This window comes from Castor canadensis, chromosome 13 (assembly GCF_047511655.1).
Source record: "Castor canadensis chromosome 13, mCasCan1.hap1v2, whole genome shotgun sequence".
NCBI lineage: Eukaryota > Metazoa > Chordata > Mammalia > Rodentia > Castoridae > Castor > Castor canadensis.
This window is the reverse complement of record NC_133398.1, coordinates 85,778,568-85,922,746: the sequence shown is the minus strand read 5'-3', so window position 1 is coordinate 85,922,746 and position 144,179 is coordinate 85,778,568. Positions and strand designations below refer to the sequence as shown.

General features: G+C 39.2%; 1 protein-coding gene and 1 long non-coding RNA gene across 3 annotated transcripts; one reads left to right on the top strand and one right to left on the bottom strand.

The window, feature by feature from the left end:
* Window positions 1-23,272: 23,272 nt before the first annotated feature.
* Rasef (RAS and EF-hand domain containing) lies at window positions 23,273-104,138 on the bottom strand. Of its 2 annotated transcripts, XM_020153516.2 has the most exons (17): window positions 103,559-104,137; window positions 61,387-61,533; window positions 58,452-58,542; window positions 52,963-53,058; window positions 50,482-50,559; window positions 47,633-47,748; window positions 45,596-45,664; window positions 43,937-44,021; window positions 42,952-43,040; window positions 40,618-40,852; window positions 40,200-40,337; window positions 39,934-40,081; window positions 38,613-38,694; window positions 37,314-37,428; window positions 33,271-33,390; window positions 31,062-31,138; window positions 23,273-26,623 (listed from the first exon to the last, which is right to left on the bottom strand). In XM_020153516.2, the coding sequence occupies exons 1-17, from the start codon at window positions 103,987-103,989 to the stop codon at window positions 26,518-26,520; spliced, it is 2,223 nt and encodes a 740-aa protein (XP_020009105.2). In that variant the 5' UTR covers window positions 103,990-104,137; the 3' UTR covers window positions 23,273-26,517. The 2 variants fall into 2 exon arrangements, with proteins under 2 accessions (XP_020009105.2, XP_073908262.1); XM_074052161.1 differs by lacking the exon at window positions 45,596-45,664 and having other exon boundaries at window positions 103,559-104,138.
* A 57-nt stretch (window positions 104,139-104,195) lies between these two features.
* Window positions 104,196-124,418, top strand: LOC141415457 (uncharacterized). The gene is made up of 3 exons (XR_012440486.1): window positions 104,196-104,461; window positions 121,098-121,336; window positions 123,788-124,418. It is a non-coding gene; the product is annotated as an uncharacterized lncRNA (long non-coding RNA).
* The last annotated feature ends 19,761 nt before the right edge of the window (window positions 124,419-144,179 follow it).

Here is a 144,179-nt window from a genome sequence, read left to right as displayed (position 1 = left end):
ACAGGCATAGGTAATATTTTTCTGAATAGGATTCTAATTGCCCAGGAAATAAAAGCAAGAATTGACAAATGGGACTACATCAAATTAAAACGTTTCTGCACATCAAAAACAGTTACAAGAATCAAGAGACAACCCAAAGTGGAGGAAATCTTCAACAGTTATTCAACAGATAAGGGATTAAATCCAGAATACATAGAGCTCAAGAAGTTAAACAGCATGGGCTGAGGGAGTGGACCAAGTGGTAGAGCACCTGCCTAGCAATCTGAGTTCAAACCCCAGTACCACCAAAAAAAAAAAAGCCAAACAGAAGAATAATACAATTAATAGAGCAAGCGGGCGCCTGTGGCTCACGCCTGTAATCCTAGCTGCTCAGGACGCAGAGATCAGGAGGATCGAGTTTTGAAGCCAGCCTGGGCAAATAGTTCACGAGACCCTATCTTAAAAATACCTAATACAAAAAAGGCTGGTGGAGTGGCTCAAGGTATAGGCCCTGAGTTCAAGCCTCCGTTCTGCAAAATAAATAAAAAAGCAAATGAGTAGACAGTTTTCAAAAAAAAAATTACAAGTGGCTAATATATGAAGCAATGTTCAACATCCTTAGCCAGAAAGGAAATGCAAATCAAAACTGTACTAAGATTCCATCTCACTTCTATCAGGCTGGCAATCAAGAAAACAAATGTTGGCGAGGATGGACAGGTAGGAGGGAGAGAAGTGTATATTCCTCCAACATACACTGTTGGTGGGAATGTAAACTAGTGCAACCACTATGGAAATTAATATAGAGGTTCCTCAAAAAACTAAAAATGGAACTACCTTATGACCCAGCCATACCACTCTTGAGCATATATCTGAAGGAGTGTAAATCAACATTGATTTACAAGATATATGCCTGCATACCTTTGTTTATTGCAGCTCTCTTCACAATAGCTAAACTGTGGAATCAGCTGAGGTAACCAACAATGATGAATGGATAAAGACTATATGGAATATACACACATCATGAAATACTCAGCCATAAAGAAAAACAAAATTATGCCATTTGCAGGAAAACACGTGGAACTGAAGAGCATCATGTTGAGGGAGATAAGCCAAGATCAAAAGGTCAAATATCAAACATTCTTATTTGTGGAACCTAGACCAAAAATGATGATGATGATACTACTACTACTAATAATAATGGGACATGAATGTCTATGGGTGACTGTCTTGTGGGGGGGATTAAATGGAGAGGGAAAGGAAAGGATACTGAAGAGTGAAGAGGATGGAAGTACACTGCAATATATACACAAGAAGACAGCATAATGGAACCCACCAAACACTTTGAAAGAGGGAGGAGGAGGGAATGGAAATGTAATGGAGGGGTGAATTTACTCAAGGTACACTGTATGCATGTGTGGAAGTATATAACAATGGTTTTACTAAGCAGTGATTTCTAATCCTATTTTCCCTGCTTCCCCAACAGTATTGTTCAGATTTTAATTCTGAAATCCTAATAAGGACATGCTCTCTGGTGTGGCCAGGGAAACCACAATATGTCATTGTGTCACAGTGCATTTCAGTATTACAAAAATTGTTATGAGTCACCTAATGCAAAACAAATCCATCTGTGCCTTTGCATGCTACTTCAAAGCCACCCAACCATCTGCAATCAGACTTCTTAGGAATAAATAGGCTACAAGTTTGGGTCCCAGAGAGTGTCACTTTTAATGTCTAGCAAATTTTCACAGCCTAATGACAAACTCCGCCCAATCACCATTTCTAATGGGAGGCTGACACTTGTAATGAAAGCAGTTCCAATGTGCCACTATAATGACCTACTTCTTTTGATTGCATTTATTTTTAATGATTATTTTCCCTGCATGCCAACCCAACCTGGACTGCCAACCTACAAATAGGGGGAGGGGAAGGGGAAGAAGCAGAAGCCTGAGACCCACTGTTGTCTTGGGCTGCACGGCCAAGTAGTGATATTTCTGAAGAATTTACACCCTTGAGTTAATACTGAATTAAATAAAACAGGACCATTCTTCCACTGTGTGGGATTCAGTAGAACTGAAATTATTACCCCAGCTTCACTTAAACAAAATACCTGGTGAAAAAAATTTGCCCACTGGTGTGTTTAATGAAAATTACTGTTGTCCTAAATAAAAGGTCTTTTAAGCAATCGTTCCAAGCGAAAAATGGAAAATGCTTTTCTCTGTAGTTCTTTTCACTGCAAAGGTTAGATCTGACTTGCTGTTTGAAATGAATTGACAGAGATGGAATTGAATGCTACAAAAGTCAGGATATGTCCATATGGTTGGAGTTATAATTTGATTTCAAAATAAAATTTATTCAAAAGTTATTAGGTCTCAACTCTGAAAGGTACTGTAGAGATAGGATAAAGCACAATGTCACTGATTTCTTATTGCACACTTATGTTCTACAAATAAAAGATGTGTCAAATATATTCCTGATGACTATCATTATTTTTAGGGAAAATTCAAAAAAGTCTTAGTGCTGTTGACAAGGTCTTTGTCTGACTTTATCTGTGGGCAATATCAACTTGTACATAAGTGCAAAGCATATCAATAAATATGAGAAACCCGTAGTTCATGAAGTTATTTAAAAATTATTAATATAATTAACACAAGGCCAGGAAGAAGATAATTAGCACTCTTTTGAAAGATAATGATTTAATCAGTGTTATTAATGATACTCATAATAGAAGATGGACAAAATTCTGAGACAAATTGTTCAGTTTCAAGTGAAGCTTCTTTGTGACACTTTAGCCATAAGAATGGGCTCCTCTTTCATTTCAGAGCACCAGTACACTTCATACCACAGCCCAGGTACAGACCATGTGGCTATCTTTATATCAGTGGTCTGAAATTAAAACATGATGTGGAAAAAGTCTATACAGCAAAGTCACAAAATAGGTGGAGGGAAGTATTTTGCAGCATGAAAGCCTTACTACCCATACAAGTACAAAATCCAAGAGGCAAATTAAAAATCCCATTCTTGGGAAATGTCATCATATTTGAAAGGGCAAAAGTCACACTGTTAAGTAGTTCACATTTTTGTAGGGCTTTGCTCATCTAGTCATCAACCAAGTGGGTTGGGAAACATCACATCCCCATTTTACAGGTGAGGACTCTGAGGCAGAGAGATAAAGCAAATAGAGGTAGAGCTTACATCCAGATGCAGGTAGTTTGTCTGTCTCCAAAGTCTGTTCTCTTAGATACCAAGTTTAATTGTATCACAAAAGAAAAATCAAAACACTTTACATAGGACATCCACTGCCAGTGTGTTGCCTCTTTATTTTCTGGATGCCCATTCAGGTTAGCGCCCCTAGCTGATAACAAGGGCCATAAACCCTTACCAGTGTTCTGGGACCGGATGGCTTTTTCTGCTGGATCCATCTCTGGTTGGATCTGAGCCAGTGAACTCATAGGTTAGTCTGTGAGGAATTTCCTTTCCTATCCATAGTTCATGTGCACTTCCCCCTCCAAGGCTTTGGGCAAGAATGACTTTCCTGAGGTCAATTAGAATCCCATATCTGAGGTAGGTGTTCAATAAATATTTGAATAGGATCAATGGAAATATTTCCAAGGCTTAATCAAGCCAGAGGCATTTTCAATATTGATGGGTTTCCTGGCAGCACTTCTAACCTCACTCAAGGTCCCTAGTGGTTGAAAATAGAAAGTAGTCAATTGCCTGCAGGCATTCATTGTTCTCCCCAAGATGACCTCTGGGAGAATTAGAAGGCTGCAAAGCCTCAATAATATGAATTTTACTGATTCAAAAAAAGCTCAGCCCAGGGAAAAAAGGCTTTTCTGCAAAGGTCATTAAACTAAAGTCTCTTTGTTGTACCTTGTACATCATTCTGGAAGGTAAAGGTGAACAGAAGGTTATTGTAACTCCCAGAAGCTACCAGTGTTTGTGCACCATATTCAGTTAGTAGTAGGTTTAATTATCTCATGCTGTTAGGATATAATAAACTCTGCATTATCTGTGGAATTGGTGAAAAATGGAGGGACACGAAATTTTGAGGTCCATTCCTAATACTAAACCCATTGAGCCATAGCTTCTGTTTCTCTTGTTCAGATGCATTGAATTAATGAGTGAGCAAAATAATCAACAATTCAACTGGTGAAGAAACAAGTGAATGAAGAAGCCAAGATCACCTGGACCAATGAGAGCAAAACATTGCCATCAACACCCCCACTTGTGTATCTGTTCAGTGGGCAGCCATGTAGATCATTTTCTGTTTTTACCGAGGCAATGGCTGGAGCCCAGAGGGGATCAAGCTTCTGGGTCTTGATGCCCTGGCCAAGAGTTGGCAGACCAGCTAGCTGAGCTCTGCTGAGCCGGAGAGCAGTCACAGTATCCTGTCCAGCAATGTGGCCAGAGGACCATGCTTGACACAGCTGGTAGGACAAAGAAGGCTGGCAGTGGGTGTTAAGTCTGAAAAGAGAGAACCAAGGTAAGAATTCAAGCGGTCAGAGAACCACAGATGAGTCAATCAGAATAGAGAAGATGGGCAGGAGTGAAGCCAGCTATAGTAAGCACAGTATTTTTCTTTGCTGGGCTTTCTTTCATCTATGTTTATTTATTTACTTATTTTTTACTGTTGTGCTGGGTGTGGGTATGCTGTGGCATTTACAAAATGTCTTACAATGTATCACATATATCATACTTGAATTCACCCCTTCCACTGCTCTCCTTTATCCCTTCCTTCCCCCAATTCCTGGAAACGTTTGAACAGTATCTTTTTTTCATTTACATATATTTGTGCACATTTTTACACCATATTCACCCTCCTACCCCCTTTTCCTACCACCTCCCCCCTCCCACTGGTATGGACACCCATTAGCCCTGGACAGGACCTGTTCTACCCTCCTCTGATTTTGAAGAAGAGAAAAGAAAAAATTTTCAAAATGTCAGTTTTGCTCATTTGAGAAAAAAGTAGCTTCACAGGAAGTTTCCCTGTGATAGTTCCATGTATATATGTATTACAATCCCAATTAGTTCATCTCCTCTATTTTTCTTCATTCTTAGTCTCTTTCTTGTTTAATTTTAAATTTTTAAATTTTTAATTCTTGTTTAAGAATTCTACATCTTAAACATCTCCTTGAATAGAGAGTATATCAACCATATTCATCTTCTTGGTTTCCATCTTTTAACCTACCTCTCTCTTATGTGACTTTTCCTTAGTGTGATCAGTTGTTCATAATATTGCTATATTTGTATGGGGTCTACATTCCACACATGAGAGAGAACATGTGGCTTTTGTCCTTCTGACCCTGACTAACTTCACTTAAGATGATGTTCTCCGGTTCCATCCATTTACCTGAAACTGACAGAATTTCATTCCTCTATGTGGCTGAGTAAAATTCCACTGTGTATATATACCACATTTTCTTCATCTTTCATCAGTAGTGGAGCATCTTGCTATTTCCATAGTTTAGCTATTGTGAATAGTGCTGCAATAAACGTGGGAGTGCAGGTGCCATTGTTGTAATCTGACTCATATTCCTTTGGGTCTATCCCTAGGAGTGGAATTGCTGGATCATATGGCAGTTCTCTTTTTAGTTTTTTGAGGAGCCTCTATACTATTTTCCATAGTGGTTGTGCTAATTTACATTCCCACCAGCAGTGTATGAGGGTTCCACCAACATTTGTTGTTGAGTTCTTGATGGTAGTTGTTTAGACAGGAATGAGGTGGAATCTTAATGTGATTTTGATATGCATTTCCTTTATGGCCAGGAATGGTGATCATTTTTTCATATTTTTTTTTAGTCATTTGGACTTCTTCCTTTGAAAAGGCTCTGTTCAGCTCATTTGCCCATTTCTTCATTGGATCATTGATTTTGGGGGAGTTTTTTGAGCTCCCTATGTATTCTGGTTAACAGTCCCTTGTCAGATGGATAGCTCACAAAGATTTTCTCCCATTGTGTGGGTAGTCTCTTCAATTTAGAAATCATTAAACATTTTTAAAATATTGAAACATTTTAAAACATTTTGAAAAACCATTTTGTTGTGCAGAGCTGTTTAATTTCATGTGGTCCCATTTGTCAGTCCTTTCTCTTAGTTGTGGAACTATTTGAGCTCTACTGAGGAAGTCATTGCCTATGCCTATGCTCCCAGTGTATTCCTTGCTTGTTCTTATACAAGATTCAAAGTTTGAGGCCTTATATTAAGGTCATTAATCCACTTTGAATTGATACTTGTACAGGGTGATATACATGGATCTAGTTTCAGTTTTCTGCAGGCAGATAATCCAGTTTTCCCAGCAAATTTTGTGAAGAGCCTATTTTTTCTCCATCTTATGTTTTTGGCACCTTTGTCAAAATAAGGTGGGTATAGCTGTGTGATTTCATATCTGGGTCTTTTATTCTGTTCCACTGGTCTTCAATCTATGTTTGTGCCATTACCCTGCTGTATTTATTGTTATGGCTCTGGAGTATAGTTTGAAGTTGGGTACTGTGATACTTCCAGCTTTTCTCTTTTTGCTCAGTATTTCCTTGGCTATTTGTGATCTTTTGTGCTTCCAAATGAACTTTAGGGTTGATTTTTCAATCTCTATCATGAATGTCATTGGGATTTTGATGGGAATTGCATTGAACATGTAGATTGTTTTTGATAGTATAGCCATTTTCACTATGCTGATTCTACTAATCCATGAGCATGGGAGATCTTTCCATCTTCTTCAGTTTCCTTCTTCAGTGGTTTGTAGTTTTCCTTGTAGAAGTAACTCACAAAATTTGTTAAGTTTATTCCTAGGTTTTTGATTTTTTTTTGAGGCTATTTTAAGTGGAATTGTTTTCCTATATTCTTTCTCAATCTGTTCATTGTTGGTGTATGAAAGGCTACTGATTTTTGTACATTGATTTTGTATCCTGCTATTTTGCTGAGGCTGTTTATGGTGTCTAGGAGTTTTATGGTGGAGTTTTTTTGGGTTTTTTAAGTGTAAGATCATGTCGTCTGCAATTAGGGATGGTTTCACTTCTTCTCTTAACTATTTGTATTCCTTTTATTTCTTCTTTGTCTCCTATTGCTCTGGCTATGAATCCCAAAACTATGTTGAATAGAAGTGGGGAAAGGGACACCCTTCTCTTGGTCCTGACTTTAGAGGAAATAGTTTCAGTTTTCACCCAGTAACTATGATGTTGCCTATAGGCTTGTCAAATATAACCTTTATTGTGTTGAGGTACATTCCTTCTATTCCTAGTTTCATCAGAGCTTTTATCATGAAAGGATGTAAAAGTTTATCAAAGGCTTTTTCTGCATCTATTGACATGATCAAGTGGTTTTTGTCTTTGCTTCTGTTAATATGCTATATTACATTTAAATGATTTGTGTATTTTGAACCATCCCTGCATCCCTGGGATGAAGCTAACTAGATCATGATGCATGATCTTTCTGATATGCTCTTGAGTTGTTTACCATTATTTTATTGAGGATTTTTGCATCTATATTCATTAAAAACATTAGTCTATAATTTTTTTTTTGTTGTGTCCATGTCTGGTTTGGGGATGAGTGTAATGCTGACTTCATAGAATGAATTTGGCAGGGTCCTTTCTTTTTTATTTCATGATAAAGTTTAAGGAGTGTTGGTATTAGTTCATCTTTAAGGGTCTGGTAGAATTCAGCTGAGAATCCATTATGTCCTAGACTTTTCTCTTTTGGGAGACTTATTGCTGATTCAATATCATTGTGTGTTGTATGTCTGTTTAGTTAATTAATATGCTGTTGGTTCAATTTTGGATGGTCATATATATATAGAAGTTTGCTCATTTCTTCTAGATTTTTCAATTTATTTGAACATGTATTTTCAAAGTAGTCCCTGGATTTCCTCAGTGTTTCTTGTTACCTCCATTTGTTCATTTCTGATTTTATTAATTTGGGTCTTAGCCCTCCTCATTTTAATCAGATTTGCCAGGGGTTTGTCAATCTTGTTTTTTTTTTTTCAAAGAACCAGCTTTTTGTTTCATTTATTCTTTGTATGGTTTTTTTTGGTCTCTATTTCATTGATTTCAGCCTTCATTTTAATATATCTCTTCTGCTTGTTTTGGGTTTAGCTTGTTCTTGTTTTTCTAGGATTTTGAGATGCTGCAGGTCATTTATTTGAGATCTTTCTGTGTTTTTAATATATGTACTCATGGCTATAAACTTTCCTCTTTGGACTGCCTTTGCTGTGTCTCATAGGTTCTGATAGGTTGTGTTTCATTTTCATTAAAACTTCAGTAACTTTTTTATTTCCTCCCTTATTTTTTCTTTTACCCACTAGTCATTGAGCAACATGTTGTTCAGTCTCCAATTGTTTGTGTATTTTCTGATGCTTCTTTTGTTGTTGAGTTCTAGTTTTATTGTGTTGTGGTCAGACAGTGTGCAGGGGATTATTTCAATGTTCTTTTATTTGTTGAGACTTGCATTGTGACCTAAGATATAGTCTGTTTTGGGATGCTGAGAAAAATGTACATTGTGCTGTTGCAGGATGGAGTACACTGTAGACATCTGTCAGATCCATTAGATCTTTGGTGTCAATTCCAGAATTTCTTTGTTGATTTTTTTGTCTGGATGACCTATCTATTGGTGACAGAGGAGTATTAAAGTATCCCACTACCATTGTGTTCTGGTCTGTCTGTGTTTGTAAGTCCATTAGTGTATGTTTAATGAAGTTGGGCGCACTGACATTGGGCACATAGAAATTAATAATTATTCTCTTCCTGATGTATCACTCCTTTTATTCATATGAAGTGACATTCTTTGTCTCTTCTGATTAATTTAGATTTGAACTTCACTTTATCTAATGTAAGTATTGTTATACCTGTCTGTTTTCAGGTAAATGTTCAGCAAATATTCTACCCTTTCATCCTAAGACAGTGGTTTTTTTCTTTTCTGTCAATAAGGTGAGTTTCTTATTAACAACAGATTTTTGGGTCTTCCTTTTAACCCAGTTTGCCAAATGGCATTTTTGAGGGGGAAGTTGAGTCTATTAATATTGTTACTATTGAGAGGTATGTGGTGATTCCTGCCATTTAGCTGTTTTTATTGTTTAAGGATTTGTGTGTGTGTGTGTGCAGCTAATTCTATGCTATTCTCTAATTAATTGTATATTCTTCTCTTAAGGTTTAATATTTTCTGTTGTTTTGTTTGTTTTTGTCTTCTGTATGTAGGTTTCCTTTCAGAATCTTCTGTAGTGGTGATTTATTGGTCATATATTTTCTTAGTTTCTGTTTATCATGGAAGACTTATTTGTCACTCAATTTTGAATGATAGTTTTGCTGGATAGAGTATCCTACGACTGAAATTGTTTTCTTTCAGTGCTTGAAACACCTTACTCCATGCCCTTCTGCTTTTAAAGTTTCTGTTAAGAAATCTTTTGTTATTTTGATGGGTTTACCTCTCTATGTTATAGGATTTTTCTCTCTTATAGTCTTCAATATTTTTCCCTTGTTCTCTGTGCTAGTTGTTTTAATGATAATATGCCATTATCATTAAAGAGAGAGGTTCTATTTTGGTCATGTCTGTTGGTGTCCTGGAGGCTTCCTGTACCTGAATGGGCATCTCTTTCTCGAGATTTGGGGATTTTTCTGCTATTATTTTGTTTAATATATCATTTATACTTTTGGCTGGCACCTCTTCTCCTTCTTTAGTGTCCATGATTCTCATGTTTGGTCTTTTGCAGCTCTTGAGTCTTATGTCTTCAGAGTTCATCTGTTTTTTACATAATATCTATTTTATCTTCAAGCTCTGAAATTCTGTCTTCTACTTGTTCTAGTCTGTTGGAGTGGCTTTCAACTGTTTTTTTGTTTGTTTGTTTGATTTAAGAAACTTTTTACTGCCAGGATTTCTGTTTGATTCTTTTATCTGAGATTTTCCATATCTTTGTTAAACTCCTCTTTCATATCATGTGCTGTCTTCTTTATTTCATATATATCTTTTTTTGTATATTGTCCTTAGTTTCATTTTGGAGTTTGTTGAAGTCCTCTCTGAGTTTATTTAGTTGTTTGTGTGTTCTCAAGTTTTTTATTTGTGTTGTCTTAATATTCTTTGAGTTGTTTTTGTATGTTCTTTTTAAGCTTCTCTATAACTTCCACTTTGAGTCTTTTTTGAGTTCCTTTTGAGCACCTCTTTATGGTCCTCATTAAGCTCACTGAACATACTTATCATCATTCTACTGGGGTCAGCAACTGGGTATTCATTTCCTTCATTTTCCACTAAATCATGTTGTTGGCCTTTTGTGGGGTTGTGCTCCACTGCCCTCTTCTTCTTCCCATGTTTCTATTTTTTGTGTTGCTCCTGTGTTATTGATTGACTAGCTGGAGGTTTTAATCACCTGCTATCTTTCCCTTGACTGTGCTGTGAGTGACTTAGTTGTTAGCTAGGTTGATGTGCTATTTCTATTCCCTGACCTGGAAGGTATAATTTAACAATAACAAATCCACAGATTCAATAGCAGACCAGTTTTTTGCATAATATTTGAAGAACTCCTTGGTGATATTATCTACAAACAGTGGGAATTGGGGGGATAATGGTTGTTTGGATAGAGACAGGTACTTAGATAATTAAAATGGTGGCACTGTGGGGGGTAAGAAGGAGGGATGGGGTGAGGAGGGAATGGGTGCAAGGTATGGGGGCTATACGGTAATAGGGCCCAAATGTGTGTTAAGGTGTAGTTTGGTTGTGGGGGAGGGTGCTTTTGTCAGGGATTGCAGTGGGATAGGACAGATGTGGGTACTGTGTAGAGTTGGTATAGTAGACTATTCAGTGAGTGCTGAGTGTGGAGGGGGTAGGGGCAGTAGAGTGAAAGGTAGGGGGAGGTAAAGAGAGGAAAATGGAGAAAGGAAGAGAGAATGGAAAGAAAGGGCAGAAAAATAGTTGGGGGAGAGAAAAGTGGGGCAAGAGAGAGCAGATTGGTATTTGGACAAAGAGGAGGAAGGAGATTGGTAACAATGTATTGTACACAAAAAAGGAGGGAAAATTAAGAGAGTAACAATAAAGCTAAGAAAATAATAGTAATAGAATTTAAAATACTAATAAAAAAGGAAAAAAAAAAAAAAGCCTGTTCACCAAAAGTTCAGGACTTATCCTTTGACTTCAAATCCAGGTTCTGGTGCTTTTGACAGGAGCTTTTTCAGAGTCTTTGTCCCTTCTCAAGGTTGGTATGCTGGGCTGTGTGGTGAACGGTGTTGCCCCTTCTTGTTGGACAGGTTTTCGGGGAGTCAGCTCAAGGTGTTTGAGCCCAGTCCTTCCTTGGTGTGATGGGTTGTCTAATGCAGATGGGATCTCTGAAGTGGTCCAGCCAAAAGGCTGCTTTATGAGCAGTTGCTAGTCCCTTCTGCCCACAGCGTAACTTGCAATTGAGCTCTATGATCATTCACTTTTCAGCCCACTACCAGATTCTCCAAAGTGGTCAGATATGTTTCTTATTTCACCAGGCAGCAGCTGTGTCACTGCACTGCCACTTTGGCTCTGGCAAGTCAGCCCCTCACCCAACAAGGTAGGGCAAATCAGTGTTGTGCCCCACTCACAATCCCAGTGAATTAAGCTCAGTATTCTGCACCCCCCACTCTCAGAGGTAGGATCCTCATTTCACCCCACCCTCACCAGGCAGAGGTGAATTATGTTCTCTGTCTATGGTGTACAGTTTTGTTCAGGGGGTGTGCAATTTGTCCACCAGCTTTGCTGAACTATGTAGTTCCCTGGAGGGCTGGTGATCTGTGGTGCTCACCTGTTGGGATTGCCGATTCACTCTGGAGGAGTTAGGTTCCAGCTGATGGAGTGCAGTAGACCGTGTCCATGTAATACAGGTTGCAGAATCTAGTTCAGTTTGTTCTGCAGGTCTCTGCTTCTTCCAAGAAAAAAAAAGGTAAAAATGGCCAGTGGCTTTCCCTGAGGCAGACAGGCAGCTGTGCTGATCCCAGTCCATGCCGGGACTTCCCTGGTTGTTAGGTTCAACTAAAAGCGTTTTAAGGGCCAGTTGTTGAACTTTATATGCATTTATGTGTTGGCAGTAATTGAGTTGCCTAAAAAAAAAATCAGAATTACTCAAGTCTAGCTACCATGATTCTGAAGTGTTGTTCTGAAATCATGAAGCTCAGACTTTCCACTTCCTTCAGCTATCTACCATCTCAGATCCTCTGTTTATTTTAAAAACAGGCTATATATATATATTAAGCAGTAATCTCATTTTCACTCTGCAATCCAGTTCTCAAATTCCTCCCTGCTGAATTTCTTCTGCATCTTTCCACAGGTAGGCTATACATATATAAGCACAGACATTTCTACCTCCTTCATATTACAAGGCATGTCATAGTACACATATCAATCTTTTTCTTTCCTTGTCACTTAAAAAATACATCTTGGAAATAGTTCCAGAGCAACATATGTATACAATTCTTCTTTGTGGTTGTATAAGATTCTATTGTACAGATATTCCTTTATGTATTTAACCTATTTTTTTAAATGTATTTGCATCACAACCAAATGTTGTTCTGACAGATAACACATTTGGATATGTGAGGACATAACTATAAACGTGAAACTGCTGGGTGTAGAGTATGTGCCCTTTAAATTGTGATACATATTGCCAAACTACCCTCCAATAAGGTGATACTTGTTCAAATACTTTCCAATGCAACTTATTATACAACTTTTTGAACTTGACAGGCTAATCAGTAAGACAAACAATATATCTCCATAGTTTCAATATACATTTTTTTCCTGTAATGCATAATATAAAATAAACTTTATATGATAAATATTGACTAGATAAACAGTTGGCTACTTCTTTGCATAGCATAAGTTACATAGTGCAAGGTTGGTCCCAAATCACAAGCATGAAATCCAAGAGGTCAATATTCTGGGAATGAAGAATATTGGGAGTTTCAGCTAACATTCCATCCCACTGATGAAGTGTTTACTTCCTGACTGCAGACATATTGGCTCCTCAAAGCAAGGAGATTTTTGCTATTCCAGATGTTATTGTTTATTTGAACGAAACTGGTTGGATAACATTTTGTAAAACTGTACATGAGAAGTGGAAGAGCTAGCTCTCAAGTCCAAGTCAATTGTTTGTCACATCCTGTGCTTTTTCTGAATCCTAACTTTGCTAACTGCTAACTTCTAATGAAGACTAGTGGATTTGAGATCAGAAAGCCTGGGTGGGTCTAGAAGTATGCTACTCACTAGTGATGTGAGTTGGGTAAATGATTTAACTTCTTGAGGGTCTTAGTTTTCTTAATACTTTGTAATGTGGAATTATTGTAATATGTCTTATGGGTAAAAGCAAAGCAACTGTGCTGACTTATCAAATGCACTATCATTATCTCCTAAAAACTGAGAGCTAGTTATACTCAAACCTCTCATTTGGAAAATGACCTCTATTCTCAGCTTCTTCTGAGTGCCACCAACACTGGCAATGAAGCATTTGACCTTTTTTTCTTCTTCTCTTTAGAAGTGTTTCTCTATCACTCTTTTCTTTCTCCCTCTACTCATGTACATTCACCTTATGCTAAGGAAGCAGAGAAGCTCGCTTTTAGACACCAGTTCTCTGTGCATTGATCCTTTATTATAGATACTTCAAATGCTTCTGCCTTTTCTTTCCTTTTCTTGTCTCCTCACCTTGCCTCCTCTTTTCTTTTCCCCTTCTTCTCCTCCTTCCCTGCTTCCTACTGCTCCTCCCACCCTACTTCTTCCTTCTTCCCCTCCTCCCCATTCCCCTTTCTCCACCTCCTTCTTTTCTCTCTCATTGTATATATATTTTCTCCCCAATTTGGAGAGGTCCTTGCTTTCTGTCTGCCTAGATCACCTGAAAGCCAGCATCAGCCCTCAGCCCTCTCCTGTACCATGAGAACATTTGGCAAGGGGAAGCAAAGGCTTCCCCATAGCTCAGGGCCTTGCTCTTAGAGAACTAGGTTACCATGTAACTTATGGAAAAGATGCAGCACAGGGAAAAACAATCTGTGAAATTTTCTCACATTTGTCTCACCCTTTAACTTAGTCACATACCCCATTTCATCTCACTGCTTTATGAACAGTGGGGAACACAGCCTGGCAAAGAGCTAGAAAGAACTAGTCCACACTTCTCACAGACTAGGTGTCAAATAATGTGCAAAGGCCTTGACTTTCTTTACCTTTTAATCCATATAATCTTTAATATAATAAGATACATGAGGAAAGAAAGTCAAATTATATAAGCTGTCCAAAGTCACAGAATTAGCAAGTGGCAACGATGAAATTCAAGACCAGGTCTTTCAGATTTCTAGGGCCATGTTGTGTATAATGCTGTGTACGATGGCCTCTGTCCTAACTCAAGATTCCTAGATCACTGGGTCAGTTCTCATCTAGACTATGAATTCTCAGCAGGATGATATTGCTCCCCCAGGGGGAAAAGTTGCTCCTTGGGGTGGAGAGTGAAAGGGGATCTTCCATTTCTAATGTGTAAAGCACAGATTTGTACACAGTACATAAACATATATGACATTTTGTGGTAGGAGGAGCATTAGGAAACTACATCTAAAAGACTCCTTGGTGGAATGATAGGAAAAAAAGAAGAAATGCTGATGCAGACATACCCCTGACACAGGTCATTGATTCCTTCTCCTATTCTCTGTATTTGTCCATCAAACAAAGAAGCTCTTCAAAATTAAGAGTTGCTGAATTTTAAATTATCAGTCATTGGGTGGTTTACTTTACAACTGAATCAGTCCTTTAGGTATTTTATGAAGTTCAGTTGGGAAAGCATTCAGGTCAGTGTTTATCAAGGCACACGCATAACTTCAAGTATCTGCTGTGCTGATGCAGGCTTACCTCTGGTTTGAGTGGGTACAAACCGTCTCCTTATCCTGTTCTCCATGCTCCTTAATGCTCTACCCTACATCACATTTCCACTATTTTTCTCCATCTTCTCTCTATATTCTCAAAAAAGAAATGGACACTTCTACTCTTCCCCAAGATTTGTTCAGATAGAACTTTCTTATCTTCTACTGTTCAGTTTCTTCAAGTCCCTCCATTCTGTCTAAAGATCCCAATAAAAGTCGAAACAGAACCGTAAACATTATTGTAATTCTTTTAATGATGTAAAATGTTGACCTTCAATTCTATGAGGTAAATCTTAAAGACTCTAGAGACTTGAAAGATTATTAACATTTTCTTTCCTCTGCTTTTCCTGCTATCACTTCCTGCTTTGAAAACAGCACATAGGTAACATCATAGATGCCACTTGTCCCTACATACTGTTCTGAAAGCAATGATACCTTTGGGTGGGTGGGAGATTACTAGAGCTAACTGCACTGCTGACTGTGAGAAAGAACACATGAATGAAGTTTGACTTATCCACTCCCTACACACACACACACACACACACACACACACACACACACACACACACACAGATGCTCCTGGCTATTACCAGAAATGGGGAAGCTTAAAAACAACAGAGCTTTAGTCTCTCAGAATTCTGGAGGCCAGAAGTCCAAAATCAGTATCAGTAGGGCCGTGCACTGGTGGTTCTAGGGGAGAATCTGTTCTCTCCTCTTCTCTTAGCTTCTGGTGTTGCTTGCATTCTTTGGTGTTCCTTGGAGATATATGACTCCAGTCTCTGCCTCCATCATCATGTCATCACAGACACTATGTTTCTTCCCTTTCAATAACTCTTTGATACCAGCAGAATCAGAATAGGGTTCATGCTAGTCAAATATGACCCTGTCTTAATTTGAGTACATCTTCAAAAACTATTTCTGAATTAGTTTACATCCACTGGCACCAGAGTTTAGGATTTAAACATATCTTTCTAGGGGACACAATCCATCCCAGAACAGTCAGTGACTTGAAAAAACTGAGTAGGTGTGTACTCACTGAAGGCAGGAAGAGAGAGAGGGAAGGAAGGAGGAAGGAAAGGAGTGAGGGAGGAAGAAACTGGAATTTTTACAAACTTGGGAAAAGTAATCTCAACCAGGTTTCCTGAATTTATGTTCTATCAGTTATTATCTTATTTGTATTCCTTTATATAGTTGACTCACATGAACAGTTCTTTTCCTATAAGGGCAGTGGTTAATTCCCTACCTTTATGCCTATTAGGTTGCTAATTTAAAATTTTTACTTGATAGTCAATGCTTTGTATTAAATATCCCTAATAGCTTAGGCCAGGACCATGTTAGCTTGTCTATGAGTGAAAGAATTTTACTTCTTGCTTAACAATGGAGTCAGTAATAACTAGGTCATATAGGCCCTACTTCCCTTCTCAGAGTTGAACGGACTCCATGTGGTCACGTCTTAATCATGGTAAGTAAAAGAAAGAATGGAAGTAAGGAAGGGAAGACAAAGGAAGGGAAAGAGAAAGAAAGAGGAAGCACAAGGAAAAGAGAAAGGAGGAAAGCAAGTCTATACTCAGTTCCCAGTTCTGCAAGCATGGACCAGTGTGGTGTCTTGAGCTATTGGCCTAAAGACCTGGGCTCTGAGTCAGTTCTGAAACCACATAAACAATCACAGGTTGTCTCTGAACACTAATCATCCCATAAATGAAAAAATGAAGTGCTGGGATAATCTCTACAATCCCTCTCAACTCTGACATTTGGTAATTCCATACTGGGTATCAGCTCACTGGACTAGGTCCATGGGAAGAGAGAGTTTCTTCTGTTCATCTCAGTTGAAGAAACCAAGAACTAGTTCTTAAGACCATTTGAGAGCTCTGAGTACTTAAGACTGATAGAAGTTAAAATTTTTTTAAAAAGCCCTACAGGAACCACAGTCATTCTAAAGCAAGAACTGCAAGAGTTTGGGTCTACCACAAGGAAAAGGCAATTGAGATGGTCACCTTGAATTTGAAACTGAGTATTAGCCACATTACAATGGCATTTGTCTCTCTAGGCACTCTAGTTCAGGGAGTTAAGACAATAGAAATAAATGATGTCATTTTTCAGGTTTACATTATAATCATTAAGTCAGGAGATATTTTCTTCCCCATAAGCATTAAGATTTTAAAAATGTGAGTAATTGTTAAGACATACATTGACTGAGGCAGGGCACTACAGTGGAAAGATTAAAGCTGATACATATTTGAACCCCAGCTCTGTCCCTTGGCCTTGAATCAATTTAGCTAAGTTACTTAACTTGGTCAGATGTTTTCTCAACTATTACAACAGGAGCTATTGGAAGGATAACATGTGAAAACATGTAAAAAGCTTACAGGACCTATTAAACACTGGGAAAATACTAGCTAACCTGCTGGTAATAAGAAATGCATACCCTATCTGTGCCTGACAAGAAAATGAGCTAATTGCAGGTCTGACTGATGATCTGATGGCACTCTGGTAGACTTCTAGCATCCTTTATGAGAGAGTAACTTGCACATGTCATTTCTATATGCCCCAATATATTTTAGTAATTCTCTGTACTTGCTCAGTGCTCCCACTGAAGCTCTGTTGAGTCAAAAAATCTCAGGAGTTACAATCTCAAGAGTCATATGTTTAATGCCATTTGAACAGCTTCTGAAACAATAAGGGGCAGAGTGCACATTAGTCCAGTGGCTGGTAGAGGAGTTTGTGGAAGCACATTTTCCCAGCTATTATACAGCTGGGATTTATCAGTGGCTCTATTTTCTTCAGTTTCTTCTTTTGGGATCTTGTCAACTTGATGACATGCTCTTTAATGATAAAGAATATACCTGCAAAAAATTTTTGCCCCTCTTTTCAAAGAGTTTCAATTACTAATTGGCATTTCATAAATACTTTGTGGGCCAAATCTATGCCAAATTGTGGTCATTTAGATAAACTTAATGTTTGAAATGATAACTTACTCACTGTCTGTTCTTGAAGGTACTTAGCAATTTTTAAAAATTGCCAATGTACCTCATATATTTGGAGTGGACAATTAAGTGTTCAAATTTAGAAGATTAAAAAGAAAGATAATAATGAACAAGGCATTCTTCCTCATTAGAATTTAAATCACCTGATGACTTGGAGATTGGAAAAAAGAAAAAGTTAATGGTATAAAATTCTTGTGGACATTGCAGTAGTCAAAATCATGGGTCACCAAAGTTTGATCCACTGTAATTCTGACTGTGTTACAACGTTGTTGGTAAAAGAAACTTCACACATATAATCAAGTTAGGGATCTTGAAATATTTTATCCTAGATGATTCTGGTGACCCTAATGTAGCCACAAGGGTTCTTGTAAGAGTTCTTATAAGGGACAGAGAGAGCAGGTGAGTCAGAGACAGGAGATAAGAGGATAAAAGGTAAAATTGTTGCTGGAAGGAGCCATGAGCCAAAGACTGAGGATGACCTTTTGAAGCTGGAGAAGACAGGAATATGTTCTTCTTTAGGGTCTCTAGAAGGAATGCCATTCTGGGATGCCTTGATTTTAGCCCATAAGACCCATTCTTGTCCTTCCAGCCTTCAAAACTTTAAGATAATAAATCTGTGTGAAATTGTGACATTTATGGCAATTTGTTAGCTCAGTTATAGGAAATCAACACAGACTAAGTAGAAAACAAGACATATTATTTTGAATTTTTTTGGCTTTTTGATATCAGAATTAAGAGATGTCATATGTAGAGCAAACTAGAAAGAATAATGATTAATTGTATTTTACATTTTTTTGCTTTATTTTTAAAATTTACCAGGAAGTAACCCTATCTGGGGGCTAATGAACAACTCAAAGAACCAATGAGGAGGATCAAGTACCTTTCTGCAGATTACATTTTATAATCAGAATCCAAAGGAAGCAGGACCCTGGGGATACAGCTCATACCATGCAGAGAGAGTCTTGTGTGCATGCAAGATGTTGCCCCTGCTGGACTCAGCTACGTCATGTTGCTAGAAATGATTTATTAATACCCTACAAATTTGCTTCTCTCCTTTAGAGATAGGTGCTGGGTGGATGCAAGGGATGAGCTAAGTCTAGGAGATATATCTACAACCTAGGACTTAGGGGATGGAGAAAGGTAATAGTTCTTCCTTTTAGTTTTTCCAGTGATATGTGGAGTTCTGTTTTCCACTAATATTCATGTAGTATGGGATTCTTGCTAAACAAAAGGGATGTTCAGATGCTGGTGGAACAGAAAGCAACAACTATCTACCACAGGGTATGATAATCTGAATTGCCCAATTTCTAGATTCTTAATCAAGAAATGTAATAGGTCATGTACACCTATTTGCCTATAATTATTAAAAACATAGGCAAGCAACTTTAAAAGTTTTTGAATGATATTCAAATATCTAAATTAGAGAATGCTTTCACATTGTGCTTCATAGAACACTAACTTTCCTCTTCCCTCTCTCCCTCTTCCCTTTCCTCACTTTTCCCTTTTCTTTCTTGACAAAAAGTCTGACTTTTATCTTCTTGAGAGCTTATAAGAGACTGTCTGAGTGTATCAGTTAAAAATGTGCTGGGTTCATCTTTGGAAACAGGACTTACCAGAGGTGGGCCACCTGGGAAGATGCTTCTGTGAACTGAGCTGGACTTCTGGCAATAATATAGGAAAGTGTGTTGCCTTGTATTTTTCTCTTTTCCTTCTTTCCCTCCTCCTCTTTTTCCTTTTTTCTCTCCTCTCTCCTCTCTCATTCTCATCCTTCTCCTTCTCCTTCTTTTTCTTTTCTCCCTTCACTATCTCCCTTGGGACTGGACTTATTATTATGTTGGATCTCTATGTTCAATGTCATTTACTTTTTCCTCTCAACAGAGAGAGAATGTCCTACAGTAGTTTCTTTTAAAATGGCACATAGTGGAACTGCCTGGCTATGAAGTGTGAAGCCCTGAGTTCAAACCCTAGTCCTCTCAAAAGGAAGAGGAGTATATAGAGATATGATTTATTGAAACCTTGAAATGCCATTATTATTCATGTTTTATTAATATGTGTTATTGAAAATTAATTGTTAATGGCATGAACATGAAATATCCCCCACAGGCTCATGTGTACTTAGCTGCTATAGGGCTATTTTGGGAAGTGGTAGAAAATTGTGAAGGTGGAGCCTGGCTGAAAGAAAAAGGCACTGGAGGCAGATTCTTGGGGCTTATCTTATCCCTAGCCCCTTCCCATCTCTCTGCTTGCGTCCTCCATGAGGGGGTAGCCTTCGCCACATGCTCCTGCCACCATGATCCCCCATCACGACAGCTAATAGAGTTTTATGTAGCTTTTCTTTAAATGAGTTTGCTAATCAGAGATCTAAGCCTCTAACCTAGATTACATTGCCAAAATACATATTCACACTCAAATTGTTGGGGATGATGGATTTGTCTATTAAAGACACCTAATCAACTTGGGTGTCGACTTGGGTGCTGGCAGCACAGTCCAGAGGCAAAGACCAAGGTACATTCTTATTTACAGATTGTAAGACAAATGCAAAGAGACATTTTGGAGAAAATAAAGGTAACACAATACTATGTATACTAACACAGCTTGGGCAATAAAACCAAACATGTACCCCATTTATCAACAGGTATTCCAGTGAACTGATTTCTTCAACCCAGCTAGATAAAGTACTGTGATGGGTTGGATGAAAGGTCTGTATGGAGAAGAGATCATAATGTATAGACCTGGGGAGGCAGCACAGTGGCTAGGAGAAATGGCTCTGAATAGAGTCGTGTGGGATGTGCAGGAGGAGGGAGTTCAGCTCGGGAGAATGGCATTCCTGGCAGAAAGCAAATCCTGTGTAAATGGCTGGAGGTGAGCTAGCACATGGCTGAGGACCCAGTGTGCTCAATATAGACTTTAGGGTGGAGAAAGTTGGGAGGTATCAGAAGTGGATCTTCTCTAAGAGTTTATAAGTTTGTTGCTTCCCCACCAAAATACAATCTCATCCACAGACTGCCTTACCCACTGTGTACCATCACTACCTGTAACAGCACTTGGGAAACAGTCAAGCTCAGTAAATATTGGGCTCAAAAAATGTTAACTGAACCAATGAACAGACAGGCTGAAGCCAGCTCACAGACAGCCTTAGAAATCATGCTGAAGGGTAAAATGTCTGTTTTTGGAAAGAATGAGCAAAAAGAGGTTTGTGGCCCATCAAAGAATATTAATTTTTGCCCTACAATCACACTAGAACTATTTATGAGACTCTCCCTTAAGGGGTTTTGATTCTCATCTTGAGTTTGGCATCTACCTGGGAAGATGTTCGGGAAAACTTGCACTAAAAGATATTTAGAGAGCTAAAATCTGCAGGACAATGAATGACTCTATAAAAACTTAAGTCTTGTGGTATGAAATGTGACTCATGAACTGTCAGAGAGGTCACAAGTTAAAGGGCCTTATACCTAAATCCTTACTCTACAGAAAGTTAAGAAATATAAACAAATTTATTTTCACAAATTTATTTTCACAAATAAGTGAAATACACTGGAGCCCTGAGTTCAACCCCAGATACAAAAAAAAATTTGTAACACAGATACAAAAAAAATCAATTGCAGAAAAATGAGTATTCCTAGAATTTTGCATTTGAAAATTTCTAACCCTGCAATGTTAAGTTAAAGTATATTCATCTTTTTCCACTTTCAGCTATGAAAACATAGTTTAAAATCCAGATCGAGAAAGAGAACTTTGGTTATTTTACTTAGATGTTTGCAATAATATACTTGCCCAGACATTCACTTCCATTTTGTGGGTTTTTTGATATACCCTTCAGAAGGCTACTTGTTATAATATAAATATAAAGATTACTTTCCACTCAGAGAATTCCACTATCACACCCAACACTTCCATCGTCATTTAGTTTCAAGGTCCCAGTCAGAGGTCTAATATTTTCTTCAGCCCTTCAGCCATTTGATCCATCAGCCATTAATAAATGGGTTCTACCCCAGTGACTCCATTCAGATCTTTCCATCCCAATTTTCAGGCTCTCATTTATCTCCCGTCAACCATTTCCTCCTGTCTCCTCTTTTAATTCATCCTATGCAAAACCCTACCCTATGTGATACCCCAACTTTGTGTCCTTTGAAGCGTGAAAATTTTAGATTGGAGGCAGTTAATTAATTGTAGAGAGACACCTCTATAATACTCCATCCCCCTAGTAAATCAGCAAACTTCTGTAGTTCTGTTACAAAGTGATGGCTTCAGAAAAGTTTCTGTTTTTCAGTTGAGGGTGGTCAAAGTGCCAGGCAGTATTTCAAGCCCTTTATATACATTAACTCATTTAGTCCTCACAGCAACCCCGTGAAAAGGGTGCTGTTAGACATATTTTACAAATGATGAGGCTGAGGTTCACAGAAGTTCAGTCCCTTGCTCATAGTTCCTTATTAGTAGGTATGAGGTCAACTAAGCTAGCTGTTGAGCACCTACCTGTGACCATTACAATGTGCTGCCTATTATTTGCTCTGCTCGTGACTACTGTGTCTGTGTGCATGTCCGCAGGAACACTATGCAAAACCTGCCTTATATGCCCTGTCATTTCTTTGATCATTTGCTATGGTTTTGATCTTCAGGGTCCCCCAAAGGCCCATATGTTTGGTCCCCAGCCTGTGGCACTATTGGGAGGTGATAGATACTTTTAAGAGGTGGGGCCTAGTTGGAAGTCTTGGAGGGGATATTGGGACCCTAGCCCCTCCTCTTTGTCTTTTAGATTCTGGGCTACCATGAGATGAGCAGCTTGTTCTGCCATATGCTTCCTGCCATGGCATTCTGCTTCACCATAGGCTCCAAAGCATCAACTGAAACCCAGGTGAACCAAAATAAACCCTTCCTCTTTTTAAGGTGATTGTCTCATGTGTTTTATTACAGTAATGGAAAGCTAGCTAACACATCATCTATTTAAGCATCAGGACTCTTAAAGTTCTAAGCTCTGTGCACACATACAAGAGTGGAGGCAGCAGATCAAGGACAGGGGATGTGTTTCTAATTAAAACAAGTAGAAGGTCAATAAGGATGTGAGAGCCTCATTCTAGTGGGAGCTCACAGTGAGACTGGAGGAGGGAGGTCAGAGAAAGAGGCTGACCCTCTAGAGGTCATGAAGATGACCAGAGCACATCCTGAAATGCTGCTACAGAAGCTCACTCCTGGACTGGAGGTGTGGCTCAAGTGATAGAGTGCCTGCTTTGCAAGCCTGAAACCCCGAGCAAAAGCTCACTCACTACTCCTAGCCATCATACCCCTCACTGGCCTCCCTGTCATCTTCTGGGCCAAGATGACTTGGCTGAGCCACAGCCATGCAGTCAACCCTTTCTTCCACTGGCCAGCTTGACATGGCCAGAGAAGACAAGTGTTGCAGAGGGAGGGTGTCTTGCAGACACGTCCCAGAATTAAAACTGCTTCAGTAATATCTGCGGTAAAACTGAAGAAAATAGTCAAAAGGCCAAAAGAAGCAGACTTTATTAAATTTATAAGGCACAAAATATTTGTAGTTCCTTAGACATTTGCATTGCCATAAAATTACATTTTATGATAAAACTATTAATGGTTTGAGGAGAAATAAACCATATGGGCAAAATATGGCCCCAAAATATGAAAATGTAAATGATATAAATCAAAATCATAAAAAATTATTTGATTCTCAGAAGCCTACTTAATATATACATATGAACTTTCTTATACACATATACAATAAAAAACCCATAAAACCATCACTCTGAAGCTGGCCACTGTATAAATATGAAAATAAATCTTTATCTTTAACTTCAATTTTATCTTCAGCAGGAGGGATGTGTGGTTTGGATTTATGCAAATCACAACTAGTATTAAATAATCAACTGTTACATAAATCATATAAAGTAGCAAGGAGAAAAATAAATTACAAAAATAAACAGGGCTTAAAGTTAATGGTGAAAAATGCCCCCTTATCCAACATTATTTTCCACAATGAAATTAAAGTATTATCCAATATGTCAGGATACATAAAACAGGAGTATAGCTTAATTGTGATTTTAAAAGCTCTCACAGGAAAAGTAGAGACAAAAGGAATTTCTCCCATAGGAGGATGAAACATATAAAATTAAGCCTAAATTGAGAACATTAAATGTTTGTTCTTAATGAAAATACACTTAAATTTGAGAACACCTTTATGAAATCAAAATGTCGGCAAATACTCAGGATCCTCCATTAAGGCAATTAAGAGTTTTAAGTAGCTTTTCTTTAAACATGTTTGCTAACCAGAGGTATGTCTCTAACCTGAATTACATTGCCAAAATATATATCTGTGCTCAAATAGTTGTTGAAGATTGGTTTTGTCTATTAAAGTCTCCTAGGTTATGTCCTAATCGACTTGAGTGTGCTGGCAGCACAATCCAGAGCCAAAGACCAATACAATTCTTCTGTATTAAAGGTACATTCTTATTTACAGATTGTAAGACAAATACAAAGAGACACTTTGGAGGAAATAAATAAGGGTAAACAGTAAAATGCATACTAATCAGTTTGTACATTAAAACCCAGACACATGTCTCATTGATCAACACACATGTATTAGGTCTGACCACTCCTGAACTTAGGACATTCCACTGGGGCAAACAGCAGTGGAAAACTTTTGTTTTACTATGTCTCACATACCACAAAAATAATATCCTCTCCCACTTCCCATTTATTTTGACAATTTCTCATAAGCAAGGCATTCTTCTTGGTCAGAAATGTTACCTTTTTTATGTGACCAAAGAAACAGCAATCCACTGTAGAGTTACTAAGGATCTAATTTCCCAGTAAAAAATGTCAAATGTCTTCAACAGGGAGAAGACATGATTTTAAAGGTTAAATTGTGTGGTAGGGTGAATATAGTGCAAATACTGTGTACACATGTATGTAAATGGGAAAATGAGATCTGCTGAATCTATTCCAGGAATGGGGGCAGATAAAGGAGAATGATGGAGAGGGTGAATTCAACATGATATATTTGATATATTGTAAGAAATTTTATAAATGCCACAGTGTACCCCCTGTATAACAATGAAAAAGAAAATAAAATGAAGGTTAAATGATGCTGTGGCTATTTACCATTTTTTGTGTGAAATATCTAGTCAACTTCCATTGTAAAAAAATAAAGCTTGATGAATTTAAAGTTTGATCAGACAAATCATGAATAGGAAAAGGACTGCTACATGGCATTATTGTAATTCAGCTAGAAGAAATGCTTTGAACTCATACAGTAAAATAAATAACGGCTACAATTTATGCTTTTGGGTGGGTTACTTGGAGCCTGGGTCTGTATGAATCAAGACAAGTTCAAATCTCTTGCTGGGAACAGCTTAATTGGTTCAGATCACTGAGAGCCAGGCATCGCTGGCCCGCCCTGGGTCCAGTGCTGAGTCACTTGGCTTTTAGACATTTCAACGGGGGAAATCTGTGAAAAACTGCAGGTTCTAGAAGGAAAACAAGACCGATTAGGCCACTGGTGATGAGGAGTCACATTAAACAAAGGAACCTGGCTTGCTTTTTAAGTGGCAATTCTTCTTTCAAGGAATCGTTTTCCAAAACCGTTCATAATACTTCCTTTGTTGTTCATTATTTAAGGACGTTAATGCTCAAAACTGTGCAGTTAGGGGATTGGCGTTGTATTACAGATATTGCACCATCGGGAGATGAATATTTTCATTTGGAAAAATATTAAGTCATTCTAAGTGCCAGTGTATTTTTAATGAGATATAAATCACATGTCATGAAATATATCCTTTCAAAACATGTAACTTAGCAGAGTTTTGGTAAATTCAAAAGTTATGCACTCATTACCATTGTTATAATTCCACAACGTTCTCTTCATCCTCCAGAGCTCACACACCCACTAACAACTAGGCCCAGCTGCCCTCTTTCCCTAAGCTGCTGGAAACCACAGACTGGTGTGTATTTGCAGGGGAGACACTTTCCTGACATTGTACTTTCCGTGTGTGTGGCTTCTGTGATTATAAATATCCTTGTTTCTACATACAACTTTTCATACATGTTTTCTTTACACATAAAAAATTTTCTTTTTCCATCAGAGCCTAAAATATTACCATTTTTCAATTAAATCCTGGTCTCATTTCAGAAAAGAGAAAAATAAATACCCCAGTATTTAAAAATAAAAAAAAGCAGGGATAATCAGAGTCCTTATCTGAGAGGTTGGAGGCCTGCGAGGTCTTGAGGCCAAGCTGCTTGATTCAAAGAGAGGAAAGAATCTAGCATGGACAGGTGACATGGCCAGGATCACCAGGGCAGTGAACAGTGAAGCTAGGGTGAGAACAGTCTTCTATGAGTGCTCTAGTGTCAAATATTGTAAGTAAACACCATTGTAGTTTAACTACACTCTGCCACCTCATGAATCTATGCCAATTATGTCAGTGGTTTCTTCTGTAGCTTTGACCTGAGTATGCGATTTTTAAAACACATTAAAAACATTAGCACATTATGTTTTAATACTCTTATCAAAAGGACAGGAGGGCTGAGATTGCTCACTGAGACACAGCAAAGAAGAGCTGAGGTTCCAGAGGGACTAGAAAGCACAGTTCAGATTTCCCACACTGCAACTCTCTATAGGGCAGTGTCATTAGAATATGCCACTTGATTGTGTAACCAAACAAGTCACAAGTTTCAGTTTTCTGAAAATGAAGCCATCACAGGCAGAGGATGGTTGGGACTTAACCATTACAACAGTTCTTCATCTGTGCTGACTTTTTGGAACCGGTCCCAGCCAGACTGGTGATGGATTTGCTGTCATCTTCCTCGGTTCTTTTCTTCACTTCCCTGAGGAATGGAAGGAAAAGATTACTCAGGTACAAAACTAAGCCACAGATGGCTCTGTAGAAATAAAACCAGCAATGCCGAGTGTTTGCGTGAGCAATCTAGACATTGTTCTAAATTCTTTGTAGGTGTCAACATACTTACTCTTCACAAGACTCTGTAAATTTGTTGTGCCCCATTGTATATGTGAGGAAATAAATATAAAAAGAAGTTAAGAAATTTTCCTTAGGTCACATGAATTGAGAAATGGGATTGAAACCATGACAATGGCTCCAGTGTCTGTATTCTAAGGACCAGGCCAACCTCCTTCCACCCCTCTCTTCTGAGGTGTCAGGATGCCCGATGGTCTGCCACATGTGCAGTTCGCTCCAACATGCTAGGCCCTGCTTCCATACCCAAGGAATACCCACGGTTTTCTATTTTTTAATTACACATGATAATGGAGATAACAATGGATGGTTAAAATCCCAGGAAAACAAAAATATTCCCTTGCTTCTTCCTAAATTTCTTTTAAAAGGCAACACTGACAAAAAAGGCCAATATCTTATGAAAGATCTATGTGAATTTGTTACGGAGATGGTAGAAAATACATGGAAAACTCATAAATTTCCAAACGCAAAGTCTTGGTCATTGTGTCGTAAAAAGCTCAGTCACAATTAGACAGTTTGCTTTGGCTGTAGATTACCATTATTTTGAAATGAGGGATTCAACTAGAGACGTAGGTAAGGTGAGACCTGGAGGACTATGGGCCCATGCTAAGGAGCTTGGACTTTATGTTGTAAACATGGCACTGGCATAGGGTTGTGAGCAAGAGAATAAATATTGATTGAAGTTTTATTTGCAAAGACTATTCTGGAGCTGGGATGTGGCTCAGTGGTACAGTGCTTGCACGAGGCTCTGGGTTCCATGCCCAACAATGAAAAGAGAAATACTGTGATTAGAGCATGGGATGAACTGATACTGGAGATAATCTAAGATAGAACCTCCTGCACCAAGCTAGGAAATTTTGAGGCCTGACCCAAAGCAGAGAGAGAGAGATAGCAATGCATAGACTGAACATCAACAGAGCTCAGAACCCATTGGAGGTAGGATGTAAAGCAAGAGAGGACAGGAAAGGAATCAAGATTGAGCTTGAGTAACTGGGTTAATTACAATTTGGTAGATTCCTGAAAAAAGGAAGAATGAAGAACAAATTTAAAGAAACGGTAACACTTTTGGATTTGGACACATAGTCATTACGTCTATGGAACTTCCAGTTGGTGGCTCAGAATATGTTTATGGCATTTAAAAAAAAAAAGAGGGTTAAAAATATGGAAACAGGAAGTGATCAGCTGAAGATGGTTTCAGAAGCCATAAGGCAGAGACAGTCAGAGAAAGAGAGAGAGAGAGGCAGAGAGATGAGAGAGAAAGGGAGAGGAAGAAGAAGGAGAGGGAGAGGGGCAGGAGTGCAGAATGGAGCCCTAAGTTGACCGAAATTGAAGAGCCAACTGGTGATTCAGGCCAGTAGTGAAAAGTCCCAATTTTGCTACCTTCTAGCTTTGAAAATTTGACCACGTTGATTAAACATTCTAATTCCCAGATTTCTTTCCCTATAAAACAAGTATAATAATCATAGGATCCTCACAAGACAATTTGCATCTCTCCCTTGAGGGAAGTCCAATGGCATCTACCAGCTACAACATACTGTATGGCTTGAGGGTCCTATATTTTCTTTTTGTTCCCTCTATTGTTAAATGCAAGGTCTGCATTTTAGTCCCTTGATATCCCATTGATCCCAGTACAGGACCATGCAGATCCTAAATTCTCATAATAATGCAGATATTATTGAACCTCAAAGCAAATATTATTAAGGGGAGACTAACATTTCCATTTTAGACTTGAGCACTTTTACAAGCAAATCTGAAGGCAGAGCATAAATCAATTAAAGACTTTGCATATTTGCTTTATTCATAATTTTTATATTTAACACATTGCCCAAATGAAGCCATAATACAATAACACACAACAACAAAAACTCCATTTTAAGTGATTTACAAGAAGCTTGTGTAATTTCTTTGTCTAAAGCATAAAAAGTAACTACATTCTGACCATTACACTGTTGAGGTGACCTTGTTATCAAAGTGCCTTTGCACAGCAGTTGTTTTAAGTAAATAAACAAAAGCTGGTTTCTAAGCTACACTGCAAACACAGCCAATACCTGGCTGACTCAGCAGTCTCAGTGCAAGCAGATGGGGAAGAAGCAGGCAGCAAAGGCCGCTCCCATCTTTATGATACAATAAAGAGAAGAGTCCACACTTGGGATGTGACCAGGGCACTAAGTACCAATTTAACTTTAATATGACCCCCAAACCCAACTGGCACTAAATAGAGATTACATTATTCAGTACAGTATGGACAGTCATAGACTGTGAGTGTTGGAAAGGACTTTTGAGATTGTTTTATTCAGCCTCTTTCCTTATTCTACAGATGAGAGACACCTAAAGTAAGACAGACTTGTTAAAGACTCTATGGCTATTTAGGAGAAGATTTAAGAATGGACTTTGAGTCTCCTCCTACCAAAATCTTCCAATATGCTGGATAGCAGCCAATAACCAAGTTCAGCTTGAGAATCTCTTATCCAAAATGCTTGGTCCTGGAAGTTCCTCAGATTTCAGAATTTTGCAAACTTTGGAGTATATAAATTCAAAACAATCCAAAAATCTGAAATGTTCCAAAATTCAAAAATTGTGACAATGAATGTTCATACTCCCAAAATTTCAGATTTTGGAACGCTTAGCATTTCAGAGTTTTGGACTGGAGACACTGACCCTGTAGAAGCATCCTTTCCAAGGATGAGGTGGTAGCAATGCAGTACTCACAGGCCAAGACTAAGGCAGCACCCAGCTCTCACTGAACCTTGGCCCAATGATGCTCTAAAGACCTGTGGGTTTTTCTCCAGCCCTATCTACCTGCACCAGTAGCTACATCACCTCCACCCAGGAATCCTCAGGTACATATTCACAGAACACCAGCACAATTGTTTGAAGAGTGAAAAATCTGCCAATTGAGCAAGTTATTCCATCTTTTCTAAAGGAAATACTGCATTTTGTAGTTTGTTTAACCAAACAGTTGATTTTCTCTATGTATAAGAGGCACATGGAATCCATTATTTGACTGAATATATAAAGGTGTTACTCTGACTCTAATCTGACAAGTGTTGTTATTACAAGATTCTCTTACTAAATACAGACAAAAAAAATCTATGGAACACATGGATCTATACATGTTTAGATGTTTGCCTTATTACTACCTGTTCTATGATACACTCAGAGTCTACTATATTTTTGCTTTAATAAAAGTGATTTCTACTGTTGTAGGACATAGCCATTTCTCACGGACTGATGTCAAAGGGGAAGATGTTCAAGATACTGAATATGAGCCCAGGACATCTGCCATAAACTGAAGTGACACAGGCCACCTGAGTCCTGGGGTCTGTTACCACATTTTTTCAAGTGAAGGTAGCCATCTAGTCCTAGGCCCTAGCTCAAGCACTCTCTGCTAATAGAAATCTAGTCTATCAGACATCTAAATACCAAGTCATTGAAAAGTAGCATTGACAAAGCTGCAAAGTAGTTTAAATGCCAATGTTTATTAGAAGAGATCAATTAATCCTACTAAGGATTCTCACAAAACCTCACAAATAGTCAAGACAAGGATTGCATATCTAGGTTTGCTGCTATTAGAAATCACTGTCCTACATGTTGCTTATGCATATTTTTACTTTTTATTCTCTTGTGTGTGCATGGAGGGGGATATATAATCACTTTAGGCCAGAAAAAATCTTTCCATCTGTATTAGATAAACAAAGCACAAAGAGAAATCTAGCTGCTGTTTGTTATTTCCTTAGATCTCTTCAAGAATTAAAACATGCACATTTACATATAAGTTATTTAATGATGCAATTTTCATTGTAATCTACATCCCAAAATATAATTTATGATTAACACCATTGCCTTAGCTGAATAATTACCTTGGTAATAATTTTGACAAAGTGATTTCAACTGGCATGATGTACAATTTGCTTTGTTAAGTTTTTTCCCCCTTTACTTATGAAAATGTCATAATTAGCTGTATTCATAATAATTCCTGGAGATGACTCATACAAGTCAACTATTATCTTTGTGGTGACATCTTGCAAAAATGTCAACAACACCTCAGATGCACCTGTTTCGTTTGGCACTGATGATATTTTGCCAATGTTCATAAATAAATGAGCAATATTTCTGGATTTTATAGTATCCATGTGTATTTGTTTCTCCTATCATAAGTGAAAGACAGGACAGTGTTTTGGAATGTATATTCTAAATGCATGTTATGGCCAAGGAATCTGACACATACATTAGCTAAATGAAAATTCAAACTAAACCCAATCTAGTTTTTGAAATGCAAGGCACATCCTTACCGAGCAAGATGGAGAACAGCTTCCACTACATTGGATCCATCTTTGGCACTTGTTTCACAGAATAATGCCCCATAGGTCTGCAGAAAAGAAGTAAACACAATTAAGTTAAGGCTTCAAGTGGTTCTCCTGAAGTTTTAGTTATAAAAAAAAAAAACAAATTATATTTTCATGTTGAGCATGCTAAAAATGACTAATAGGTAAGAAATTGAATTCAGAGTTTCAGTACTTAAAACAAATAACAAGCCTGAGTATAGTTATTCCAAGAATACCTATTAGATGATTTTTATTTTGCCTGAAAAATATAAAATTTCATGTTTTTCTTCCAACAGTCATACACTTAATACTAAATGTTTTCTATCAATTAATTTCAGAGAGATAAAAATGAGAGCTTATGGTAACCACTCAGGAATTAAATGTCCATCAAAAGTCTGCCTGCTTTGGGCTGGAAGCTTAGGCTACCCTCTTTCACACTATCATCTCCCATCAGAAGCCAGCAGTCTCTGTGTTGCTAGACCATGGTCTAGTCCTCTTTTGTTTATCTTCCCAGCAGTTATGTTTATAATAACTGCTCATATCATTCTTCTGTTCTAAATCTTTCAGTCCCATTCTTCTTCAGGATATGTTCAAATGCTTTTACATGACCAACCAGGCCTTGCTTGTTGTGACGTTGGCCAATCTCCCAGCCTTACCTTCCATTGTATCCCCTCAATCACAAGCCTCCAGTTTCTCTAGCTTTCCTGTATTTCACTAGTGCCCCAAAATCCTACTTACTTTGGGATCTTTGTATCTGTTCTTCCAATTACCTATACAACCCTCTACCTCAACTACCCTCTCCAACAGTCTGATTCCTTCCTGCTTCTTTTTACTTCTAGGTAACCTTTCCTTGAAGTTAAGATTAAGAAGTTTCTAATCTTCAACATGTCTTCAGGTCTCCCTATCATAGAACCTCACAGAGGTTTTCTCTGGATAGTGTTTGCCATAACTGTAATTGCTGGAATTCTGTTTAAGTCTTTGTCTAATAAGTGGGAGACATTTTCTCTTAAGAAAGGAAAATTGGGTGTCTTGTGGGCTTGAATGTGGGTTAAATATTCTGTGTAGGACAAGGGGAGAATTTGATAACTGCTGTGGAACAGAGAGAGTGAGAAGAGGGTAACAGTGGTGAAAGACTTCACAATAAGATCTGTACTGAGCAGCCCCCAAATGCATAGAAAATTATGCACGTCACAAATGAAGGTATGTCTAGTGGAAATAGGTGATGTTGCACCTGACTTCTGTAGCCAGGTATCCAAGATGTGCAGGGTGAAACAGAGGTTACAGGAGGATGAAAGTCATGATATGCAGTAGGAAGCAAACTTTGGGAACTGAAGAGGAATACAACTGGCAGGAACCAAGAATTTCTAGATCTGAGAGGGACCATGTGGAACAGATTCTGCCACATAGACTTCATGGCTTTAATGTCTGTCTCCCCCAGGCAGTAAACAATGCAAGAGCAAGGACTGTCTTCTTTGCTCTCTGATCTTTGTCCAGCATATACCGAAGTGCTGATCACATTGTGGACACAATTAAGCATGTGTTGAATGTATCTCTTATGCATTTAATTGTCTAGTTTTAATATTTGTCATATTTGGTCTGCAATTCTAATATTAAAACAAGATTTTCCAGCTTAAAGTAATGAGTGAAACATTGCCTACAGTAGTAATTTACACAGGTGTCAACTTAATCCACTATGCAAATCCATAAACCAAAATAATTTCAGAGTATTCTAAATAAGCAGAAATGTTAAGAGGAATACCTACACAATACACTGCACCATATTCTGCCCTCAGCATGGCAACCCTCTGGAACAAAGCCCATTTTTACAAAACAGAAAGCTCATTCTATTTTCCTTCCTCTGGAGTTCTAGAATCAAGAAAGATTCTAGGAAGTGGGTGAAAGTCAAAAGAAGATGAGGCATTCATTTTATCGATTCTTGTCAATGACAGTCAATGGTAGAAAATGATGATGGGATCATCTTGCCTTCTGGAGAATTTTACTTCTAGCAATAATGAATTACCTTCATGAAGGAGCAAGGCACTGGAAACTCCACTAGATAAACACCACAGATGCCTTGTCAAACAGGGTGGAGGTTTATCAACAACCTCTTATGCAAAGGTAGACAAAAGTGAAAAGCCTGGGTTTTCTTCCAGTTCCAACCTATCCTCATGCTTACCATGGCCAGTTTTTCTCCAAAATATCCTGGGACACATTTTTGTCCTTCTGCAGCAGCAGTGTCACGAAGATCAGCTTTGTTTCCAACCAACATGATAGGAATAGTTTCATGAGTTGCATCCTACAATGAAGAAAAAAACCCAATTCGGTATACATCAAATATTGAACAAATTAAATGACAACAGTAACAACAGTCATAACAGCAGCAGCTGCCATTGTCCTACTGCCCAATGTGTCAGATGCTGCATAAACATGAACACAGTACCGCTGCATTCATAATCATTTTATGACATATTTTGGAAGAGCAAAGTATACATTTATTATGAATGCCCAAGTCTCATTGCCAATTTCAACAATACAATTATTAACATTATATTTAAGTTAACTATCACTAAGCCTCAAAATATTTCTAAACACTGCCATACATTGTTCCCAATTTCAGGTGAGCAAACTAAAATTCAGAGAGGTTAAATGATAACATGTAAGGGCCAAGGCCTGGGCCCAAACTGATTGTATAATGCCGCAACTACTCAATGCTCCATGGTTGGGTAATAAAAAGGGTAAAAGTTACCCAGATCAATCAGATTTACAGCAAAGAAAATATGTATCTAATTTCCTATCTGTAACCCTCAAAGCTCTACAAACCAAAATAAACTTAAGAGGAGTGAGCACAGACATTTGGCTGGATGCCCATACAATGCTCTACAACTACAAGTAAACTTCATTATCCCAGGTGCAAAACACAAGCAATTATTCAACTACCATGGGACAAAACTGGGCCTTGAAAATTCCACATTTACCACTGTTTGGTTTAGAAAAAAAGCAAAATATTTAAGTCCTAAAGGTCAACAGTTTTCTTATTGAGCCAACTGTCAGTCATTCCAAATAAAAAAGTCTAAAGCTAATGCTCCCAATCAGCATATGCAAATTGACCTGCTCTCCCAGCATGCACTCTCAGTGGTGCCTAAGGTTTGAGAGCAAGGCTAAGTCTGAAACCCAGGCAATCTCATCAGTTGGCCACTCACTGGCTATATAAGACCAGGCAATTTTCTCGAAGCTTCTGCCACCATTTCTCTATCTGTAAGATGAAAGGGTTCATAAGCACATTTTCTACCTAATCAGGTTACAATGAGAATAAAAGAATATGAGTTAACTAGCACAGAAAATAAGTTTCTGGTTAGTAATCAATAGGAGTGGCAATCCTGACCCAAATGTGGAAATTTCTCTTTGAAGTGACTGAAGATATATCGGGTACTCATTCAGATTGATGGTACACCTGGTACCAAACCAAGACAGGAGCCTTAACATGAAGCTTTGTTAGACTTCTGTACTCTTCGGACAATTAATCTTTGACTGGGCACATGAGTTTAGCTAAAGCAAAGCAGAGAAAGGAGTGAAAGGTCCTCCCATAAACTAACTGCTCCAACTATTAATGAATTGTCTTCTTTGATGAACTCCTCAGGACTCATTGTGTAATCATTAATCAAAAGTTCACTTAAGTTGACCTGGAAGCTGAGCATCTAAATGACTTCCCAAAGTCACAGAGGTAAAAACTGGCACCTCTTCAAGTCTGACTTAAGCATCACCCTCTTAAGCCTCTGAGGCTACCCTGACCACCTAACAAAAACTGCTGCCCACTCCATTACAGGACCCTGCATGTAGCAATTTTGTTTCTGTAACATTAGTTACTTTCTGTCCTTATTTGTTGGTTGTTATCTGTCTCTGCCACTAGAAAACAAGGGCCATTAAGGATAAGACACTTTGCTTTATTAACTGATACATCGCAGGCACCTAAAACTGTACATGTACACACTGGGAACTAGAAAAACATTTTGTGTGTGTGTTTGTTGGTTTTGTGATCCTGAAGGTTGAACTCAGAGCCTCATGCTTGCTACACAGGTGTTCTGCCCCATGCCCCAGCCCTTTCTGCAGTGGTTATTTTGGAGGTAGAGTCTTGCTTTATGCCCAGGCAGGCCTGGATCGAAACCCTTATATTTGTACTTTCCATGTAACTGGGAAGGCAGGTGTGTTCTACAGTGCCCAGATTTTATTGGCTGAGATACAGTCTCACAGATTTTTTTAGCCAGGCTGTCCTAGAACTGCAACCTTCCTGATCTCTGCCTCCTAAGTAGCTAGGATTACAGGCTTGAACCACCATGCCCAGCCACAATTTTGAATATGGAAAAGTCAGGAGAAATCTTACAGTTCAAGTATCTCCATTTAGCTCTTACCTAATTATTCATTCAACAAATTATTCAAGATAGGCAAATACATAGCCATAATTTTATTTTATCCACAATTTTATTATAATATCTTATAACTCAATGGCTTTCAATCAAGGTATGCCAACTATCAACTCAAAGAGTGCACTCACCACTGACAGTCTACTGCTTTTCAATCCTATGGCCTATCTCAGACATGGCACCATTCATTTCTACCCAACTTAGAGCGGTCACATAAATGGTCCTTATAGTATAGCCCAAGTTAGAAAAAGTCATGGAGATGTTTCAATGAGCCCATACTTTTTCTACAGTGAAACTCAAATGCCTCACATTTTCTACTTTTTTCCAATAACAAATTTAAGAACTCATTGAATACAGTTTTCTTCCTTTCAGATTCTGTGAAAAGGTGAAACCAACGGCTGAAAGGGTTATTTGCTACACACGTGCTTAACAATTCTGGTTGTGGGCCTCTTTACATAAGGGCTTTTTCTCTGTGGCTGACCTTGCCTTTTGTGCCTCCTTTTCTTGAACATAATCCAAAGATTTACAATGAATACTAAGCCCAACATTTCAACAATGAAAAGTTTTGCTCAGGATGCATTGCTCTAGCAATGTTCCTGTGAGTAGCTACCTTTCATGTACACACTAACTGTATCTTGGCATTCATTAATCAAAAGCTTCTACTAATCTGCCTCTTGCTCTGGTGCTTTATCAAAGTAGCAACCAGTATAGAATCGGAAATTCCAAAAAAAGCCTCATTATATCCCTAACCATTCAATAAATCTAAACAGTACCATATACTCTACACCTTAAGTTTCTCTTAATAATTGAGAGTAATGTTTCTTTCTTTCTTAGATATTAGAGAAGTGAATATAGCATGGAGATTTTTGTGAAGTAAATAGTACATAAATATGAATGTACTTTTATTGAATTATAGTGATTTTAAGTTATGATATTTTGGTAGAACCACATTCATATTTATTTATTATTATTGAATTCTTATTGCCAACTACAATTAGGTATTTCTCTTATTACTTCTTTAGTTAGAAAGAAAACATTACATTCCAGAGGATAACTTGAGATCATAAACTAATCAGTCCTGTTTAACCACTACTGTAATTTAATGTCTGCTTAAAATTATAGATGACACCTACTTAATTGAATAGTTTTATTAGACACTATTTTATTTTAAGAAACTATGCTGAACCAAAGATTGAACTACAGTTTATTATCGACTCATACGTGTTGACAGCACACTAAATATGGTCAAAATCATTTCCTGCTTTTAAAAATTATTTACCATGAAACTAAGTGATAGGAAAGTTCCTCACATGAAAATCACCATCTTGTTTAACCACAGATATCACCTCAGATATTAAAAATGCCAATTGGTATTTCAGATGTCTAAGTACCCCACAACACAACCTGATTAAGGTTGAGAACATAGTTGCAGTGGACTTTGGCTCTCTGCACATGCTTACACACCCTGCCACACTGGACACCCAAACCACCACCTTCTTATTTGCTTTTTAGCTTATTTGCCTTTTACATTGATTGCATCCAAAAAATGACTTTATCTATAAAAAATCTTGTAAGTTTTATTTCCAGAAGCTACCTCCTATAGTGTCCTTGGCTTTGTGTAACGCCTAAGGAAGTGCTGCCAAGTATACTGGAAACACTGCCTCTAGCATGCCATTTTCTTGATGGCTTGAATCAATGAATTATACTCAAGTTCCCTGCAGAAAGGAAAAACAAGAGCACTTTCCAAGATGGTCTACAATACTCCCATGTAATTTTCTGTTTCTTCATTTTGGTTCCTTACCTCAACCATATCTACCCATTCTCGTACGTTAAGAAAGCTTTTCTCACATGTAACGTCATACAACAGCAAAACACCATCTGCTTTTCTGAAGTAAGACTTGGCAATACTTCTGAATCTGAGAAAGAAAAAAGCACATCATCACTCAGACAGCTGGGTGTTGCCTTATGCGTCACCTCCTTTATGCTCATTGTTTCCTCATCTCAGTCCCAAGTGAGGAGAACACAACAGTGACATATTGCTGTGAACAGCCATCCCCAAGGCCTTCAACAACTCAGTGAAAGTTAAGAGGATAAGGATCGGAGTGACTGCCTTTGAAAACCAATCACTTTCTCTATGAAACAATCCCAAGAATGTCTACTAAAGCCAAAGCATAACCATAGCAATGGGGAAAGAATAATTTTTAAAATTTCAACTTCAGCAATAATGAAGTGTGGCACAGAGGAAGCTGGAAGGAAATGCACATTACAGCAATGCTATTTTGGGGTTGGTGGTTAATGAAGAAAAATTAACAGTATGGAACAATGTGCCAGAACTTACGCATCTTCATGGGCACAGAATCCAGTGGGGGAAGGGCATACCTTAATGTATGCATGTCCCAACTCTAAACCAACTATGGTATTTTACAAGTATTTTAACTAGGAAATATCAACCACAGATATCTTTAAAATGTTGAAACTCCCAGTCTGCTAGAGAATATGAGCTCTACAAGGGCAGGAACTGTGTCTCCTTATTGACCACTGTGTCTTAACACACTGAAGAGTACCTGGCTATAGAGGCAGGCACCCCATACTTATTTGTTGAACAACTGAGTAGACTCTGTCTCCAAAGAGTTACCCAAAATTAAAACCTATGCTTGATGTTTCTGTTATTGGCAATGAATGTAAATCTGCTACTTAACTTGCATATCTGCTTTTGAATCAAGGGGATCTGACAGATTCTCTGCTCCCTCATTTATTGATGCACAGATAAGCAGGTCCTCACACTATCAAAGTATTTGGGAACATTGTACCTAAATTCTCTAGTTAGGAAAGTCTACTCTCATTGTCCCAAACACTAGCTCAAAAGAAATTTAAAGATTCTCTTCTCACACAGCTAATATATACATAAAGGAGGAAAGGATGTGGAGAAAGATGAGCATTACTGAGATTGTAATATGCCTTATTATAAATATATGTAAAGCATGTGTATGATTATAATGCATATTAATATTATATAATTATGGGTATAAACAATATCAAGCATCCTCCAGGGCTTCTTTTGCAAACCTAAGCAATCAAAAGCATCATGAAAAGCACTTGCCTCTCTTGCCCAGCTGTATCCCAGAGTTGCAGAACTGTTTGCTCTCCATCTACAATGAGAGTTTTCATTTGGAAATCAACTCCTATAAAGGAATATGAGAGCAGAGAACATAACATAAATAATTCCATTAGTTTGTGACTTTCAAGCCCCCTTTAGATGACAGAAAAGCCAATAAGCCAAAGCTCAGTGAGGTAGAAAGGAATGAACATGGCCTTCAAAGACAGTGATCTTCAAATAATAACTAAGGAAGACCACACATATGCATGCAGATGCACTGCCTGCAGGGTGGCTGACTTGGGAAAGGCTTAATCAACAGAAAAGGGAAAATCTATCCCAGATAATTAGATGAATTCATGCCTATGTGAGTGTGCACACAAGAAATGCATGTGTATATGTATGCATGTATACATGTTACACCCACATTGATATGAAAGTATATGTATGTGTTGTGTGTATACATACATGTATATGTGTGTGAATGTATATGTTACAAGTATGTGTATACATATACAAGCATGCATTTATCTGTGTGTGATACATGTAAATATACATACATGCATGGGTATATATGAGTAAAAATTTTATGGTCTCTAGCAACTAAACCAAATACTATAGTCTTCATATGAATTAAATTGAAGGGAATTTTCAGCTTTGTTATCTTGAAGGGTATATTAGAGAATCATAAACTAAGATACCAAATTTGAAGAGGGCAATCAATTTGTTTTAATATTTTTGGTTATCAGAATAACTCTCTAGATGAAGAAAAAATGGTAATTTGGATATTTTCAGACCCTTTTATTGATTATTATGTACATTTTAGAAATCAAGTTACTACTGAATCTCTTGCTATGAAGCTGGAGAAGGGAACATACATCTGGCTATGATTCTGACCATGACAAATCCACCATTAACACTGTCACTTTGTCAACACCCAATGTCACCTTATCAGAAAAGCAGTCCTTGGTCACCCTGTATAAATCTTTCCAAACCTCATATTTTAAAATTTGTTTTCACAAAAACATCCTACTTGACTCTGGAAATACATGTGTAATAAAAGAGGCTAACATCTCAGGATGATTTGACTAGCCAATCAGATTCCTGTGTTTTGTCAATTTTCCTTTGCTAAAGTTAGACTTTAGCCAAAACAAAGAAGGATCATTCTATAGACAAAGCTACACACACACAAACACACACACACACACATAATTCCCCTACATACTTGAATGTACACAAAGATGTCTGTTTATCTGTGTATTTAATCCCTAAAGAAAAGAAACTCAAGCTAAAGAAGACAGCTTTTCCATTATCCATTGAGCCGTACCCAGGGTGGCACTTGTGTTTCCTCGAAATTCGTTCTTGCAAAGTCTCATGAGGAAGCTGGACTTCCCCACTGCAGCGTCCCCAGCAAGCACAATCTTGTAAGCTTTCTGAGACTTGGGAGGTTTGGAGTCGTCACTCACCATGTCTGTCTAGGCGAAAAAAGCCACAGAAGGTGATAATGGAAATACCAGGTTATTTTCCAAATAAGTGACATGGCACAGAAAATGAACAGCATTCATGAATAGAAGGGTCTCAGAAGCTACCTACTTGAGGCGAAAGAGCCAAGATGGGCTTTCTGGAAGAACTAATAGTGCTGCCTTCACTGACAGACCCTTGAGGCTTCAAGTCTAAAACAGAGGCCACACCTTCTGAATCATATGTTTCTTCATCCCTTATATCAGGAACCTGTTAAAAACACCAGCAGTTAAAAGGAAAGTCTTTGATTACACACATACATATGGACCAAGGAAAACTATGCAGCTGACTCTACAATCAATTTGATTATGGAATACAGTGGCTCTGAAGAGTAAATTTGTGAGAATTTCCCCTAACATTGTGGCAAAAAATTCTACTGACTGTCATATTTGTGATCTTAACAACACATGCTCATGACAGATACATGTCAAATATTGGTGGAAGAGTTCAGTCGAAGCCAGGTCTCAGGGGTAGTGGTTTCAGGACTTACATCTGTGTCTGAAGCGTCACCCCCAAAGCTCTCCTGTGTCCCATGTGAATTCTGAAATCCCCTCTGGTGCTTGTATTCCAGTTCGGAGTCATACTCATTGGAATCTCTCAGGGTAGACAAGCCACTGTCAAAGCAGCTCTCAGGCAAGCTGTCAACTTCATAATTCATCCTCTGCATAGGATCACAGAGAGCTAATGACTCACAATCCTCATCCACATAAGAAGAGTGGGATGACCTAATAATGAAAGAAGAGACTGCTTTACTTGAGGGTTCACAATGCTCAAGAATACACAGGTGACAGACATGAATGCAACTGAGGAAAATAACATCTTCACTTGCCAAGACTGATGTATTTCTTCCATGATCTAGCATCAGGGGAAACCAACAAATATTCAAAGCAGCATTGTTTATTCTATGCAAAAATCATTTATGAAAAAGACCCTCAAATAAAACACTTAAACTTGGCTATGTTTTAAAAAATCATCTCATTTTTGATACAAAAGAATTAGATGTAAATGCAATCCCAAGCTGTATTAATAAGAATGTACACAGAGCCTTTTTATTTAATGTGGTCAGATCATATTTTGAATAGCATGTGTATTTCTACAGAACACCTCTACATAAAAGGGAGGCCCAGAAGCCATATGGGAAAGCAACCACAATGATGTGAGACTCAAAATGCCTCTGATATGAGGAATGGTTCAGTGTACTCAATTTTAGTCTTAATGGCTTTTCTCTTCAAACACTTTGAAAAGCTAACAGATGAAGAAGAGTATAATTTCTCAGAGAGCCTGAAACAAAAAATGGCCAAGTGGTAAACTTTTCTAGGAGACAGATTTCTGATCAATGTGGTGAAAACAATAGGCAATGACAAATGTGTGTCTTTGGAATGGTTTGACATAAGATGAATTTCTTGCCATGTCTTGTAGACATGTAGTTTGGAAACACACCTACAGGAGGTGTTTCATAGGGAGGTACCTCAAACAAAGGGTAGAACTCCCTACTTCCAGGTATCTTTCCATTTGTGTAGCACTAAACTTAATACATATCCTCTCAAAGGTAAATCACTCCTACCTTTCCAGATAGGTTCATTACAATTAACTATGAAAATTGTGATCCAAGTTAAATTTTTGTTAGGGTTCTCACACAAAACACAAAACTAAAACAAATTTGCAAGTTAAAACTAAATAAAGCTATACAAATTAAATGTACATGCTTTTATTAAGTGTTTGTATTAGCATGAAAAAGAAAACACACTGAACTTCAGAGATAAAATTAATCACTCCCTGCAGAGGAGCATCAGTGCAGGCCATGGTGCCTCCAGCCCTGGTCCAAAATGATGAATGCATGCGAGCTGTGTTCTTGTCTCTCAGAGCACTGGTGATGTGAGGACACTGAGCCTTAGAACATACCGTGCAGCTGTTCTAGTCTACTACCTGTGGGCCTTATTCATGGTGTCTACTATTTCAAAAGTAAATTGTGATGAAATTTCTGAAATAATTTTGTGTTATGTGGCTTTCTCTACTATTTGCTTAAAAATTACTTTAAACATTAGTCCACAAAAGTAATATCACACCTACACATTTTTTAAAGTCTTCTCAGTAGCAGAGTTGTCAACTACTTATAAAGAAACACGCTATTAAGATTTTTATTTAGCAAATCAGTGAACAATAATCTGGATAGTATTTTTTTAAAAGTGCTCACCACTAAGTTTTGGTAAAAGAACTTCCTGAGAGGCAACCTGACCTTTTCTATCACCAGCATTTTTCTTTATACTGAAAATACCCCTTTCAGAGGGGATAAACATGAGAGGGGGAAAAAATAACACACGGAGAGCCAGAAAACCTTGGTTTATGACTTCACTTCCACTTTCCCACTTTGACATGTTGACTGTCAACAACAAATACACACACACACACTCACTCACTCTAACACATACAGTGATCTTTAATCACTTATTACTAGATCTCAAGAAATAACAAGCCAAATATTTCATTTCATTTGATTAAAGTTAGGGCTAAATTCCAACTTTTGGTACATCTCTGTTATTCCTTCAATATAGTAACTCATAAACCTCTACTAACCACATTTCTCTTTTTTGATAGTTTCCTTTTCCTGTGACATAGCTCACATAAAATTATTCTGACCTATTAAACATTTTACTTAGTTTTCACCTGGTTCAGGTTTTATAACTTTCAAGTAAGATCTTAGAAAAATATAAATTGGTGTCCAAAATAGATTCCATTATCTTAATTCACCTTTAAGAAAATTTACCTTCCTTTTAAGTTTGATCTAGAGCTCTCAAATAAAGAAAATAAGTAGGTGTTAACATACCTGTCATAGCCCAAAGGTTGAGGAGAGTGACCATTAAATTTGGGACTGCTTCTAGAAATTGTATTCCCAGGTGATATATTACTTAAGCGCTGTAATACACAAATAGTTAATTAATGTCCCATGCAACACTTTCCATATACACACAAACACAATTCAACTTCTAACATAACTAAAAGTTTGGGTTCCTATATGTCCCATTGTGAGCATAAAAATCAATTGGAAAATGGGTGCAAAGATAACTGACCACAGTTTTCTTTCTGCATCATTAGATCTTCAGTCCAAACTCTACTCTATATTCCACAAGGAGTATCCTGGCTCACATGATGTCCAGGGCCCTGTAACATCAACTTCCTTGGGCTTATTTATCTCTTCTGGAACCATAATTTCATGTAGTGACTGACTCTCCCATATCCAAACATGGCACCAGAATCTTATGCTTGAAACTGAGCCCCAAAAGTGAGTAAGAGCCTTCGTGATAGACAAAATCTTGAGAAGGTCCTAAAATTCCAAATGGGACTTAGGAGGGTTTGAAATCCAAGGCACTTGTTCTGACATTCTCACTATCATAAAGAACACTATCTCTAAAAGCAACTCCCCCCCCAAGCCAGAATCACATCTCCCTCCTCTTGACTGGCAATACTTCATTTTACCACCACGGGGTTTTCTGCTGCTTCTTCTTCTTCTTATTGATCTATACACATTTTTAATATCTATTACATTAGAACTCTTTCAGGGCAAAAATCCTATCTTATTCATCTTTCTCTAGTTTCCTAGAATGTCTAACTTAAGAGTTGGCAAACATCAGGCATTTATTTCTGCAAATGGATAGCAAACTTTTTTAAGTTGGAAAACTGTGGTCTCTATTTTAGGAAAAGAGCTTCTTATCATTATAAAGACCCAGGAAGTTTTCCTCCAAGATATTATATGATTTTTATCAAGACAGGTAATCACTAGAAAGAACAAAATATAGAATATCATCCCATACCAAGGATCTGTTGAACTTGCTGTAACTGTTTTCTAGGGCACTTCTTAGGCCATCGTTACTGTCATGTAGCTTCCGGTTAGCTGTTCTGCACAGCAAAGAAATAGATTGACAGATATGGAAAGTATTAGTGGGAATCAATGTCATCTTTTCTTTTCAGTTGGTGACATTCAGAACACAGAATTACTTATCATCTTTTGTAACATTCTACCACTTTGCTTCAAACCTCAAAAACTAAGATCATAATTTATTACTCAAAATATAACAGATGAATTAATTAGTTATCTCTCTTTAAAGGTCTTGGTAGTTTGAGAATACATTAATTATGCTGTGGAACTCACTCTTGCTTCAGGTAGCACACCTATTTGAATAGGTTTCATGCCCGTCTGTTTGTCAGATGCCTGAACCCAGCCAGCCTCACACAGCAAGTGGCCAGGCCTGGATACAGTGTGTTACAGCATACTGGCTGTATCCTACTCATGCATCCTACTCATGACCTGGTGGTACTTCTGCACCAAGTAAACACCAGGATATTGATCTCAGACAGAGAAGAGTCCAAATCCCAACTCAGGTACTTACTTCACATGACACTGTGAAATTGTTTAATGTCAGAATCTCGCTTGGCTGCAAAATGAGGATAATAACAGAGCCCCTGCCTCACGGAGTAGCTAATCTTTCCTTCCTCATGGCCACCTCATCCTTCAGAACTCAGCTGAAGTGTCACTCCCTCTAGGAACACATCATGGGTCTTCTTAGATAAGCCCCCGATTCCCTTAGGGGACATGCATCTTTCCTTTCCCAGACTGCTTACATTTGGTATTTTGTATTTATTTCTATAACTACTGATCAGTTTCTGTCTTCCTTCTCTAGACTAACCCCATAAAGAAAGAGGTTTTTTTTCCTCTCAGACTTACCACTCTATCCTGGTGTATTTGACCCATAAAAGCTACTAACTGACAAATCTATTGAATGAATACATGAATGAATAGAACTGTTGTAATAAATGAACTCTACAGTTACCACAGGTGAGACTTCATATTCAAAAAGGGTAAAGAAAAACTTATCAAGCCTGACTTTTACTTCATGTGGTGAACTCAGAAGAAAATGCTGCATTGGTGAAAAGGAAAAATAAAGGGAGGGGGAAGGGTGTCAAGGTTTTGAGGGGAAGACCCTCATAGGATGGAATTACTGCAACTTAGTTATGAAGTTGACAGATAGGTGCATTTCTTGGAAAGAGAAAAAACTGGGAAAAATATACACCTAAATAAGCATAATAAATTGACAAAGAATGGTGGTATAGGTGCCATCCTGGGGCACTCACAATGTGAGACGCCTGACAAGCTCTCAGTGTGCAGTCTGCAGAGAAAGCTGAGAGGTCAGGGCTGTTATTCTTCACAAAGGTGTAATAACGGCGAGCTGCACATACCAGCTGGCTTGCAAGGACTTTTAAGAACTGTATTCCCTGCATTGGAATAATTTATTTAGGATTAGTCACATCAGAAAGCTGAGGGTCTGCCAAATGTAACATAGTGAAAAGAAGTAATACACCGACCTGCAAAACAGGTCTTGAGAAAATGGTGACTCCTGTTATATGTGGCACGTTTTACTAACAAAAAAATAGGTAAAATGTGAGTGCAAAGAGCATTTTATATGAGAACTTACTGGAGTATTTCAATTTGCCTCTCAAGATTATTTCGATCTTCTGTGTATTCTCGGATTATTTCCAGATCCCTGTAAAATTATATTTTATATTTAAATGAGAATTGTGTGTCAAGTCCTTACCAATACCTACTTTCTTAGGTGCATTTTTGCATTTTCAAAACGCATGAATCCTTAATCATGGTTTTACTTCGGCTCACTGCTCCCACTCTGTCTCCTGTGTTGTCACAGTCTCCAATCTTTCTGAGACTCCACCCATGCCCCCACGCCCTGTGCCTCCTTGTGCAAAACTGTCCCATGTCTGAGCTTTCTCCCTCGCATCACTACTCTGCACCCACCAGCTCCTCTTGCCCTCTCCCATGGGCCTGGCCTGTTCCTCTAAATCCATACTGCTCCTAAGTCCCCTCCCCCACATGGTCACAGTAAAAGGTCCCTCAGTCCTCTGAACCTTCTCTGCTCCTTCCAAACCTTTCCAAATCTCAGATCCCCTTATTTCCTCCTTTTTTATGACTCCTGACCTCTTTCCTTTGCTAACCTGACACCAAAGGAATATCTACAGAAACAAGCTTTCTGGGCTCATGAGAAAGTCACACATGTGATCCCTCTGTTGTTTTATTACAGAGACACTGGCTTCCTCTTCAAACCATGCATTCAGAGCCAATGTCTCTCACTTCTAGGCCCATCACTAGCTTCCAATGACCTTAGGCTATGAAGTTTTATGCACAATAACCTAGCCACTCACTCCAAGAATGATAAAGCTAAAAGTTTCCTAATTGTCTATAGGAATTTAAGTGATTTTTAACCAAAAATTCTGGGGCCTTTCAGTACATCCTTAAACTAGCTGTTAAACTTCTAAGTTTTTTTTTAAATTTTGCTTTCCCATCATAAGCATTTCTTTTTGTCTGATAGTCCTTCCCCAAAGCAGTCTTATCCTTCCCTATTTCCTGCCTTTTCCTTGGCTATTCTCTCACTTGGGACATCTCTGAGTCCCTCTTTTACATCTCTAAATGAAGACAATGAAGATTCCTATCTAATACTGGATTCTGTGGATGGAATGAGTTAATACAAGTAAAGTATCAAGGATAGTGCCTGTCAGATGGCATTGCTACCAATGTCAGTTGCTGAGGCTGCTGTCACTGGCGCCTCTTCCCCTGCATCAACACAGGCCTATCCCTCTTCCTATGCTCACCTCTGTCTCCTCAGTAACAAGGACTAAACAAAGAGAAAACCTGTGTCATCTCATGGCAATGAACACCAACCATGACACTGCTGGAGCATTGTTTCTGACATTGTTTAGCTCTTACATGTTTAGCCCAGAATCCCCTTAGTTTTTGTTTTCCTCACTAAATGTGAAGTTCTCAATTGCAAAGTCCACATCTTTTCCTTTTGTTTTATAGACTCCAAAACTGGAACTCCTAATCTAGTTCATGTTTCATTGTTTTCTATTATAAGACCTTAATTCTGATTAAAGTTTGCAAACAAATAAAAAAAAAACCTTTCCCCAAGTGCACAAGTACAAGGGTCATATTTATGTTCCCTATGTAAATACCCATGTGTATATCTCTTATGTATAAATACATGTCTCTGTATGTAACAGGTTCTATATTATTAAAACCAAACTGCAAAATTAAAGCACAGAAAATCAAAATGACCCACTTAAGAAGTTCCCATTCTAATGCTTTAGGACAGGATTCTTACCTGCAAAGCACTTTAGCAAGCATTCTCTCTTGACACTTAAGGTATATTCTTACAATTTTCTCCCAATTAATCCAACCACTTATTAAGCACTGTATGTCCTAAGCAACCATAATTAATGCAATTCAGCTGTCGTCTGAAGAAAAATTACACACACACACACACATACACACACCTAGGAAATCTGTCACTAAAGTTATAATTTACAGACAGTAAAGATCATATTGGCAGAGTTAAGAAACAGAGTTAAGTTCATTATTAAATAGTGAAGCTTCATTCCCATGGGTGATTACCTAAATAAATACTGTACTCAAACTAAAAAATGAAATACAAAAAGATTCATACCTTTCAGAATTCAGACTCTGGTCAGCATAATCACTTTTCAAAGCATCTAGTTCACTCTGAAGAAAGGCTATATTTGTTTGTGCTTCTAAAAGATCTTTCTTAACTTTCTGATTTTCCTAGAGAAAAGGAACAGGGGCATTAGATCCGGAATTTCTTGCTTCTGTAAAAATGAAGTACAGTGTGGTGTAGCCCTACCACTGGCCACTCCTATCCTGCCCCAATTCTACAAGTCTGGAAGTTAAAAGAACTGTCTGTACAATTATTGTAAATCTGAGTCCTCAAAGTTGTTCTTTAAAAAAAATCTTGCCATTTTTTACCACATTTTAATACTCAGGAATCTAATTCAGATGTATTGTAAGCACGTATGTAAATGTCACTATGGATACCCCCTTTACAAATACAATATGCTAATAAAAAATAATCAGGGGTCCATCTTGATGTACTTTAACATGTTATTGACAAATTAACTCAGATCAAACATTTGAACACCTGCTTTCCTTAATGAGAGACATAAAACTACTGATAAGCATTTTGAGAAATTAATTGTACTTATAACTGGCTACTTTTTATAACCAACCCTATCTCCTAAGTTTTAAAATTTTTGCTTGAAAATAAACTAGTGTGGTTAGAAAATTTCTACATCTTTCTTTTTAAAAAAATCACTGGAAATTCAAGATGGTAGACTGAGTACAGGAGGTTGTCTTTTTTCCCCTTCTAAAACTCCATTAATAAGAAATATAAGAAATTAACCAATAACAGTTAAAGGAACAGAAAAGAGGCCCATGAGCAGTCAAGGTAGTTAAACACACTTTTGGAAAATAGAAACCAGCTGGGTTTTCCATTTTACCTTTGGGTTTCTGCCAAAGGGAAGAGAGTCAGGGAAAAAGCAGTTGCTATGGGTTGGGTATAATTTAAGTGTGACCCCAAATGTCCATGCATTGGAAGCTTTGTTCCAAGTTTGGTGATAATGGAACTTTTAAGAGGTGGAGCCTAATGGAAGTTCTTTAGGTCAGCTGCATCAGAAGTGATTTGGGGACTTCAGTTACTCTTTGGCTTCCTGGGTGGACATGTGATCTCTCTCTCTCACACAGACTCTTGCCATCTACCATGAGGTCCTCACCAGAGATGAGCCAATGCTGGTGCAATGCCCTTGAATCTCCAGAACTATGAGCTAAGTAAGTTTTTTCTGCCTCAGGTATTTCATTATAGTAACAAAAAATGCAGTGAAACAGCATTCTAGAAGTGTGTTAAAGGTTCTGCTGTAGAACACAAAAGGGAACAAGTAGTGAGGTTGAAACTCAGAAAGCAGGAATGAGAAGTGGAGCTATAAATAGAGATTATTGTATTAAGGCATTCCATCCAAGACCATCCCCTCTCTTACCCTAGCAAAGAATAGCAGATAGGCAGAGTAGATTCCACAGGCAACAAGACAGAGGTCATATTTTTAATTGAACTGAATAACTCCTAGGGAAAACTAAAGCAGCCCTTTGGCAATCCCTGCCCTACTCATTCTGGGAATTGGGGTCCAGCCTCACAGACCTTCTGGGAAGATAACACTTTCTGGGTATAAGCAGGTCTGTTTAGTTAAAAAGGAGTCTTATGCCACCTACCTAAAATGATCAGGCTAATCCTTAACTTAAAAATATGAAAAAATCCCAAGGACTACCAGATATCTTGAAAAAAAAAGTCAGCAAGAGATCTAAATTAATAAATCCCAGAAAGTCAACTTTGAAGAAATTGTGAGGGAGAAGTATACATATTCAAATGTTCAAAAACTTAGGAAATTTATCCCCTACATACCCTTCCTGCACAAGTTCCCTGAGAATGTACTACAGCAAAATGAGGATGTCAATACAGAGGGAAGAAAATTTTAATATGCAAAATATTGAAATTGAGTGAAGGACTAGAATCCTTCATTGAAACAAAATCTCAGAATTATATATGGGTAGGAAGTTAAAACACAATTAAGTCCAACAAAAACAGACATTTCATGAAGTCCAAAATTGGTGTCTTCTAACGGGAAAAATTAAATTCCATGCACTAGAAGAATAAATAAAAAAATTTAAGATATCAGTGATTATCACAAAGATTTCTTTTTACCAGAAGAAACCAAGAATTCTCCCAGAAAAGCTAGTAACTCTACAACAAAGTCATGATCCAAATGTAAAGCCAACTAAGATGTGGCAAAATTTGGAACTGGTATGGAATTAATTTAATCATGAATCTGGTGGGACACTACTCTTTTGAGTGACATAACATAGGAATAATGACTAGAGTCAAAGAAATACAATCCTAGCTCACTGCTTCATTCTACAGGGAACATGTTAAAAAGTCACAATAAAGACAATGTTCTTTATTTACTTTCAATGTTTGGAGTCAACCTAAAATCAAAATAAAGAAAACTTAGTAATGATGTGAACTTAAATGATTTGAATGTTAATCAGTTTTTGCAACAGAAAAAATATAAAGATATGGTCAACAAGAGATAGAAAAGTGTCAGGAAGAGGAAAGTTGGAGGAAGGCAGCAATGGTATTTGCATCTTACAAATCAGGATACAGACCAGGATTGGTGCTGAAAGAGTAGGGTTAACTATGCTAGGCAAAGTTTAAGTACCATCTCTTTACTACTTTGAAATAAAAAGTAAATCAAACCATTCATAATAGGTGGCTTATCAGTGACAGGAAAAGTCTCCTATATAACACCTTTACTTAAGGATATTTTAAAGACTTTCTCTATAGTATCGATTTTGCTTTAAAGTTCTATACCTGGAATACTGAAATAACAGAATGATTATGTATATGTTCACTAACCAGAAACACATTTCTGAAAGTTTAAAGGGGATTCTTACCATTGATAAGTCATAAATTTGTTTTTTTAATGCTGCCACATCTTCCTTTTGACTTAGGTGTTTTGATTGCTCTTCGAGCTGAAAAAACAAATACAAGTTGATCTTACAAACTCATTTTAATTATATTGGTTAAGTTTAGGAATATTCTTGAACAGGAATATAGGAATTCTATAAGTCTTCAATTTTTAATATATATGACTATTAATCACTAAATATCATTAAATAACATGAAATATATAAGGCTTTGAACATTTATTTTAAGTAATTTATAAATTGGAAAAAGATCTTTTATTGCTACATGAGTTTTTGTGTTAACAATAGAAAAGGATTTTCTGGAACCATCAATAAAGCAATCCAATACTTGCTTTGCTCAGTTATGCTACATATGAGTACAGACATGCACATTCTCTTACGTTCTCTGCACGGAACACTTTCTATCTTGCATTAAAATTGTTTATGAAGGTCCTACCTCCAAAGCTAGGGTGTAAGATATTAATAGCAGAGTTAGTGTCAGGCTCACCCATGTTTTCTTCACGGTGAGTTCAAGAGATGCTTAGTGAATGAATGAAATCATTATCTCAGCATCAGGCAAAGCTACAGACATACACAATTAGTGAGTGCATACATGAGCTATGCTTGCTGGCTGGCTGATTCATTAGTGTTAACAGTCTACACTGGTTGAGAAACATCTATAACATGGAGAAAATAAATGACTTTCCCACAAAGAGCATACATCTTGGAACCTGGGATTTGTGCAGTGTTTACATATGGTTTAAAATGTACCCCACATTTCAAGTCTAAGTATAGTGACTAGGGATTTGTTTTCTTCTTGCCAAATGGTATCAGTGGCAGGTTTTTACACAGCTATGTCATAACTGCCATGTGGATGCCTGTGACTGAGGAAATCCATTGACTTTAAAATGCATTCTGACTTCAGAGAAGAACAATTATGGAGAAAATGAGTTTCTTAGAGTCACAGGCAAGTTAATAAAAATCATAATAAATTTGCAAACTTTCCTATGTTTTTATTACAGCCTTTGACACACTCTCACATAAATCATCTCACTGTTTCATATAACAACCACACCAGGTGGGCAGAAATCTGTATAAGTGAGAATGCATAAAATGTGTAGTAAGACAATTCTATCATTTATCACTTATCAAGCTCTTTATAGAACTCAGTCCTCATTTGTAAAAGGATAATTTGCCTTCCTCAGAAAAAGGTTTACTATTAGATTTTTTAAGTTATGTGAAAAGCAGCTTAATAAATTGTAGTCAGTAAAATATCAGTTATTACAGTAAGGCAAGATGGTTCATTATTAACATTTTATAGGTAAGAAACTAAGGATCAGCAAGAAGAAGCATATTGTCTCGTGTGTTACAGAAAGAAACTAGTACAGTCTCAATGAGGACTCGAGTCTCATATCTCTCACTGTTTGAGTATTTTTATGCACTGTGTTAGGGTATACTTTCTTGCACACATTCTCTTAGCCTAAAGATTCAAAGTAAATGAAGACTGTATGGCTCTGGCATGAATAGGAGATTGGCACATTAATTCTGTAATACAAGCAGAGTGCAAAGCTCTGAGGACTTTTGAAAATCAGATATAAGATAGACACAGATGATAATTTTCCAGAAGACTACAGGGGAGAATTTTTAACCATCCCAGAGGTTTTTTGGTTATCTGTTTTACTTATTTTCATTACTTATGGAAAACCGTTTGCTGGAGTTAGCCTGTACCAGCAGGTGAGAATCTGCTTCAATTCAACATTATCTCATGACATCAACTTAACAGCTTGAAATCAGTAATGGTGCAAGTATTTCCAACATGAAAATCAGCAAATTCTACAAATCTCTCCCTTCTCCTTCTGCTCCACTCCAGAGCCATGTGTTAACACCTACCAGCACACCACTGAATGGAATGGACCCTGCTCATTAGAATAAAGTAGAGAAAAAGCCTAAACTTGATCATGCCTTTGTTCATATTTCAACAAGATTTTTCTTACCTCTTGCTGATCAGGTGTCCCTTAGATCTGGAACATTCTACTTATAAGAGAACTATTCATTTCATTTAATAGATATTCATTGAATAACTGCCACATGCCTTGCAGTAAGCTAGGGGGATAGATATAGCAATTCTTGATGAAGAAAGATAATGCTGCACTGTCATGAAGCAGATGTTTCACTGGACAAGGTGACTTGCGGGCACTTGATCCGCAAAGACTATGAAAACAAACTGGGGTTTGATGAACAACTGCTGAAGAGGTAAGAAATATTTATTAGACTATGCAAAAGACAGGTGATCCTGGAAATAACTCAATGGTCCTTTAAAAAAAAACAAAAATCTTCCCAAGGTGTTCATTTGACTCTGAAATCTGATTCTGTCTTCACTTTAATGATTCCAAATGTTTTTAGTTATCAATAGCTTGGACTATTGAAAAACTGAGGCTGTTGCTATAAGTCTAACTATTACATAAATACCTTTTTTAGTTTTTTAATTGTCACATGCAGGTCTCCTACTTCTGTTTCATACTGACGCCTGAGGTCACTCAGGGCTTCCTCAGCTTTGCGTTTTTCCTGATAGAAAGGAAGAAAAGACAACTGTTAATTTAAATAGGTTCAGCCTCTTAAAATAAACATCCTTCAAAACCCCATAGGTGAAAAGCATTTTGTGTCAACCTAAGCATCAATTCTCCTACCCAGGGAGAGTGAGGAGGGATGGTAGAAGACCAGGTGGTTTTAGGTGTGCAACAGTTCTGGGATTGAAATTCACAAGTATAGAAGACTTTTACTTTCCTTACTGAGGTAAGGGAAGTTTACTTCATTTCTAGTCTACAACAAGTAGATGCTAGGACATAGGACAGGAGGTTGTTACAATAATATGGGGGAGAAAATGTGGTGGTTCAGATAAAGTCTTCACAAGCTTTTAGCAAACTGAAATGGAGTGAACAATTTCCAACTTATTCTGTGAAGACCAGCATTAGCCTGATACCAAAATCAAACAAAGACATTAAAGCTACAAACAAGTATCTCCTATGAATACAGATGCAAATATGATAAATAAAATCTAATAAACTGAATTAAAAACTTATAAGAATAATATAAACAATTGTGATGGATCTCAAGAGTTCAAGGTTGTGCTGACATACAAAAATCAATCAGTGAATTTGCTGCATTAATATCCTAAAGAAACACATGATCATTTCAGTAGACATAGCGAAAGTACACGAAAAACATCAACATCCTTTCCTGACTAGAACAACAGCAATAACAATAATTCACAGCAATCTGGTAACAAAAGTGAAACTCCTCAATTTGATAAAGGGCATTATGAATGACACGTGTTAACATCATACCTAATGTTGAAAGCCTGAATATACAGGGTGACTACTCTCCACTTTTATTCTTCTAGTAAGGCCAATAAGGCAAGAAAAATTAAAAGCACCATCTAGCTTAGAAGAGAAATAAAACTGTATTTATTCACAGACTACATTATTATCAATCTAAAAAAATCTGATGGAATCTACCAAAAGCTACTGACTATAAAGCACTACAAACAATGCTACAGAACACAGGACCAATATACACAAATCAGATATGTTTCTATATATTTCAAGAAGAAACCATCAGATAAAAATTTTAAACATATTTTCAGGAGCATCAAAATATGATAAACTTAGAAACAGATTTGTAAATGATATGTAAGACCTGTGCACTGAATACAATAAAACAGTGTTGTGAGAACAAATGGAGAGATTACTCAGGCTTGTTGATCAGCAGAACTCCTGCATTGACCATCAGCTGCAACAAAGTAGAATCAAACCCTCAGCAGGCTTTTTCTTAAAGAAAATCACAAGCTAATTCCATGAAAATTAAACAACCTAAAATAGTTAAAACAACTTTGAAAAACAGTAAGATGAAAAATGAGTGCCACTTGACTTCAAGTCATCAGGACAATGCAATACTGGCAAACCAATACACAGAACAGAACACAGAACCTAGATATAAACCCACAAAAATAAATTAGACTGATTTTTGAACAAAAAAGGTAATTCAGTGAAAAATGGATAGTCTTTTTTTTTGGTGGTACTGGGGTTTGAATTCAGGGCCTCACACTTGCTAGGCAAGCGCTTTACTGCTTGAGCCACTCCACCAGCCATTTTGCATTGGGTATTTTGGAGACAGAGTCTTGCAAACTACCCCCCTGGGCTGGCATCAAACCATGATCCTCCTGATCTCTGCTTCCTGAGTAGCTAAGATTACAGGAGTGGGACACTGCACCTGGCAATAATAGATAATCTTTTCAACAAATGGTGTTAGAACAATTGGATACCCATAGATAATAATAATAATAATAATAATAATAATAATAAAACAACTTGGAGCCATACCTTGCACCATATACAAAATGGATCCTGAGTGGAAAATGGAAAACCGTAAAACTTATCAGAGTAAAAATAGGGAAAATTCTTGGAACCTTGACTTAGTCAAATATTTTCAAATAAAACACCAAAAGCATGATCCATGAAAGAAAAATTTTAAATTTAGACTTCATCAGAATTAAAATTTTCTACTATTCCAAAGACTGTTAGTAGGGTAAAAAGACAAGTCACAATTTGGGTGAAAACATATTTAGATCAGGTATCTAATAAGGGACTTACATTCAGAATATATAAAGAATTCCCAAAACTCAGTAATAAGAAAACAACCTAATTTTAAAGTTAGCAGAGTGAACTTTAACATAAACTACACCCCAGAAGAAACACACATGGCAAATAAGCACATGAAGAAATCTTCAACATGATTATCTGCTAGAGAAATGCAATGAAACCACACTCAGGTTCCTCTACACACTACTAGAACTGAAGGACAGAACTCTCTCCTCTGCCACACAATGTACAACTGACAGGGTTTGTAAAAATAAGCACAGACTTACACAGATGATCAAGCTATTCCTCTCTAGGAATTCACTCAAGAGAAATAAACGTATATGCCTACTCAGATTCTTGCACATGAATAACCATAGCACCTTAATTTGCAATAACTCCAAACTGGAAATAGCTCAATTGTCCCTCAAGAGACGAATGGATAAGCAAACGTGGTATATCCACACAATGGAATGTTACTCAGCTATAAAAATGAATTCATGCATGTATAAGTCTCAAAATAATTATGTTGAGTAAAAGAAGCCAGAAAAGAGAAAGCACAAACTGTAAGATTCCATTTATGTGTAATTCTAGAACCTTTAATCTGTAGTGACAAAGATAGAACAGTGGTTGTTTGGCAAAAAGGGGCAAGGAAGGGGACAGGAATGCATAACAAAGGGACATGAGAAAACTGTGGTGGATGGCAGCATCCATGACTTTGCTTGAGAACATGGTGTATACAGATTTCAAAGTTAACATTTTCTACACTTCAAATATGTGCAGTTTATTGCATGCCCTTATAACCTCAATAAACCTGTGACAATAAATCAAAACTAACTGAAACAATGCCATATGTACTCTATGTTCTGACTCAAGGTCAGGAAGAGTGACTGTGGCTAGAGACTTAGAGGAGGGAACCAAGGGCAAGGTGGAGACTGTCTCTGAACTTTGCAAGGATTTAGGAAAGTAGAAGGGAGCTCGTAATGGCGGCAATCACCAAGACAAAGAAAAGAGCTGTGGTAGAAGCAGAGCCATGAGCAGTGGTATCACTGGGCCAGCCAGCAAGTGGGGTGAAGACCCTGGGGAATGAAGAGGGGCCATGACTGCAGGAAAGTTAAGGAAAGTCTTCAGTGAGCAGGACATGTCATTCCAGAGACACTGTGATCACAAGGAGCAAGGTGGGAGCAAGGAAGCACTGGCAAATAGGTTTCCTCCCAGTGCCAGAGCTGCTCAGCAGGCAGGGAGGGCCTGTCTAGACTGGCATGCTGAGGTTTCAGGGGTCACATGCATGGGACAACCGACTGATGGCATGTGCCATCATTGTGGATACAGAAATGAAGCTGTGGATGCCGAGGGTTTTTCACCCCTAGATTGAAGCCAGGAAGCCAAGGAAGATGTTATAATTAACCAAACACAACGTTAAAAGAGGTGGGAGCCATGGTAACACCTCCATTACCCACAGCTAATTGGATAGGCAATGGAAGAAGCAGTGACATTTGACAAAGGAACACATGTAACTGTTAAGTGCTTGACGAATGGATAAGTGATGAATGAATAAGTAGTGAATGAATGACAACTGTTTAATGAAGAAATGCTAAGTGTTTGATGAATGAATGGGTTTGCGTATTAAATACAATGGAGAGAAAAAAGAAGAAGTCATTTTACTGTTTCTACACTACAATAAGGAAAATGTCATGGGCCATGAACCCTGAGTCATTTACTCTGAAATATGACATCCAAAGAGTTATTAAGCTGGTTATTAACAGTAGGACAACAAAAAGATCTACAGGTACAAATGTAGTATAGCCATTTAGGGCAATGAATCTGAAAGGACCTAAGAGGACACTGAACCACAGAAAAGAGCTGAACAGAAGGAGCAGCAGCCATGGTGTGCCCACCACATCTTGGGCACGGTGCCCAGCACTTCATATATACTATTATGCTTAACCCTCATTGAAGCCAGCAGATAGAATTAGTCTATTTAAAGATGCAACACCACAGTCTCAGAGGTGAGGTCACTTTTCCACTGTCACCTGATCTAGGAAGGGCAGAGTTAGGACCAAACTAATGTCTGTGGGATGGCAATGCCCAGACCACTTGCCCTTTTGCTGTCTTTCTTCATCAAGCGGCAAATGAACACATGGAAATGGGATTTTTAACCTAATAATAACTACTCAAAGAGATACATATATTTTCTGCTTTCAGTAAACATTAATTGCCCAAATATTATTTTATAATGAAGAAAGGTAACTATGTTTTCAACCCAAATCACTAAAGGTAGCTAGCATTCAACTTTCAACTTTAAAGAATTCCTGTAATGCTGGACATCAATGGCTCACTCCTGTAACATTAGCTACTCAGGAGGCAGAGATCAGGAGGATCACAGTTTGAGGACAGCTTGGACAAATGGTTCATGAGACCATGACTTGAAAATAACCAACATTAACGAAGGGCTGGTGGAGTGGTTTGAGTGGTAGAGCACCTGCCTAGCATGCCTGAAGCCCTAAATTCAAACCCACATACTGCCAAAAGAAGAGCTCCTGTAATAATTGTAATAAAATAAAATACAGTAATTTACATTCCACTATGATACACCAAGGTTGGAAGACAGAATGTTAATGTCACTACTGCAATCCAGATCTAAAGGTGGCAGTGCACATGGGCAAGGAGATGAGTATGTAGAAGCCAAACCATCTCTCTCTCTCTCTCTCTCTCTCTCTCTCTCTCTCTCTCTCTCTCTCTTCCCTCCCTTTACCTAACTCTCATTTTTTTTTTTTGGTTGATGGTTTGGTTGGGACTTTTTGTTTGTTTGTTTCTTTTTTTTGACACACAGTCTTGCTATGTAGCCCAGAAGCCTTAAACTAGTGATCCTACTGCCTCAGCCTACTGAGTGCTGAGATTCCAAGGGTGCACCACACACTCTATATCTTGATTTCTTTCTTTTTATTCTTTTGTCTTTTTCCCCAGCCAGCTTCTCTACTGCAGGCTGGATCCTCCATTTCCTGAGCTCTCCTGTCACCCCATCAAAGAGGGACCTAACCTCCCAATTTCATCTGAATCTTTCCCAGTCACTGTTTATCATACACACTGCTCCTTCACTGTACTTGTCACTGTCTGAACTTACCTGCTTTATTTATTTACTCTACCACAATTTCTGTCTCTCCTGACCCCACTTCCAAAAAGCCAACACTCCCTTCTCTCAGAGTCTCATGGGAGCTTAAGCTTGCTGTCCCTCAGCCTGACACTGAGAGGACAGTTCAGCACTCTTTCCTAAGAGGTGCTCCACAATGGTTAGCTGCATGAATGCCAATCCCAGAAACTCACATCTTTCCGGGTTTTGTGTTCTGCTGCCTGAATTCTCTGATCCATTTCTTCCTCCATTTCACTCAATTGCAGGGCTGCCTTGTCCTGGGCTCTGGAATTCAACAAGAGGCAAACAGTTTCACTGTATGCTTGGACTGTAAACATGAAGAGAAACTCAAGCTCACCCATTTCTAGCCCTATGTTTTGTAGATGAGGAAAAACACAGCATTCTAAATAATGTTCCCCATTCCTTTCACATAATAAAAAAAGATTGGCAATTTGACCATATGAGTGTAAAATGACATTAAAACTAGACATTAAACAAATGAAATAGATTAAATGATATTAAAACTGGATTGTGGCAAAGAACAGCTAAAATATAAAATCACTGGAAGATTCTCAATAAATTCTGAAAATCCTTTTTGCTACCAAGACTGAGTTACAAACCTGGAGAAACAAAAGCATACTATGTCAAAAAGATGGTTAGACACAATCTCAAAATTCTATTATGTAAACCTCACAACCCTGTATGCTAGTTAGAAGGGAAAATGAGATTCCAGCAATTGTTTTAACTCTGTCCCCCAAAGTTCTATTATGTGGATAAGGTTGTCTTTTAGAAAAACTTCTGTTTCTTTCATTAATGCAATTAATAAATCAGATCTCTATGCAGACAAGGTACACTGATTTTACAAAAAGTTAGAAGAATTTCAGTGAGAGTGATTCTAGCATTGGGATTATTCTAGCATTGGGGTAAAATAGGGATTATTTTACTAGCAACTGTCTTGTATATGAATGTCTGTCACCTTATAATAGTTAAAGTTGCAAATTAAACCTTAAAAAATAATTTTTTTGTTCTCATTGAGCTACATGTCCTATAATTTAGCTTCTCACATTTTTATGCCTTGCCTACCAACTAGATTGTGAGCAACCTGAAAGCAGCCACCATGAAATTAGAGTCAGTTGACTTGGGCCAATGACAACATACCATGAAAAATAAAGACAGAGGAAGGGCTTAAGTAGAAGACCTCCCAGCTTGTAGTTTGATGGGCCTCTGCTATATTACCCTATCTAGCTTTTGACTAATTTACTCTCTCACAACATAATTTGTTGTGTATTAGTTCAACTTCTACATACAACTCTGAACATTACCATTTTCTCTTCCTGTTTACTTCCTTCTCACCACATAGCTGGCCCAAGTTTATGTTAACCAAGTATGGAAAGTTAGTTTCTGTTATGAAATACCTGCTATTTGAAATCTAGAAGTTACATATCTCCATCACAACTTTTCTTTTATTTTTGGTCAAATCTGGGACTATAAATAGTGAAATCATATCTTTTCTGTGTTTGTTATGATCATTTTTTCCAGCTATTCCTTCTACATATCCAACCCCAAATACTTTGGATTTCTCCTGAATGTCCTCTGCCTTTCTCAATTCTGAATAGTTAGTGTGCGTGTGTGTGTGTGTGTGTGTGTGTGTGTGTGTGTGTGTTTACATGATTCTATTCCTGGAGGGCATGCATGTATGGCACACATCTCTGTGTGAATCTGTATATGTGTACCTGTGCATGTACCTATGTGCTTGTCTGTTTAATAGACACTCAGGGGACATTCTGAAGAATCAATGTGTGTCTGCCTGTCATGTCTCAAAGGAGTCCAACTCCAGGCTTTTTCACTCTCCAGAATGCTCTACTGAATTTGGAGTTCCGAGGGCACCCTCTTGGAAGACTCCTAGAAAGCAAATCTGAGGGCAAAGAACAGAGTCTGAGACATTTTAAAGTGTTCATAACAAAATCCCCGGGACTAGAAGAACAGTTTTATTCAGTATCATAATTGTGAAACATTTTCTCTTCTGCATTGTAATTCCCGTCTGTTATTCCATAGGCCCAGCCATGTAGTTCCAGTGTCATTTAGAGAGGAAGAGTAAGGACATAGAGGAGCTGAAGACATGTCACCTGCTCCCACACAGGCAGGGCAGTATCCTGTCAAAGGGACTGTGTTTACAAGTTCAAGGCAGACACCAGAGGGTGTTACTAACAGGACACATGGTAGCAGGAAGCACTTCTGGGGCAGAACATTCAAGAACTGTGACAAATAAAATGCCCTCTTTCCCAGTGTGTGATAAAGGAGTGTGTCCTTCTGTGGAGGGAAGGGGCTAATGTGTGGACTGTACACATATAAACTCTTCTTGAGCTGACAGAGTTGCTCAAGCAGTAAGAGCGCCTGCCTACCAAGCATAAAGCTCTGAGTTCAACCCCACTGCCACAAAAAAAATTATTCTTTTGCAGTGGAAGGCTATTAAAATTAAGACGATATGCTATGTAGGCCAGCTCTAGTTTCCATGAGCTGTCTGTGTTATAGTAAGAGTTTCAGCAGTACTTGGGCTTTCGGTTCAGGGTGAGGCTCAGGTGAGGAGGGCTAGAGAGAGGGAAGTAGCAATGCTGAGCACCCACCATGCAGCAGGCACGGAGGAGGGGCTCCACCCATGATGCCGTCTAGGGAGTCTCAATACCCCGAGGGTGAATATTCATCCTTACTTCACGTACCTGGGGACTGAGACTCAGGGAGAGAGGGTAATCTGCCTGCAAGGTCTCATACCTCTAAGTGACACAGCTAGGTTTCAAATGGAGTCCTGCCTGCCTTTCTAGAAATGTCCTATATGCTGCACGTGGCTGAATGCAAGATAAATCTGGATTGTTCACATGGAGTTACTGGTCCTGAACAGCTGCTGCAATAGTGTTGTGATGATCTGCTACGAGATTGCTGGAAGAGTCTATAAAGTATTGCCTGACACAACTTACCCTGCTGGCTCAGGTTAGATTCCTGAGATTACATTCCTACACTCCTGAGGCTCAGGAAGTCCAGCTGTATCATAATCTGATCATGCAGTTTTGCCACCCAGGTCAGAAAGCAAGTTAAAGGGCGCATGTCCCATTTAGAAAGGGAGAACTTCAATACCTCTTCACTGCAATGGCCAAGTTTTCCATCTCTGAGCTTTGAAGTTTGATCTCACGGATAAAGTTCTTAATCACATGTTCATATGGCTGGATTAGTCTTGGCTCCACAAGGTTGATGTTTTGATACAGCATACTAACTTGTTCTTTTCTACAAAAAAATTAAATTAAAAATCAATGAAAAAGTAAGCAAGTTTGAAGCAACAGGGAATTTTGCAACAGGGAAGCATAACTAAAGAAACCTGGAGTGATGAAAACAGCAGTAGAATGATCTAGAATGAAGGGAAGATAACAATCAGAGAGCCTATTGCACTTTTTCAATAGTTTTAAGTTGTTTTTATTTATTTTTTAACGTTTTTAAAAGTATACAATAGTTGCTCGGGGGTTTTGTTGTGATGTTTCCATTTATGTGTACAATGGGTTTGATTCTTCCCCTTCATTAGTCTCCTTCTTTCCCCCGTCCCCTTCTTAAATGATGTCGACTGGTTTCAGTGTTCCATATTCATACATGTGTAAAAAATACATCAACCATATTCACCCTCCCCTTAACATCATTCAGCAGGATTTTGTCTTGGTATTTTATCTGTAAATATATTGTGCTAAAATCAGTTTAACCCCCTCCATTACTCTTTTTGTCCACATTAGAATGAGGCAGTCTAAATAAGACACTGAGCCATGAGAACCAAAGCATGAAAAAACAGATGCAAAGTGAACTAAAAGTCAGGAGCTAAGACACATATTGCATTTCCATGTCACTTGCAGTCTCCCATCACCCCAAGGCTCTCCTCACGCACACACACACACACACACAATGCACACACACACTCACACGCACATGCATATACACACGTATACACACGCGCGCAAACACACAAACGCAAACACAAGCACACATACACATGCACATACATACAAACACAGATAGCCACAAACACACACATACGCGCATACACACACGCGCGTGCACACACGCACACACACACGCGCGTGTACACACGCACAAATGCACACACAAACACAAGCACACATACGCATCACATACACACACATACAAACACACATAGATACACAAGCACACACACACATATGCACAAACACGCACATATGCACACATATGCACACACAAACACGCACACACACATACACATATACACACATGTACACACATACACACAGGCATACAAAGAGACATATACACATGCATGCACACATACACACATACACACAATGTACACACACATGCACACGCATGCACACACACAAACATACACATACACGCACATTTACACACACACACACACACACACACACACACTAAGATATGCCAGTTAACCATGCTTTTCGCCTTTCATAATGATTTGCTCCAAGAAAAAACATCTGGTGAAAGTCATCAGACCACATTAAAAGATCACATTAAGTGAGAATAAATATCTCCTAATGATGAGCTTTTCTGTCTTAAATAAATATCTTCTGAAGGAAAGCACCTGGCAGATCCTCAAACATATATCACATATGTCAACTGAGGAGATTTGGTGTTTAGGAATCTTGAATTTATTAATTCCCAAACATAAAATACAATTGGAGGAGGCTTCATAAGTCTTCACAATTTAATATTGCAAATAAAGAATGTACACATTTTTTTCTCAAGTATGTGGAATATATGATAGAGATACTTACTTTGACCTTGCCAAGATGAGAGATGTACCAAAAACTTGAGGTTGTTTGACATTTATCCAAGAGAGTGCCAATGAAAGTCACAAGAACATTGGGTTTGGTAATTTCAGCTACTTGGAAGGTGGAGAACAGAAGAATCTCAGTCTAAGACCAGTCCATGCAAAAAGTTGCAAGGATCCCCATCTCATACAATAAACAAGTGTGGTAGAATATTCCTGTATTTTCAGCTATGTGGGAGGCTATTGGTAGGAGGAGCATGGTCTGAGACAGACCCTGGGAAAATGACATAAGACTCTACCTGAAAAATAACTGAAGCAGAAAGGACTGGGAGCATGGCTCAAGTAGGAGAGCGCCTGCCTAGAAAGTAGGAGCCCCTGAGTTCAAACCCCAGTACCTCCAAAAAGAAAAAAAATATACCTCCATGTCATAAAAACCCTTTAACTAGGAACATCACCACAGACTCACTGTCTCCATGCTTGGTGATCAAATCACAGGTACAGAACATAAAAACTTGCTTACCTAGAGGAAAGTTCAATTCCCTTAAATTGACTGAGCCTTACAAATAGCCTCATACACAGGACTTGGGAGATCCTCAGGTGTCCAGTCACCAGCCTAATCGGATGCGCTTTGTTTCCTGCTTTGTTTTCTTGCTCTGCTAAATGAAACGCTGCTCACCTAACTGATTCTGGTGACAAGATGGAGATATAAAAGGACAGTGGAAATGCACAGGAAGGAACTTATAATGAAGGATCCTTTTTTATTTTGCTACTACTTTTTTTCTCTGTTTTGTTTTGTTTCTTAGGTTTTTTGAAAATAGAAAGTTAAATAAATTTATAGAAAAGTTAGGTAACATGAAACTCATTCCTAATTGCATGTTTCACTAAACCCTAATAAGACATGTACTAGTCTTTGCTATACCCATTATTTTGTGTTCAGTTAAAATTATTTCATGTAAATTCACACTTATGCATTTGCACTATTTTTACTCATATTGCTTCTGGTACCAAATGTGGAGGTTTTCCTCATACTGATCAATTCTACAATTCTCCAGACACCAACTGGGTGTCCAACAATTTGACTTAACTCTCACACTAACCACCTGGAGTTGACACAGACCCCACAGGCTGAAGTCTCAGACCCAAAAAATCTATCCCTACTTCAGATAGATCATCAGTCCCAGGTTGTCACCTGTATTTCAAATGAGATAGCTACAAATCAGAGGTCCCCATGACCCCTCCTAAAGTTTAATATTTCACTAAAATGGCTCACAGAACTCAGGAAAACACTTTACTTACATTTAAGGGTTTATTATAAAGGAAACAAGTCAGTAACAGTCAAATGGAAGGGATGCATAGGAAGGTATTGGGGAAGGGGTGCATAGAGCTTCCATGTCCTCTCTGTCCACAGGCCTGGCTTTGCCAGCACCTCCATGTATTCGCCCACCCAGAAGCTCTATAAACCCACTGTGTGGAGTTCCAAGGAGTCTGCACTGCATTACTATGAGAAACTTAACTCAGTCTTTTGTTCCTCTGTCCTCCCCAAAGGCAGGGATGAGGCTGCAGTTCCAACCCTGTAATCATTCTTTCCATCTTTGCAGCAACCGGTCCCAACTCTGAAGCTAAGTGGGAGCCCAGAGTCACTAGTCTTCTCATTCATTACCATCAAAACATTCAGTAAATGGTCTCTTAGAGATAAAGGAGCTAGATGGCAAGGCAAGTGGTAACCTGGCCTCCCAACGTAGAAGCTGAGTCCCTAGGTGGAATTGAGGATGAGTAATGAGTCCATCCAGTCTCGTTAATGAAGCCTGCTTAACCCACCCACTCCAGATGGACGCTATGGCTCTGTGCAGACTTAACAGCCAGTCTATTCCCCACCACGTTCAAAGCTTCTCTCCGTGGATGAGCTACATATTGACCTCATTTGATAGGGTACCTCAGAGACCATGCAATCCAACCTTCCTTCCCCGACCCTAGGATAAAGCCAGGCTTGCTGTTGCTAACACAAACCGTGTTTGTGACAGTAGCAGCACTTTTGAAGCAAAGAAATTTTACACCAGCTGATCTTTTACATTCTGGGGATTTGAAATACTTTTCAAATCAATACCTTAGGCCTAAACTGGTAAAATACCAGAATGAAAAAACTGTGTCAATTTCACCATGTGAGGGACAGTTAAAATTCCCATCAAAATGCCAATGACATTCATTAAAGAGATTGAAAAATCCACTGTGAAATTTATATGGAAACACAAGAGGCCACGAATACCCAAGGCAATACTCAGTCAAAAGAACAATGCTGGAGGTATCACAATACCTACTTCAAACTATATTACAAAGCAATAACTATAAAAACAGCATGGTACTGGCACAAAAACAGACATGAAGACCAGTGGAACAGAATAGAGGACCCAGATATGAAGCCACACAACTATAACCAACTTGTCTTTGACAAAGGAGCTAAAAATATACAATGGAGAAATAGCAGCCTCTTCAACAAAAACTGCTGGGAAAACTGGTTAGCAGTCTGCAAAAAACTGAAACTAGATCCATGTATATCACCCTATACCAATATTAACTCAAAATGGATCAAGGATCTTAATATCAGACCAAAAACTCTAAAGTTGATACAGGAAAGAGTAGGAACTACTCTGGAGTTAGTAGGTATAGGTAAGAACTTTCTCAATGAAACCCCAGCAGCACAGCAACTAAGAGATAGCATAGATAAATGGGACCTCATAAAACTAAACAGCTTCTGCTCAACAAAAGAAATGGTCTCTAAACTGAAGAGAACAACCACAGAGTGGGAGAAAATATTTGCCAGCTATACATCAGACAAAGGACTGATAACCAGAATATATAGGGAACTTAAAAAACTAAATTCTCCCAAAACTAATGAACCAATAAAGAAATGGGCATGTGAACTAAATAGAACTTTCTCAAAAGAAGAAATTCAAATGGCCAAAAAACACATGAAAAAATGATGCTCACCATCTCTAGCAATAAAGGAAATGCAAATTAAAACCACACTAAGATTCCACCTCACCCCTGTTAAAATAGCCATCATTAGCAACACCACGAACAACAGGTGTTGGCGAGGATGCGGGGAAAAAGGAACCCTCTTACACTGTTGGTGGGAATGTAAACTAGTACAACCACTCTGGAAAAAAATTTGGAGGCTACTTAAAAAGCTAAACATTGATCTACCATTTGATCCAGCAATACCACTCTTGGGGATATACCCAAAAGACTGTGACACAGGTTACTCCAGAGGCACCTGCACACCCATGTTTATTGCGGCACTATTCACAATAGCCAAGTTATGGAAACAGCTAAGATGCCCCACCACTGACGAATGGATTAAGAAAATGTGGTATCTATACACAATGGAATTCTATGCAGCCATGAAGAATATCAAAATGTTATCATTCGTTGGTAAATGGATGGAATTGGAGAACATCATTCTGAGTGAGATTGGCCTGGCCCAAAAGACCAAAAATTGTATGTTCTCCCTCATATGCGGACATTAGATCAAGGGCAAACACAACAAGGGGATTGGACTTTGAGCACATGATAAAAGCGAGAGCACACAAGGGAGGGGTGAGGATAGGTAAGACACCTAAAAAATTAGCTAGCATTTGTTGCCCTTAACGCAGAGAAACTAAAAGCAGATACCTTAAAAGCAACTGAGGCCAATAGGAAAAGGGACCAGGAACTACAGAAAAGATTAGATTAAAAAGAATTAACCTAGAAGGTAACACACACGCACAGGAAACTAATGTGAGTCAACTCCCTGTATAGCTATCCTTATCTCAATCAGCAAAAACACTTGTTCCTTCCTATTATTGCTTATATTCTCTCTTCAACAAAATTAGAGATAAGGGCAAAATAGTTTCTGCTGGGTATTGAGGGGGTGGGGGGGAGAGGGAGGGGGTGGAGTGAGTGGTAATGGAGGGGGTGGGGGCAAGGGGGAGAAATGACCCAAGCCTTGTATGCACTATGAGTAATAAACAATAAAAATTTTTTTTAAAATCACAGGAAAGCTGGACACTTTCACACACTGCTTTACTTATAAATCACCTCCAGTGATTGGCTATTTTTTTCCAAATAAAATTTTGCTTTATTCACAATATTGCTTTATTTTATGGACTTTTCAAATATTTGGGCTTCCCCAACTCACCCTTTTATATTCTACCTTAAACTTAGAAAGCAGTCTATATTACTTATATTTCTAGTTTTGTACATATGGCATTATTACATCCTGGAAGTAATTCTTATTGCCTATGTACTTTGGCCACATTAAGCTCTTTTACCCTCCCTCCTCTACTGATTCCCTCCCCAAACAGAGTCAGTTTTTCATTCCTTTTATTCATTTTTAGTTGGATTTTTTTTTTTTTTTGTATGTGTGGAACTGAGGTTGAAACTCAAGGCCTCTCATTTTCTAGGCAGGCATTATACCCTTTGAGCCACTCTGGGGAAACTTGTTATTAATTTTTAAAGACTAGATTCTGCATAGGAAAGAGAATATGTGGTATTTGTCTTTCTCAGTCTGGTTTATTTTGCTTAACATGATGAACTCTAGTTTCATTCATTTTCCTTCAAATGACATAATTTCATTCACTTTATAGCTGAGTAATACTCCATTGTATATATATACCACATTTTCTCTACCCATTCATTTGGTTAAGGGCACCTAGGCTGTTTCCTTATTTTGGCTATTGTGAATAGTGCTGTTATACACACGGTATCATGACTGTATGTTGACTTCCATGTATTTGAACATATGCAGGAGTGTGCAGCAGGATCCTGTGGACAGAAATGGTAAAGAAGGATCATACAGTTGTTCTATCTTTAGGTTTTTAAGGAACCTCCATTCTGACTTCCATAGTGGCTGCACTCATTTACATTCCCACCAAGAGTATACAAGGATTCCTTTATCACCACCTCCTTCCCAGCATTTGTTATTGTTTATTTATTTATTTTTTTGATGATTGCCATTCTGCCTGGAGTGAGATGGAATTTCAATGATGTTTTGATTTGCATTTCCTTTATGACTAAGGCTGTTGAACATTCTTCATGTATTTATTAGCCATTTGTAATTCTTCAGAAAACTGTCTGTTCAGTTCATTTGCCCATTTATTAACTGGGTTTTTGTTCTTCCGGGCTTTTGGGGGGGCTCTTTGTATATTCTAGATATTAATCATTTATCCAATGATAACTGGCAAATATTTTTCTCCCATTCTATGTGGGGTTTTGTTGTTTTATTTTTTTGGTTCTGGTGATTATTCTTTTGCTGTGCAAAAGTTTTTAAATTTAATGTGATCCTGATTTTTCAATTCTCATTCTTATTTTCTGAGCAATTGCAGCTATGATTTTATAGTTACACCCCTAACATTGCAAAATGCCACTAGTCTCCTGCCCCTGACATGGACAGGTTGCTCTTCTCAGATGTGTGTCTTTTTCTGGAAAAGCCACTGGGCAGGCCACTAAAGGAATAATGACATCTGACAGCTTTCCACAGCTATCTATACCACTTAATGACACCAAAGTCACAGCCACAGAAGACCACAAAGAAATACTCAGCACAAAACTCATACCCATCCACATTTCCCTGGTTTTTACCCTGTCATTTTGTTGAAGGCAACCTGTTGCAATATTATGAAGAAACAAGAAAGACTATGATAACACAAGGCCTCAGTAATTGAATAGGTATGCATAGAGTAACATCCCAACTCCAATAGATGACACAGTTAGATATAATAAGTCAGGTTAGATATACCTAGTCATGTGTGGTGGTACATGTCTATATCCAGAGTGCTGGGATTATATATATCCTTCTGCCTCAACCACCAGAGTGCCGGGATGGTTGAGGCAGGAGGAGTGAATTCAAGCCCAGCCTGGGATACACAGAAAATTTGAAGCCAGAATACAAGACAAGACTCCATCTCAAAAATGAGAGAAAGAAAGAGGAAGGAAGGAAGAGAGGGAGGGAGGGAAGGTAGGGAAGGAGAGAGGGAGGGAAGGAAGGAAGGAAGGAAGGAAGGAAGGAAGGAAGGAAGGAAGGAAGGAAGGAAGGAAGGAAGGAAGGAAGGAAGGGAAAGGAAAGGAAGGAGGGAAGGAGAGTAAAAAGTAGGGTGGGAAGGAAGGAGGGAAAAGTGGGAGGGAAGGAGGGAATGAAGGCAGGAGGGAAGGAATGAAGGAGGGAGGAAAGGAAGAAAGGAAGGAAGGAGGGAAGAAAGGAGAGAGAGAAAAGGAAGGAGGGAGGGAGGGAAGGAAGAAAGTTCTATTCAGTTCTAGGTATTATGCTAAGCAATTTGTGTACAACCTCTCTTCTCACAACAACCCTAGGAAGTACTCTTTATTAACTTGTTTTGCAGATCGGCCGGGGCTAAGTGCTTATAATGAGCTGAATCGGGTCTCCCACCCCCCAATACTTCAGAAAGTAACTGTATTTGGAGATAGGGTCTTTAAAGAGTGAATTGAGTTAAAATGAAGTCACTAGGGTGAATTTTGATATTATTTTACTTGTGATCTTATTTTTAAAAAGAGATTTGAACACAGGCATATACAGGGTGAAGACCCCATGGGGGCACAGGGGAAGAAGGCCATCTACAAACCAAGGAGCAAGAACTCCAAAAAAGCCAACCCACTGGTACCTTGATATCAGACTTCTAGCCTCCAAAATAATGAGAAAATACATTTCTGTTGTTAAACCACCAATCTGTGGTATTAGCACCACAACTGTCTAGGCAACACATAGTGCCCAAGGTCACATAGTGATTAAGTTGAACAGGGATCCAACCTCAGTCTCATGCTGGAAACCCATGATCCACCAAAACATCATAAAGCTTTCCACCTGTGTTAAACATCTGAACTTTGCCAGTAGAGATGGGATTCAAAGTCAATCCATAGAACTCTGAAACACTACAAAACATGAAGAACATACTAACTCTGAAAGTTAGTTAAGCATGGCCCCAAATGTGTCCGTGAGGCTATAAAGTTTCTGGGTTTTCTCTTCTAAGAAAACTGCTTGATCTGTGCACAGGCTAATCATGATTCAAAGGATCTGCTCAGGTCAAATATTAATAAGCCTATAGGAGTAAGTCACTTTATTTAGTGATTTAAGACACAAAGCTACCAGCATCCCTCCCATCAAAAATGAGGAAAAATGCTAGTTGCAAAAGTGATCCACATTTATTAGAAGAGCAGTAGAAAAGAAATCTCTTCTCTGAGACTGTCCCATGTAGTTTTAATGCACAACAGGATCATTACCTTCTTTGCCTTTGTCACTTACTGATGATTGAAAGGATGCAAACCTGAAAAGTTGCTTGCATCAGGAACCTGACTGTCAAGATTAACCATTAAGAAACTGCCCCCACCAGTACTGGTTTACTGGCCCACCTGCACAGTGAAATGTTCAGAATGTATTAATGGATTCCTTCACTTTCTGCAATGAGGAAACTCACTTTCTAAAATGAGAACAAATTCTCTAAATTCTCTTGAGTCATTTGCTGGTCCTGCCATTACACAGCATGTCAAGAATAGTTTACAGTGAAGTATGTAAATAGATTAATTACAGAAAATGTCCACCACTTGTAGAAAATACTTCACATGATTAACTGTTGCAGCAGAACTGCCCCGATCCTCCTCTCTCTTTCATATTTCAGGGAACTCAGGGATATTTGGTTTCCCAAACCTCCTGATGGGCAGCTAGGTTGTAGCCATGTGACCAGTTCTGGGAAATGGGATGGGAGAAGAAATGGTGTGTGGTTACCACTTTCATTGTTGGCCCCTAAAATCCTTTACAAGATGCTCAGCTCATATTTTGTTCCCCTCTCTCTCTCTTACTTTTTCTTCTCTCATCCTTACCCTCATGGCTCAACTGAAGATCTTCAATATGGCAAAGCCACATAGTGGAATGAGTTTGGATCCCTGAATCACTACGTGGAGGGAAATTATATGGTCCTGCCTGACTACATATATATGTGTGACACATAAGAAAAATTTGTAGTGTGTAGAATCACAAGGGCTCCAAAGTTCTTTGTTATAGGAAGTTTAGCTTTGAAAGTTGGCATGATAGTTTCTTATTTGTATATTTTATCATCCTCTTCCAAATGCAAAAACTTCCATATTTCCTTACTTGATAGCTTCATATTAACTAAGTAATAAAATTTTTATGATCAGGTAAGTCTTTTCCACCACCATCCACGTCTTTAAGAGGGAACAAAAGGCTATTCTAAGGCATTTATAAACTGAAACAGACATTTACTGAACACCTTATATATGCAGTCTAGGAAATGATTTAAACATTTACATGTATTTTTCATTTAATTCTCACAATAACCCCAGGAAAAAGTTATCATCAATATCCTACTGAGGCAGAGAGAGAGCTAAGTTTTGTCAGGTTAACAGCAGTAGGATTCCAACTACCAGAATCACCATTACAACTCAGACCCTCTGACTCCCATGTCTGGCTCTGCCAGGAAGAACTAGCTCTTCATGCCAAAGGAAAGAGCTCAACTGGTCTTTCAGGGGACTCAAGTACATTTTAAGACTTAAGAAAATCTGATAAACCAATTGCACCCAAGAATAATATGCAATGATACAATTTTTAGTCTGCTTAAAGCTGTTTGGGTGAAGCACAACAGCACACAGTAAAGCTCACTGTCACCCTCCAAGCAGCTGCATACCTGAAGGTGTTCAGGTATTTAGGGTATTCTTCAACCCTTTACTTGACATCAGGACAACCTGTTAGAGCCATCTTGGCCATTTTTCTGCGATTTACTGTATGTTTGGAATTTACCTTGGTTTCCCCACACTGTGCCTGCAAGCAGCTTTCTGCTAGCTCTGCAATATTGCATGCTCCCAGCTAGTCCTGCAAGGTTCCCTATAACTGTACCCACATTCTATAAGGGGGTGAGGGGTGGCAAATTCCATAACCAACTTGTTTTCCTGTAATTGACCCATATTCTGCAAAAACCCCATATACTGCAAAAAAAACCCTGGTTGTGTGACTCTCCCGGGGGTATAGAACCCATCTCCTGATACTGACTGGGCTCAAGGCTTTGAAACTTATCTCCTCTGAGTCTACTAGCATAATAAAATTCCTGCTTCCTGCAAAGTAGTCTCAGTAACTTTGTTTCCCTCAACAAAGTGGTCTCAGTAACTTTGTTTCTGGTGCACTGGCAGAGAATGGGAAAGACCAAAGTTGGCATTTTTGCCTTATTGGCTGTTGGGCTGTGGCCCAACTCCTGGGGATGCAACCTAGCTAAGGTACCACTGGACACTTAGTCCAGATGGCTAGGGAAGCCTCCCATGGATACTGAGGCCTCAGGTCTGTACACAAGAACAGAACCTGGGTAGAGACCTCAGGGACCAGGAAATTCTGGAGTGGCACCCATTTGGAGGGTAGGACCCAGGTCCATCCAAATAGGCCCATCCATGAGAGGACTGAAGAGGGGCTTGATCACCCCTAGGTACCCACCAGTACCCTTGAATCTGTTTTTTTTTTTTTAATTTTTTGATTATTCAGAGGGAGGCTGGGATATCTTCTAGACTAGAAGTGTTGGATGACTGTGTGATGTACTGATGTACAGTACACCTGAGGGCATAAAAGGAGTGTGACTTTGATCACCACATGGTGTGTGGAGTTTTTTCCAGAAGCCAGAGACTTTCTCATTTGGTCTAGGGTGACCCCCCTGGAGCACTGGTCTGGGCTTTATACAGACTCACTATGGCTACGAGACTTCTGAAATGTCTCCTTGAGGAGAATGGCTAGGGATGGATGAAGCGAAAGTTGTCTGTCTCCCCTTTGTGTTGGATACTGAGGACCACATACCTCATTTCCAAACTCCCTGAGCCTCTTGTACCTTATCTCAATATGGGTGGGAGCCCAAGTAAAAAGACTCCTTTACAATGTACGCTTGACACCTTCAAGAGAGAGTACACTGGTAATTACAGTGTGGCGCTCACACCCCAGAAATTTTGGAAATTCTGTCAAATAGATTGGGTGTCTTTTAAGGTTGGATGGCCTTTTGAGAGATCTCTAGATCAAGTAACCATTCGTAGGGTCTATTGGGTAGTGACAGGGACACCAGGTCATCCCAACCAGTTCCCCTACATAGACATATGGCAGATATTGGCAGGTCATTCTCTTCCTTGACTTAAGAAATGCTTTGAAGACAATTGTAAGATTATGCTGACAAGTACAACTTGTACTTATCAATACTGGGATTATTAAAAGAAAGGAAAAGAGTGAAAAGGCTCCTCCCCCAGTGCTGCAGGCCAAACCTGAACTGTTCCCACCACCATATGCCCCAGTTTATTCACCTGTGCCTTGGCTGCTCCTGCCTCCGGTGGATCCCACAACAGATTCAGAACCTAAGGACCCAGGCAACCCCTCTTCTCCTCCCTCATCAGGAATTACAACCAGTTCCCCTGCACACTCTGGAGCTTGCCCAAAAACCCACTCGACAGCTCAGGTAGCATTTCAGATGCCCCTCAGGGAGACCAGAGGGCCCATGTGGTATAATCCAAATGGTGAGCTGCAGGAAGGTAGGCCCTTGTTCGTTTATCAGCCCTTCACCCCCATGGACCTCCTAAACTGGAAAAATCATACTCCCTCATACACTGAGAAGCCACAGGCCATGGCTGACTTGATTCATTTCATCATCCAAACTCACAAACCAACCTGGCAGGACTCTAGCCAAATGCTCCTCAGCATGGAGGAACAGAAACGAGTTGTCCAGGCAGCCTTTCATTGGTTTGAGGTTCATGCCAATGGGACAAATGATGTGTGAGCCTATGCCCAATTTTTCCAGAAGCCAAACCTACATGGGACCCAAATGAAGCAGAAGGCTGAGACAATTTACATACAGACGTTCTGATGTTAGAGCTAAGAGAAGGGGTAAGAAAAGCCATAAACATGAACAAAGTCTCAGAGCTCTTACAGAAGTCTGATGAGAGCCAAGCACAGTTCTATGAGAGACTATGTGAAGCACACCATCTATATTCTCCTTTCAATCCTGAGACCCCTGAAAATCAGGGAATGATCAATGCCGTCTTTGTGGGGCAAGCCCTGGGGGACATTAGAAGAAAGTTAAAAAATTAGAAGAATTTGCAGGCATGAATGCATCCAGCTCCTGAAAGTGGCAACTAAGATGTTTGTCAACTGAGACCAGGAAGCCCAAAAGAAGGCAGAATGGAAAATGAAGAAGAAGGAAGATCTCCTGGCAATGGCATTGAACAGATGGGGAGGGCACAATTCCAGTCGGGGTAGAGGCTGAGGAAGAGGCAAAGAGGTGCCCCTAGGAAACTCCCCACAAACATGGCCCCAGGGATCAGAGTCCCTAAAGAAGAATCAATGTGCCTTCTGTCACCCAGAGGGACACTGGAGAAGGGAGTGCCCACAGCTCCAGCCCAAGTGCAGAAAGACAAAAAAGAAAGAGGATTTTATAGGGCCCACAGGCATTGAACAGGCCAATGATTAGGGCCAACTGGCCTCTTTCCTCCTCAACCCCCAAGAGTCCAAGGTCCTTATGTCAGTAGGGGCCAACCTGTAGATTTCATGATGGACACTGGTGCTGAGCCTTCGGTGGTGACCCAATGGGTGGCACCAATTTCAAAAAGACACCAGACAATTGTGGGGGCTATGGGGACTCAGACCTCCTGCCCATTTCTCTAGCCCCAAAAATGTATTTTGGGAAGGCTTCTCATGACTCATGACTTTCTCTATATACCAGAATGTCCAGTGGCACTGATGGGCCAAGATCTGCTAAGCAAATTGCAGGCCCAAATCAGTTTTCAGGAGGATGAACAAGCAGCTTTGAGCTTTGGCTTAAGGCCCCCTAGGGTCTTAGCCCTCAACCCTCCCTGGGAAGAGGCATGGAGATTACATTCAGTAGAGACTGTCATACAGGAGCCAGAAATGCCCTTTAAGGTCCTGGGAGTATGGGCAGAAGACAATCCTCTGGGGCTAGCCATCAACGTCCCTCCAGTGGTAATAGAGATAAAGCCAGGAGTCACCCTAGTAAGAGTGAGACAATACCCAATCCCGATGAGGGCACGAGAAGGGATATCTCATCACCTCCAGAGATTCTTAAACTATGGAATCCTGAAACCTTGTCAGTCTACCTGGAACACTCCCTTGCTGCCAGTTCAGAAGCCAGGCACCAATGATTACTGCCCTGTGCAAGATCTCTGGGCAGTCAATGAAGCAGCAGTGACTCTGCACCAGTGGTTCCAAACCCATACACTTTGCTGGACTTGATACCAGCAGAAGCAACCTACTTTTCATGTTTGGATTTGAAAGATGCATTCTTCTGCATTAGGTTGGTACCTGTGAGCCAACCCATATTTGCCTTCCAATGGGAAGATCCCCACTCAGAGGGGCAACAGCAGTTAACCTAGACTCATCTCCCACAGATCTTCAAAAACTCCTCAACCATCTTTGGAACATCCCTGGCATCAGATTTGCAGGCATACCCAGCAGAGGAAGCTGGCTGCACTCTCCAACAATATGTGGATGACCTCCTCCTTGCAGCAGTTAACCACCAGGACTGTCTTAAAGGGACAGAGCTCTTATTCCATCTCTTATGGGAAGCTGGATACAAGTATTTCAAAAGAAGGCTCAGATCTGCCAAGACCAAGTTAAATATTTGGGGTTTCACATCTCCCAAGGCCAGTGGAACCTCAATGCAAAAAGAAAACAAGCTATCTGCTCATTCCTGACTCCAACTACAAGAAGACAGATCTGTGAGTTCTTGGGACTGGCTGGGATCTGTGAATTTGGATACCTACTTTCTCATTGCTAGCAAAGCCTTTGTATGAAGCCACAAAGAGGGGCAGAAAGGAGCCCCTAATCGGAATAACAACAAGCTTTTCATGCATTAGTCAGTGCCCCTGCTCTGGGACTCCAAGATGTGAGAAAGCCTTTCTTCCTCTATGTGCATGAGAGAAGTGGCATGGCAACTGGAGTCCTGACCCAATACCTGGGCTAAGGGCACTGGATGGTGGCTTGTCTCCCCAAGCAGTTAGATTCAGTGAAAGGGATAGCCCTCTGCCTTCTCGCAGCCACAGCCTTGCTAGTATCAGAGACAGAAATGCTAACACTGGGAGGGGGAAATCACTGTCCAGTTCCCACATTCTGTTGTGACCTTAATGGAATACAAGGGACAATATTGGCTGACAAATACCAGGATAGTCAAATACTAGAGTATGCTCTGTGAAAATCCGCAAATGAAACTAGAAGTTGTCCGGACTTAAAACCCTGCAGCCCTCTTCCTGTTGGCTGCAGGGCCTCTAGACCATGACTGTGTTGAGGTGATTAATGACGTCTTCTCAAGCTTCCCTGACCTCTGCGACCAGCCCCTAGCTAAGCCTGACCTTGAGCTGTTCACAGATGGTAGCAGCTTCCTTAAAGAAGGAACAAGATCTGCTGGTTATGCAACGGTATCTCTGGACTCAGTCCTGGAAGCTCAGGCACTGACTCCAAGCATGTCAGAGCAAAAAAGCTGAACTCATTGTACTGACATGTGCCCTCCAATTAGCAGCTGAGAAGACTGTTAAAATATACACAGACTCTAAATACACTTTCACCACTTTTTACGTACATGGGGCTATATATAAAGAAAGAGGACTCATTACTCCAGAGAAAAAGATATAAAGTATGGGTCAGAGATTCTTGAGCTCCTGGAGGCAGTATGGGCCCCCAAAAGATCACAGTTATGCATTGTCCAGGGCATCAGAAGGGCAAGACTCCAGTGGCAGGGAAATCAGAGAGCAGATCAGGAAGAGCTCGTGCAGCAGCTCTTTGGGCTCCACCTGCCCAGCCTGCGGCTGTAACTGCTGCACTCCTCCCAAGCCCACTGACAGAATGTGTTCCAATTACTCCAGTCATGGATGTGAGTGGTTTACTCAAGAGGAAGAAAAATATTGCAAAGGGGGATGGTATCAGCTTGCAGATGGGCAAATAGTGATGCCAGAGGCACTAGCCCCCACCTTTGTAAAAAAATATGCTCATCAGGACTCTCATATGGGGAAGTGTCAGCCCTTGAGCAGCTGCTGAGCCAACATTTCTATGTTCACTGCCTCACCAGCCTAGTCAGCAACATTTATAAGCAATTTGAAACATGTGCCAAAAAAACCCCAATCAGGGGCCACTCCCTAAACCATGAGTCCAGTCCATGGGTTCCCCTTTCGACGACTTGGAAACATACTTCACTGAGCTGCCTTGAACAAGGGACTGCAAAAATCGTCTGGTGATTGTGTGCACACTCTCTGGGTGGGTAGAGGCTTTCTCCTCCCGAACACAGAAGGCTCAAGAGCTGCCTTACTAAAGGAAATAATTCCCAGGTATGGTATCCCCATCTCCATTTGATCAGACAATGGACCATCTTTTGTGGCAGAAGTTGTTAAATAACTGGCAAAGGGGTTAAAAATAACCTGGAACCTTCACACACATGCCAGCCTCAGAGTGCAGGCAAAGTTGTGAGAATGAATTGGACACTAAAAACTCAGATGAGTAAACTGTCAGGAGACATACCTGACTTGGAAATAGGTCTTGCCATTAGTTTTACTTAGGGCCAGGTGTATCCCCGCCAAACAGTCTGGGTTCTCACCCTATGAGATTCTCTACAGAAGGTCACCCCCACTAATAAAGGACATTAAGGGAGATTTAAAAGAGATAGGAAATCTAACCTTGCTCCAACAGATGCACGGTTTAGGAAAAGTGCTCAAATGACCTACACCACCACGATTGAGAGAGACACCCTATTAGCTTAACCACTGATGTACATTACTTTAAGCCAGGTGACCAGGTTTGGATAAAGTAGTGGAATCATCAGCCTTTCCAGCCTCAGTGGAGAGGGTGCTATTCGGTGATCCTGACTACCTCACAGCAATCTAAATGTCAGAGATCACCTGGTGGATCCACCACACCTGGGTGAAGAAAGCAGCTCCTTAGTGAAAAAGTCGACTGGACTCCAGTGATCCACTCAAACTGACCCTGCAGAGGGGACCTTCAGCCTTGCCCTAGTCACAAATGGGAAGCTGACTAGTCAATGCACAGCAGAAGCTTGAGGAGTCAAACGGGCAGGGAGTTAATAGACTGTTGTTTCTCATAGACAGTGTTCTGCTGTGATGCTTGAGTTCTGCCATCCCTTACCTATCTCTATTTTTGATATTGTAACCATGCTTTGGACAGCAGGAATAACAGCAACTGCCCCAGCAGGATGGAGCCAAATCAAAAGGCTCTTCCTGGCACTCATCTCCTGCTGACAGGATGTGGTATTGTTTTTGGTTGTTTCCATCCTGGGTTCCTTTTGCAAACCTAAACCCCTCACCCTGTGGCTTGTGCTTATGTAATACTTGGACTAGGAATGTCATTACCAGAACCTTGCTCTTCCACAACTATTTACTCATGTGCAGGTACTGTTATTGGGTCATGTTTTCACAATGGTACTACTTACTCTGTGCTCTCACAGCAATCAGCACACCTGCTTTGACCCTGCATACGCTCCTTGGAAGAACGGCTAGAGGTCGGACACATTAGAGGGTCTCTAATTAGCAGACTCGGATCACTAACCTCCATGGACCAATATCAGTCTATTTCGATGCTTGTGTAGCAGCTAGTTATAATTTTGATGCCGATATCTCCAGGTACACAACCCTCTCATGGGTAAGGAGCTATTCTAAAGAAAACAAGTACATGTGTGAAGAACAGCCAACTGGATATGAACATGGTTGTTATGGGAACACACCTATGTGCCCTTTTCGGGAATGTGTAACTTTGGCCACATGGGCTGAAGCCTGTGAAAACAGTAAGTCTGCCATTCTCCAAAAGAGAGTTGCCCCACCTGCCAGTCCTGTGGAGCCTGAAATCCTGCCAATTTCACTATCCTTAACTTCACAGACTCCAGGTGGAATTAGGAAAAAGGCCACATGATAGACATCCACATAGATGGCCTATGGAAAAATCCACGAGCAAAACTAGTGTTTAAGAGGGTCATAGTCTCATGCAAGACCACATCCTATCAGGTTTTTCACTCCTTCTATGAGAAGATGGGGCAAGGCCCTCCTCCCATTTCCTCCATTACCAGAAATTTGTTCTCGTCTTCAGCAGAGACAATAGCTCAGTCTCGACGAATGCTACTTCTTGCTATGTGTGTGGGGGAGCACATATGGGAAATCAATGTCCCTGAGAGGCCAAAGAATTAGATCCCCAGAAACCTCACAATGGGAATGGATGTCCTCACCTCAGGGCAGGAACTTGGCTCCTAAAAAGTTCCATTATTGGTAAAAATTGTCTTGCCCAGTGGGGTGGGAAGTTCAACAGCCCCTTCGCGAGCCTGACATGCCTGGGTCAGAGATCTTATAATGCCACTGCCCAAGAAACCCAGTGGTGGGGGCCTTCAAACCATTCTGAGACAAACCCTCACCCCTTGTCCAGTTTCCACCACCTCCAACAGGCATGGATCAAGGATGACACACACATATAATGGTGGGCCCCACGAGGATTGTACTGGATATGTGGAAGGACCACCTGTACCAGGCTGCCCTGGGGGCCAGGACCTGTGCACTAGGGACAATACGTCCCCACCTTTTTCCACCTTCCCTTACCTCAAGGTGAAAAGCTGGGAATCCCAGGCTATGAAGAAAGAGGCCACCCAAGGAGTCAGAGGGCTATACAAAGAAGTATACAAATTGCAAACTGGAAAGATGATGAATGGCCCCCAGAGCGCATAATTCAGTATTATGGGCAGCCACTTGGATTGAAGATGGCTCTTGGGGCCACTGGACTCCAATATGTATGCTCAACCGTATCATATGACTCCAAGCCGTGGGAGAGATCATAACCAATGAAACTAAAAAAGCCCTCAATATACCAGCTAAGCAAGACACCAAAACCACAATGCAATTTACCAAAACTGCTTGCTCTCGACTATCTCTTAGCCTCAGAAGGAGAAGTTTGTGGCAAATTCAATTTGAGCAACTGTTGTCTTCAGACTGATGACACGGGAAAGGTAACAGAAGAGATCACAGATAGAATGAGAAAGATTGCTCATGTTCCAGTTCAGACTTGGAAAGGATGGGATCCTGAAGATTTGCTTGGAGGATGGTTCTTTACAATAGGAGGACATAAAACAATGTTTGGGGCTGTATTAATTATAGTGTTGGGCTGTCTTATAGTCCCATGTGCCACTGGTCATGTGGTTCATATAGACCCTGATAGAAGCCATACAGGAACAGAAAACAGCCACAGAATTCTATCTACTACAAGGTTACCAAAGAGTAAATCCCATCCCTGAGGATAAAAGACATGATGCATTTCAATAAATAAAATGTCAACTCATCAAAGGTGTGAATGTTGGAGCCATCTTGGCCATTTTTCTGGTATTTACTGTATGTTTGGAATTTACCTTGGCTTCCCCACACTGAGTCTGAAAGCAGCTTTCTGCTAGCTCTGCAATATTGCACATGCCCAGCTAGCCCTACAAGGTTTCTTGTAATTGTACCCACATTCTATAAGGGGGCAGGGGGTGGCAAATTCTGTAACCAGCTTGTTTTCCTGTAACTGATCCATATATTGCAAAAACCCCATATACTGCAAAAACCACCTAATTGCATAACTATCCAGGGGGGTATATAACCCTTCTCCTGACACTGATCAGACATTGGAGCTCTGAGAACTTATCTCCCTTGAGTCTGCTAGCATAATAAAATTCCTGCTTCCTGCAAAGTGGTCTTGGTGACTTTGTTTCCCTCATCATTTCCCATAACAAACCTTTTGTCCTGAGAGTGCAGTAGTCATTGGCCTCTCCTGGCATCCTCAGTCCTGACATCAAAGGCTAAACAAGCACAGGCTACACAAAAGCTGTACTCACAACTCCTTCCTACATTAAGCTCATACATGACTTAAAAAGTTCTGTGAAGATTAAGTACAGGATGGTCTAACAGCATAGACAGGTGACTGTGACCAGACCCTGAGGATTACCTGGAGAATGTGCAGATGTCAACCAGGCAGGAAGCAGGAAGGGGTGTGCGGTGGGGTGTAGCCTATTCTAGGCTTTTGATAACCAGGGCAGCACAAAGCCTCAGGTGTAGGGCACCTGGAGTGAAGAAGGGGCCAGCAATTCTGTGCCAGATGGGGCTGGAGAGGTTAGTAGGAACCTGAGCAGGGCACAGGGACTAAAACACTTTAAAGACATGGGGAGTCACTCAAAGATTCAAAGGAAGTGAAGCCATCATCAATTTGCATTTTAACTGCTCCCATCTTCACATGCTTTGGCTGAAGCAGAGAATAAAGGAAAATATTCAGAAACAAACTTGCAGAGATAAAGATAAATCTAAGGCCATTATCATTTAATCCAGAAATGTGGGACTTCAGGGGTTGCTACCAGCTTCCACTGCACTCTAAAATTATAGACAATTAAAATCTAATACTGCAATTGTTTCTCTTTTGACATAAGAATAATGATCTATTTAAATGCCCTGCACAAATCATAGTCATTTTGTTAGCAACTTGGAAAGTTTATCCTATCACTCTTGTACAGGTTCAATTAAAAAAAAAACTCTTGCTTAAAATGTACTTTTATTACAAAATACACATACTTTCAGAATAAGCCTTAATTAAGTAGAAAATCAATGTCACCAGTGAAATCCTGCCAGTTGATACAGAAAAGCAACATTAGCTCTCCTTCTGAAGGTCCAGTTCTGTTTTCTCTACAGGATGTGCCTCTGCCCACTAACAGCCTCCAAGCATAGCCACCCATGTTGCAATGGTTGCCAAATGGGTTCTCACAACAAGTTCATTAACTCAGTTACACTCAGTTACACATTGTATATTTTAGACTTGATCCTGCCAGGCAGCAGACTTGGAAAGGCAGCTGCTCCAGTGGCCTAGGCTTCAATGACTCTGTTTTGCAGCTGCATGATCAGAGGATCTACTACTGCACGTATTACACCACCAAAGTCTCATGCAAGGCACCTTAACCAAACATATCTCTTGTAGGTAAAATCCTTTCCAGATTCATGTTACCCCGAAATTTATTTTATTACCTCAGTCCTTATCTAGGTAACACTCCCCAAAAAGTTTTAAAATGGAAATTTCCTGGAAGATGAGAGTTAACTAGAATCATACAAAGGTGGGGAACAATTCAGATTGCAAATTGCTTCCTATTCCATACCACTGACATTTAGTTATGCGGAGTTTGCCAACGGAAGTTAGAAAACAGAACAAGGGGCCTTATACTGCACAAAGAGTTGATGGCTTCCAAAATCATAAATGAATGGTGCATGGGATATGCACTACGGCCTGGCCAGATTCAAATGCTTCCTCTGCCGCATCCTAGCTGCATGTACAAGGGCAAATCACTTAACCTCTTGGCCTTCAGTTTCCTCAACCATGCAGTGGGTGTAACAATGGAACCTATCAGTTAGGGCTGCTGGGAGGATGGCTACAGCCTACTTGGTACAGCACATGGTACACTGCAGACAATAAGTAAGTGGTAGCCATTGCTTTGTTACTACTCTTGACTCTGCTGCCCAACTGAATTAGGAGGAATTAGTAGAAGATGGCTGTCTCCTGTCTGTGTCTGTGTTGCATCTGGGGGAAGAAACTCTTGTAGTGTAAAAGTCCCTTGGTGGGAAATGACGCATGGGCACCAGTGACCTGGGAACTGAAAAATAAGAACTGGGTCACATCCAAGGGGTCTGCAAAGGTTATAGTCCAGGGGTGAGTAAAACTTTTCTACAAAGCAACAAAGTGAAAATATTTTAGGTTTTTCAGGCCAGATGATTTCTGCTGCAAGCACTCAGTTCTACCACTACAGTGGCAAAGCAATCCTAGAAATTACTTAAGGGAATGAGCTTGGCTGAGCTCCAGTAAAACTTTCTTCACACAAACAGGGAGAGGGCTAATGGGCCTGGCTTCGCTGATTCCTGTTACAGGCTATTAACATAAGTCCTGAGCACATGACAGGATGGCAATGCTGACCTTGCCCTTCTACAGCCAGAAAAGCAGGCTTTGTTCATAGCCTGCCCCTAAATCCAGATCAATTTTTTTGATTTGGTAGATATCACATATTAATGAGTATATGCATATGTTAAAATATGCATCTCTTTCTTATAACAGACAGAATTTCATTTATATCAACTTTCCTTCGATCAAAATACATGCAGGCAATGTCATGTTAGTACAAGTAGGTGTAGTACAGTCCTTTTTCACTCAAAATATCTATTTTGGCAAGAAACACAGGGTTGAGGAGAAAAATAGAAATTCCAACCTCAGTTTTTACATAAATTTCCCTTGGATGACATCTGCCACCTTCCCAGGTTTGCCAGGGAAAGTTATGAGTTAGGCTTGTCCTATATCCTGATTGTCTTTGTATATAGTCAGGATTTTCCCTTTTTTTAAGCAAACAGTTATTAAGACAATCAGTGATAAACCCATCTCTCCTTTCCTGACCATTTCCAGGTACAATGTAACTAAAACTTCCTTTCAGGAGGAGGTAATAGAACACTCCCTGATAAAACAAATTAAACTGGGACAAGAAAAGCTGGAGGCTGCTTATCCCTGCAGGGCTCAGATGGTGGTGGAGAAAGACTGCAGGCAGTTGCTTCTGCTGGCCACATGGAGAACCGGCCAGCTGTGCCACTTCCTACACGATGGGCAATTCTGCCAGCAGGCCACATGGCCAAATCAATGAGAAATTAGGAAGTTCAAGCATTGTACACTTGCAACTGGTACAGAAAATAGAGTTGGACAGACCTGACACTGAGTGACAAAGAGTAATTGGAATGTGCTTGCTATAGCGATTTTACCATTTTTCAAATGGGTTAAATGCATTACTAGTTATTTTATTGGATGGCAATGCTTTCATATTCTGCAGTAAACCCTTTGGACAGTAATGACCTCAAGAAACAAACTAGTGAAAAGTTTTAAAGTACCAATTTTCCTTTCCTCAGAAAGTTGATAAATGCATAACTGCTCAAAATGTTTGTTAAGTGTCATGACCAAGAGGAGTCTAGGTAGGCATGAAAGCAAAATCGAATGTGGTGTCCTGGATGAGGTGCTGAGACAGAAAAAGGACATTAGGGAAGAACTGAGGAAATCTGAAAAAATGTGACTTCAGTAAACAACATCAATACCACTGCATGGACTGCTCCAAAGCCGGAGGCTGACAGTAAGGTGAAGTGGTCAAGTGGTATAGAACAATCTCAGCTACTCTTCAAATTTTTCTTTAAATCTAACGCTGTTCTAAAACTACCTCCCCTCGAGAAAGACGGTCAACATTTTTCCTTCACAATGAAGTCCACTATAGTGATACAATTAACCTGAATGTAAATATGAAGGAACCGCATCTAACTCTTTCAGAAGACTGTCTTCAGAGTCCACAGTTTTGCTCATGCAGCTGCAGAGGGTGCACTCACACACCACCTGGGAAGCACAGCTTTCCCATCAGATCAGGACTGTGGTTCTGAATAAATTCTGTGCATTTTTATTCCAAATTTTCTTGTACAAATGCAGAATAAAGTGACATTTATTTATACTGTCTCTCTTACCAGAAGAAACCACACAAACGCAAATGGGACTACACTTTACATCACTGCAGTAAGGTGCTTCAAAAAGAATCTGTTGTGTTAATTCCAATAATGATTTCATCTTGTTCCATTCACTGCATGGAATCAAAGTAAAGCTTTCAGAAGTTCATTCTGTCAAAGGCAAAAACATCCAGCCTTATTACATACAAATGCCATTACAAACCTGATGATGGGAGGCAAAGATAGGAGGGTTGTGGGTCCAGCCCAGCCAGGACAAAAGTTAGCCAGAAAAAAGTTAGCTGTGTGATGGCACGCAGCTCTGGAGGCAGAGGTAAGAGGATTGGGGTCCTAGGCGCCCAGGGGAACGAGCAAGGTCCCATCTGAGAAATAAACTAAAGCAATAAGTGCTGGGGGCATTGCTCAGGTGGTAAAGTGCTTGTTCAGAACAAGGACCTGAGTTCAAATCCCAGTACCTCCAGTAATAATAATAATAATTAATAGTAAGTTCAATGAAAAGTAAAATAATAAAGCATTGTAGAAATTATATCTTTACTAAATTAAGAAATCTATGACAGTGAGACAACATATGGTGTCTGTCTTTCTGTGTCTGACTTAGCAAAATCTTTCAGCTCCATCTGTTTTGCAAATGACAGGATTACCTTCCCTTTTATGGCTGAATAATATTCCATTGTGTATGTATACATTTTCTTAATCCAGTCAGCTACTCGTGAGCACCTAGGCTGATTCCACATCAGAGCTACTGTGAACAGTGCAACAACAAACACAGATGGGGAAAGGTGGGTGGGGAGGGAGGACAGTGAGAGACTGTATGATGGGTACCCAAATACAGCCACATAGAATAAGTTTTAGTGCTCTACAGCATGGTAGGGAGGCTATGGATCACACATTACGTGTTTTGCGCTAGTAGAAGAGAAGAACTTGAAGACTCCAAACATGAAGTGATGTTAAAAAGATAGAAACACTGCCAGGCTCTAGTGGTCTAGCCTGTAATCCTAGCCACTCAGGAGGCAGAGATCAGGAGGATCATGGTTTCAAGCCAGCCAAGGCAAATAGTCTGCAAGACCTCTATCATGAAAATACCTATAGCAAAAAGGGTTGGTGGAGTGGCTCAAAGTGTAGGCCCTGAGTTCAAACCACCATACCACAAAAAAAAAAAGAAACGTAAGTCACCCTGATTTGAGCGATACATAATGTATACATAAACTGAAATATCATGGTACACCCCACAAACAGATACAATATGTACTAATCAAATTTTTTCAATATTTATTAAGATGGAAATGTTAACTACCCTGATTTGATCATTACACACTGTATGTTTACACTGAATTATCACACCGCACCCCATAAATTTGTCCAATTAAAAAATAAGCAATACAAAGAGAAGCCTATGAAGTAGAAATGTATCTCAGATTGATAAACACATAATTGCATTCAAACACACTTTGATATTCTGCCAACTAAAATAAAAGCTGTACAGTCAAAATGTTAAATCTGATTACACACACAGAAACAGTATCTAACCTAAACTTTTTTGTGAGAGTCACCTTCTGTCTTTGTGGCCCATCCTCATTTAGGTTTTGGAATTGTTTGCACTTTGGAAGGACTACTCAGCAAATAGTTATAAGGGTCTTGTCTTTTTGTTCAGTAGTCCTCTAAGCTTTCATTATATTTTGTTCCAAATCACTTGGAAAACTTTAATCAGATCACTCAACAATGGGAGTTATAAACATTAACTTCAGCTTTTCAAGATGAAGCAGATTGGAATTAATTGAAAAGTACACCTGAAAATAGAAAGACATTGATGAACTAAAGAAATTAAATGATGAGAGCTCAGTGTACAAAGTTACTATGAAGTTCTGTAATTATGGCTGGGAAAATCTCATCTAACAAGAAGTCTTTTGATGGGCATGGTATCTTTGGCTGGTTGCATTTATATTCTATAACAATAGAATTGAAAAGGTCTATAGTTTTGAAGCATGTTAAATCTGGGAAACATTCATAAGAATCATTAATGAAGACACTTTATTTACATGTCTTGTCTTTAAAAAGTTGAGACATGTGTAGAAGTATTTGTCAAAGAAAAGGACTTTGAAAGGAGGCAAAAACACAGAACCTGTGGCAATCATGGCTTAAAATATTTACATATGTCAACAGTTACATGTCAAGAGCAAAGGAAGACAAACGAACTGAGAGCATCCTCCATTTCTCATAATTTGATCTATGCTTACACTTTAGCACCAGTGTTTTTCATGGTTAAAAGCATTATCATCCACAGAGAATAGTCAACTCCTAGTGTCTGTGATTTCTAATTTGATAAAGTAGGACTCTAAAGAAAACTGTAATCAATATTATGGAAAATAAAACATAAGTCAATACTGGTAGAAGACATATTTCTCCAAGAAGTACAAGTGATTGTGGCATTAGAGATATAACATATGAGGAAATTAACTGAAATTTTTACTGTTGTGCTGGGCGGGGATACATTCTGGCATTTACACATGTTCTTACAATGTATCAAATGTATGATACTTGAATTTACCCCATCCACCATTCTCTTTTATCCCCTTCTCCCCCTGATTCCTGGAATAGTCTCAACATGTCTCATTTTTGCATTTACATATATGTGTACACAGTAACTGCAACATATTCACCCTCCCACACTCTTTCCCCACCTAAATCCCTCCCACTGGTACCAACCCTCCCCCCAAAGACAGGACCTGTTTTGCCCTCCGGTTCTCTGATTTTATAAAAGAAAAAAATGACATTTTCTGTTTGTTTAAGATAGCTATGCAGGGAGTTTCCTTGTGATATTTCCTTGTATATAATGTTAATTTGCTCATCTCCTCTATTTTTCTTCTTTCTACCTTAGTGCCCTTCTTATGGTGATTTCAGTAGGTTTAAAAATTCTGCATTCATTCTTATTCAAGTATGATATATTTGATACATTGTAAGAACTTTTGTAAATACCATGATGTACCCCCCACCTAGCACAATTTTAAAAATCAACTAAATAAATAATTTAAATTTTTAAAAAAATTCTACATTCTTGTATAGAGAGTACATCAACCATATTCACCCTTTTAACTTCCTTCTTTTACTCTCCGTCTCTGATCCCCTTAGTGTGACCTGTTTTCCATAATATTGCTGTATTTGTATTAGGTCTACATTCTGCATATGAGAGAAAACATGAGGCTTTTGGCCTTCTGAACCTGACTAACTTCACTTAAGTTCTCACCAAGCGCCAGTGTCCTGCAATCCTAGCTACTCAGGAGGCAAAGACCAGGAGGATCATGGTTCAAAGTCAGCCCAGACAAATAGTTCACAAGACTCTATCTCAGAAAAAGCCTTTCACAAAAAATGGCTGGTGGAATGGCTTGAGGTGTAAGTCCTGAGTTCAAAATCCAGTGCCACAAAAAAGAAAAAGAAAAACAAGCCAAGATGAGGTTCTCCATTTCTATCAACTTACCTGCAAATAACAACATTTCAGTCTTCTTTATGGAGAAATCAATTGACTAAAATGGTGGAATATGTTCCAGAATTCTTCTGCTTATGCAACTATTAATACCTACATAATTATTTATGAAGATTTTATTATAATGTCATAAACTTTTTATATATTTTAAAAATAACATTTTAATGTTTTGAATATGACTATTTTATAAGACCACTGATAAGAAAAGAATATTTCAATAAAATCATATTTAAATTTAAAGAGGCCAAGCAACCATGGACTGAAACCTCTGAAACTGTGAGCCAAAGTAAACCTTTCTTCTTTTTAAGTTGATTATCTCACATATTTTGTCACAGTGATGGAAAGTTGAATAACATAGTTTCCAAGGGGGGAAGTGCCCAGTATTTACCATATAATTAACACTAGGAAAGCTCAAAAGGGTCCAAAATGTTCAACTTGAGAAACTTCTATTCTGCTGGGATTTAAAACTAATATTTCTGATATGCAGAGGCCCCTTCATTTCATTCCACCTCAGATTTGTGTTTTTCTGGGTTTAAGTTGCTGAAATCTGAACTCCAGATGAATTGTGAAGCCAAAGTTTAAATCCTAAATATATTTCTTCAATAATGGACACAGATGCATTTTAATGAAATAATATTCATGCTTACTTATAAATATTGCAACATATATGTGAGTTTCCAAGCCATGAATGCAATTTTGTGACTTTTATATTGATCAACACAGACTTAAAATATTACATTACATAAATAACCTACCACCAACATCTCCAAAAGATAAGGATCTGCTTGTTGCTCCAAAATCTCAAAATTTCTGAATATTCTGTAGAGTCGGCAGTACCAGTAAAGTGGATACATTCTCTCCTAAAATCATTACATTCTGGGACATAAGTGTTCTCTACTTGTTCTCTCAATAGAAAATATGCTCCCTAGATTTATTATATGTAGGACACTGACCATTAATTATTAAATGCTTGGGATTTAACTTTAATCTATTATCAGTATCGTGGGAGGAAAGCTGTTTAGTATCTAAGCTATAGTCACATTTCTTTTCAACAGTTAAATAATATCCATATATATATATATTCAAGGAAATTTATTAGAGATGGATCACAACCTTCTGGCTTTTGCAAGAGTATCTTTCAAAGGATACATTTTTCTATGAAACATCATGGAATTAAGCAAGGAATAACCTTATATGACTCATCTTCAAACTACTGTACACATGGTACTGTTTATTTAGTTAATATCCAAAGAGACATGTCACAGAAAAACATTTTAAACTATTTTCCCACTTTAAGAGACATTGATTTTTGTCTATGTATCATGCTATGAAACCCTCAAACAAATTAGTAAAGTATCCAGTCTCTCTGATTTATACACAGAATGAACCAAAACTACCAAACCAAAGCACAATACACTGTAGAGATGTTCTTGAGGATTTTCCTTTGTTGTTGACTTTTGCTTCAAACAGGGTTTCACCATGTAGCCCAGGCTAGCTTTGAACTTGTGATCCTCCTGCCTCAGCCTCTTAGTGCTGGGATTACAGGTGTATAACACCACGCCTGGCTCCTTTCAAACTTCTTGATAATATTTCTCCTTTGAAATAAAATGCTGCTGACATCTTTAATATGACATTTCAGCAGTGCAGTTGTGGCCTTGTGAGAGGCTCCTGGTTTCATTCATGGTGCCTGGGGCACATCATCTACAAGGAGGCTCCCTGAGATGCCCTATTGCTGGTCATCTGTTCCCTCCACTGCCTTCCTGTATCCTGTGAAAATGACTAATTACTTGTAGTTTGACTTTCTGCAGAATGGAGAGGCAATTTTTTAGAATGTGCTTTAAAAGGAAATTTATCAAAACCTTACTAAAATCTGACTTTTTTACATTAGACAATGAGCTCACCAAACCACAGGTCACTAAAGGAACTAACAACCTTCAGATCTGCAAATGCTATCTGCTGAAGAACCTGACCTCTAGCCTACAAAGGGTCAGGAAAAGAGACACCGGTCTTCTCTCAACTGACTCATCATTTCACCTCCCTGGCTCGCGACTGAGGAGAAAGCAATGTCAGTGAGCTGTGTAACTGAATTCACCTCAATTCACATTTGTCATCACGAACCTTTACCACGCCCTTGGCTTTCAGTTCCCTGTCCCTATGGTCTCAGCTGCACTCCTTTCTTGCCTGCTTGGACAGCAACCCCTCTGGACAGTAAAACTGGCACAAGCACTGCTAAATGAAATGGAAATGAATGCTTAATAGCTGCTTTAAGTCAAGGGAGCTGTAATAAGTTACTGCAATAATGAGCTCAAGTGGATAAGAAGACTCCACCAAGCACAGTATTCATCCACTTCTGCAGTTGTGTATAAACCATTCCCATGAGACTCAAAAGAGAAGATTAAAAATAATTTCATGACCAACTATTAGGCTGGTGGCCCAAGACACAGGGTGACTTCATGGATTCATCTCAGAGTGAGCCATCACCCCTCATGCTGGACACCTCTTCATGCCCGTGTTTATAATAACTAACACCATTCCATGTTTTGTGCTTATCTTTCTAAGTGGCATAATTTCAACAAAAGACAATTTGTAACTATAGTGCCTACCTGGGGAAGTCTCAATATAAACAAATTGGGAAAGGGGCTTAAAACATGAATGAAAGTAGAATAGGAATAAAATCACAAATAATAAAAATGATTTCAAAATGATTGCAGCACTCCAGCTATTTAAAATTCCCGTATCTGTCACCACAAAGAATCCAAAAGAAGGCTGAACAACAAGAAAAAACAAAAACCACCTCCAGCAAACTCCTGGTTGGGGTAGGAATAACCAATATTCAAACAGATGTTTTAAAATACAATTCTAAAATACTTAATGGTTTGCTCCCAAATCTTCACCCAATAAAAGTTCCCAGGAAGGAAGGACGTACTAACAATAGAAAAACAGCACCCAGCAGCCTGACAACAAGAACAGAAAATGTGCACGTGGAACAGGAGTAAGCTCAAGTGCTAGAGTGCCCACCTAGCAAGTGCAAGGCCCTGAGTTCAAACCCCAGTACTACCAAAATCATGCACAGGAACTGCAAACTGAAAAGGCAACATTGATTCACCACACCCACGATTCCTGGGGACATCATTGTACTGCAGCCCAGAGTAAAACCAGACTTCACAGGATGAACCTGATGTAGCAAAGAAAGCTTAAGTCATTTTGCCAATACTTACTCTGAGCAATGCACCACCTGTGTTACAAAAAAATATTCATCAGACCAATCATCACAGCATGATACACAATGCACAAAGTAGAAATGACCTGAATGGCTATTAACAATAAAGTGGAGGAATAAGTTGTAGGGTCTCCACACAACATACTCAAAATACTCTACAGCACTGAAAACTGAAGCTCAACCACAATGCCAAGTGAAAGAATCCGAATATATTGTATGAACCTATGTATGCACAAATAAAAAGTACACCTGCAGGGGAGCAGTGCTGTTGACTGCAAGAGGGCCACAAGAGGGTGTCTGCAGTATGGGAACATACCTACGGGATTTTTCCAGATACAAAAATAATTCTGATTGTCCATCTGGATGCTGACTTGTGTGGTCATCTCATCTGACAACTCAAACAGCTATAAACTTAGGCTCTGTGTGTTTGTCTTTGAAGAATGCATTCACAGAATGTGTTGGTGATGTTAAGTATAGATTTCTTCTCTTCATAATAAATTCAGATATGAAAACTTCAAAATACAAGTATCAAATAACCAACCAGAAGGAACCCAAAGAAAAACTTTGAAGTCAGTGGAGTTTATCTTTTCTACCTCTGTTCAATGTCCTCTTTCTGGGTCTTTTTACCTTTTTAAGCAACTCCTGGGTGAATGTGACTGCATCTCATACTCTCACTTCTTATTTCTTCAACCGAGTGTAACACACACCCAAGTCACCCAGGGACCTTGTTCACAAGAAGTGTCTCTAGTTGGTCTGAGGAAGGACCTGGAGTCTTTGTTTCTAGAGAAGCTACAGATAGAGCCAAGGCTGATGGTCTGAGGCTCTGAATTAGCAAAACACAAGAAAGCCATGATTTAAAACCGGTGTCTGCTGAGCTCCTTGGACTAGGTTCACAATCCAGAACACTTTGGGGTCTTCCTGTGCCCCTCAAATTGTATCCATGCTGGTTATTACCAACTCAGGGACAAAAACTAGTAGCTGAGGACAGCAGAATGACAACCCATACCTATTCTGTGGAGACTCTTACTGTTCCTCATTAAAACACCAGCCTTTGGACTTCATGGCACACAGTGCCTTTCTTTTACAGAGCATTTGCAGAACAGAGAAAGGGAACAAAGGAGGAGGCAGCAGAGGGAAGAAGGAAGCCAGGCAGCAAGCAGTTAGTTTGTCAGGGAATGTTCTGTAGTGTGAAATGTTGGTGTCATTGCCAGATGGCTAGGACTGCCTAAGTCCAAGGAATCTCCCCAGGAAGGTGATGAACTTGGATTTGGAAGAATTCTGATGAAGAGTGAGCTTGTAGGGTGAGGATGGCCAGATAGAAGCAGAAATGAATACTAAGCTTTCTTCTCCCAAGAAGGCATCTTAGAGCCATTCACAGATGTAAGCAGGTATTTTCTCAGCAGTTAGAAAAATATTAAAAACTTTGAACAAGCCATAGAAATTTGATGCATTGTTTTGGAGCACTTAGGCACTTGGGGGAATTATGGGGCAGAGGGTGTATTTATAGGGATTTTTCCAGATATGAATGATTTGAAATTTTTCTGTTAAATCTCTCTGGCCTTTCTGAAATTGATTCCCACAGCACAGTAAATCTCAAAATCTGCAAATATCTGCGAAAGTTTCTTAGTGTCTGTGATGATTAATTTCATATATATCAACTAGGCTAGCTAGGTATTTGGTACCCAGGTATTTGGTCCAACACATCTGGATACTGGTGAGAAGGTTTTCTGTACATTTGACATTTAAATCAGGAGACTTTGAGGAAAGCAGATGACCCTCTGTGTGGGGCCTCCTCCAACAGAATGAATGGACTGGTGTCCCTGAGGAAGACAGAATTCTACCAGCAGAAAGCTTCTTTCACACCAGCTGCAACATCCACTCCTCCGGTCACCATCCTACCTACCCTGTAGACTTCAGACTGTCCAGCCTCCATCGTCATGTGAATTAATTCCTTGACATCAGTCACTCTCTCCCCATGACCCACCACATATAACATATATGTGTGTGTGTTTACACCCCCCCCACACACACACACTGTGTTGGTTCTGTTTCTCTGGAGAACTCTAGTACCTGTGGTGTAAGGCACTGCAATTTCATTGGGGCCAATCACACATAAACAATGTCCCAGCTTCAGGATGAATATGTGCCAGCACCAACTAAGGAGTGGGGTAAGAACTTCAATTGTTGCTGAGCATGAACACTGATTTTATGTATCATTCCAAGCCCAGGCCACTTTCTAAGGCCCCAAATGCTCAGCGAGACCATCATGTTTTAATTCTGGCCAGGGATCATTAGAACATACGTATAGGGGTCTTTTCAGATACAAATCATTTGAAAATTAGACAAACTGTTTAACAGATTAATGAACTTTTGTGGACTGACAGACTTTTCTTAACCTGAAGAGAGCTTATTCAATATATTCTCTTAGGAGAGAGGCGATGTACTATCCATTTAGAACAAGGGAAAATCTTGAATCAATTTCAAAGCACAGAATCAAACAGTCTTTCCGTCTTGTGCTTTGCTATAGCCTCCCATGAATTTGTAGCCAATATTAGGACCACTCTGCTGTAAAGCAGGCCCCTGTGGCTTCACTTAGCTCCTTCCCTAGGTCAACAGTGAATGACACTGAAGTGGAAATGGCATGCACACACATTTTCCCCAGCATGTCAATATTTTATGACCCCAAGTCACAGACACAGAATGCAAGGCCACAAACACAACTGAATGCAGCAAGGTGGGAGGAAGGCAGAGCGGGACAAATACCCGTTCTCATCATAGTTTTCCTCTCTGCACAAAAGATGGTCCACTTGCTTTCTCTGTGTTTTCTGAGATATCTGTGCATTTTGTCCTTGTCACCATAACTAAGCACCCACAACCCACATCCCTCCTTCCATCAAGCTACCTTCACACCAGAGGGGGAAAAATCCAGTATATTCATTTTTTCAAATATCTACAGGTATTCTGCACTGTCGTGTTTACCATGCTAAGAATCTTCTTTATGTGCTATTTCATTAGGATTATTACTGTTTATTTGAGTGTTGTGGTTACAGTGATGTACACATACTGAGTGGTCTGAACCATCCATACTGCCTCCCACCCCGGACCTATATGTGTTTGCAGAATCTGAGGCTTTTCTGGAATGCATCCACTGTGTAAGAAGAGAAATGCCTGCACTGGCATCCACTCATTAGCATCCCTGAGCCAACTCACCTGCCACTTGGAAACACGTTATGCCAACAGGTCCCCAGGAGAAAAAGAAAAGTATTTTGTACCACTAGCACAAATGCTAGTTTACAGCACATCCACCAGAAAATATGACATGGGAATATACTTAAAGCATGGATTTCCTAAACATACATGGATGGGTATTTCAGAACTCTTCTTACATCAGTGGAAGGTAACTCTACTGCAAGAACGCTGCTGCAAGAACTATGAGGTGACTATTAGTGTTGGAGATGAAATGGCGCAGGCTGCCATGGCAATGCAGGTGGGCAAACATCAGCAAACCCTGCTCACAGCCTCTCAGGAGCCTCTACTTGGGGACCAGGGAGCTCCAGGCAACCAACAATGCACCTGTGCTTTCTGTACCATGCTCAGGCTTCAGCATGGAGAGCTGCCTTTGTGCTTTTTTTGCTTTCTATCCAGGAATTTAAGAAACATTCTTGTCAAGGATTCTGTTATAACAAAGTGACTATGAGCATAGTCCACAATTTTACAGTTTAAAATGGTCACAAAGGGATGGGATATCAAGACTGACATTCTCATAAAACACCACAAACCTAACTTTTATAATTTGTTTATTTATTTATTTATTTATTTCAAGGCTTCCTGCTTGCTACTTAAGTGCTCCACCACTTGAGCCTGCCCCAGTCCCTTGGCTGTTTTAGTTTGTTTTTTCAGATAGGGTCTCCTGCTTTTGCCCAGGTTGGCCTCAGACTGTGATCCTCCTATCTCCATGTCCCAAATTTCTGGGATTACAGGACTGCACCACCACACCTTGCACAAACTTAAATTTAAAAGACTAAAATTGCAAAGCATGGTGCTGCAGGCCAGCGATCCCAGCACTTGAGAGGCAGGAAGACTGCCAGCTCAAGTCTATCCTGGACTACATAGTGAGTTTGAGGCCAGCCTGGGTTCCATAGTCAGACCCTGTCTCAAAAAAAGAATCAAATATGAGACTAAAATTGAATAGAGTGGCTGGTCTTAGAGTGTATGTTTTAGAAGGACTCTCTTGGAACATGTTGTTATCAGGACCATTTCTGCTTGGCCACCTAAAAATAGTGGGCAACTCCAGACATAAGGAAATACATTTAACACATAAGTGGGAAAGCTTCACAGAGAATGCATTTGAAAGCACTCAAAACACCACACAGTTTTTGTAGTTATTAAAATGTCTTGTCCTTGTTAAAAAAATGCCTGAAGGACAAAGTATTCCACAGTGGTAAAACAACACCACTGCAACAGCAGAAAATAGGACCTCATATAACTAAATTCCTTTAATTTTTATCATAAATCATTTAATTCCAATTGACTTTCAGATTGTTAATCAGCTTTCTGTTGCTATGACAAAATACCTGAGATGATCACCTCATAAGGCAGAAAGGTTTATTTGGCTCAGTTTGGGAGGTTTCAGTTCATGGTCACTGTTGCTTTGGATCTGTGTTGAGTCAGTATATCTTGGTAGGGAGCATGAAGCAAAGCAAAGCTGCTCACCTAATGGCAGCTGGGGATCAAAGACAGAGGCAGAGCTGGGTGCCAGTGGCTCGTGCCTATAATCTTACCTACTCAGGAAGCAGAGATCAGGAGGATCACGATCATGGTTTGAAGCCACCCATGGGCAAATAGTTCGTGAGACTCTATCTCAAAAAAAAAAAAAAAAAAACCTTCACAAAAAAGAGCTGATGGAATGGCTCAAGGTGAAGACCCTGAGTTCAAGCTCCAGTACAAGACAGAGAGAGAGAGAGAGAGAGAGAGAGGCAGAGAAAGGTAGCCATAGACCCAATATCCCCTTCAAGGACACACCCCAGATGACCTACGTCCTTGCACTAGACCCCACCTACTAAAGGTTCCTCCCAATAGTGCCACAGTCTTAACACATAGGCCTTTGGGGAAGGTCACTCCAGACCCAAACTATACCACAGATCTGAATGAGAAGAAAGAAAAACATTGGATGAAAGGTCTCCAAGCTGTCCCAATACATTCAGAGCTCAGCCTTCCTTCCCAAAGATGGACCAATTAAGGCAGCTCAACCTGAAGTAGGAAATATTATTCAGCAACATCCGTTGAGCCGGATCAAAGTACGTCTGCAAAGTGCAGGAACAGGAACATCAAGAGCAAAACAGAAAGTGAAGACAGCCGTTTTTTAGTGAAAATTCTCTCTCACACACCTGCAAAGGGAGAAAGCAGCAGCACCCAAGTTCTAAGTTAGGGAGCTGTGGAATTAGAAGCTAGTCTGCATAGATCTGAGGCCATCCCTGTGATTCTTCCCACCTGGACACTTGCTGATGTTGCCACCTTCTGGGTAAAAAGAAACTGCCCTAGAAACTTTGTTTTTAAGTACTTGGGGCCTGGTACAGTATCAGGTACACAATAGATACCAAAAATGTTTGCTAAGTGAGGAAATGAATGAATAAATTAAAAAAATAGGGGAAGGTAAGTAGAGTACCTCCACCCCCCTCCCATCCCCTTCTCCCCCTCCCCATGGAAGAATTAGATGAGATTCTTTGTTTAACATTGGGTAATTTAAGACAAGCTTCTTCTCCAATATTTTATCCTTAATTTAAATGATGTAGAATGATCATACAACGAAATGATCATGTAGATGATATGCAATGAAAAGTGCAGAGACTAAGGTTGTCAATTCTATATAGTTCTTGAGGATTGCAAGTTCTCTCATGCCTGATTAACGTGCAGACCTTATTAAAGAAGTATCTTCTAAGGATTCCAGAGCTGACTTACATATTTTATGTTATATTTTATTCTATAAGCAAATATAAATCAGATATAAATTCCTTATATTGATAACTCCACTGTGTTTATAAAACTACACACATTTACAAAATCAATGCAATCAGAATTAGCAATATCCAGCTAACATGACAAAGAATATAGTTTTACTGAAATGAAATTGCCACAACTAAGTCAGTGTGGCACTGGGAATGTATATGTGGCTCTCTTAAGCACACTTCTATGAACAAACCCCATTCTTCTCATCACTTTTCTGCTGAGACTACAGAAAATCCACATTAGTCACATTAGTTTATGTGAACACATCCTGCTTACACCAAGTCCCACTTTCTGCCTTGCTTATGGGCTAGTTGCTAATGCCCATGGCAATACACTTGACATCACACAAACACAAAGACAGGTACTGAAATTATGTAGCCAAATCTGTGATGTAGGAGTCATCCAGGTGATTCTAAATGTGTTCACATTACTTTATCTTACATTATCATCAAAGTGAAAATAAGAATGCTTAGTCTGCTAAAACTCCCAACATATAGGTAACCACCCTGAAGGGTCTGCAGCCCCTGCTAGGAGGGTAGACAAAGCCATAGAATAGACATAGCCAAGGAATGTCCTAGTGTAGGATGAGTGCGCTCTGCTCTGCCAGGAGGGATTTTTCCATTCAGTACCAGTATCTGTGGTCCTTCAGCAGCCAGAATCTCCTAGGTGTTTAGAAAGGTGAGACAACGAGCTCACTAAAGGTCAGGGTCAGGTCTACATCAACATCTATGTAAAGGGCTATGTCAACAGATAATTCTCTAATTAAAGAATTAGAGAAACATCTTTCAACTACTGCATCAACACATCTTGTTTTTATAGGACATACAGACTAAGGTCTTAAGAGTTAAAATTCACTTTTCTCTCTTTATAATTACCTTCAAAAAAAAACTATCACTTGGAAGATCCTGAATGTTTACAAGATGAAGCAATGAACTTGCTTGAGAAAATGATTCCAAGGAAATCATGCGTGTCAGCTAAATTTCACCATTACAACTCCCCTCGGGAGTGAGTGTTTGATTTCTGCTTTATAACCCAATACAAGGCTAGTACAGTCAAAGGAAGCAGTGTGAATACCCAGATAAATCATCTCTGCCCATGCCTTCCTTGCAACAGCATCATGCAGTCAAGCGCCACCTAACTGCAAGGAGGTATGCACAACTCAGTGAAGTATACTGTACCCACTGTGTTAGCATAGAAAAAGGAGACCCACTTCGAATCTAACCTTTCCTGTCATCTTAAAGGCTCTCCTTTCAGCTATCAACTACCAAACATCTGTTCAAGGCAGGTCAGCATGATGCAGCTGATGGAAAAAAGACTAGAAATCCAGGCAGAAATGATGAAAGAGGCAAAGATTTTAAGTGCTTAAAGAGTCTGGTCTAGTATAATCATGCATTTGAATAGTAATTTGGAGAAGAGTAAGCCAAAAGTTCAAGTCCAAAGAAAACCTACAGAAGAGTTTGCGGGTCTTATATTCTTCCCACTGACACTCAGTGTTAAGTCTTTTACTTTTTTGCCCAAACCATAAAAGCAGAATAAGTCATTTTTCTTTAAATTCTGAAAGCAAAGTTCTGAGCAATTGGTGAGATCTGAAGGTCAGAGTAGATCACTACCCACGCAGCCAAAACTGAGAGTCCTCTAAGGTCCAGAAGATGGTTAATTCAAATATCAGAACCAGAAGTGACCACTGCCAGTAAGTATAGCCCGTAAAACCTAAGCCAGGCACAGATTCATTCTAGGCCCAAGAAGGCTATAGGGATAAAAAGTAGAGTCGTGGTTTTAACAGACAGATTTCTTTCACTCAGCAAAGTAATGATAGACATATTTTTAATAGAAGACATATTAAAGAATACAAAAGCAACACAATGGCAATAGTAAAAAGAATAAAGAAATACAGGTAGATGTAGATCTAAATATAGACCTGGGCCAAAACACAGATGCAGATGCTGTAGAGGCAAAGCATGATTGTGTTTACAGGACTTCCATTTCAAGGATTATTCAAGCAAAATACTAAGTGATTTTGGATTAAACTCTACAGTTCCCAATAATTGTAGGACTAGAGAGAAAATAAAAGATGCTGGTTTGGAGCCCAGAAAAGTCAGAATAGCCCGGCTCAAAGGCACATGTCCCACATCATCAAAAACACCCTTGAACCTCATCCAGGACTGGAGCACAGGCCATCACAAAAACCGGTATCTCCTTGGAGGAGAATCATGCACTGGCCATGTGCATGAAAAAGATACATTTATCTTTGGTAAATACTATAAACACACTCCAAAACACACTGAGATACATGTAGAAGCCTTCAAGAGCTGAGAGCAAAGAGAGAAGGGTAGTTGCTCCACCCATCTCAAGGTGGGTCAAGATCAAAGCTCACTGGTTGGAAGAGAGGGGAAACTGAGGCAAGATTGAATTAATCATCCTCCCTCCTCTCTGTCTCCATCTGTCTGCTGATCTGTCTCACCTTGCCCCTCCCTCTCCCCCCCCCGCCTTGCTCTCTGTCTCTTTCTTTGCCTCCATCTCTCTTCCCCCTTTCCCAACTTGCCAAACACTATATCATGTAAGTTAAGTGAGCTGGTGAGGCAACTGCAACAGTGTAAACTAAGATGGGAAAATACAAAAGAAACCCTGACCAGAAAGGAAAGTTTGCCTCTGCCACTTGTTTTAAAATTTTTCCCAATTAAGTGGGACTGATGTACAATTGTTAAGACTCTCCTCTCAAGCTTAGTCATCATCACTCTACTTGCAGGATTGGGCTGAGGTACACCGCTTTGCCAACCTGTACCTTTCACACGTGCACAGTGTTGAGTGTTCTCAATTAAATCACTTGTTTGTGTGTGAGTGTGTGTGTTTGCAGTGCTGGGGATGGAATCAAGGGCCTATGGATGCTAGGCAAGCACTCTACCACTGAACTATGCCCCTTACCGGTTACTGATAATGTGGGGTTCTCAGTTAATTTACTAAAGTGAATCAGTTTTCAAGTAACACTCAAAATCACTACAAATGGCATAGAGATAATTATAAGAGACAGATGGCCCCTCCATCGCCTCCATACCCTCAATCAATTTCTCAGCAAGCACACACACAAGTACGTGCACAAACACACATACACACACCCCCCTCATTTCCTTAAATCCTTGGCAATCTTTGAATACCACCAGGAGAGCACACCAGGAATTTTAAAAAAGGTGAGGTAATCTACAAAAGAAATGGAGAAAGCACTACTGCATGTACATGATTGAAAGCATTGAAATATAGAGATTTGATTAACTCAACATTTATTGAGTACCTACTGGGTACAAAACTCCCTTTCGCCAAGACAGTGACCTAGGCACCAGAAATTGACTAGGCTGCATTGTAAGTCTGTTCTTGTCTCCTCACACATCCTCCAAACCACATATTCCATTCCCTATTTTCCAGGACTCTTCTTGGCCTGGCACCACGTTCCTTCCTGAATTCTCTTACATAAACACCTTGCCTTGCCTGTCCTCTCTGTTCTCATCTGCTGGCAGACCTTACTTTGTCTTAACAGGAAGTGGTAGGCCCGTCCTGACCATGTAAGCCATCTACACCTGCCAAGCTTTGGACACTCCCCTCCTCAGACTAAAAGGGAAGCAGTTCCCCCCAATTTTCTAAGAGAAATGACTTAAGGGTATATTGACACACACCACAAAGGTTATTTCAATCTTTCACAATGCAATTTTATTTTTTTCTCTAATCTCATAATTATTGGGAACTGAAGAGTTTAATCCAAAATCACTTAGTATTTTGCTTGAATGATCCTTGAAATGGAAATCCTGTAAACACAACCATGCTTTGCCTCTACAAGAAGAAAACAGTCTTATATCCATTCTTCTCAAACTAGATATGAATACATCCCAGGACAGGCATGGGGCAGGTCACCACCAGATAAAACAGAGTGTAAGGAGGGGAACAAAGTCACAAGATGGAATGCCATACCTTCCTGGAGAGATAACTTTTCCTCAGAAAAAAATATCATAGTTTATATTAAAACAAATCCCAGTATAACATATAGTAAAGTGAACCATTAGACTATTTCCTTAGAAACTCAGGACTTCAAAGACATCTTGCAGCAGTCCACAATATAAGAAGTTTTCTGCAAATAATCCTCTTGCCTTTAAATGCCATTTCATGAAACTTTTGAAAAATGTTTCACTCACACTTGGAACTTGTTGAAGATGTGAGCTACATCTTATCTTTGTCTTTGTCCCCAAGAACAGTACCCAAGACAGTATCTGTCACAGATAGAACACTCAGTAAAGTTTGTGCAATCAATTTGCAGAAATAATGATAACATTATTAATAATAAAAGACTGTTGGACAGATGGAGGAAAGGTCAACACTGTAGGAGGAAATGGAGTAGAAACAATCCAATTTACCCAACAGCCATGGCTGCCATGGTAACAATCAGATGAATCAACTCAGTTTAGTTCTTTTCCACTTGAACAAGTTTAGAAAGGCAAATATTGTACTTGTTAATCTCACATCAGAGGAAGGTGGGGCTTAGCACACAAGTCTACCAGGTGACACTGGTGCCCATTAAATTTAATAACTTCTGAAAGAGTTGGAAAGGCATTGTGGTAATAATTCCACCAATGATATTAAGTCCTGGTTTGTACACTGATCCTAAGAATGTCAATATAATCATTTAAAGGTCAAGTGTCAAACACCTGCTGTTGAGACTTAACAACTGAAGTAAGATCATATGTATGTATATATATATATATACAGTATCTAATATGAAGTGAACTCTCTTCATTCCTAAAATTTTTACATCATTTTAATTAGCTGGACCCAAACTAAGTTAGAGTTGAAAAGTGACTCAGAGAAACAGTGCGCTTACAGCAATGTTTAAATTTTTCCTGGTGGAGACACTACATTTTACCTCACTTGTAAACAGTAGGGAGGACCAGCATCACACCCACTTTTTCCACAAATCCCTCCTTCACCAGTGAGTCACTCTCTCTCCTGCTCAGTATTTCCCTTACCTTCCAGACTGGAGGAAGAATTTGGGAGGAGTAACTGAGGACTCCACAGTGCCAGCTGTGAAGCAATAAACAAGCACCCTGACACCTGACACAGACCAGGGCCACCTTCCTTTTCTGAGTCTTAAGTCTCAGATATGCAAACTGTCAACTAAAATGATGCTTCTCAGATCTTAATAATGACAACCAGAGCTCAATAAAATTTCAACTGAAACCCCAACAGAAAGCAGAAAAACATGTCCAGCACTAACTGAACTGCCTGGAAAAGTGGGACAGCAGCTGGAGACAGAACACGAAATAGAGACAGGGATAGATGCAAAGGAAGCTGCCCTATTAATCCTGCCAGCCAGCATCCTTTTTTCTCCTGAGTATTAAGTTAGAAACTTGGTATTAACTTATTTTCTTTCATAGCCGTGGGGAGAGAATATGTTGTATGATTTTGCAATTTTATTCTATTGCATAAAAAGGAGTTTTTCAGTTCACATGATCTGGTACCAAACTTCTACTTTTTAGTTAACTGGGCAAGTGCCTCGATGAATCTCTGTTGAAATTTCTGGGACTGAGTTTCTCCTCAATCCAGAGACAGCCAAACCTACCTCTCAAGGTTGTTCTTAAAATTTAACCAGTGGCCTGGAGCTGACTGCTCACAGGAGGCAGAGATCAGGAGGACTGCGGTTCAAAGCCAGCCCCTATCTCATAAAACCCACCACAAAAAAGGGCTGGAGGAGAGGCTAAAGCATAGAGAGGCTTTCTAGCAAGCTTGAGGCCCTAAGTTCAAACACCAGTGCTGAAAAAAAAAATTAAACCAGTGGAACTCAGTAAAATGCCTACCATCAAAGAATACTTGTGTCCAGCAATATAACCAAGTTTCTTTTCTACCTAGACTTAGGAAAACAACATCAAAGTTATCATAGAGGATGCCAAATTGGCAAACTGCCCAGGCTGAGGCCCAGGGTAGAAGATGACTTAAACAGATCGCAGTGAGACTGAGGGAGTGCACCTAAACAGGTGCTGGCCCCAGGGGGGCTGCAGGTTTCATCATGGCCCTGGTGACTAACAAGACACAGCATTTAGCATGTGAAACTCTGTCCCCTAACCCAACTGGGTGCACGCACGCCCTTTCCTTAACTCTCCTTTTGGAAAAGTCAACTGGAGTAGATGAAAGGAGAAAAGGAACTCATAAATTCCTTTTCTAGGATCCTTGAATCTGCACACCGCAAAAGTTTCCCGACCCACACACGCACCTGGGAATGAACTTGGCTTCGTCTCCGAGTAGCCCCTGGAAGTCCTGCCAGGCTCTTCCCAGGCTCGCCGGACTCCACAGGGCGGCCAGGTCCGTCGCCGCGTCCTCGTCGCCCTCATCCTCCTCGCTGTCCCCGGGTTCGGGTCCCGTGTCCACTGCCGCAGGCAAGGACTCCCGCAGCCCCCAGCCCCGCCGCCGCGCCCCGCGCCGGACCCCGCGGAAGCCGCGCGCGAACTCCTGGAAGGTGATGGCGCCGTCGCGGTCGGCGTCCAGCCGCTGGAACACGGCCTCGGCCTCGGCCGGCCGCACGCGCAGCTCCGCGCACAGCGCGCCGAACTCCTCGCGCTCCAGCCGCCCCGAGCGGTTCGCGTCGCAGGCTGCGAAGACCGAGCGCAGCCGGGCCAGCTCCTCCGGGTCCCCGTCCGCCTCCATCCCACCCGGCGGGGCGACCGAGAGGCCGGCGGGGCGACCGAGAGGCCTCCGGAGCGCCACCGGCCAGTGACGACAATGGGAAGTCAGGAGTCACCTGCTCGGGACGGGAGTCGCGGCGAGTTGGGCTGGTCGGGCAGGTTCGGTCACCTGCGGCAGTGTCCGGGCGGGGCGGGGTGCGGCGTCCGCGGGAGGGGGTGGCCCGCCGGGGTGGCCGTTCGGCGGCGCCCGCACGCGCGGGTGTCTGCGGGCCACTGCGGGCGGGAGAGAGGTCGGTGCGTCCCTGACTCTGGGTACCGTGCGGCCGGGTGGGTCCGCGACTGAGCGCCCGCGCAGGCGGTGGCACTCGCCGCTTTCCGCAGGGTCTGGCTCCGCCCAGGCACGGAGGAGGAGCGCGCGGCCAGGATTCCCAAGCCTCAGCCTGGGCAGCCAGCCTCTGCTTTCGGGGTAGGAGTTTCCCCTAGAAGGGAGAAAGGTAGGTAGGAGTAGGATTCTACATTGTTAAAGTGAAAACCATTGTGTCCTTTTCTGATTCCAGAAGCTTTGGGTGCTCTCTGTGTAGTTTCCAGCATTTGTAATTCTTTTTCATCAAACATAAGTTCCCGTTATCACGTAGACCTGTCATTTCTTAGTCCCTGACTCCTCTACCTCAGAGAAAATTAACACCCAAATCGCTTAACGGGCAGCATTCTTTAAAGAAAGACTAGGGTCGTTCTGCTTTTGCTCTTTTCTTTAAACAAACCTTATGAAATTATATATCCCTTGGATTTTAAACATTTGTGTCGACAATGCTAATTTTTTTTAACACCGACTGCTTGGTGCATAGGTCTTTAAAATTCATCCGTGAAAATACATCGAGCTGTTTTCACTTTAGTCATATTTTCCATTTCTCCTACCTGTTAGACTTTCTTTAATGTACTGCCATTTGTTAGTTGTGACTCTGTATTTCCCTTTCATCTCCTTCTGGATTATCTTTACTGCTCATTACTTGGATTTTTAAAAATATGATAATTAGGGAATCCGCCTGAGACAATCCTTCCAGGCTAATTTCTTAAACATAAAGCTCAGTGCTAAACGTCTGAGGAACTGTTTATTAAATTGTACATAAGCGTCTCGCAAGCTGTAAGTACTACTGGTAACCTCTGTCCACAAATTTAACTATTAAGTTAGGAGAAACATTTCCTTGAAGCTCTGGTCTTACAAACCTAATTCCTAAGTGAATATAGTGCTATACAGTTGGCCAGCAAATACAAATGAGTTTTATTATTGTCGCAGTGTAAATTGTATTGATTTTGAGTTTATGTGTTTTCCTATTCTAAAGATTGATTTTTTTCGTGTACAGCAAAAAAAGTCTCTAGCTTTAAAGCTTTACAAATACACTTATTATATTAAATCTTTTAAATATTATTATAACGGCATAATGGCTATGTCTTTCAAAGGAAATGTGTTAATATTTTTAGCTACTAAGGGCAGAAGTAATTTCTGAAGGACTTCTCATACAACTTCATTCCTGAATTATCACTCTAAATATTCTGAGTTCTTAAGTTCTTTAGCCCACTTTTCCCTTTTCTTCAGTCTCTTCATTGAAATGTCATCAAGAAAGACAGATTATTCCAAATGTGGTATGCACACATCTATTGCCAGTGATATTAATCTACACCAGACCTACTAGATGAACTGTCTGTCACTGTGTAACAACACAACCAACATACAGTGATTTAAAATAGCTACCATTTCACTTGTTCATAGTTCCATTTTAATCAATTCAGGCAGGGTTCAGCTAGATGGATTTTCTGTTGCCTTTCCTGGGATAACTCAAGTAGTTGCAGTTAAGGTGGTGACTTGATTGCATCTAGATGGTCTTAGAGGGCCTCTTCACATGTCTGGAAGTTGGTGCTGGCTGTTGGCTGGGCCATGTGTTCAGAGGCTAACATTGGCTTTGTCACGTGGTAGCAGTAGTCCAAGAGAGTAACAAGTGCTTTTCAAATCTCAACTTGTGTCAAGTTTGTGATATTTCATTGACTAGAGCAAGTCACACGAGCAAGCCCCAAGTCAATGTGAGAAGGGACTACCCCAAGTCACAGATACAGAAAGATGTGCCTCATGGGAGGTCCTTACAATAACAGACCATACCAAGGGTATTGGAACAACCTCTAATACATTCTCTCAAGCTTTTGACCTGCCATCTTTCTGTTCCTTCTATACCACCACAGCTGGACAGTCCTTAGACACCAGTTATTCTGTCATTTGCCACTCAGTGGTTCCGAGCCAGGTAGAAGTTTTGTTCCCTTTGCACATTTGGCAGTTCCCAGCTCCTCTCCTGTCCCCACCCGATTACAGAAATAATCCAGTCAAAAGTGTCAATAGTGCTAAGGATGAGAAAGCCTGCATCTTGGCTCAAAACCTCCAGTGGTGCCCTAATAAGAGAATCTCTTTGAGCATTAGAGGAACTCTTTGAACATTCACAGTCCTCAGCATCTAGTTCCATTGTAAAGATCCAAGCATTTCTCCCTTTAGCCACACTTCATCACACGGTTAACTTAATAACTCCTTGCAATCAGGACAAGATGGCTCCTTGTTATTAGGACAAAATGTACATATGAAACAAACCCTTTAGCTGTTCTCTCTTTGACCTCACTAAGTCCTTGCCCAGGTTCAGTCAGATTGGATCCTGCTTTTCCTACCAGAGTTTCTAAGATTTTATTGTAACCTCTCACAAATTCACACTCACTGTGTTCATATGTCAGCTCAAGTAACCAGTAACCTGCTACAGGACTGCTTTGTAATGTCCCCAGCCGCACTCTCATGAGAAGCCAAGGTTATATAATCCATCTCTAATTTCGTTTTCAAGAACAGAGGAAAGAAAGAAATAGGAGGTCCTCCCTTTCTATTTTAGCATTCAGAAAGAGCTAGTGAGGAATTGGAGGTAACAGAGGAACCTTTGAGAGCTGGTGATTTGGAAGGAAAAAGAGCTTGCCCAGAGCTACTATCATGACTTTTAGAGAGATCAGCTTACTTTCTGGCTTCTCACGCAGCTGAGAAATTGTAGATCATCTTGTTGCAGCGTGTTTCTCAAAGTTTCAAAAGACATCCTTAGAAAATTAGTGTCATGAGCAAATGTGTTTGTAAAACACAAATTTGAGAAGAACTATACTAAATTCCTTCTGCGATGAGATAAGAAAGCTATTTAATATTTCGTAATTGCATTTGAGGATGAAAGCCTTTAGTTTGGAGGTTTGGTTTGGTTTTGATTTCTATGAACTTTCCACAGAACAAGTGCTACTGAGAACATGCTATGGGAAGCATCATGTTACACAGTAACTAAGGTGGTAAGTCATAAGAAATGATCCCTTCCCACTACATCAGAAATCCCTCCAACCTCCTGTAATGGTAATGAATGCCAACCCTGCAACCTGCTTTTTAGTGCTAAGTGGGAGGAGCTTTTAGTGGAAGCATGTCTCAATCTACTGTAGAATTTCCTTCATGTACAGGATCTTCCTCAGAAAATAATTTACCATTGTAGTTACTCTGCCCCAGAAAGTTTCAGTATGCTAGTTAAGATGGAACTAGATATCCCAATAATGGCACATCACTGAGGAACCAGTTACATTCAGGAACTGTCTGAGCCCTGGCCGACTTCTTTCTCATGAAATCTACTCATGACTTAACTATTTGTAAGGAAGTTAAAAGAAAAATGTTGAAGATTTTGCAAAGAGCAATGTGTCAGCAAACTTACAGTGATCTACTTACTGTATAAAGCATGAAAAGAAAAGAAAATAGTGTAACCCCTATGGAGAATTACCAAATATGAACATTATATCCACTTGCTTTGCATCTATTTTTTTTCCAAATAAAACATTATAGACTCAATTGAGCTTCCCCTTTTATTGCATAGTATTTCTATAACTGATCTATAGAATTTGTGTATATGTGTTGTATTAGCAGTTATCAGACTTTGGTAAATCTTTCATGGTAAAAAGTTGGATCTTGATAATGCTCTCAACTGTATCAAACACCATTTTACAAGTCTCACCAGAGCGTAGTTGGTGTTCATCGCTTGGAACTAAGTGCAGAGTTCAGCTCCAAACTTCTGATCCCATTATGTGATGAGAGAGCAAAGCTCATGTGTCATTTTCCCACATTAGCAAAATGTGTGTCTTATACATCTTGCTCCGCTCAGTTGAAACAATTTTGTATTTTATATTATGTATGCAGAAAGAGGAGAAAGAGAGAAATCAAACCCAGTGGAAGCACATGGATCTCAGTTCAAATTTTAGACACCAAAAAAAATCAAACTGTGGTAAGCAGAATTCTACTACACCTACCCAAATCCCTGCTTTGGTGTACATGCCTTACATAATCCACAGTGAGCAGGACTCAAGAATATGACGGGTTCGTCACTCCTGTGATTACATTAGGTGATATAAAACTCCATTCCCCTGCCTCTATGAAAAAGTGAGGCATCTTAGAACGTCTTAAGCAGGCCAGGCTGGCTAGGACCTGAGGGTGGCCTGTAGTAGCTGGGGATGACCCAGGCTGACAACCACCAAGGAAACAGGTGCCTTGATTCATTCTACAACTGCAAAGAATTGAATCTTGCCAATAGCCTAAATTGAAAGGGACTCTGAGTGTACAGTGAGAACACAGCCCCAGCTCAAAATCAACATTTTGATTTCAGCACTATAAGACCCTGGGCAGAGAACCCAGTTATTTTGTTCCTGAACGTCCAACCTATTGAATAGTGAGATAACAAATGGGCATTATTTTGAGCTGCAAAGATGTGTGGTCATTTGTTTTCCATAATACCAAACAAATATCCAAATACGAATTTGTTTTCCTGAGGAAGAGAAAGGGGAAAGAAGGCAAGGTATGGAGATTCAAAACAGTAACAAAAGCCAGTAGTAAAACATGACATGTTGTACTCTGGAAACAATTCATAATGCAATGTTAAGTTAAAATAAAGCAGCTTTCAAGAACCTTTGTATTTTGAGTTTTTTTTTTTTACACTGTACACATTAGCCTTTTCATATTGCCAAATTGTAATCAATTCCCCATTAATATTGTCCAAAACTGTTAAAACCTTTAAGGCAAATATTACCTTGGAATTGTTACAAGACTGAGGGTACCTAAAGAAAGTCCCACTGAAGATTCTTCAGCATAGAGACTGAGAGTGTACTTCCATGGAAAAGTGCTTGCCAATATGTGTGAGGCCCTGTGTGTCACTCCTCAGCACCCAAGAAATAAAATCTCTCCAACATAAATATGACAGTTTTGGCTGCTACTGCTGAGAGTGAAATTGTTTCTTCCTTTCTCTGTTTTTTTTTTTTTACATTTACTTACATGTGTAGACACTGTTTGGGTCGCCTCCTCCCTCCTCCCGTGCTACTCCTTCCGTCCCTTCCCTCCCCACCCCGGCCCCCAGCTGCTTCCAGGGAGAACCTGTTCTGCCCTCTTGTTCTTTGATTTTGTTGAGGAGAAAACATAAAAGATAATAAGAAAGACATAGCGTTTTGCTAGTTTGAAGTAAAGATAGTTATATACAGAGATTCCTAGTGTTGCTTCCATGCACTTGTGTATTGCAACTCACCTTGGTTCCATCAATACCAGAGTTCTTTGCTACTTCTTGGTCTTCTTCCCATAGTGGCCTCTGCCAGTTTAAGATTACTATATTGGCTCCTCTACAGTGAGCACATCAACCACATACATTCAAGTTTTAGGCTTCCCTCCCCTTCCCTTTTCCTCTTGTGCATGTCCCATGTCCAATAATATTACTGTATTTGTTTCAGATCTATAATCCACAAATGAGGGAGAACATGCAAATTTTGGCCTTCTGAGCCTGGCTAACTTTGCTTAAGATGAAGTTCTCCAGTTCCATCCATTTACTTGCGAATGATAAAATTTCATTCTTCCTTGTAGCTGAATAAAATTCCATTGTGTATAAATACATTTTCTTAATCCACTGGTTGGTAATGGGGCATCTTTGCTGTTTCCATAGCTTGGCTATTGTAAATAGTGCTGCAATAAACATGGGTGCTCAGGTGCCTTTGTAATAACTTGAGTTGCGTTCCTTCGGGATCATATCCCTAGGAGTGGTTTTGCTGAATCATATGGCAGATCTATGTTTAGTTTTTAAAGAAGTCTCCATATTGATTTCCAAAGTGGTTACACTAGCTTACATTTCTACCAGCAGTGTATGATGGCTCTTCCCCCCACACACACATCCTTGCCAACATTTGTTGATGGTGTTAGATGATAGCTAATCTAACAGGAATGATGTGGAATCTAAGTGTGGTTTGGATTTGCATTTCCTTGATGGCCAGGGATGGTGAGCATTTTTTCATGTGTTTTTTGGCCATTTGGACTTCTTCCTTAGAAAAAGTTCTGTTTAGTTCAGTTGCTTACTTCTTTATTGGCTCATTAATTTTCAGGGAGTTTAATTTTTTGAGCTCCCTGTATATTCTGGTTGTCTGATGTATAGCTAGCAAATATTTTCGCCCACTCTATGGGTGGTCTCTTCAATTTAGGTGTCATTTCTTTTGTGCAGAAGCTTTTTAATTTCATGTAGTCCCACTTGTCCATCCTTTTTCTTAGTTGCTGGGCTGCTGGAGTTCTACTGAGGAAGTCCTTCCCTATACTTATTGCTTCCAGAGTACTCCCTGCTCTTTCATGTACTAACTGCAAGGTTTCAGGTCTGATATTAAGGTCCTTAATCCACTTTGAGTTGATACTAGTACAGGGTGACAGGCAGGGATCTAGTTTCAGTTTTCTGCAGGCAGATAACCATTTTCTCAGCAGCTTTTGTTGACGAGGCTGTCTTTTCTCTGTCGTATGTTTTTAGCACCTTTGTCAAAAATAAGGTGGGCATAGCAGTGTGGATTCATATCTGGGTCCTTTATTCTGTTCCACTGGTCTTCATATCTGTTTTTGTGCCAGTACCATGCTGTTTTTATTGCTATGGCTCTGTAGTATAGTTTGAGTTGGGTATTGTGATACTTTTTACATTGCTTTTTTTGCACAGTATTGCCTTGACTGTTTGTAGTCTTTTGTGTTTCCAAATGAATTTAAGGGTAGATTTTTCATTCTCTGTGATGAATGTCATTGGGATTTTGATGGGAATTCTGTTGGACATGTAGATTGTTTTTGGTAGTATAGCCATTTTTACTATGTTGATTCTGCCAATCCATGAGCATAGGAGACCTTTCCACCTCCTGTAGTCTTCCTCGATCTCTTTCTACAGTGGTTTGTAGTTCTTGTAGAGGTCATTTACATCCTTTCTTATGTTTATTCCTGGGTATTTGGTTTTTATTGAGGCTATTGTAAATGGAATTGTTTTCCTATATTCTTTCTCAACTTGTTCATTGTTGGTGTATAGGAAAGCTACTGATTTTTTAAGTTGATTTTGTATGCATTGCTGAAGCTGTTTATGGTGTCTAGGAGTTTTTGGATGGAGTTTTTTGGGTCTTTGAGGTATAGGATCATTTCATCTGCAAATAGGGATGGTTTCACTTCTTCCCTTACATATTTGTATTCCTTTTATTTCTTTTTCCTGTCTTATTGCTCTGGCTAAGAATTCCAGGACTATGTTGAATAGGAGTGGGGAGAGTGGGCATCCTTGTCTTGTTCCTAACTTTAGGGGAAATGGTTTCAGTTTTTCCCCATTAAGTATGATGTTGGTTATACATTGGTCACATATAGCCTTTTTAATGTTGAGGTACATTCCTTCTATTCCTAGTTTTCTTAGAACTTTTATCATGAAGTTATGTTGAATCTTATCAAAGGCTTTTTCTGCATCTATTGAGATGATTAAATGGCTTTGTCTTTGCTTCTCTTAATGTGCTGTATTACATTTATTTATATGTATATGTTGAACCATCCCTGCATCCCTAGGATGGAGCCAACTTAGTCCTGGTGAATGATCCTTCTGATAGGTTGGATTCAGCTTGCCATTATTTTATTGAGGATTTGTGCATCAATATTCATTAAATAGATTGGCCTGTAGTTCACCTTTTTGAATGTCCTCATCCAGTTTTGGGATGAGTGAAATACTAGGTTCATAGAATGGGTTAGGCAGTGTGCCTTCCCTGTCTATTTTATGGAAACGTTTAAGGAATATTGGTGGTAATTCTTCTTTGAAGGTTTGTTAGAATTCATCTGAGAATCTTTTAGGTCCTGGACTTTTCTTTTTTGTGAGATTCTTTATTGCTGCTTCAATTTCATTATGCATTATAGATCTGTTGAAGTGGTTAATATCCTCTTGGTTCAGTTTTGAATGGTCATAAGTGTTTAGAAATTTGTCCATTTCTTCAACATTTTCCAATTTATTGGAAGATAGGTTCTCAAAGTAGTCTCTGATGATTCCTTGGAATTCCTTGTTTTTTGTTTCTGATTTTACTAATTTGGGTCTTTTCCATCCTCATTTTAGTCAGATTTGCCAGAAGCTTGTCAATCTTGGTTATTTTTTCAAAGAACCAGATTTTTGTTTATTGATTCTTTGTACTTTTTTTTTTTTTTTGCTCTCTATTTCATTACTTTTGGCCTCATTTTTATTATTTCTGTCTTTCTGTTGTTTTGGGTTTTGCTTGTTCTTCTTTTTCTAGGAGTTTGAGATGTAGCATTAGGTCATTTATGTGAGATCTTTCTGTCCTTTTAATATATGCATTCATGGGTATAAACTTTCCTCTTAGGACTGCCTTTTACTGTGTCCCATAGGTTCTGATTAGTGGTATTTTCACTTTCATTAGCTCCAGGAACCATTTGGTTTCCTGTCTTATTTCTTCTGTGGCCCACTCATCGTTGAGCAATGTGTTATACAGCCTCCAGTTACTTCTGTATTTTACTGATGTTGTTTTTGTTGCTAAGTTCTAGTTTTAATGCATAATGATCAGATAGAATGCAGGGGATTATTTCTATTTTCTTATATTTGCTGAGGCTTGCTTTGTGCCCTAAGATATGATCTATTTTGGAGTAAGTTCCATGGGCTGCTGAGAAGAATGTATATAGTACTGTTGTCAGATGAAATATTCTGTAGACATCAGTTAGGTCAACTTGATTTCTTTGTTGATTTTTTTCTTTGGATTACCTGTCTATTGGTGATAGAAGTATATTAGTCTTCCACTACCCTGTGTTGGAGTTTATATGTACTTTTAGGTCCTTACTAGTTTGATGAAATTGGTTGCACTGATATTGGATACATACAGGCTGATAATTATTATTTCTTTTTGTTGTATTTCCCCTTTTATTAGTATGAAGTGTCCTTCTTTGTCATGTTTGACCAATGTAAGTTTGAAGTCTACTTTGTCTGATATAAGTATTGCTGCTCCTGCTATTTTGGGTGGCTATTGATTTGGTAGATATTCTTCCAGCCTTTCACCCTAAGCCAGTGTTTATTTCTGACAATAAGATGGGTCTCTTGTAAACCACAGATTGTCAGATCATCCTTTTTAATCCAGTTTGCCAATCAGTGTCTTTTGATGGGAGAGTTGAGCTCACTGACATTCAGTGTGAATATTGATAGGTATGTGGTGATTCCACAAGTGGAAGCTCTAATGTGGTCTCACCAGATGACTGACTTGTGAGTATATTGTGTGTCCTGTCCACAAGATTAGTTGGAATTGTGAGGTGAGGTAAGACTGCCAGATTGTTGTTTTCACCAATTGGCAGCTGTGTTGCCCTTCGGCTGCAGCTCTGTTTGGTCAGCTCCTCCCCCAGCAAGTTGGGCCAATTCAATTTTGAATGGTGCCCTCTGTCCCAGGAGATCAGCTCCTGGATCCACCATCTACCCTGGTGTGTGAGGTTGGCTCGTGATCCCACCCCTACTCTTAACCTTTGTGCCTCTCCTGACCTCTGCTGGGTTCTGGTGGCTCCTCTGGTAGGTTGCCCTTGCTCTCAACCTTTGCTGCTTTTCCCATGTTTCACTGAGACTTTGCCTCCTTGCCCCTCCTCTGTTCTTCTGGGCAGATTTAGTGTTCCATTCCCACCTCCTCTGTTGGTGTTAGATTACAGTTCACTGTTTACGTTTTTCAGTTGTCTTGTGGTTTGGGGTTCAGTCTGTTCAGGGGCTGTGCTGGATTATTTTCCCATGGGTTGGGTAGAGGAGTCACACATGGTGTGTGATGCTCAACTGTTTGTTCTGCAGATTCACATAAGCAGCTTTGGAGCTGGCTGGCAGGGAGAGATGGTACAGCATTTTTCACTGTGGCATAGGGAGGATTTGGGTCCAGGATGTTCCAGAGTTTGATTCTGATTGATGTTCTATATTCTGCTTCTTGGGAGAAAAAAGAAAGAAAGAAAAAAGGGAAAAAAAAAAGAGAGAAACAGCCATGGAGCTTATTTTCTCCAGGGCCTGACATGCCTTGCTAGCTGTGCTCCACAGGATTTTTGCAGCTGTTATCTGCAATTAAAGTCTGACTTAAGGATCAGTCTTTGAGTTTCATCTGCACCTAATGTGATGGTGGTTATTATTTTGGCTAGAAGCAATCAGAATTACTGAAGTGTAGCTCCAGCATCTCAAGGAGGTTTCTGGAATCACAGAGCTTAGGATTTCTGATTCCCTACCCTAGCTACCATCTTTGAAAGCTTCAAAGAAAGTCCTGAAATTGTTTCTTGATCACTTTTTTTTTTTTTACTGTACTGGGTGGGGGTGCCTTGTGGCATTTACAGAAGTTCCTATATCAAAAATATCATACTTGTATTCACCCCCTGATCATCCTTTACCCCACTGCCATTCCTGGAATGTTTTCATCAAGTATCTCATTTTTCCATTTATATACATGTGTACACAGTATTAATGAGGTAAAATGCACCCATTTTAACATATATTTTAATGAGTTTGGACAACACTATGCTTATGTTCAGCCACAACCTAATCAAGGTATAGAGTATTTACTTAAATGCAAAAGTTCCCTTGAACCCATTCCCAGTGAAACTTGTACCCAACTCCAGACCTTCAGACATCATCAGCCTGTTCTTGCTCACTGTAGATTTAATGTGATTGCCTTTTCTAGAAGTTCATGTAAAGAAAGTCATTCACTGTGTGCTATGAAGAGCCTGGCTTCTGTTGCTCAGAGTAAGATTCACAGATTAATTCATACTGTTCTTTATTTCAATAATTCATTTATTTGTAATAATTAGTAGGATTACATTGTTTATTTACATCTTTCTTGACTGACATTTGGGTTATTACCAGATTTTACCTATTGTGAATAAAACTGCTATTCCTGGATAAGGCTTTGTGTAGAGGAACATATGTGTTCATCTCTCTAGGATAAATTCCTAGTAGTGATATAGCATGGTCAGATGGTCAGTATATGTTCAACTTTATAAGCAATTAAGTGCCTTCCAAAGCTATAGTTGATCCACTTATTTGATAATTCTTAGTAGCTTCAATCTTTTTACTTTTAGCAATTCTAATGGAGTGGTTTCAATTTGTATTCCCCGAGGACTAATGAAGTTGTGCAGTTTTTCATATACTTATCAACTATTCTTGCATCTTCTTTTGTAAGATGTCTGTTCAAAGTACTTGCCTAATTTTTGTGTTTCAAGAGTGTTTCACATATTCTGGAAACAAGTCCTCTTTCATATATATTGTGGGGAGCAGATTATGAGAAGCCTATGAGAACTTGACATAAGCACAGCTGTGTCAAATCAGCAGGCTGAGTTTGACATGGCCAAGCCACAGAAAGGGGTGAAGGCAAAATGCAGCACAGCTGCTTTTCCTAAATTGTTTACATTCAGAGAAGAAGGAATGCAGGTTTCTCTTGTTACAATGTCATGCCCCTCCTCAGAACTGTTGCTCCACCTCCTTGTTTACCACTGTATATAAAAGACTCACTGAGGATTGATGGGGATTGATTGAGGAATTGATGGGATTGGATTGGAGGATAGTTGGATTAGTGGGCTGCTTGCAAGAATGATGCTGGTGATGCTGGCTGTTGTGTGTCTGTGAGCCTGAGGACCAAGACTTTAAGTTAGAACATGGGACAGTGCAAGTCTGAGGGCCAAGACTTTAAGAGAGAGTAAAGAAAACATGGGACAGTGTGAGTCTAAGGCAAGAAACTTTAAAGAACAGAAAAGAAGAAAGACTTTAGAAGTAAGATTTCAAAGATAGAGAAAAGAAGCAGAGAAGAAAAGAAGAGAAGTAAAAAAGGAACAAGGCTGTTGTGCATCTCCATCTGAGCGCCCAGCATGCCTGGCCCCAGCTATGTGCGTGTTTGTCTACCATTTGTTCTTTCTGCATCTCCAGTCTCCCCCACTTAGGTCAGGAGGAACAAGAACTCAAGAAAGCTCTCAAGAATGTATATTGTAAATCTCACATTCTGGGCTTTACTTTTTCATTTTCTCAATGGTATCTTCAGAACAGCAGATAGTTTTAATTTCAATGAAATACAGTTTACTGTTTTCTTTTATGGTTTGTATTTTTGTGACCCATCTAAGAGGCTTTTGCCTAAACAGTTACAAAACATCAAGGTATGTTTTCTTCTAAAATTTTCAGTTCACTTTTTTTGATCTTCTGGCACTAAGTTTTTTGAAAAAAAACTATTTTCTCCCCATTGAATCACATTTGTCAGAAATCAAATGACAGTACATGTGTGGATGTATTTCTGGGCTCTCTTATTCCATCCCATTGATTTATCAATCCTTTCACCAACATCATATGATCTTGATTACATTGCTTGATAATAAGTAGAATATAAGTCTCAAAATCAAGTACTATAAGTCTTCCAAGTTTGGCATTCTTTTTCAAAGTTGTTTTGGATGTTTCTGGCCTTAATTATTATTTTGTAATTTTTAAGGCAAACTTTTGTTAATTTACAAAATAATGTATCTGCTAGCATTGTGATTGTTTTGCATGCTATAGATCATTTTGGTGGGGACTGGTATCTTAACAACATTGAGTCTGCTAATCAATGAGCATGATATATCATTCTGTATTTTAATTCCTTTTAAATTTCTCTTCACCATATTGTATAGGTTATGATTTATAGGTCTTCCACATACTATGTCTGGATTTTTATGTTGTTGTAAAGGACATTATACTTTTAATTGCAATTATTTGTGGCTAGTATATAAACATTCATTTGATTATTGTATAGTGATTAGCTTGTAGCCTGAGAACTTGCTAAACTCACTTATTATTCTAGTGTCTATTTTGTAGAATTCCTAGAAATGATTCTATTCACAATCATGTCATCAGAGGAGGAAAGCAGATAGTTTTACGTCTTCATTTCCCAGTCTATGTATTATTTATTTATTTATTTTGCTTGCTTTGTTGCACTGGTTAGATTTATAGTATGCTGTAGAATTGCAGTGGCAAAAAGAGATAGCTTTGCTTTTTTTCTAATATCAGGGGAAATCATTCAGTCTCTCACCATTAATTGTGATGTGAAGTATTGGTTGGTTTTAGGAAGTTCTCCTCCACTCCCATGTTGCTGAGAATAGATATCATGAGTGGATTCTGCATTTTGTTAGATGATTTCAGCCTCTGCTCACATGATCATGTTGTTTTTTGCTCTGTTACTCAGTTACTATTGTGAATTATATTGATGGATTTTCATATCGTAATTCAACTCTTACTTTCCATGTGGTCAATGGGCTTCTTCATGGTGTCTCCAGCAGAGTAAATGGACTTCAGGGCTCCAAGACTGAGCATTCAGAGTCATGGCCCAGTGTTTCCAAGCTTCTCACAACCCTGTCTTTGAGGTTCCAAAACTTAGTCCTATCACAGCACTGGTCCAGAAAATGACTAAGGCCAGCCCACATTCAAGGAGAGGACAACTAATCTCCTTCTCAGTGGGAAGAGGAGTAAAGAATTTGAAGCCATTTTTAACCTGTCACACCTTCCTTGCTTTGAGTTTGTCCATATATTATATCTTTTTGCCTCTGTATTTTTCTATATGTCTCAGCATGAGAAGTGCGCCAAGTTGATGGCGCACATGTCACTCTGCCCTGTTTGAGACCTCAACTACGTATCATTTCCCTGGCTTTCCAAGAATAGAGTAGGCCTCTATCCTGTGTCCACACAGGACTCCATTTCCACACCCATACTTTCTGCACATGTGCCCTGTACTCTAGCCATACTGTTTCCCAAGCATTATTACTCTATTAATGATGACTCTATTCTAACTGCATACTTTCTGCATGCTCTTTCCTCCACTAGGATGTTTTCCCTATATTCCTAGCATATCATCTTATTTAATTTTTTAAACATTCTTCATGGGATAGGTTTCCCAATTTTATAAACATTTAATTTAAGCTTCAGGTTGAGTGAGATGACTGAAATCATACAGTTAGTAGAACAAGGATTAAATCCCAGATCACAGATTCCAACTTCCTGCATGTGTCCCTCTGTCATGCATGCAGGAGATGCTGTATTGCTCTGCTACATTCCTCCATATCCCCTCTGTGCTTCTACCCAATAGCCAGCTTCTTCCTCATTTATTGAAGGAAAGCCCTCAGCTGCTGGAATTTTCTTTGCCTATATATCCAGAGAACCACAGATACCAGAAATTTGCATCTCCTCTGAAAGTAGGCCTAGAATAAATAAATACCCCAGCTTTCTATGTACATTGACCCTGAGGTTGACCTATAAACCCTTCAGCAGAGGGATTGAGACAAATTCACCTGCCCCCCAGGTGACAGTACTTCTTGTCAAAGTTGCACCATGGCTTATTCCTCCTTTTCAGCAGTTCTCCCTTCCCCTAACCTTCTGTATTCACATGACTTCTCATCTCAGGGTCTGAGTAACCAAAGTAAGGCAGGGCACAACCTCTTCCTTGGCATGAAGCAGTCTCTAAAGAGAGTCAAGTCTAAGAACATGGAGTTGTCTGACATTTGAGCAAAGACCCTATGTGATAATATAGGCTGTCTGGAAGCCACTGGCACAAGTCCTGCAGGAAAAAAAACCACCACATTTGACATTGCTATAGCACATATGAAGCCAGTTGGGATATAAATAAGTACATGTGGGGTATAAAACAGTAAGAATTCCTTCTCACGTTAGCCTACTTATTCTTTTTTCACGGTATGTTGAGTGACTCAAGAAAAGTACATTGAAATGGCCAATTAAAAATATCAGATAAGAATTTAAAAACATGAGAAACAAATAGCCCAAACAACCAAGAAAATGCCAAAATTATATTGGCAATTAAGTTTCAACATATAAATTTTGGGAGATACATTCTGACCATAACAAGAAGCAATTGTTAAAATGTAAACTGTATATTCCATTTACCATTATTGGAATTAGTTGAGGGAAACATGGAAAACTAAAGCAGTGCATATGACATCCAAGAGTCTGCATGATTAATTCTATTTACTTAGGCAACATAAGCATAGAGAATGGATTTTATGCTATATTCTAGAACTTTGGATTACTTCTATTTTTTAGAATTTAAAACTGATGTTAGGTTGAGTAATATTCTAGCTGACAATAAAAGGTGTAAACCAAAAATAAACAATAAAAAAAATAATTTTTTTACCTCATCACTTTTTAGAAGTAGGGAAAGTAAACAATTGTCATACAGAAATGCATTATTTTGGTTTATGCCAAAATTTCACATGCAATTATTTCTTGATTATCTCCATTCAAACTGAAAAATAATTTATATCTCACTTTAGTTGGAAAAAATCTGGGCATATTTAGTCAAGTATATTCTCAAGGTCTTGGTAGAAATTCTGTTTACCTGAAACTATTTGCAGGCAAGAGCAGAAATGTCATGAATTATTTTAACTCTTTTGCAAGCTTCTTTTAAGTTGTTCTGGTCAGGCCGCCCGCCACAGCCTGCGGGAGGGACGCTCGGCGGCCGCTGGCGGCGGCGGCCGCTGCAGCGGCGGCGGGGCTGGCGCCGCGGCGGCTCCCGGGCCGGGACGGGCCTGGGCACCTACTAACCCCACACCTCCTCACCTATGGCTTCCACCCAACCAGGCTGAGAATGCAAATGGAGCTTCTAAAAAGACATACATACAGTGAACACCATAATAAAATTTTCAGACCACAAAATTAAGCAAAAAAGAAACAAAAGGTGATAGAAGTGATGACATAATGATGTCAGAGTTTCTCCTTGAAGTTATTAGAGAAGTGATCCAGAGAATTATTGTAGTTATTATTCTAATGTGTATTTGGGCAGTATTGGAGTTTGAACTCAGGGCTTTGCACTTGCACGAAGCACTCCACCAACTTGAGCTGTAACCCAGCCCTTTTTTGTGTTAGTTAGCTTGATATGGTCCATGCTTTTCACTCAGGTTGGCCTTAGACTGCAATCCTCCTGCAAACCTGGGATGACAGGCATACACCACCACACCCAGTGAAAGAAATCATTTTCTTTATATCTGACATCAGAATTACTACTAGGAGGGACATATAATTGTTTGGAATAATTCATTGATAGACTTTCTATAGGAGAAAAGATGTAGAGAATAACAGTGATAGTTCTGCCACTTTTTATGTCAGGGATGGATTTCTATTTCTCCTGACTAGTGGATGAAGACATAGAAGAGGTAGGGGAGGGATGACAACATAATAGAGAGAGGCTGGAGCCGGCAAGGAGAAGGACCATTGCTCAGATAGCTTAAAAACATGTGCAAGTGGTTTATATGCTGTGATGAAAGTCTCTACTAGAGTTCCCTGAGACAGTTTCTCTCAACTTAATTTATTCACAAATGAATCAGAAGAACATCCTAAGTTAACATGCACCATGTGGAGGGGAAAGTGTTTGGAGCTAGCTTGACCTTAGGCAGTTAGGGCTGGGGGCTAGAAAGAAGCAACTGGCTGAAGTCACCAGAAAACAATAAGGCAAAGGAGCAAAGACAGCACCCCCTGAATGCAGTCACCAGGATGTGGGCCTAGGTACAAAAGGGGATTACAGCAGTTGAAAGTTTGACAGATAATCTCAGGGAGGGTGGATGAGGGATGAAAAAAACTTGACCTTGTAAAAAAGGCAAGACCTTGCAAAAAAAAAAAAAAACAAAACTAGGACCAACCTATCAAAAACCTGATTCCAGATAAAATCCTTAGGATATCACAGTTGTGATAGCTCAGTCTAAATCCCATCTGGGTCCTCTTGGTCCTATGTCTTCCTGTAATTCAATAAACTTTCTCTTGCTTGTTATTCCAGGATTGTCATTCTTCAACTGACCCATAACCACTTCTCTAGCTCCTTCCATATAGAATGAACCCTACATGGTGCTCCTGTATAACTCCTTAGCCATAAAAGTTAACGAGATCATCACCTTTATACACCATTCTCAAGTCAAGCCCTGGCATGAAGAGTCCTCTGAGCCTGCTGAATCTGAGGTGGCACCTAAATCCTACTCTTGTGAACCACTAGAGGACCTCAAACTACTCATCAAGAAGGTATCAACCCCCCTCTTTCATTGTCATTGGAATATCTGTATTAATTGTTTAGGAACAGGGCTATATTTTGAAACTCCCCCTCACTGGACAGCCACCAAGAGACTCCTCCTTTACTTTGCTTTTCCTTTTGCTCTGTTGCCATTATATTTTGGAATCTCCTTTACATTCAAGCTCTTTAAGATTTTCTAATTTTAGCCCTCTGCATATCTCTGATCAAGGCATATGCTCATATTTCATATAATAGTCTTCATCATAACTCAAGAAAATGTTTCCTCTTGCCATCCCTGGGCTCCTACTCTATCGGCACTCTCCTAATTGATACATTAAAAAAGGCTGCTGGGAGTGTCCTGGATTGGGGAGATAAGCTGAGGACATTCCTTTTTTTTTTTTTTTTTTTTTTTTTTTTTTTTTTTTTTTTTTTTTTTTCATTTTTCTTTTATTATTCATATGTGCATACAAGGCTTGGTTCATTTCTCCCCCCTGCCCCCACCCCCTCCCTTACCACCCACTCCGCCCCCTCCCGCTCCCCCCCTCAATACCCAGCAGAAACTATTTTGCCCTTATCTCTAATTTTGTTGTAGAGAGAGTATAAGCAATAATAGGAAGGAACAAGGGGTTTTGCTGGTTGAGATAAGGATAGCTATACAGGGCATTGACTCACATTGATTTCCTGTGTGTGGGTGTTACCTTCTAGGTTAATTCTTTTTGATCTAACCTTTTCTCTAGTTCCTGGTCCCCTTTTCCTATTGGCCTCAGTTGCTTTAAGGTATCTGCTTTAGTTTCTCTGCGTTAAGGGCAACAAATGCTAGCTAGTTTTTCAGGTGTCTTACCTATCCTCACCCCTCCCTTGTGTGCTCTCGCTTTTATCATGTGCTCATAGTCCAATCCCCTTGTTGTGTTTGCCCTTGATCTAATGGAGGACATTCCTTTGATATCATTGGCTGCCTCAGCTGAAACTTATCTGACCAAGCTAAGTATCATGGGTTTCACATCCTACACTATAAGGATGGTTAAGAACCAAGGCCCCTCCCAAAGACTAAAGACAAATCTAATTCAGGGACATCTATGGCCTTTGGATGAGTGCCAGGATTAGAGGACCCACCCTCTTTATGTTTTATAATCTTGGGACATTTATACCATTCCTGGGCTCCCTTACCTTGTCTCTTTGCAATTATACCTTGATTTTTAACCAATCAAGTCATCCTTTACAATGAACACTCCACAGTGCAGACCCATTGGAAAATGTTCATCACTTGAACATAAACCTTTTCTGGGGAGGCAGCCCACACCACATGGCCTTAAAACCTACCACCAAGAGGCCTTCTTTCCTATCAATAGCTCTTACACAGAAAAAAAAGATTTGTTGAATTTGGCCAGTCTACCAGCTTGCTCCTCAACCCCACACACTCCAACGAGTCCCCTCAGGCATTCAAAAATGATGCAATTCAACTAATTTTTAGAAACATGGTGTGCCATATGCATTGGAATATTCACCATCCTGAAAAGAAGATGGCCTTCACCCCTTCTCCAGATGACTTTTATGGAAAACACAACCTTAACACAGGTTATACAAAGCCTGTTTGTAAACTCCCATTGTGGTAAAATGGGAACATGTAAGGATACTAAGGATTTGTTTATCAACACTACTTTTAAAGAGGCCTGGGTACAAGGAGTTACCACTGAGGTTAACCTAAGGGGAATGGGAATCAGTTTCCTGTGCAGGGACCATGTGCACTTTGTCCACCCCAAATGCTGAAAAAGCAGCTGTGCAATAGTAACCACTTTCCCAGACGTTGCTTACCTGAAGCTCACGAGATGGTATCTTCAGGACTAATTCCTAATCTGGTCTCCTTTTTAGAACATTCACTTACTCAAACCAGGTTAAAGCCCAGAAAGCACAGAGGTGCTGATACTGACCTCAGCAACTGGACTAGGGTGGTCACCATCATATATTAGAAAAGCTTGGGATAGTGCATGGCATCTTTAGGGGCCTCTTCTAGTTCTGTGGAATTCCCCATTTGGAACAATCAATATTAAATCTGACTATAATGGTCCATGATTCCTGGAAAGCTATAGTAAATGCAATTGAGGCTCAACAGCAGAGCTTGAATTAGTGGCTGAGGTAGTGTTACCAAAAGATGAAGTAGGAGAGGCCTAGGTATTCTCACTGCAGATACAGAAGGTCAATACTCCATACTTAATGAGACACACTACATGTATGTGAACTCATCTGGAATAGTTGAGAAAAACCTGGAAAGGACCAAAGTCAATACACAAACAATAGGTGAGCTTGAAAAAAAGCTGGAGTCCAGGGCAACTGACTCCACAATCTGTTTTCTTCTTCAGGTAGTAGCCACTTTGCCTGGATACTCCATCTGAGGCCCCTCACATACCTCTTCTTTTTAGTCTCTGTTTGTTAAATCTAATTGTAAGATCTGTTTCCTCGCTTAGAATCCATCCAACTGCAGATGATGATGGAAATGCAGCCCCTTATGGAGCCATGACTTCCTCTGCCACACTTCTACTGGGAACCCCTAGAGTGACCCTCAGAGGAGGACCCCTCCAAACTGACTGCCTGACCCGTGCCCATCCTCAGCAGAAAGTAGACAGTGCCGTCATTGCCTCTTTCCCTAACAGCAAGCCTGGGTTCCTCTTCAAAAGGGAGAATGCTAGGAGCTAGGATGACATTAAGCAACCAGGGCTTGGGGTTAGAAAGAAGTAACTGGCTTTAGTCATCAGAAAACAAAGGTAATGCCAGAGCACAAAGACTGCATTCCCCCTGAATGTGTCACCAGGATGTGGTCCAGGTGAGAAAAGGGATAAATGTAATTAAACTTTGACACACCACCTCAGGGAGGGGAGGTAAGGGAGGAAAAAAACTGTGTCAAGACCTGGCAAAAAAACAAAACTAGGACCAACCTACCAAAAACCTGTTTCCAGGACTTACAAACACTACCCTAAGAACCAGAAAAAACCTGTAGATGACAAAGTTGTAATGACTCAGTCTTTCTGAGTCCCATCCAGATGCTCCAGGTCCTCTGTCTACCTATAATTCAATAAACTTTCTCTTGTTTGCTATTCACCCATTGTCTGGGCTTATCATTCTTCAACTGACCCAGGACAAGGACCTGACCCCAACAAACTTACCCACGTGGCATCACAATCAGTCATTGTGCTATCAACAGGACCCCAGGAAAGAGAAGGTAGGAAAAATATGAGAACACCAGTGTACACAAGAGTTTGTCAAAAATTGTGACTATGGAATTTTGATAATCTTAAGCAAATATTTGCCTACATTTCAAAAGTAAAAAGGCCTCTTCCATGACAAGAGATCTCTGTGTCACATAAATCACTAAAATCACTAGTTTTCAAAGGATTGTTCCTGGACCAGCAGCATCAGCATCATCTCTGAAATTATCAGACATCAGAGGGCTTTATCCCTGACCCACTGATTCAGAAACTCTGGGGTTGGAACCCGCCAACTCCATTGATTCTAATGCGGGAAAAATTTGAGAAATACAGGCTTTGAAAATTGGATTGTAATTATTAAAGTAAATTAAAGTGCAAACCATGCCTGAAGAGTCCCTGATCAGACAAAATTGGTAAGGTCTTGTGACCGTAACTTTGCCTAATTGCAAACATAAGCAAAGCTTAGTTTGAGCTATTTCTTAAAAATTCCTACATTAAAGACAAATGAAACTTAACACTAAGCAATCAAATGCTACCAACTAACTTACAGCTATATAACCAGGGATTTTCTAGCAGGACAAACCAAATAAGGCAATTACACAGCAGTACCCAATCAAATATGTTCTTTCATTCTATCTGCATCCTAAGAAAGCCTTCCTCTTGACTACTTAAGAAGAGGAAGGGGCTAGTGGGAGGGGGAATAGACAGGATAATGTGGAGTAAATATGATCAAAATACCTTATATACATGTGTGAAAATGTCATAATGAAACCAATTATTTTATTCAATTAATGTACACTAATAAAAGCAGAAAAGAGCAAAAAGAAAAAAAAAAAGTCTGGGCATCAGTGGCAGCAAACACATTTGGCTGACTGTCTTATCAACTTTATTTGTCCCATATGATTTGAGGTGGGAGGTCACCTGGCTGGTAAAATGGAAGTCACGACCAAGATGGTGGTAGTCATGTCAAGCTTGATTCCTTGTGTGGTGTAAAACAGAGGAGTGCCAATCTGTACAGACAGCCAATGATTTTCTGTAACAGTTGTAATAAGGTCTATAATTATCTACATTGTGTCTTTTTTTTCTCTTGTATACCTACCTTTCTTGGATCTAGAATATAGATTCAATATGGGTAGAATGTGTATCAGTTAATATTTTACCACTATTTCCCAGTAAAGAGTTTATGGGTCAAATTTAAAAAAAAAGAAAACTTCCCCTTGCATTTCCTTAGTGGTACCTTTGAACCACATCTGTTTTGAAGCTGCCAGATTCATAAATTACTCTTCAAGTAATTTTTTATTTTAAAAATTTGATTGTGCTTCAATTTACTTTTTATCATAGCCTTGATCACATATTAAATTTACCAGTGACATAATGACTAAAAAAATCCTGATGCCAAGGAATCATCTTAATGAGCCTTAAAAAAATTATACTTCTGAGAAACCAAAATTAATCTATGGGCAGAAAGGCTGAAAACCTCTGTCAATCAACATTTTTAATTGGTCTCTGGTTGGATTCCTTAAAATAATTTAATAATTCTAGCAACAAAATTCATGTTTAACATTATATCTCAGTCCTCCCAAATCATTAATTCTTCTGTCCATTTGGGACTCTTTTGTTAGTATAATTTCCAGATTTCCATACAAAAATTGTGAGACTGTAGGAAGACAGTTGGGAGTGCAGAATAGCAAGGAAGTGACAGAAATGAAGGGAAATAGGCTTATAGCAAATATATTTCCACTGATCTAGACCTGTTACATGAAGGGGACAGCCATCCATCTCAGAAGAGCATAAACAAGCTTTCCCTAAAAGATTTCTCCAGGCTTCTGTACCAAAAAGCCTATGCCTCTCAATGTTAAGAAACATTATACTACATAAAACTCATTTATATCCCCATCTTTAAAATAGACATTTTTCACTAATTTATGCTAAAAGTATGGAATTTGTATAGGTGCTATAAATTTTACAATGCTCTCCATAAATACTGAAGTTCTGGTATGTCACTGGGCTCCAGTGAGTCATTACACTGATGCCATTTAGAAAATGTCTTTCAGTCATTTCACAGTAATTATGAAAATTCAAAATTCTTCCTAAGGGCTTAAACTTAGTAATACTGATTCTTTGCTTTAAAAATATGTTATTAAATGATAAAAGCGAAAGCACACAAGGGAGGGGTGAGGATAGGTAAGACACCTAAAAAACTAGCTAGCATTTGTTGCCCTTAACGCAGAGAAACTAAAGCAGATACCTTAAAAGCAATTGAGGCCAATAGGAAAAGGGGAACAGGTACTAGAGAAAAGGTTAGATCAAAAAGAATTAACCTAGAAGGTAACACCCACGCACAGGAAATCAATGTGAGTCAACTCCCTGTATAGCTATCCTTATCTCAACCAGCAAAAACCCTTGTCCCTTCCTGTTATTGCTTATACTCTCTCTACAACAAAATTAGAAATAAGGGCAAAATAGTTTCTGCTGGGTATTGAGGGGGGGAGAGGGAGGGGGCGGAGTGGGTGGTAAGGGAGGGGGTGGGGGCAGTGGGGAGAAATGAACCAAGCCTTGTATGCACATATGAATAATAAAAGAAAAGAAAAAAAAAAAAAAGAAAGTGGGCCAGAGAGCTTTTTGTGGTCTTTTTCATAAGGGCACTAATCCCAATAACAAGGGCTCCACCCCCCAAGGCCCCTCCTTCTAATATAAAAAAAAATAAAATAAAATAAAAATATGTTATTAAAAATAGATAAGCACATTTTCTTAAATCAGTAACAGTTTATTTACAATGAATAATCCATGTTACATGAAGAGCTCAGTGTTTCCATGTGCTAGACTCCTAAACCTAAATCTTTTTCTATATTAGCCCATTAAATTCACATAATGATCTTCATGTAGGTGCTGTTAGTGTTATCCTCATATTACTAATGAGGAAACTGAGGCACAGAGAGGTTTAGATTACTTACCCAAGGTCACACAGCTAATAAAAGAATCACACTCCAAAGTCCACTCTCCGCATCTATTCTGTCTCTCAAACTAAATGCAACAAGTAGTCAGACTACTTGTGTAAACATTTAGTAAGTTTTCCTGAATGTTTTATTACTGAGAAGTTTTGTTACTTGACACAGAGAAAGTAATCTGCCTCACATTCTTCATAATCCATTAGTAAATGAGGAGACGGGACTCCAATTTTCTCTAATTTTCCCATTTAGCTCTGGCCCAAACCTTAATATAGCATAAAAACCTTGTGATTGCACCATAGGATGCAGGCACATGTTTCTACAGAGTGTTTTCACAAGCACAAGAATGATTTTCCATGACTTCTTTCCAGAGAACAAATTCACTCATGTGAGGAACACCATATAAGGACAGGTTTTATATCTCGGTAACATAATTTTCTCAAATTACTTATCTGTCACTGGAAGTTCTCATCACTTTTAGAAAAGAACATCCTTTTCCTCTCATAATAGAGTAGATCCTGTTAAAATACAGCAGCTCTGCTCCAAGAGTCACAGTAAAACAATGAGACACTGGAGTCCCCAGCACCTGTCATGTATTTACCTACTTGATCACCTCCTATAAATTAAACTACTGAACTACTGGCTTGAGGGCCATAAACACTGCAGGGTAACTGGTTTTGAATTCACATTTGAGTCACCTAAATGTTTTATTTAAGACAGGGAAGTAAAATACAAATGGAAGACTCTGAGGAGGCATGAACGAGATAATCCTTTGGAGAGAGTGTGCCCGGTGGTGGGGGAGGGGTTTGCCATGGTTACAAGGAAACATAGCCTGGACTCTCAGTGTCAGGAAGGTATTAAAAGTGTGACAAAATAAACTCTTAAGACTGGAGTCATTCTCTGTTCTGTACTTTAATTGTGTGAATTATACGGTGTTTGGAAGCAAGCCTACATGGAAAAACGTATCTTCATTCTGCCTGTTGGCAGTGTTCTATGCTCAGGAAGTTTTACAGGTCGCATGTGAGCATGGTCAGAGGCACAGCAAACTTATAAAATGAACGTAATTTCCTAATTAGAGAATGGACTTGACCTATCTATCGCTCATGGAGGATGGCCATTGCTATCCTAGAGAAAACTATGGTTCCAGATGACTAACAGCACTTTCGTTAGCTTTATGTTATCACGGGAGCCGCTCGTCTCCCTGAACACAATCTGCAGTTCAGATCTGACAGTGGCTTATCAACTGGCCCTGCACACTCAGAAGATCCACTTTTTCCTTCATTATATTTCAGTCTGATTTAAAAGTGAAATTCAAATGTGCAGTCAGCTGATCAAAGGAATCAAAACCACAATCTTTATACAGATATTCCCGGATGAAAAGCAGAAAGAGCACTGTGTCATGGTGCACGCCTGTAAGCCCAGCACTCGGGAGGCTGAGTCAGGAGGATTGTGAGTTTGAGGCTGGCATGGACTTCATAGAGAAACTCTCTCAAAAAGCAAGTTCACTTCATAACTTTTGAACTAGCAATTCTATTTCTTGTGCTTTATGACAATGAAATAATGAAAGATGCACACACTTCTGTATGAGGATATTTATTATATTATTTCTCATAACTAGAATTAGAAGCAATCCATTTTCAACAATGAGATGATGTAAAAATAAGTTATTTCACAATTATATAATGAAATGGCACATTATGCACACATCAAAGTCATATTTAAACGATGAATAACAAGGAGAACATGGTATAAGTTGTAATGCAAAAGAGACAAAACCAAATGTCAAGAATGATCCATATTTAAATGTAATGGTGCCATATCTTAGTTTCATTAAAGTAAATTAAATTTGTTTATTTGACACATTATGAAGATCAGCACACTTCTTACAGTGCCAAGGAGCAAATGTTTTAGGCTTTGCAGAATTTAATTTGTGTTTAGTCATAGGTCAAGGAGCAAAATTAAAGATATTGCATAGGATCTTCTATCTGTTTAAAATACGACCATTTAAAGCTGTTTAAAAAAAAAACAGGCAGCTGTTAAGAGTTTGCCAACCCTGTCCTTCTCTAGCTATTTGGAAAGTTCTCAAGTAGACTTCTGACTTAAAATGTCCTACTTGGTAGATGGGACTAGTCATACCTGCTCATACCTAACCTATGCTCCTCAAAGGGTTGTGAACACCCAGTGTATAGGGAAGCTACTGACAAATGTAAACTATTAGAACACACAGCACAATATGGGCCAACTCATGCTTGGTTGGACTTCCTTTTCCTTTCTCATGCCCATCTAAACTGTAGGAGTCCTGCAGGGACATTCTGCAATTAAACTCCTTTCTAAGAAGCCACACCCCTTAAAGCAACATCAATATTGTTCTTCTCCACCCTATACATAATGCATTTAGATTTTGCATGTGTGTATGATTTTTTCTCAATGAGATGAGATGTACCTTGAGGGAAGAACTTGTCTTGCATATTTTTTTCTATCCTTCACTATAAACAGCTCACTAGAATTATTTGAAACTTATTTAAAATACAGATTAAATTAAATGTCAGGAACTGCAGTGCTGTATCTATTCCAGGAATAGTCAGCTATGTAAATTCCAGAGAATGAAGACTTAATGACAAAGATTTTATTTAAAAATTTAAAAAGGCATATAGCAACCAGAACAAATAGGTAAAAGAGCATCACTTAAACAATTGCTTCCTGCAAATAAGAGCCATGATTATACCCGACATGGCTTCAAACTAAAAAATCATCATCATAATAATAACAATACTGATCATCTTCTCATAATCAGTCAGAATTTGATTATTAATAAATTTATTCTAAACCATGGTCATTTGCCTCATTTTCATGAGATAAAATAGTGTAAGCATCATAAAAATATGTTACACATCTTCAAACAGTAACTAATGATGTGCATATGACCCTTCACAATACATACTTCAAAGAAATCCCCCTTTTATGCTCCTTATTCATTATTTTTATACTTATTTTTTTAAAAGAAACTTAGTGGCTTTGGTAAAGAAGATGTTTAAAGCAACCAACTAAGAATTATTTACTGCTTACCCACTAATGACCTGAGGATGTACAGAATGTGTAAGGTGTTGTGGGGATCTGAAGAGATAAAGTTAATCTCTTAAAATCAGAAACCATGTAAACAGCTAGGTCAACTGTTTGGAAAAGGCCCAAGAATAAGAGCAAAAGTAAAAAGAACATATTTGTAAAATACACATTCATAAAAGGGACAAGATTTCATAGATGAGCTCAAGCAGCAATTGCCAGCAGTCACCAATGTCCTACTCAGTAAGTCGAAACAATAATACTTATCCCAACCCCTTCCCAGTGTGTATTAGTTATCTAATGCACAACAAAACACCCCCCAAATTTAGAGCTAAAATAGTAACTAGGTTTTCTTTCAGTTTCTCTGGGTCAGGAGAACAAGAGCAGCTTAGCCATGTGGCTGTGGCTTAAGGTGCTTCATGAGGTCCTAGTCAATCTGTTTGTGGGATAGGGGTTTTCAGTCTCATTGAAGGCATAACCAGAGGGCCCTTTGCTTCCAAGCTCATTCACATGATTGTTGGCCTCATTTCCTCACTGATGGTTGGCCAGAGTTCAGTTCTTCACCATGTAGGCCTCTTTATAGGCTCTGTGTTCTCATGATAAAAGAGCTGGCTTTCCCCAAAGTTGGGGAAGAGAGATAGATAGGGAGCTGGATAAATGAAGACAGGGAGAAAGTGTAAGAAAGTGAGGAGAGAGAGAAAGAGAGAGAGAGAGAGAGAATAGGTAAAAACAGTAGGATATTGAAGACAAAAATAAGAAAGTTACTGTTATAGACTAAATTGTGCCCCCCCCCAATTTATATGTTGAAGCCCTACCATTAATGTGATGGTCTTTGTAGATGGGTCCTTTAGAAAGAACTCAGACTAAATAATATCTGGACTAACAGTTAATATTCCACTCTGATATTTTCTCTAAGTGAATTGGATTCATCAAACCCTTAGAACCTAGACAGTTTTGAGGCACTGTTCTCTGTGACTATGGCCTTCCTGATGTCTCAGTCCACATTCACTTACATTGTCCATTTACCTGCATATAAAGGAAGTACATTCATTTGAAGAAGAAGAAAAACAGAGAAATCAATTCTTCTAGGTTAGAAGGTTAACATCAGAGAAAGGCAGGTATTTTCCTATTAATGGAAGTTGAAAGGCTAAATTCCAACTGAATTATCTGAGAAATAATGCCCTTGAAGTACAGAGGTAAAATGATAGAAGTCATTTGAGAACAACTTTAAATGGAAAGAAGGTGGTTTTGCAGTGTGCAGACAGAATTTGTGTGTAGGATGTGGAATTCTCTTCGTTTTCAAATATTTTCTGATTTGAAGATAATAATTTTATAGGAATTGCTCATCATATCCAGTCAAATCTCTGGAATAACTGTTGCCATATTCATGGCAATTAGCAAGATTATTGTAGCCATTATCTGTCTGTGTCTCTACCCTTTGTGTGCTTTTATTCTCTTACACTGTTTTCTTACTACTCAAGCCACTTTATGGCAATATTTCACTTTGATATAAATATACTTTCTTCTATCATAATTGGAAATATAATTGGAGTTATTTTATAGGTGATAGAGTCACAATGGTTTATAACCAGTCTTTATTCTGTATGAATGTAAGCCAATGTGTTATCTTTCCCTAAGGGTGTATAATTATAACTCAATTTTGTAATGATTAGCCAAATACTGTGAGACAAAACAGATCTATGGCTTATACTTTTGTTACATGGTTTTTGCTCTCAAGCCCTACGGATTTAGGATAAGAACTAGTAGTATAAAAATCCCTTAAAACAGGCAAACTTCTTTAAAAAGGTCATTAAAATTCATGCAGCATAGAACAGTTGTCAAAAATACAATGAAGCTAGTATCTTTTGAAGTAATGACAAACTTCTAGATATGTTATTTCTTTTTCTCATAGTAAAGTCTAATCTGCCCTAAAAGAAAATAAAACTCTGCTTCCAGTGATTTGTAGTTTTCTTTTATAAAAGGAAAACTGTCCTTATGAAACAAACCAGCACAATAATAAGGAATGTATTTTCTTCACAGTGCCATCTAATGAAGGGGACCTGTTTTCAAGTCATAAGGAGATTTTCTTTGGATGATCATTGATTAAATCTTTTAGTGCCCACACCCCTACCAGACCAATTTCACTCCTTGCTAATACACGAATCCTCTTAAGATGTACTACAGAGAGCTTTGCAACTATCATGTTTGAATAAAAAGTGATTTATGTTGAAAGATATGAAATGGGTTTTTAATTTATTTTACCTTCACATGCAAAGCTTTCTGAACATGTTTCCAATCAAATTTGGAGGAAGGTGGAGTAACATAATCAAACACCTAGAGGACATTATAAAACACTTTGCCCTCCTTAAATAGGCAGAAAATGATAAGGGAGCTAAATCAAACCTTTAGAGACCAAGAGATCTCTGAATAAAAAGCTTATTAAGCTGCCACAAATGCCAGCCAAAGAAAAGGAGCGATCTGGGACAAATTCCCTAAGTCACCAGCAGGATGGCAATATAGCAGCTGAGAAAAGGTTCACTAGATCTGAGAAGATGGAGTATTTGTAATGAAAACTTGAACAGCAGAAAGCATAAATCACTTACATTGAACCCAAAGTGGCTGGACATAAGAGATGGAACAATGGATAAGAGAATACTTTGTAAGTAGAAGTGTTTATTGCTTCCTGCTTGGTAAGTCTTGCAAGCAGAACAGGACAGCCTCTCTCAGTCTCTCTCTTTCTCTCTCCTTTTTGGGTTAGCCTGAAGTTATTACCTTAGATAAACTCTTCTTTATCTTTACTTCTCCTCCATCCTGGGACTGGAAGGGTGAAAATCATTTGGTACTTAGAAGAGGAAACAGCAGCCCTGCTGTTGGGGAGGCTGTGAGGACTAGCATGGTGGAAGGCAGTTGAGACATGAGAACCCATGATCCTCCCAACTTCAAGTGTCTTCAGGATCCCTCTCAGTGTGACCACTGCTTTCTGCCAATAAAGCCCCAGGCCCATCCTGCCTTCCCATCTAATACTGAGGACTCACACCCATAGTTAAATTGCTCATCCTCATTTAGCATCCCATGCTGAATACCTGGTCCAGTCTCACTCTTCTTAATCTTGCCGCAGAAATGGCAATCCATCCACAACTAATCCTGCTTCCCCAGGCCATCCTCAGGTTATCCCTTTAAAGGGATCCAACCCTCAAAATAGACACTGCCTTCCTCTGTCCTGTTGAGCAGCATTTGTGAGTCCTCTGGAATACCCTTCCTCAACTTCATGTCAATAAATCTGATTTCAGGTCATGAAGGGTAGCTCATACTTGTAATACCAGCTATTTTGGAGGCAGAGAGTAGGACGATCACAGTTCAATACCAGCCCAAGCAAAATGTTACCAAGACCCTCCATCTCAACAAACAAAATGGGCATAGTGGTTCATTCCTACAATCTGAGACACTAGAGACATAGATAGGAGTGACAGAGGCTACCCTGGGCTAAAAAAATGTGAGACTCTGTCTGAAAAAATAATCTAAAGAAAAAAGACCTGGAGGTGTAACTCAAAAGGCATAGCACTTGTCTAGCAATCACACAGCCCTGAGTTCAAACCCATTACCACTAAAATTTTTTAAATTTTGTGAGAACACAGGCTTGTTCCTCAGAGTCTGATTGATATTAGGTTTAAGTACTATCAACATAATGGTAAGAATGCAGTCTCTTTTATTCTTTAAAAAAAATTATTTATTTATATTGTAGTAAAATATACATAGGGAATTTATCATTTTAGCCATTTTTAAATGTATAGCTCAGTGGATAATACACTCATATTAATACACTCATATTATTGTGCAACCATCAACATCCATCTCCAGAACTTTTTCATCAGCCCAAACCCAAACTCCACACCCAGTAGACAATAACTCTCCAGTCACTCCTCCTCCAGACCTTGGAAAGAACCATTCTGTTTTCTGTCTGTATGAGTTTGACTACTCTAAGTAACTCTTACAAGTAGAATATTCTTGTGACTGATTTATTTCACTTAACGTAAGGTCCAAGTCTTGTTCATATTGTAGCATGTTATAGTTTGAATATGAAATGCCCCAGAAGATTCATGTGTTGAAAGCTCGGTCCCCAGCTGGTGGTGGTATTTTGGGAGGTGGTGGAAATTCTAGGAGGTGGGGCCTAGTTGGAGGAAGTAGGTCAGTAGGGGAATGTTTTAGAAGGTTATACCTGGTTGTGGTCCCTTCCTCTCTCTGCTTCCTGTCTGCCTTGAGGTGAGAAGCCTCTGCTACATGCCCGCACCACCATGATGTTCTACTTCACCTTGGTCCCAGAATCAATGGAGTCAAGGACTCTGGATTCAAACCTCTGAAACCATGAGCCAAAAAGTGGTACTTATATCATGTACTTTGACACAGTGATGAAAAGTCTGATTAACACAGAGCATGTGGCAGAATTTCCTCATTTTGAATGCTAAATTATTACACTGTATGCATATACCTCATTTTGTTTATCCATTGATCTGTTAATGGATGCTTCAGCTACATACACTTTTTGTCTATTGAACACAATAGACAATTGAACATGAGAATGGGTCTCTAAGAAAATCTAGCGGCAAAAGTCAAACACAGCTTTTTATAAAAATATGGTAAACCAGCTCTGCCTGGTAGCTAATGCTCATAATCCCAGCTACTTAAAAGGTAGAGGAGGATCACAAGTTTGAGGCTTTCCGATATAAAGTTAGTGAGACTCTATCTCAAAAAACAAAATTTTAAAAAGAGGGCTATGGGTGTGACTCAAGTGGTGAAGCTATTGCCTAACATGCATAAAGTCCTGTGTTTCCTTCTCAGTACCACCTATCTATCATCTATCTATCTATCTATCATCTATCTATCCATCTATCCTATATAGACATATTTATAATTATATAAACTCCATGTTCAGAAATGTCACACAGTAACAAGAAATCAGCATTGGTGGAAGTTTATGTACTTCAGCAAATTGGCAACTCTACAACTCATGACTTTTTCTTCGTGGTGGAAGTCAGAGGGTGCAGGTAGGGAGAGCCAGTTTTGAGGGACATCAATGACTATACTCCCCATCCACAGAGTTCTCTCCATGCATCATAAACTAGACTTCAGAAGAATTGACAAGAAGCATGTCACCCATTGAGACGGTACGCTCTAGCAGCCAAGCAAAATGTGGGAACGGGTTTTCTTCTAGAGCCTCCAGAAGGATTGCATCCCTATGGCACATTGATTATAACCCTCACCCTGAGTTTAGACTTCTGGGCTCCAGAATAGTAACATAATAAATTTGTGTTGTTTCGAGCCTGTTGGTGCATGGCAGTTTGTTAGAGCACCAATAAGAAAACAATACAGTCAGCTGCCCTCATGTAGTAATGGCATAGGATGTCACAGCTTACTTCTCCCTTTGAGGGAGTGCTAAATTAATTTTACCACTCTAACCAATTTTCTTCCTTAAAATATTTATTTTGTCATACAGGATTCTGCAGTCTACCATTTGCCCCCTTTTGCAACAGTATGGGGCATAGGTAATAACTAAGCAAACAGTACTAATGAAATCATTCTTTATTCTAACAGAGTTGCCCACTCAGGTAAGGTTTGGGAATGATGCACACAGTCCATCTTACACAGGGACTCACTGTGTCTACTAACATATTAAAGTCCTGTGGTAAAGGAAGCTGCCTGGTGTTACTCAACCCAAGTTCTCCCAAGGTTTTGTGATCCCCTATTTAATTTCTCACATAACCTCTATCAAGGTCTTTGAACTATTGTGAGAGCACCACTCAACGATGCTGGCTTAGTAGTGAAGAGGCTGGGGTCTGGATACCTGTAGAACTGGGTGATTGTAGGCCTCTGTGAAGGGTCCAGCAGCCTTAGCAATTAGACTCCTCATTTCTTCAAACATAGCTGGAAAGTGATATGCAATGTACTCTGTTATGGATCAAATGCTCGTGTCTCACAAAGTTCGTATTTGAAGTCTTAACTCCAGTGTGATATATAAGGAAATGGGCCTTTGGGAGGTAATTGGGTCATGAGGATAAAGTCCTCTTGATGGGATTAGTGTCTGTATAAGAAAAGTCAACAGAGCTCACTGCCTCTCTCCACAATGTGAGGACACACCAAGAGAGCCAAGGAACAAGCCAAGGACAGGGCCTTTGCCATAAACCAAGTCAGACTTAATCCTAGACTTCCTGGCTGACAGAACTATGAGAAACAAATCTGTTGTTTGAGCAACCCAGTCTCTGCATGGCAGGTCTCAAACATCTGTATTTCAGATAAGCAACACTGCCAGATGTTCCCTGTTGATTATCAACACCAAAGTGTCATGTTCACTATTGTTTGAGTTAGAGATTATGAAATTAATGTCCCTTTCAAATATCATCCTATTGTTTAATTAGGGGGCTATCCTGGGATAAGAGAACACAGAAACAGGCCACAGAGTCGCAGCCCTGCCTCCAAGAGAGTTTTATCCCTGTTTGTGCCACACACTGTTTAGGCACCCTAGTGAAGTCTACAGATCTATTTTAGAATAATGTTTGTAAACCAATTAAATATAATATATAATAACACATAAATTGTAAAGGAAATCAATTTAAATACCTGTGAAATGAATGATAGTGATGATATGAGTGAGAGGACTATCAAGACTATTTTGTTATTATAAGATATGCTCACTACCCAAGAAGCATTATGATGTTAACTGAAATTGGACTTGTGCCTGCAATAACGAAAGTTTTTAAAAAGGTACAATCAATATGGTAAGAAAATGGAATCATAAAAATGAGCAATTAAAACAAAAAAGGCTAAAAAAAGAGTGGAAGACAAAATTACAAAGAAGAATGAAAACAGACAGAAAACAATGTCAAACATGGTACTTATTAATCCATCTATGTCAACAGTAACTTTGAACAATAGTCACCTTGTCAATGTTCTAATGGTGTCAACTAAAAGAGATTGTCAGAATGAATCAAAAAATAAGACTAAATTACATTTTGTCCATAAGAAGCATACTTTAAACATAAAGAGAGGTATTGATTAAAAATAAATTAATAAAAATGCTATATTAATGATGATAATAAGAAAGCAGAAGAAAGTATACGAATTGCAGATGGAACAGACTCCAAACCATGGAAAGTTATCAGGAATGAGGAAAGGCATTGCAAATAATAACAACAAAAATAAAATACTAATGTCAGTTCTATAAAAAGGTATAGTAACCTTAACATGCACTAACCTAAAAACAAAGCATCAAACCTCAGGAGGCAGTTGGGTGTGGTGGGGCATACCTGTAATTCCAGCACTCAGAAGCTGAGAATAAAGGATCATGAATTTGAGGTCAGGTTGGCTACATAGCAAGACTGTCTCAAATGGTCACACACACACACACATGCACACACAAGCACACACATAAGCACACACACACAAACCAAAATAACAACAACAAAAAATCTACAGGAGGAAAAAACTGTTATAAAGAGAAATGAATGAATTCACTATTATGGTTGAATTCTATTCACCTATCCCCAGTATCAGAAATGGACAGATCGAGCAGGCAGAAAATCATCAATGATGTAGCTGAATCCAATAACACCATCAAGCAACTGGGTAGAGTGGCCATCCATAGACTACTTCTTCCAAACAATAGCAGAATACATTCTTCTCAAGCTCATATGGAATATTCACAATCATGAGATGCATTGAGTCATAAAATATGCCTTAGTAAAAGTCAGAAGAATAGAAATCATACAATGTCTGCTTTCAGAAATCATTCCAGAAAGATGACTGGAAAATTCCAAAATATGTGGAGATTAAGTAACACACTCTAGATAATATGTGGTTAATGGGAAAAAATCTGAAGAGAATTTTAAAAATATTTTAAATGAAATGAAAAAAAGCATATAAAATTAGTGAAATATAGTGAAGTCAGTGCTTACAGAAAAATTTATAACATTTAATTCTTATATTAAAAAGGGAGAAATATCTAAAACCAATCATCTAAACTTACATCTTAAAAAAGTAGAAAAAAGAAGCAAATTAAACCTAAAATAAGGATAGGATAAGAAATGATAAACATTGGAGAAAAAAAAAGGAAATTGAAACACAGGAAATCAGTGGAGAAAATCAACAAAATCAACAGTAATTTCTTTGAAATTATCAATAAAATCAATACATCTCTACTTAGGCTAATTTACAGCAAAAATTAGGACTAATGTCAGAAATTAAAGAGTAGGCATCACTACAGACTCCACAGACATTTAAAGAATAATCAAGAGACAGTATGCCCTACACTTGCAAATCTGATAACCTAAATGAAGTACACCATTTATTTAAAAGAGACAATCTGAAAAACTCTCACAAAAAGAAATAGAAATTTTGAATTGACCTATATCTATCAAAGAAAATAAATCAATAATTAGTAACCTTCCAAAATAGGTCCAGACCAAATGGGCTTATTGGTGAATGTTGACAGACATTAAAGGGAGAGATTGCTCCCATTCTGTATAAGTTCTTTCAAAAGATAGAAGCAGAGGAAATGCTTCCTAGCTTATTCTATATGGCTAGTATCATTCTAATACCAAAGCCAAGAAAGACATATAAGACTGGAAAACCACAGACCAATATCCTACATGAACATAAATGCAAAAACACTCAACAAAATACTAGCAAATCAAATTCAACACATGTAAAAAGAATTGTACACCACAACCAACTGGGATTTATCCCAGGTATACAATACTAGTTCAACATTCACCAAGAAGCTAAACAAGATAATCACTTGAGCATATCATCAAGATGTAGAAAAGATATTTGACAAAATCCAACAACCATTCATGATAAAAACTCTAAATAAAATAGAACAGTGACAAACTTCTTCAACTTAAGAAAGAACACTTACAAAAAACACATAGGTAATATCATTCTTAATGGTACGAAATTTGAAGGTCTCTCACCAGTATCAGGAATAAGTCAAGGGAATCTTATCTTACCATACCTTTTGAATATTGTTCTAGAAGTCCTAATGCATAAAGCCAGAAAAGGAAACAAATAGCATACCAGTTAGGAAGGAAGAAGTAGCTGTCTGATGTGATCATCTTTGTAGAAAATCAAAAACCCCTCATGGAACTAATAAATAATTGTCAGGAGGTTGCAGGACACAAGGTTAATATATAAAAGTCAATTTCTTTCTTATAACTCAATGAAGAATAAGTGAAATTTGAAATTAAAAACATGACACCATTCACATTACCACCCAAAAGAAAGAGGCACTTAGGTATACATTTAATGAAATATATACAAAATCTCTAAAAAGGAAAACAAAAAAACTGACTAAATAAATCAAAGAAAGATATTTCCATGTTCGTGGATAGAAAAACTCAATGTTGGCAATTCTTTCCAATTTAATTTAATTGTTATATTCGATGCATCCTCAGTCAAAATCCTAGCATGTTTTTTTATGAATATGTGCAAACTAATTGTAAAGTTTACATGGAGAGTCAAAATATCCAGGACAGTCAGCACAATATTGGAGGACAAGTACAAAGTTGGGGAACAGACACTACCTGACTTCCAAAAATACTATAAAACTTCAGTAATCAAAGCAGAGTGATGCTGGTGAAAGAAGAGAGTAATAGATCAATGGATCTGAGTGCAGATCCAGGACATACACTCATAAAAAATATACAAAACTGATTTTTGACAAAGGAACAAAGGCAATACAATGGAGCAAAGAGATTTATCAATAAATGGTGCTATCTGGAATCTGTAGGTAAAAAACAACAAAACAGAAAAAAGAATCTAGACATTGACCTTGCACATTTCACAAAAATGAACTCAAAATGGTTTGTAGATCTAAATGTAAACTCAAAGCTATGTAACTTCTAGAAGGCACCATAGGAGAAAACCTAGGTGACCTTCAATCGGGTAATAAACTCCAAAAGCCATGAAGGAAATAATTTTTAAGCTGGACTCCATTAAAATTAAAAACTTTTGTTCTTTAGAAGAAAATGTCAAGAAAATGAAAAGACAAGTCACACACTACAAGAAAATATTTTCATGCTGTACATTTGATAAAGGACTGTTACCTAGAATATGAAAAGAACTCACAAAACTTAATAAAAAGAAAAGAAATAACCTAATTTAAAAATGAACCAAGACTTTAATAGACGCTTTACTGAAGAGATAAACAGATGCAAAATATGCCTTGGAAAAGATGCTCCACAACTTGTGTCATGAGGAAAATGCAATTAAAACAATGAGATAACACTCTATACCTGTTAGAATGGTCCAAACCCAGAACACTGACAACACCCAATGTGACAAAGAAAGTAAAACAACAGGAAGTCTCTTCATTGCTGGTGAAAGTCCTAAGTGGTTCAGCCTTTTTAAAGATAGTTTGGTAGTTTGTTACAAAACAAAATAGAACATATGTTCCAGCAATTGTGTTTCTTGTTATTTATCCAAGGAGTTGAAAACTAAAGTATATACAAAATTAATGAATAAGCAAACTGGTACATTCAGACAATGGAATATTATTTGGCACTAAAATGAAATGATCTATCCTCATAAAAATACATGAGGAAACTTAAATATTATTACTAAATGAAAGAAGGCCATCTAAAAAAGGCTACATACTTAATGATTCCAACTACATGATGTGAGGGTACAAATGTTAGGGTACCTTTGAGGCTTGCAGCCCACTCAGCCTGAAACCGGCCATGGCTAACATGACCCAAGCCACCACTTACTGGAACTAAGGGAGGTGGGATGGTTTCTGGGAACAGGGACTGTTTCTGGTTAATCTTGCTAAAACGGTATGTGAGTCAATGAGTTGAGATGCCTGGTATTTACCAAATTCCTGATAAATAATCTTCAAGTAATCTAGCCCCACCACCAGGATGTGTGAGATATCAGAAATATGTGACCCCAGGGACCATAAAAATTGCTGTGTAAACGTGACTAATGTCTAAAAAAATATAAAAGCAGCCTGAATTTTGTATTCGGGGTCCATGTTGAAACCCACTGTGTCGGGCGGATACCCAGACCCCAGCTGGCTGGAAATAAACCTCACTTTGTGGCTACATTATCATGTCTTTTTGTTCCTCTGAGGGGTGGTCAACTTTGGACCCCAACACATGACAGTCTAGGAAAGACAAAACTATGGAGGCTATAAAGAAGTTAGGGGTTTCCAGGGGTTGAGGATCGGGAGGTATGAATATAGAGCATAGAGAATTTTTAGGCCAGTGAAAATACTCTGTATGATACTTTAATGGTCAATACGTATCATGATACCTTTGTCTAAACCCACAGAATGTACAGCATCAAGGCAGCACACTAATACAAACTATGGACTTTGAATAATAATGATGTTAATGTAAGTTCATCAACTGTAACACATGTACCACTCTGGTGAGAGAAGTTGATAATGGGAAAGGTATTGTAAGAAATATCTGTGATGTCTTCCCAATTTGGCTATGAACCTAAAGGTTATATAAAACACAAAAGTATTTAATAAAAATAATTATTATTTATAAATGCATATTACATATATGTAATACTACATATGGTATTGCACAAATGCCAATGACATGGATTAAATAAATAGGTTTTGTATATAGAGAGTACAAAAGATTATGCGGTTGGTTGTTAGAGCAAAAGAGAGCTTTTTTCTGGATTGATAGGCAACAATTTACCCAAAAGGTCTAACATGAAGACTAGATCACCCAGCAGGAGAAATCCACCGCAACACTGTGTACTAGCCTTTCAAGCTTTGAAAGTGAGGGCTTAGATGAAAACTAACTTACCATACTGGAACCATAACCTTGGAAATGGAAAACTTCTAGATATGCCTCTCAAAACTTGCATATACAAACAGGAAGCTATACAATTTAATAAGGGCTCGTCTTACTTGGAGAAGATTGTCCAGGGCTATTGTGGATTACATGGATGGCTTCTGAATCTGCTCTAGTCTAGATAGATAAAAGCCAAGGGAATACACAAGCTCAGTCAACGACACTGATTTAGGAGATTATTTGCTCTCTCTAAGCAATAAAAACAAAATTGGTTAATTTAGTTTTAAACTAAACTTAAATGGGTACACTCTGGGCTATAGGACTTTTTTAAATGGTAGATTTTAATATAATCATGCCAAATCATCCCTTTGTGATTTGCATATCTGGCCATCTCCAGAATTTGTGAAGACACATCTATTCCGATCCATCCATATTTCTACCTATATGTGGCTCTGCCAATAATTGCCAAAAGGAACATAGACTCCATGTCCCAGGGGTAGAAGGTATTTTCCCAAGGAAAGTAGCAATACAATTTCCTACCCTGTATCCTTTTCTAGAATTTTGCCACTCCCTTATCAGGATATGGAACTGAATTCTCCTACTCTTGAATCTGAGTGGGCTGTGACTCACCTGTAAGTAGCAGAATGTGGTGAAAGGAATGCTGCACAACTCCCAAGATTGCATCATAAAGCCGCAGTCATTTCCACCTTGCATTACAATGCTTGCCTCTGAGCTTGAGCTACAGCACAACAGACTTCACTTTCAGGAAACAGCCATGCAGGGAGAAAATCCAATTAGTCACAGGCTATAGGGTGACATGCAGAGCAATGCCCATGCAGTCCACAACTGCTCCTGCCACCTGATATTCTAGCACCAACCACCTCTGACTACAACAGCATGAAGGACTCTAAGCCAGAAGGACCTAAATGAATTCCTCCCAAATTCCTAACCCATAGAAACTATAAGAAATGATAAAAATGATTATTGTTTTAAACCTCTCAATTTGGGGTCAACTTGTTTCACAGCAGTACTAAAATGTTCCATTGCAAAATTTAGGTAAAGGTGGATTAAACCAAACTGTTTAGGCTTTTGTTCCCTGTAGGATTTCTCAGAGCCTTTCAAGATCAGCATTAGTATGCAGTACTTCCCAATTTACTTCCACAAGCAACCATTTTTACAACTTTTCTCAAGGGGCAACTTTGGGAAATGCTAAGCTAAAATAATTCTCTCCATTTGTAGATTTCTCTCTTAACAGGTGATCTGACCTATAGACAATGATTTTACTTCACTATCATAATGAATTGAAGTGCAAACAGTTATTGGCCACCCCAGAGAGAATCTTGGTCACTCCTGTGTGTGATGTAAACTCATTCCTTCAGTATCAGAGAGCAAACAGTATAAACTCTGATTGGCACTCACTATCTGCTTTGCCAATAACAGTTCCAGGATGTGCTACTCTTCCAATGGTTTTGACAAACATTTCAATGAACTGAAATCTTCATAACCTTCTGGCTGTTCTATCTCAACTTCAAACCAGAAAAAAATCTCTAAGAGGAGAGAGAGAGAGAGAGAGAGAGAGAGAGAGAGAGAGAGAGAGAGAGAGAGAGAGAGAGAGAGAGACTGTAGAAAACTCTACTCCAGTCCATTACTCGACTTTAAAATAGAGTATTCTCCTGTCCCTTAAAGTCAGGAATAAGGATTAAACTCCCAATAAACAAGTGAGTAGGAAATATTTGCCCATTTTTTCATTACTTAAAAATTAAAGAGACGATATTGAAAAAGTTAGAAATAGTTCATTTTTCTAATTGAATGCATGGCGTCAATTAAGCTAGAGTCAAACCTTAG

Bases quoted from the DNA above. Each gene is read 5' to 3' on its own strand.
- Rasef (XM_020153516.2), bottom strand. From the start codon at position 103,989: ATGGAGGCGGACGGGGACCCGGAGGAGCTGGCCCGGCTGCGCTCGGTC. The intron at 44,022-45,595 runs GTAAGTTCTCAT...TTTGCTGTGCAG, and splicing joins AGGCAAATTGAAATACTCCA to AACAGCTAACCGGAAGCTAC. The intron at 31,139-33,270 runs GTAAGCATGAGG...TCTTTTCTGCAG, and splicing joins TTGGAGAAAAACTGGCCATG to ACCTATGGGGCATTATTCTG.